Source organism: Erpetoichthys calabaricus, chromosome 8 (assembly GCF_900747795.2).
Source record: "Erpetoichthys calabaricus chromosome 8, fErpCal1.3, whole genome shotgun sequence".
NCBI lineage: Eukaryota > Metazoa > Chordata > Cladistia > Polypteriformes > Polypteridae > Erpetoichthys > Erpetoichthys calabaricus.
This window is the reverse complement of record NC_041401.2, coordinates 46,057,368-46,201,546: the sequence shown is the minus strand read 5'-3', so window position 1 is coordinate 46,201,546 and position 144,179 is coordinate 46,057,368. Positions and strand designations below refer to the sequence as shown.

The 144,179-nt window shown below is 37.2% G+C and overlaps 1 protein-coding gene across 2 annotated transcripts; it reads right to left on the bottom strand.

Annotated features, from left to right (window-relative positions):
- Window positions 1-26,084: 26,084 nt before the first annotated feature.
- spopla (speckle type BTB/POZ protein like a) lies at window positions 26,085-132,034 on the bottom strand. 2 transcript variants are annotated; one of them, XM_028806507.2, is made up of 13 exons: window positions 131,788-132,034; window positions 129,272-129,450; window positions 102,187-102,239; window positions 101,703-101,839; window positions 78,199-78,320; window positions 68,032-68,183; window positions 67,266-67,393; window positions 57,417-57,594; window positions 42,832-42,887; window positions 42,303-42,425; window positions 39,426-39,568; window positions 39,274-39,327; window positions 26,085-26,593 (listed from the first exon to the last, which is right to left on the bottom strand). In XM_028806507.2, exons 4-13 carry the CDS (start codon window positions 101,778-101,780, stop codon window positions 26,449-26,451), a joined length of 1,179 nt encoding a protein of 392 aa, XP_028662340.1. In that variant the 5' UTR covers window positions 101,781-101,839; window positions 102,187-102,239; window positions 129,272-129,450; window positions 131,788-132,034; the 3' UTR covers window positions 26,085-26,448. The 2 variants fall into 2 exon arrangements, with proteins under 2 accessions (XP_028662340.1, XP_028662341.1); XM_028806508.2 differs by lacking the exon at window positions 39,274-39,327.
- Between the last annotated feature and the right edge of the window lie 12,145 nt (window positions 132,035-144,179).

Below are 144,179 nucleotides of genomic sequence, written 5' to 3'. Positions count from 1 at the left end.
GTGTGTAGTTGAGGGTTTCAATCGACTGTAGTATAAGTGCCAACTTGTGCTGGGTCATTATCGTGGACAAGCTACACCATGAAGACACAGGAACACTGAAAAGAACTTTGTGAAAAGGTGATTGAAAAGCACAACTCAAGGGATGGAGACAAGAAAATATCCAAAACACAGAATATCCCTTGGAGACCATTTTAATCAGTCATTAAGAAATGGAAAGAGTATGGGACAATTGTAAACCTGACTACAGCAGACCATCCACAAAAACTGAGTGATTGTGCAAGAAGAAGACTAATGAGGGAGGCCAAGTATCAGTTACAAACCTTTTTACAAACCTTTTCAGGTTCAAGTTTCAGTTACAGTGACTCAGATTGGAGAGACTGTGCAGGTGAGTGCTTCAGTGGTCACAGCTTTATAGGGCAGTGGTAACCAGAAAGCCACTGGTAAAAATAAATAAATAAATAAAAAGGCAAGTGACAGCTCAGCTTAGAGTTTGCCAGAAGGCACAAAATTGAAATGTTTTGGCCATCAAGCTAAACACCATTGTCCAAAGCACACCATTCGTGAAACATGGTGGTGGCAGCATTATGTTGTGTGTAGGCTCTGGAGGGTAGTGGGGAAAATGAATGCAGAAAACTATTGGGAAATCTTGGAGGAAAACTTAATGCAGTCTGCAAAAAAGCTGTGCCTTCAGAGAAGATCTGTTTTCCAACAAGAATGAAACCTCAAGAACAAAGCCAAAGATACACAGGAATGGCTTAAAAGGAGCAATGTTATTGTCTTGGAGTGGTTGAACCCAGATCCCAGAACAATTGAAAATTTGTGACTGGATTTCAAAAGGCTGCTCACTCATGAGCCCATGTAACCTGTCAGAGCTTGACCTGTTTTGCCAAGAAGAATGAGAAGTGCAATGTCCAGGTATACAAAGTTGAGAGAGACCTGTGCACACAGACTCAATGGCTGTCAAAGTTGCATCTACAAAATACTTGGCTGCTTGGAGTGTTCTTTTGTCTTCATTGTGTAGGTTAATCCACAGTACTAACTCACTACAAGTTATTCTTTCTAGATAAGGTGCATTTATACTACAGTCAAATGAAACTCCTCAGATACACCCAAGTGATCTCCATTTAATTAATTATGTGACTTCTATAACCAATTGGCTGTGTCAGTGATGATGAAGGTGGGTCATATTAAAGGAGGTGAATACTTACATGATCAATTATTTTATGTTTTTTTTGTAATTTAGAGCACTTTCCAGAGATCTGTTCTCACTTTGACATTAAAGAGTCTTTATCTATTGATCAGTGTGAAAAATGCCAAATTAGATCAATAACAATGTATAACAATGAAATTAAGGAGATGAATACTGTAAATTTTGTTACCTGTCCTACTACACTTGCTGAACAATCAGGTCCTAGCCTTTATTTTACTCAATTATGTTTACCTCTTTTGTAAGTTGCATTAGATAAAAGCATCTGCCAAGCAAATAAATGTAGATGTAATATGCACTGCAGGTACAATCAGTGGCCATTTTATGAAGGGTTCCTATCTTTATAGGTATCTTTCCAGGTTGGACTCAGATTTGACTGCAGAACAAACTAAATTATTTGAGGCATGGAATCGCCAAGGTGCCGGAAACCTTCCCTTTGTATTTTACTCAATGAATAGTCAATAATCTCACACAGATTCTATAGATTGTTTGGACAATCATACTTCAAACATCCCATTCCACCTTAACCCAGAGGTGCTCTGTTAGACTGAGATCTGAAAACTGTGCAGGCTATTGGAGTAACCAAAGTATTATCTTGCAGTGTTTATTTGAAAAAGATAGACTGTAGTAATAAAAGAATGCAAATGGTCAAGAACAATGCTCAGGTACAATGTCCATCCATCCATCCATCCATTCTCTTCCGCTTATCCGAGGTCGGGTCGCGGGGGCAGCAGCTTGAGCAGAGATGCCCAGACTTCCCTCTCCCCGGCCACTTCTTCTAGCTCGTCCGGGAGAATCCCGAGGCGTTCCCAGGCCAGCCGGGAGACATAGTGCCTCCAGCGTGTCCTGAGTCTTCCCCGGGGCCTCCTCCCGGTTGGATGTGCCCGGAACACCTCACCAGGGAGGCGTCCAGGAGGCATCCTGATCAGATGCCCGAGCCACCTCATCTGACTCCTCTCGATGTGGAGGAGCAGCGGCTCTACTCTGAGCCCCTCCCGGATGACTGAGCTTCTCACCCTATCTTTAAGGGAGAGCCCAGACACCCTGCGGAGGAAACTCATTTCAGCCGCTTGTATTCGCGATCTCGTTCTTTCGGTCACTACCCATAGCTCATGACCATAGGTGAGGGTAGGAACATAGATCGACCGGTAAATTGAGAGCTTTGCCTTATGGCTCAGCTGCTTTTTCACCACGACAGACCGATGCAGAGCCCGCATCACTGCGGATGCCGCACCGATCCGCCTGTCGATCTCACGCTACATTCTTCCCTCACTCGTGAACAAGACCCCGAGATACTTGAACTCCTCCACTTGAGGCAGGATCTCGCTCCCAACCCTGAGAGGGCACTCCACCCTTCTCCGGCTGAGGACCATGGTCTCGGATTTGGAGGTGCTGATTCCCATCCCAGCCGCTTCACACTCAGCTGCGAACCGATCCAGAGAGAGCTGAAGATCACGGCCTGATGAAGCAAACAGGACAACATCATCTGCAAAAAGCAGTGACCCAATCCTGAGTCCACCAAACCGGACCCCCTCAACGCCTTGGCTGCGCCTAGAAATTCTGTCCATAAAAGTTATGAACAGAATCGGTGACAAAGGGCAGCCCTGGCGGAGTCCAACTCTCACTGGAAACGGGTTCGACTTACTGCCGGCAATGTGGACCAAGCTCTGACACCGGTTGTACAGGGACCCCCTTATCAGGGGGTCCGGTACTCCATACTCCCGGAGCACCCCCCACAGGATCCCCCGAGGAACACGGTCGAACGCCTTTTCCAAGTCCACAAAACACATGTAGACTGGTTGGGCGAACTCCCATGCACCCTCCAGGACCCTGCTAAGGGTGTAGAGCTGGTCCACTGTTCCGCGACCAGGACGAAAACCACACTGTTCCTCCTGAATCCGAGGTTCGACTATCCGACGGACCCTCCTCTCCAGAACTCCCGAATAGACTTTTCCAGGGAGGCTGAGGAGTGTGTACAATGTGCCATTCAAATGATGCCCAGTTAGTATTAAGATACTTAATGTATGCCCCCACCAAAACATTACACTACCATCCCCAGCCTGTATTGATGACTCAAGACAGAATGGTCCTATGGATTAATGCTGTTTTCATTAAACTCTGATCTACTGTACATGATGCAGTAGAAATCAAGATTCATCACACCAGTTCATTTTTTAAGCCTTTCAATGTCAATGTCTTGATAATTAGGCGCCTACTGTAGCCTCATCTTCTTGCTTCTACCAAACAGGAGTAAAATGTGCTTTTGCAATAACCCGTCCACTTCCAGGTCGTATTGTTTGAAAATCCCAATCTGAGATGATTTAGAGATGTCACATATTCCACCAACAATCAAAATCACTTGTTTTGCTTATCCTACTGTTTGCTTATACCATAGCCAAACATCTTGACCATGTCTCGATGCTGTATACTGTATATATCTGTTTTGTCATTAGATCAAACAACAATTTGTTCTAATCCAGACATTTGTATTGTGGTAATTGCTGATGGCAAGCTGCAAATCCATGACGTCAGGATTACAAAGACTCTCAGAAGCTCCGTTTATGCTGAGAGCAATAGGAGATCCCTTACACTCCTGTGTGCAGGGTCAGTACTTAACACTAGAATTCCTGAAGTCTACAAAAAACCTCGTAATCCCGGCCCACCTTAAATCCATTCGCACCTCTCCGTCAACATCTTTTGTTTTGTAAAGGTGTCGATCAACACAAGCAGCAAGTAGCCTGCTATCCCATCCCCGCCACTGCCGCAGAAAGGGCAAAAAGTTCTCCCAGCTCAAGCCTGGATTATCTGGGAGTGAGGTGCCTAGAATTGTATAGGGTAAATAATATATCATTATTTGGAACACATGCATTTCATGTGTGTTCCGTGTCTACAAAGATCTATTTAAGTGTAGGATGACTGGAAATGCAAGAAATGTTGAGCACATACTTAAATGACAAACTTTTTCATGTTTTATTACTAATGACAAAATTTTGACATGAAGTGTATAATGTGTGAAGACTGAAGTCCAAATATCAAATAAACACTTTCACAAAAGGTACAAGTATAACAAAACAAGTGCACTTTTATTCAAGAATATAACCGAAGAAAAAGAAATCGGTTTAGTGTACCTTATTGACACAACCGCTTTGGTGGTACATCGGTAAGAACTGCTGACTCACAATCAACAGGTCGTGGGTTTGATCCTGGCTACTTCCCAAAATAAATGTTTTGCGTAGTGAGGTGCTCTTATTACTACTATTATACAATAAAAAACATACATTTTATTTGAGTCTGCAACAACGGGTGTAAATGTATGGTACTTGTAAAGATTAGCATTTTTTTTTTTTTATTCACTTTTACTCTCTCAGTCGCATTCATGCTCCCCACGATCTGACACTGCTGTTTTCAAATAAAGATGTGCTATAACAGAGTTGAACTCAGATGAGGACGAGGGTTCTACATCGGAGAAAGAGAACAGAGGCCCTCCCCACAAGAAACGTTCACTCACATATAAGAACAATACTGTACTGAAGTGACTTTAGTTGCAGGTGGAAGCTCCTGTCGCACCCTACGCAACCTACACTTACATAGATCTTTGTAGACATGGAGCACACATGAAATGCATGTGTTCCAAATAACGATATATTATTTACCCTATATGGCTCCAGGTAGCTCACTCCTAGATAAATAAGGCTTGAGCTGGGAGAGCTTTTTGCCCTTTCTGCGGCGGTGAGGGGATGGGATAGCAGGCTGCTTGTGCTGATTGACACATTTACAAAACAAAAGACCCTGAATGGAGAGATGGGAAGGGATTTAAGGTGGCCTGGGATTACGAGTTTTTTCATAGGCTTCAGGAAGTCTAGTGTTAAGCATTGCAAATAGCACAGTTCCTGGTGATGTCAGCTGAGATCTCTCTCTTACAAAGGACCCATGAGGTTCTAGACTCCACCTGTCCACAGTGCAAATTTCTGTGTGGAATGACACCATGATCCACTGCAGCTAAGATAGCTGCAATGTGATAACAATTGTGGGCAACTCTAACATTTGCACTTATAACTGCTGGTGGACAGCCATGAACCCGCAACATCCTTTAAACACTTCAAATAGAGAGGTTCCTGCTAAAGTCAACTGAGCTCTCTGTCTCACTTAGCTCCCTGAGGCCACTACACTCCACCTGTCCACAATGCAAATCCTGCCGGTTACATTAAGTATTTTGTCATTGAGTCACACCATAAAGCGTGGAAAGGTTTACAAAGATCCTCAGCAGCTCCTTGAAAAGTGTAAGCAATTGCAGAACTCCTGTGTCCAGGACCAGACGTGGACCATCCTGGTGACGACAATTAAGCTCTCTCTCTCTCTCAGCCCTCCTCTATTTGTACAGCACCAAAAGGCCACTACACTATTAAATCACAGCCAGATAATAGCAGCCTGTTTTTATTAATGAGCAACTGAGTTTATTTTCAACATCAGATTCCTGCTCCTACCATCAACTTCCAAAACATTCCAAGACAGACTATCCATCCATCCATTTTCCAACCCGCTGAATCCGAACACAGGGTCACGGGGGTCTGCTGGAGCCAATCCCAGCCAACACAGGGCACAAGGCAGGGAACCAATCCCGGGCAGGGTGCCAACCCACCGCAGGACACACACAAACACACCCACACACCAAGCACACAGTAGGGCCAATTGAGAATCGCCAATCCACCTAACCTGCATGTCTTTGGACTGTGGGAGGAAACCGGAGCGCCCAGAGGAAACCCACGCAGACACGGGGAGAACATGCAAACTCCACGCAGGGAGGACCCGGGAAGTGAACCCGGGTCCCCAGATCTCCCAACTGCGAGGCAGCAGCGCTACCCACTGCGCCACCGTGCCGCCCCAAGACAGACTAAGAAATGTTATTGTTCTTAAAATATTTTTATCTGCACTCAGTGCATGCTCCCAACCTCCTCCTCTCCCTTAATGAAGCAAAGACCTCCTAATGGCTTTCCCTACTAGCAGGTAAAAAAAAAGTAATTTAATACTTTGTTCTTTATCATGGCACTGGTGAAATGTTGGTTGGACAAGTAAGAATTTCACTGTACTTTGTACATGTGACAATATTACTACTGCTACGGAGCCAATGTGTACATAAGAGAGACCACAAGAAAATAAAACAGAAGGCTCTATTGTTACTCATTGTAATTATCTATAATGAACAATCCTGCTTAATCCAGTAGAGGAGCACAGGATTAAGAACGTACATTTATTATTAAAATACATAAATACATTCTTGAATCTCCTTAATGTATAAAACAATAATTTGTAAAACAAGGAAAAAAGTGCCTGTACTGTAATTTCTAGATGTGATATGTCAATGGGCAGAGAAATAGCTTGTCTTCCACAATGTAACAACTTTTGTAGCAGTAATAGCAGAGTTTTCTGCCAGGCTGGTAGTGCATTCAAGGGAGAAGTAAGAAATAATATAAATGTAAGATCATCTGTTTTCAGTGAGCTAAATCTCTAATAAATGCTCTCCGAGATAAGACATTACTAGGTTCAAAGATGAATGTATTACTTATTTTCAAATTTCGTGCAACACCAAAATTTACTCAGCCGTGCATACACATCTTTTTTTCTGTTTTGTATCATTATTACTCATATCATTTGATGCTTAAAACAAAATTGTTTAATATTTTTTTAATGCAAAGGACAAGCCCCCTTTCCATAAAATATACAATATATATATAATCTTTAGTAGTGGCCAATCAGAAATTAATTTTTTCAAGCAAGGCAATCTCATTCTCTTCAGCTGCATGCCTAACACAACTAATCAGATGGTCTGCACCCTGAAAAAATCAGACTGACAAGCAGCATTTATTGATCATCTCAACTGGACATCCCATTAAAGGAGCTTTTATAAAGTATCCTTTCATCCTTCCATGTCTAATTTTTCAAATTATATGATTCATGGGAGGACAAGAGGCCAGGGCCTTTTGCCAACAGCATTAGGTTCAAGGCAGGAAGAACCCTGGATGGAGCACCAGCTTAAAGAGAGTAATTTATGAAAAACTAATAATATAACACAAATGTTTCATTGCTTTTTGCTCTTTCAAAATCTGGTTATGAATGTAACCATCAATTTGCCCCTTGGGTGGTTATATGCAGAGAGAATCCAAAACTGGTGGACTCTTCTTAAAAGAAGTCTAATGTCTTTGTTCTTTAAATAAACAAGAATTAAATTCGATGTCATAAGACCAACATGTTTAATGGCCATATCAGGTTCTCCCTTCCATCTTTCCCTGCTCCAGACAGTCTGATTACCCAGGAGATAGATGGGACAGGCTGGCGCCCTGCCCGTGGTTTGTTTCCTGACTTGTGCCCTATGCTGGCTGGGATTGGTTCCAGCAGACCTCCGTGACATTGTAGTTAGGATGTAACGGGTTGGATGATGGATGGATGGATAGATGGGACAATGGAGACAAATAGAAGAGTTCCAGACCAGCATCTCTATATGGCATTGTGAGATATATCACACTTTAGACACTGCAACAACCTGCAAAATACAGGAAACTGGAGGGCTCTGTTTGAAAAGATATATTTCTGAATAGTTTTGCAAGATACTGACTTATGAACACCAGCTTTACATGGTCTTTCTAATAAATATGAAATGTTTTCAAATTGAAATACATTGCACTACGTTTATATTTTTTACTCTGTTTCTAGATGTAGTAAGAACGGATGTTACATAGCAGAACACATCAAAAGAGAAATAAAAACACACTCTAATTAGAGGTGACCATATTCATTTCTTTTGTGTCTTTTGCCCAAATTTATGACAGTTTTCTTTTAAGATTCTACCAGACTCATTTATATAATTATGCCCTTCACTCGTTATACCATATGGTGGACACCACATACATGAAAGTACCACCCTAACGCCTAACAATCCCAGACCCCGACCCCAAAGCTAAAACCAGAACCCACTCGAACAGCAATTTGAATATAAAGCATTGGAGGTAGAAGTAAAATTCAAGTAGAGGACCACATCTGTCACTATTTTTATTACAGACAAAGTACTGGTTACTCCGCTTCAGTTTCTTAGAGCTATTTTTTTAGGGAAGCATGGCAGTGCCATTTCTTCAAATCTATTACAGCATAAGTTTGATTCCAGGCTGTATTGAAAATACTATAACCTTTGCAGTTACCAGATTTTAGGTAAGAGGCCTTATCGTGAAAAGTCTTAGCAAACTGAACAGGATTGCAGTGTATTCTGGGAAAGCTGAAAAGCAGAGCAGAATTCAGAATATTTTGCATACTTTGAAGTTGAGCTTTTGATTCCCGTGACAATATAACCTTGAGCTTGTGATAATGATTTAGTAACATTCTGTGAGTTTTAAGAATCTGTAAGCTCACGGCTGACAGAGAAGGCAGTTTTTTATGCATGTGTGAGCTCCTTTTAAGTAAAAACGGAAGGAGTGTAGCTGCATTTTTATTAGACCTTTTTTTCAGTGATATATATGAGGGAAAAAATGGGAACAGAGTTGCAGTGTGAATGCAACTTTTTTTGGTTACAAAAATCAATTGGTGATAAGTGGTGACTTAGGAATGGCACATTTGCTATCAACACAATGGTGGTGTTCATGAAAAGGAATAACAATCTAAAATGATACAAATGAGAGTAACAATTTCACAAAGTATATGGTTTGAATCAGGGTGATTCAAACTTGATCAGAACTGCTAACATATAAAACATTAAGCACCTAAATTATGCACTTATTTCTACTCAAATACAGAATATTGTTATTTCTATCTGGAGCTGGGGCTTTTGGGTTGCTTTGCACATCTTTTATTAATAGGCTTATGGTTATCTCTAACAGACAAGAGGTGGGAATGGAGGATAAGGAGAAAGAATCCTCCTCTGTGGAGCTCGCAACAATCCTCGATTCGCCTGACGTACAGTAATCGCTAGTCACAACCCTCAGTGGGAGCATTTCGCCAGTTCTGTCTTCTAGTGATGATTTAGGCATAGATGTTACCTTCGGTATAGTCTGACAATAGCTTGTTGTGCCAATTGTTTGCTTTGAGCAGCACTTATTTTCTTATCATGATGCAATTCTCCGTTGTCTACTTGCCAGTCTTTGCAGACTTCAAGGACAACTACAGCCACCCATTAACCTGTTTGTGGCCTGTGATGTTGCATCATACAAATGCATGAATATTTTTTTCTATTTTCAAAAAATAAATATATACAAAATTACTTTTGTTTTTCTTTTAGTTCTTTTTTCTAATGTACTCATTTCAAAGGAAATGGCTGAATCTGTTACGTTATTGGTATCCATTTGACTGAGACTGAGTAGCATGCTATTGCAATGTTCTGGTTTTTGGAAAAAAAAAAATATATATATATATATTCTTGTGGCTAGCTTTGTAGAGGTCTAGTCAGGGGGCCCATTCACTGCACCACTGGTTTAGTTCAAGGATAAGTCTTAATGGGCTAAGTGTCAGACTCTGGCCATAACCTGCAGTGGAATGGCACCTTAATTGGGCAGCACAGCTCAGAAATCAATGCAAGTCAAGGATTGGGCAATCAGAATGTTGAATTTGAATAAGGTAGGTACAAAAAATGAATGGATGGATGGATAAAGGTTTCTGTGTATGTGCTCTTACTTGACTGCGTATGACATTTATGCCACCAAAACACTATACTGTTTATTTCAGTCATACTGACACATGGGCATATTTCATTGACATTGCACAAAGAAAGTACTGTACATGAATTTTGACCAGAAACCTTTTTTCAGTACATATAACACTAATAGAGGAGTTTTTCACACACCTGTTCTCCTGTTATCTGATCAGAAGAATAAACACAGGAGACTAGGCTCCACTGACCAAGATGTTTCTTCAATATATATACATTATTCCTCTAATGTCTCATCATCTTGTAAGAATAATTTAAAAATCTATTAAAACTAGTGAATAATGTGGAAATTCTAGTTTTGGTTTAATTATTTTTCACTAAAATATTTGAACAAACAGACATCCTGACCATTCTTCAATATGTGAATGAAGTCTTATAATCCACATTACTGTTAATCAAGGCAATTTTTTTCTGAATAGCACACATTGTCTTAGACCTTTAGAAATTTATTGGCAGCTAATAAATGTTTGACATAATTCACAAGTAGCAACCTCCTAAATCTGCATGACATTTGGAAATGAACCTGTGTGTTCAGAATTATTCAGGAACTATTATTAACCAAGAATGGTTGTTAAACTCTGGCATTAAATTCAATTTTGTTTTTAATATTGCTACAGTATACATTAACTATCTATCTATCTATCTAACTAGTTCTCAGAAAATGTGAAGTGCATATAAATAAATAAATGCATATGTATTATAGCGGTCTTGCTACACTTTGAAGAACATATCTCGATCTGTTATCAGTCGCTGTGTTTTCCATTTCTTGTAGACCACAGCCTCTCAACAGTTTTGGACAGAATTCAGTTGTAATAAAAACGCAAATATTGTAAAAAGAGCAAACGGCTACCATGGTGAGACGCCAATAATACAGGACCTTAAAGCCCCAGAGTTGAAGTCACATACAGTCCTGTGAAAAAGTAAGAGCACTCCATGAAATGTGGACTTATCAAAATTTGATCTTCATTTAAACAATATCTATAGTTTAAATATATAGTAGATATATCAAACATCACAAAACTTTTACATTTTGTAGTCCATTGTATAATTTCAATAAACATAAATGCAATTTTCACATAAGAAAAAAGTAAGTGTGCCCCCACTTAAAATAAAGATCAGGCACACCAGATCAGTTGTAAATAATTAGAACATCATTAGAGAGGATCTTGGAGTAGCCCCATCTTATTTAAATCTGTTAAATTTGTTTTTTGTTATTGAAGTGTAGGTTATCACCATGCCCACAGCTCTTTGAAATCTTCAGAAAGAAGGCTATAGATAGCTATAAATCTGGGAAGAGATTAAAAAAAAATCTCCAAACCTTTGGAAATCAAACATTTCACAGTTAGTGAGTAGAGAAGATTTTTAAGCAACTGTTAATGTGTCCAGGCCCAGGCCGCCTCATTAATCTCAAACAGAGAGCAGAATGCAACATGTTGAAAGAAGTCTTCAAGAATCCCAGAATTTCATTACAGGACCTACAGGTAGCTCTTGCCGCTGCTGATGTCAAAGTAGACGAATCTCCCGTTAGAAAAATGCTAAACAAATTAGATCAGGAGTGAACATATACTCTCCAGGCACAACATCTGGGCAAGACTAAAGTTTACTCATGAACACCTAGGCAAAGACCAGTGCTCATAATTATCAAGTGTCTCAGAGAAGCAGAACTGTCCCAACTCGCTCAAAAATCTCAGAGTGATGCAAATTTTGTTTTACTCTTAGCAGTGGGTGTACAAGCATTTTACTCATTTTCATTACTTTAGGAAACTACATCGAACCTCTCCACGATTTAGGAGACCTTGTGACCTATCCTAGTTCCCTAGAAGCTACCAGATGTTGGGTGTTCGGGCAGATATCAGTATGCACATTCTGGGAATGTTTTGGAAATGCTGGACAACATTGACCTTGTAAAAAGGCAGATTTGACAGAGATGGAATAATATTTGTAACAAATCTTTAACGCTACTCGATTGCTATCTACATGGGTGGGTAAAATGAAGCTTTGCAATAGGGATGATTTAGGTATGTCAAAACCAACCACTTCTTTAATTTTGTGCCAGATTTTAATGATGTAAAAAGTAATGCCCAGCTATCCACATTTCCCCACCATTCCATATGAGGATATGGTAAAGCAAACTATATTCACGCATGTCAGCATGCACATAAAGATCACTGCCCAGAGTATGGATGAGCACACCTACTGTATGTAAACTGCAAGCATCTACATACTGGCTGCAAATTCTGTTGTAGCCAGCACATTACCCTGAACACAAGTGCAGCTGGATGGGAGACTGACTGCAAAATGTCACGCAGGTATACTGAGCTCTACATTTCACAAACACCTGGAATATTCACTTCACATGTTACAAGCCCAGGAATTACAAGAAAGTAGGTGGAGACTCCCAGGGCATTGGATTAGGAGAGCCTCACAGAAGATAAGAAGGGGATCATGGACAGAGAGAGGAACGGCATAGCACAGTCAACGACAATCGGGACACTGAAAGAGAAAATGTGACTTCAGAAACAGTGCTAGAAGTTTGTTACTTTATGAGGAGTTTTCTATGGCCATAACAGTGGGAAGATAATAAATTACGGTTGTGAATTATCAATCCATTTTCTAAACTAGCTTTATCCTGAGGAGGGTCACAGGGTATTTGCAACAAGCCCCAGCAAAAAATGGCCACAAGGTGGAAACAATTACTGGAGCATTCATTGGTAAATAATTGTACCGATTTCTGGCTTTACTCTCTTTCAGCGTCTGTGCGTTGGTGTTTATTACAGAATCATTCTTGAGGTTGTAGCTAATTGGCATCAATTACGTGTAGCTTAGCATATGTTCTTCTTCTATATTATTTATTTGTATAGTGCAGCCTTAGCTATCAGAAAAGTACAAAATATCATCAGGGGTTCCAGATTGTAGCTATGCGTATTGTGAAGTCATCAACAAACGTGAACCCTTACTGCTAGCTGGGAGTAGGTGTAGGATGCTTCATAAATATTTCTTACATTCTACTCTGAGGCCGGACAAATTCCTACCCTAGTATGACTTTAATGCAATTCCTAGGTATAATTCTGAGACGCTTGATAAATATGGGCCCAGGACTCCTACAGCAATATGTTCTGGAAAGACAAGGCAAAGGTTATTTGGCTACACTCCCAGAAGACAATACTTGGTGGACACAAAGGCAGCATTTGCCCAGATGAACTCGATATCAACTGTTAAAACATGTTGGTGTAAATGTGATGGTTTGAAGCTGCTTTGCTGCATCAGGGCTTGGACACCTCACCATCACAGAATCCACTAGGAATTCTTCATTGCTTGTAAATAATATCAGACCATCTGTCAGAAAGCTGAGGCTCAGCCAAAAATTAACCTTGCACTGTAAGAATGTCCCTAAATATAACAGTAAATCCACCCTGGAACAGTTGAAAAGACACGGGACTGTTCTTGAAAGGTCAAGTCAAAGCCCAGATTTGATTCCCATTAAGATTCTGAGGGGGATTTGAAACAGACTGTGCATGTAAAACACCGCACACATAGCTGAAAGAATTCTGTATGAAGAAGTGGGAAATACTTTCTTCCAGTCACTGTCAGAAAAAAACTAGCCAGTTATAGGAAACCGCCAGAGGGGGCAAAACCAGCTATTGGAGCCAAAGTTGAACTTAGTTTTTTTACACACAGAAATGGCACATCTGTTAATTTTTCATTTAAATATTATTGCTAGGTCAAATTTCCAGTTTTTTTTCCCCCCTCAATTACATCACTTTAATCTTAACAAAGCGTTTAAATAAAGATTACATTTTTATTTGTCTCCATGTTAACAATGTCTCCATGTTTTATAGGATGCACTTACTTTTTCATAACTGTAAACGAACCTCTCTAAAATGCAGGAATGTAACTTTGGCATCTTAAAGACCACCCCATGGGTGGATGTGTGTGTGTGTATGAGTGGGTGCACTAGGGTCTTCATGCACTCTGTGGATGAATTTGGACACATATCACTTGCATGCTACTTTTAGAAAGCACATTTGAATAAGTCAGTGAGGGGATGTTAATTGTCCTTCTTGATGATTTAAGCTTTACACACATTAAGTTCCCCAAAACAATGTACAGTGGAACCTCGGTTCACGAATGTCTCGGTACACGTACAAATCGGTTTACAACCAAAAAGTTGCCCAACTTTTGCCTCGGTTCACGCCCACACACTCGGTATATGAACAAGCCAGTTTCCCTTTCGGTTTGTGCACGCTGATGATTTCCGCACGTGTTGCATTGTTCTCGGTCAGACGTACGTGCTTTCGCTGTGAACTCTTTGTGCTCTATTTCATTTCCCTTCCAGTTCGTACGCACCAATTACTGTATTTCAGAACGTGTTCAGCCTCTCCCTGTTCATTGTTCTCAGTCAGACTTGTGTGCTTTACCTGTGAACTCTTTGTGCTCTACAGTATTTCGTGTGCTTTTGCAGTTAACCATAGCTTTTAAGCACTGTAACCTCCTCTCCACCCAGTTCCTCCTCACTTTGTGCCAGAACTCGACTCATGCAAGGTTAGTTTTTGTATTACGGATTTTTCAAATGTTCATTTTTCGGTTTGTAGCGTGAATTGTTGCAATGTTACTTTTCTTGGTTGTTTATTAAGTTACGGATTTTTCAAATGTTCATTTTTTTTCCTGCGATCGGGTTGTAAGGCTATTAGCGTGAACTCCTGCAATGTTACTTTCTTGGTTGCTTGTGGTTGTTTTTTAAATAAAGTTCGGATTTGTTCAAATGTTCCTCCCCCCCCCCCCCCCCACTTAAAACTCATTTAAAAAAAAGTGTTTATACAGCGACTATAGCGCGAACACTTGCAATGTTAGTTTTGTCTGTTGTTCAAGGTTTTCTCAGTGTTATTCAATGTTTTTACATTTAGTTTACTATTACGATGTGCATTCTATGGTGTAATTAACTATATTTGTGCTTAAAAATCTTTAAAAAATATGTATTTACATAGTTTGTACCGTCTGGAACGGATTAATTGTATTTACATACAATCCTACGGGGGAAATTGCTTCGGTTCACAACCAAATCGGTTTACGACCAGAGTTTTGAACGAATTATGGTCGTGAACCGAGGTTCCACTGTATGTCAAAGAATAAGACTCATGCATGTGCTGGACTGGGACAAACAATTTTGATCTATTTTCAAACCCAGGCACAAATTCTCATTTGGATTAAGATCTGAACTCTGGTCCGGCCACGCCAGGGCATTAACATGTAGCCATTCTTGTGTAGCTTTAACATTATGCTTGGAGCCATGGTCTCCTCTCAAGGTGTAGGTCTCCTGAAAACTGCACAAGGTTGCCCTCAAGGATTTCCCCATATTTTTCTACATTTGTTTTACCTTCTATCTTCACAAGCCTCAGGGCTTGCTCCAGAGGAGAATCCCCACAGGATGATTCTGCCACCCCCATATTTCATGGTGGGGTCATGTGTTTTTGATAACATGCTGTTTGGGTTACTCCAAACATGGCATTTAGGCTGGCAGCCATTCCTGCAACTGACCTCAGAGTCTACCATGTGCCTTCTTGAAAAGTCATGTGCACTTTCTGCCTTTGCCACTCTTCCACTGTTGAAGCTTGTAGGCACCATTTGTCATCTGCAGTCTCTCCAATCTCAATAACTGGAGCTTTGAACTCCTTCAAAGTTATCATAGGTCTCTTGCTAGTCTTCTTGTGGAAAGCCAACTCTACAGATTTACAGCAGTGCCAGGCACTTTCCATTTCTTAATGATTGATTTAGCTGGACTCCCAAGGGATGTTCACTGACTTGAATGTTTTCTGGTCTCCATCCTGACTTGTGCTTTTAAATCACATTGTCAAAGAGTTTTTTAGAGTATTCTTATGTCATCACTTTGTAGGTTAGGCCTCAATTTTTGGGCTTTACAGATAAGGTGCATTTATACAACAATCAACTGATCTCCACTGCAGTGATGATTTAGGTGTGCCATATTAATAAGAGTGAATGCTTATGTGAAGGATTATTTTTATTTCACATTTGCAATTTAGACAGCATATTAGGCATCTGTGGCCTTTTTTGCACTTGGACTAAGTGTGTGTGGGTGGAAACAAAGGGAGTAGATGATGAGGAGTTGGGCTAAATTGCGTTTGCTCATGAAGGCTTGAGCAGTTCAGCCAGTTTCTTCATTGACCCTCCGCAGGATGTGACTAGGGCATCTGTGCCCATGATAACATAAAATGAGTCAAAGGGGGTTTGAGGGCAGATTGAAAGAAACCAAGGATCAAGAAAGGAAGAAGCTGGAGTGTGAGCCAGCACTGCGGTGAGGAGGGCATGCAGCATGAAATCTTTAACTGCATCAAAAGTAATTGCCTTTTGTGAGCTTTCATTACCATAACAGCTGTACTAATCTCCAATCTAGAGTGCTGGAAATGGTGGCTTCCATTCCTGGAGTCCAAGCATAAAGGTAAAACACCTCAGCAGTCACCCTTGCCATAATTTATAATCAGATACACAAAGAGCTGTGGCAGTACAGAACTTATCAACACTCTATTCATCCCCCACAAATGACAAGATACAACCCTTAAGGGGCATCTGTAGGCATAGTAAAAGGCCCAAGAGATGCTGTGCTTCAGTTTCACCACCTGTTTCCAATCACAAACTAAATCCAAATGCCAAAATACTGATTGATATCTTTGTCAAAAAGCTTCAGAGAATATTTGTTTTAAAGGCACAGATGCACTTGATTCAGACACACAGTATGTGCTTTGAGATTTCCCTTTTTGTACAGTATCATTAAGCTCCATGGACCTAGCATCTTCTACTAATTTGTTTTCCTTTTATGCAAACACTTACCAGTCCAAGGGCATATTAGTCAAAAAGGTAGCACGGATTGACATCACATAGCAGATTGCTTTAGAACAGGTATTCCAGTGGCTATAAAAATAATTTAAAAAAGTAGTCTGTACATTTTGCCTTCATGAGTGCATCTGTAAAAATGGGATACTGGCACCACATTTAACCTTGTTTCAACAAAGATGCTTCAGTCCAGATGATTATGTTTATAGACTACTGCTGCATCTTATTTTGTCCATCAAATAATCAGTAAAACACGTGTGAAACTCTGCTTCTTGAGGCTCGCAGGTTCACTCCCCAGCCGCTTCCATGATTAATTATAACTGCATTTGATGGAGCATACTTAAGTGACTTGCTTTTTAAGATTTATAAACCTTAATTGATTCTGGGAGCCTAAGAATAGGCAGATGTCATAAGCTAACACCGAAACAGCTTACTTGATCCAATTTGTGGAAAAGAAGAAAGTGAAGGTCTGAAAAATACTGAAATGTTCTGAGCCACAGCACTACAGGAAATCTCTGGCGTGGCAGAAAAAGAACAACATCTCCTCACATCCTCCTCCTTTGCTTAATTCACAAAATGAACTGGCTTCTATGCTTGAAAAAAGCCTCCTACAATAAAATTTCAATCAGAGATTGTAAACAAACTGCATCTGTGGCTTAATGCCATTCAAATATTTCCTCATGTTCCTGGGGAGACACAGTATTTGTAAAATTAGCCTTTTAGAATTTCAACATAATGGAAATTATGGCATGAATTTCTACGTGTTTTAGTTTATTTCGTAGAGGCACTTTGCATGAAGAATTCCAAATAATCATCAATGTGACTGAAAGCAACCAACTTCTGTAATGATACTTGAAATCATGAAAAGTCAGATTTCAATTTTTCAATATTTTTATATACACATTTTATCTGTGCCCACACATACACTATTGCTGTAAGTGTTTAATCAATGAAAAATATCAGAAATAATATGAGTGTAATTTCACAATTGTACACACAAAGTTACAATGCAGTTGCTATTTAATTATTTGTTAACAAATATTCACTAGCACACAGCGCAGCATTTCAGAGTTAGAAAGGTTTGTGGAAGCAGCAAATCTTGAACGTGGTTAAAAAAAAAAAAAAAAAAAAAAAAAAGGGGATCTATTCAAATTGCATTGTACTTTTTTGTTTTACCTAAATGTTAACTGTCACTGTATCTAATACCATTGTGCAATACAGATGACCCACCTTTGCTGTCTTCTGTAAAGTTTTTAGAGAGTTTATTTGTAAAGTTCCTGTAGTCAATAATAGGCTGAAGAAAATTAAAAATGACCTTTTATTTGATTTTACAAATAATTACATTGTAAATCTCAGATATCATAAATTAGTAGGAAATTCTGGTTTATAAATTCTAAACCTTACAAACAACTATTATATACTGCTTGCCAACACAACAGGTGTGTTTCATCTTATTTATTCTTTCACTAGTGCTCCCAACACTTTCATGTTTTTTTGACTCTGCTCCATCACCTGTCTTTTTCTTCTTGGGGTCCTGTAGCTCACACCATCTTTAACTAATTAATACATTTACTGCTCTTATTAGAATCCTTTAATTTGACTACTTGGGGTAGGAAAGGAAAAAAAATTGAAATAAGAGAATTGTTCATATCTGCGAATGCTTAGACTCTGAACAAAATTAAATTTGCAAACTCAATGTATCGGCAAGTTTGATATGTGAAATGATTTTTCAGATGTCATCAACTACTAAAAAGATTGTAATTTTTTGAACAGTTGTAGTGAAATCTGATAGTGAATACATTTAAAAACATCTGTGGGATCTCTTCCTGGTATAGTGAGATCCTCTAGTAAATGGCAAAAATGATAATTGCTTTCCTATATCTTATTTCTTCTAACATCCACTAATAAACTTGATAATGAAATAAATTATAATTTAACCTTCTGGGACACTAACTAAATGGGTCTGGATGTGGTATAGGTTTCATCTACACTTGACCTCTCCACTAACCTGCAGTTAAGCCTTTAAGCATAATTACTACAAACAAAGCTAGTTGTGCTGCAATCAAATGATGGGAGGGGCAAGGGAAAAATAAAAACGAGGCACAACTAAGGTATTCTTTTAACACCCCTGTCAATTTAAACTATTCTAAAAACGTTTTGCTTTCTCAGTTAATGTTCTTGACTCTGTGCTACTTGCCTGTGTATTTAGATACATGTCCCTGTGCTCTTGATCTTTATGCTCCCATATTAACACAAGGATAGGAGGATCCAAGGGTAAATTACAGGTAAAAAGGGGGATGAGAAGCTAGACCTTCCTGACAACGTGATCAAGTGAGAATGAATGCCAAACTTTATCCTCATTTTAGTGGGAATATCAATAGTTAAAACATTAACCCGGCCACATGGGATGCACAATCCAGTGTGTTTCTTCGTGCTAGTCCTGGATAAATGGGGAGGGTTACGTCAGGAAGGTCATCTGGTGTAAAATTTTGCCAGATCAATATGTGGACAATACAAATTTCCATAACGAATCAGTCGAGGCCTGGGTTAACAATGGCTGCCACCAGTACTGCTAGCCAACGGGGTGCTGGCGGAAACTGGGCAACTGTTGGCCAAAGAAGGAGAAGAGGAGGTGGGAGATGTGTCTGGAGGCAGGAGGAGAGGAGGAAGGTAAAGAAAGTGGAACTGAGGGTAGTAATTTTGAATGTTGGTAGTATGACTGGTAAGGAGAGAGTTAGCTGATACAATGGAGAGAAATAAGGGTGTTACAGTTTATTGTGAGTGTAAGAGACTAAATGGAAGGGAAGTAATGCTGTCTAGATCAGAGGTGGATTCAAATTGTTTTATCATGGTGTGGATGGGAGGAGAAATGGGGTAGGGATTATTCTGAAAGAACAGTATGTCAAGAGTGTTTTGGAGGTAAAAAGAGTGTCAGAGTAATAATTAGGAAGCTGGAAACTGGAGGTGTGATGATGAATGTTGTTAGTGCATATGCCCCGCAAGTTGAGTGTATGATGAATGATAAAAGATGATTTCTGGAGTGAGTTGGATGAAATGATGGACAGTGTACCCAAGGGACAGAAAGTAGTGATTGGAGTGGATTTCAATAAACATGTTTGGTGAAGGGAACAGAGGAGATGAGGAAATGATGGATAGGTATGGTGTCAAGGAGAGGAATGAAGGTGGTCAGATGATAGTGGATTTTGCAAAAAGTATGGACATGGCCATGGTGAATACATATTTTAAGAGGGTGACGTACAAGAGTGAAGGAAGATGCACACAAGAAGATTATATCCTATTCAGAAAAGACAATCTGAAGGAGATTGAAGACTGCAAAGTGATGGCAGGGGAAAGTGTAGTTTGGCAGTATAGGTTGGTCATCTGTAGGATGAAGTTGGAGATCAAGAAGAGGAGGAGAGTGAGGGCAGAGCCAAGGACCAAATGGTGGAAGTTGAAAAAGGAAGACTGTAAGGTTGAGTTTAGGGAGGAGGTAAGACAGACACTGGGTGGCAGTGAAGAGTTACCAGACAGTTGGGCAACTACAGAAGTAGTAAGGTGTGCTTGGCGCGACATCTGGACAGAGGAAGGAGGAAAAGGAAACCTGGTGGTAAAATGGAGAAGTACAGGGCAGTATACGGAGGAAGAGGATGGCGAAGAAGTGGGATAGTCGGAGAGATGCAAAAAGTAGGTACAAGGAGATAAGTTATCAGATGAAGTGATGAAGGCTAAAGAAAAGGTGTATGGTGAGTTGTATTAGAGGCTAGACACTAAGGTGGGAGAAAATGACCTGTACCGATTAGCTAGCCAGAGAGACCAAGCTGGGAAAGATGTGCAGTAGTTTGTGTGTTAAAGATGGAAGCATACTGTTGTGGTGTGAAATTCTACATACAAGTTGATAAATATTTTGCATGTCTATTTGTAACTTGGGCAAAGTAATGTAATATTAGTATTTCATTAGTGAGAAGCATGCGTGTTTACCCCCTAGGACTAAGTCAGGATTTTACAACAGGGTTGGGGGAAGTGCCTCAAACAAGTTTGGCAAATATTTCTCTGCTGGAGTCTCTCAGTCACCCTCCACAGGAAAGCCTGAATGTGTAGCTGGCAAGCTTCAGCTCAACATATGGTTTTGGGGCAGGCGTGAAGGTATTCTATGCCCCACTGGTCTGAAGTATGGCTGCTTGGAATTGGCTTGTATCAAAATCCTTCACGTACTATGACACCCTATTGGATTTAGGGGTTGTTTACCTCTCTCTCTTACAAAATGATGAAGGAGCATCTCACACCATGAACTGAAAAGGACAACACAATGAAGAGCACAGCTCGGCAGCCATATTGAGACAGGCATGCCGCCTATTCTGAAGAAAGCTGACCACAAATGATGCCTTAACTAGAGACATTTAAAGTAATAACAAGTCTGTGTGCCACCTGAACCATTTATTAGGTTGTATGGTTGCCACTATTCAAATGTACTTTGCATATTATTATTTTTGAATATTATCAATAATACATTATTTGAAGTGTAACTTAACTGCTTGTCTTTTACTACACATAATTGCCTGAGGTTATAGATGTAGAAGGGAAGGTGGGGAGAAGTTACAGTATATGGTACAATACCTTAAAAACAGTGGCAAGTATGTGAGATTTGAGACATTCTGACAAAATCTACATATTAATAAAACAAAAGGGGAACGTAGAGTAATATATTACTCTACCAAGACAAAACACATGCTCACAAGCAATGACAGTGTTGAGCAGATAGAAAGAGTACTTTGAGAGGCAACTGAATGAAGAGAATTAGAGATAGAGAAGGTTGGATGATGTGGAGATAGTGAATCAGGAGGAAGTAAAGCCAGTTATGAAGAGGATGAAGAATGGAAAGGCTGTTAGTCCAGAGGACAGACCTGTGGAAGCATGGAGGTGTATAAGAGAGATGGCAGTGGCGCTTTTAACCAGATTGTTTAATAGAATCTTGGAAAATGAAAGGATGCCTGAGGAGTGGAGAAGTCTACTGGTACTGATTTTTAAGAATAATGGGGCTGGGTAAAGCTGTAATAACTACAAGGGGATAAAATTCATGAGCCACAGTGTGAAGTTATGGGAAAGAGTAGTGGAAGCTAGGTTAAGAGGGGAGATGGACATATGCTCTAGAGAGGAGAGGAATGAAGGCCAGTAGGAACAAGACAGAATATATGTGTGTGAATATGAGGGAAGTCAGTGGAATCGGGAGGATGCAGGAAGTAGTGCTGGTGAAGGTGGATGAGTTTAAATACTTGGGATCGACAGTACAGAGTAACAGGGATTGTGGAAGAAAGTCAAAAAGAGAGTGCAGGCGGATTGGAATGGGCTGAGAAGAGTGTAAGGAGTAATTTGTGACAGACAGGTATCAGCAAGAGTCAGAGGGAAGGTCAACAGGACGGTAGTGAGACCAGCTGGTATATGGGCAACACGTAGCAGTGACCAAAAAGCAGGAGACAGAGCTGGAGTTTAAGATGCTAAGATTTGAATTGGGTGTGACAAGGATGGATAGCATTAAAAATGAGTACATTAGATGGTCAACTCAGGTTGGACAGTTTGGAAACAAAGTCAGAGTGACAAGATTGCGTTGTTTTGGACATGTGCAGAGGAGAGATGCTGGGTATATTGGGAGAAGGATGTTAAGGGTAGAGCTGCTAAACAAGAGGAAAATAGGAAGGCCTATGAGAAGGTTTATGGATGTGGTGAGAGAGAACATGCAGGTGATGAGTGTAACAGAGCGAAATGCAGAGGACAGGAAGATATGGAAAAAGATGATCCGCTGTGGCAATGCTAAAAGGGAACAGCCGAAAGATGAAGATTAACAGTTAAACATTAACTAGTATGCTGGGCTTACAAGATCAGATATTTATTATTCATAACTCATTTAAAAACCTTTATTTGAAACAGAACATACTACACAAAACAAATGTTCAAATAATCAGACACAGCTATTATCTGATCACAGGCCCAGACATTAATGATACAGTAAAGTAAAAACTGACAGCAATAATTAGAACCAAAAACAACACTTGCAGATTGTACCTTTTATTTTTGTACATTTGCAACCGTATAACTTACCTGAAGAAATGGCATCAGTTTTTTTCAAATGTTACTTTTGTCATTTATTTGAAATCAGAATGTATATGTCCAGCCACTGAGTGAAAATCACAGTGTTTGCATTATATAGTTTAATAAAATAAAACAAGCAGAAACTGAACAGAGTAATGCATATGCTAGAATTTGTAATGTAACAGCTTTTTCAAAGATACTGTAGACTGAATAACTGTTAAAAAAAACTAATTTAAACGCACACATTACATAAAATGTAAACAGAACTAGGACTCAAGTTATGTGCTTACTACAATTAGAGTGCCTGAGGTTGATGAGAAGGTACTTATACAATATGGTAAAGTGAAAACTTATATAGGGTTAATAAATATAGCCGAAACATAACTGATGGAGTGCTGTTTTGTAAAGTACTCAGACTTCACAAAAAAACTTTAAATAGCTTGTTTCTTTACTGCACAGTGGTAGACATTTTTGGTGCATGTATTATGTGAAATTTTGGACAATAAGTTAACATATATTTTTTGCTCTCGTTAAGAAACATAAAAAATCATATTAGGAAATTAAATTAAATGTGCAACCATTTTGCACAACAGTTAGCTATGCTTAAAATATCTGAAAATGGACCATTAAAAACATACATCTCTATAAGTGTGTGTGTACACATACATACACATATATACACATATATATATATATATATACACACATATATATATATATATATATATATATATATATATATATATATATATATATATATATACACATACACTGCATGTCTGAAACCATACACTAAATATGGTTGCAAACAGAGGGAAATAAATGTTACATTACACAGCAAACCAGCCTAGCTGTCAGTATTCATTAGGGTTGGAGAAACGTTCAATATTGATAAAAAAAAAAAAAAAAGTTTAAGTTAGCAATTAACCAGTAATGGTAAAATCAAAAATATCATTACTAGAAGCCTCATCTGGACATGAGAAATAGCAATTAGGAGTCATTAATGCCCAGAAAAACTATCAATAAGGCTAATTCCAAGTATCCCAGCTTATTATGTAAATATATTTATATGCAGTGCAAACCTGCAATCAAAATCTCTCTCGTAGCCCTCTTTAATACTGGAAGTTAGAAGAAAAAAAAAAAACACTTTAAATATACTGTGTACATTGAGACTTCAGTCTAGTACAAAAAAAATTTTCTAGGGCTTTAAGTATCACATACTTGATGATTAGAAATTACATCTAGGTAATAACTGTGCAAATGATAAAAGCATGATGCACCAAGTAACCCAAATAATATTAGGCAAAAGATTTTACATTCCTGTAAACATTGAAGGACCCACTTAAAAGAACATTCCTTAATAAAAAGCAATTAATGCCTTAAATGTATTTTGGTAAAACCTTTGACAAATATATATCTTTTCTGTAATTTAAAAATGCAAAACATTGTAACCAACTTCATTAAAAAAAGTAAATAAATAATTTATACACATTTTTCTGTCCTGTCCTTGAATACACTCTTAAGAAATGATTTTAACAATTCTATAAGCCACCTTTGAACGTAGGGATATGAAATAATCTGTAATGAAACAAACTAAAGCCACTTTACTCATCTTTAACTTCTTGAAAGGCTTTAATTACAAACTTTGTATATACATACAATACATACACACACTTATGTATACATATATATATACATACATATATACATGTATATATATACATATATACATACACATACACACAATTTCTGGAGTTAAACTCCACTCTACAACACAAAACAGTCAAATATGTATGCTTGTTTCTTAATACTACCATCAAAAACAGATGCTCAGCATCCTGTATATCTGAAATAATTCTGGCTCATCTATGGCCAAAATACTCTTGCACCTTTACAAGCCAAAGTATCTGGGCAAAATTATTTTTTAAGGTGCAGATCTTATAAATGTTATACTGAGCTAATTTTACAAAAGGTAGAAATCATTTTCAGACTTAACCTTAAAGAATTAAACGGAACAAGTACATGAATAATGTTTTCACTTTTGCTTTAGCTTATAGGTAAAATAATCCTCACTTATACAGAAACCAAAAGGTGTATCAACATAAGATTAAATGAAATCTGTCATAACAGTAAGATAAGATAATGGTATATTGGCATGGGAAAAAAAACCTGTAAACTAAGTAACAAATTGATGGGGAATAAGTTGTCTGCTATATAAGTAATCAACAGCCTAATAAAGATTCCCATAATGCAGTGCGTACAGCTATAATACATATAACTTGCAAACTTTAACAATATTAAAAAAAAAGAAAATACACCCCCATTTTATTATGGAGTCTGAGCTCTAGGGCAAGATGGTACTTGAATTAAATTTGAGGTCAATTATTTTATTATTTCAATTAAAATAATCATCCTCCCATTATACACAACTTTCTACTTTAAGAATGTTGTGTACATTCAGGTGAAGGCCAAATCCAAAATGTTAGCTGTTCAGTATTTAGGTAGAGGGAATTAAGTGGCACCTTCAACATTGCATTCTTGTGTCTTATAAATTAATGCCAGGTTGACATTTTTAAAATTATAAGTTACACTATCAGCATCACTAGCAACTGAAGAGGTGTGAATTCAGGTCTTTGCTGATGTCTTAAACTAGTATAAGTGAATATTTCTATAATAAAGTTTTAATCTTGATAAATCAATTCATATTACCTCTTTTGGGCATATTTCATTTGTGTAGCTAAAAAAAAATAGGAAACACAACATACCTGTCAAAAAGGGATTATTAAAACAGTTCTTGTCCAATGGGACATCTATTCGTTGAGGGACAAGTTGATGCAATAGATCGTTCTCAAATTACATAATTACAATATGCATTCCAATTGTGGAGAGGGGGAAGATAAATATGGGCTATACAGTAGCAAGACTAGAAAAAAATAAATAAGAGAATCTGAGAAAACAACCACCTGGATAGACAACTATTTAAACAAATGTGTGTAAAAAAGGAAAAAAAAAATCATCATGTACGTAAACTATTCTGTATATTTAAAAACAAATTTCTTATCTGAAAGAACTATAAACCATCTTCACAAAATAGTTAAGATTACTTTTCAATAGCACACTTGGGAGGAGCAGTATCAGGCAACATTTTCTTTCCTTTGATATTTTCAATGTTTTGAAGCTATGAAAATAAAAAGAAATACACTATTACAAGAAAAATTTCATGTTGTGAAAAAATAAAACTATACATCTGACCATTTTAAATTGGGTCCTTATCTTCTTTAATTATTTAAATCTTAAAATAATCCACAGTTATGTTGCAAATAAATCTGGTTTCTACTGCATTATGGGAAAAAATGCTTTCTGGCAAATCTGGCTTGAGCTGAGGCACAAAACAGAAAACACATCAGAAATTCTCTGTATAACGGCAGAAGTTTGAAAAGCCATTTAAAATGACTGAGAAACTGCACATCATTTCTAAATCCGAAAAAAGCCAAATTGATCCATCAGGTGAGAGAGTAAAGTTGAGTATGTGTTCCAATTACAAAGAAGAGCATCATCCTATTATAAGCTGGAAACACCTCCATATGCTTCAGTATTTTTGAAGGTCTTTGATTCTTCTGAACAGTTAGGACTGTTTTAGACGTTTGCGTGGAATGCCAAAAGGTGGACACTGTGCAGATGCAAGTGCTCGGAAGGCCTCTGCTACTAAATGAGGATGGGAGTGAATCATTGATTTCCAACCTGCAGTTTCCATGATGTCTGTTGCATGGCTGCAAATGAAATGGATGGAACATTATGTAACCATAACCATATATATATATATATATATATAAAAAAACCAAAGAATTCTATAATTACACTAGGACAGTACTGTATGATGTAACCAGCAAAAACTATAACGTTAAACTAGAGTAACACAAAAAGGATAACTTATCTAAATTCTAGTGAATTAACTGCACAAAAAAGACTAAATAAACACATAATGGTAAATATTTAATTGAACATAAAAATCTACATGGTCATAAGCCATATGAACAATTCAAATAGCATTTTAACTTCCAACTGATACAGATTTTTACTATAAGCAACAAAGCTACAAATACTGCTTACACACAGAGTTTCTAAGTAATAGATAACTACTAAAATATTATACTTAAAGTGGATATTAGGCAGATATGTAATAATGTGAACTACTGGTGGTGATTTATATCTTTATTATTTAATGAAATTTCAATTAGACAATTTTCTCACAGGTATACTATGTATGAAATTTTAGTAAATTACAGTAGAACCTCTGGTAACGAACATTTCCGAACATGTACAATTTGGGTTACGATCAAAAAATTTGCCAAAATTTTGCATCTGTTCACGACCACACGCTCTGGTGGCGAACAAAAGCGCTGTTTCCCTACACGCGTTCGTATGCGCCAATGATTTCCCATTTTCTTTTGTTTGCGTATACAGGGCTTAATAAAGCAGCTGATGTTGCAAAAGGAGTTACAATGTTAACCAAGCAGAGGCCTCAAGTGTTAGAAGAGGTGGAAAAACTGTTGCTAATGTGGTTGAATAAGAAGCAACTTGCAGGGGATAGCGTAAATGAGGCGATCATATGCGAGAAAGCCAGGAAGATTCATTGCGATTTGCTGAAAAAAAATCCTTCTTCAAGTGGTGAAGGTGAGGAATTTAAATAAAGCCAGTAGAAGATGGTTTGAAAAGTTTTGCAAGAGAAGTGGCATTTCATTTTTTTCCCCTGGGCTCATCTTAATACATAATTCGCATGCCTCCTCACTCACTCACATCCGTCCGAAGCCGAATGCGCAGTCGCCTTCTGTGCAGCTGCCTGAAAAATCTTACTAGACCGACATCCAATCCCAACATCGCGGCAGGCGGCGGATTTATGGCCGCAAAAATTCAAAGAGGAAGGCGACTTCGATTAAAGCTCTAGAGGCCTGAAAGGCGATTTCGACTACAGCGTGAGGCCTAATTACGCATTCTGATTCAATTACGCATTCATTCAATACACCTATATCAGGTTTGTGGTGCTTATACTTCTTAATATTCCATATTGTACTGGAACATTCATCATTCAATATTATACTATAGGCCTGGAAAACTCATCAACTAACAGTACAAGTCTGTACAGTAATGAGTAAAGCGGACTACAATCATTACAAAACAACTTCTTCGTTACTTATCATTTGTTCTTCATACACTGCTGACACAAACTCGTGCCCGTTTCATCTTACGTTGTTGAAACGGGCTCTTTGTCTAGTAACTCATAAAAAAGTGTTTACAGCGGGTGGTTCGTAATGGTGTAGCGCAAACTCTTGCAATGTTAGTTTTCTCTGTTGTTCAAGGTTTTCTCAGTGTTATTCAATGTTTTTCCATTAGTTTATTATTACACTGTGCATTCTATGGTATAATTAACTATTTTTGTGCTTAAAAAAATATATTTACATACAGTTCGTATGCTTTGGAATGGATTAATTGTATTTTCATACAATCTTATGGGGAAATTACATTCGGGTCATGTGCAGAGTTTTGGAACAAATTACGGTCGTGACCAGAGGTACCACTGTATCAAAGAATTCTGAATATCTAAGGAGAAGAGATGGGAAACAAAAATAAAAAATTACACAGTCAAAAATACAGTTAACTGGTATGGAGAACTTGCACATGGGATAAACCAAGAAAAAAATCTTTAGCCTGGAAATTTGTATAAGAGGCTGTTAACTTCAAAACGTGTGTTATGACAAAAATTACAATAATCAAAAATGAATTGATGAAAAACGTGTATATTACACAAATTATGTAAACAATGAACAGTTTCTTTTTTGATCATAATGAACATAACCAGTGAGCAATGGACACACGATTATCAGTTGGTTACATGGTGCCTATTTTTACCAAGTTGTGCAAAAACTAAGTTAACAGTGTTAAATAGTGAATGACACTTCAATAATTGAGCGGTTTGGGGACCACTGTGAAGCAACAGATGCAACACATGCACTGAAGTTCAAAAACAGATGCGACACACAGTTAAAATTGCTGTGCTACTGCCAGCATAGCAAGCAGGAGAGATGGGCTGAGTTGTAAGCAGGAGATGTTGCATCCAATTCAGTCACCCTTGCTCCGACCTAGCAAAAATTTAAAACCTCAAAACCAATGACGTTTCACGATCAAGGCTTGCATAAACACCATTACTACACTATTGTGCATGCAATGCTGAATTCTTGTCATTATCATGGAACAGGAGCACTAACTAATAAATAACCTAAAAATGATGGCACACTGCAAGACACTGAGTGCACCATGATAAAGTCATAAAATGCACTTCACTCAAGTTCGGCTAATTGAGCAGCCTTCCTCTTTGTCAGACCAACTGAAATGCCATCTTGCATCTCCTGGGGGTGAGGGCACCAAAGGTTGTAAATTCCTGCTGTACAGGATAGAAAATGATTCTGGAATTGCTCTACTTTTCTGAAAATGACTTGGGTTTTGGTCAGTAAATTATTAATATGTACATTTTCTGGTTTGGGTTTAATTTGTATTGATCTATTTTAACAAAATAAATTCTCTAAATTTTCTGACATGTTTATTGAAATTTTCAGAATAAAAAAATACCAAACATGGTATTACAAATATACAAAAGTTAGACTAGTTTAAATCATCTCAACTGTATCTTGTAAATAAGACATTCCAACATAATGGATGAATCTTTCTCTAATTTTAACTAAAAACTGTCAAATGTAATCAAAAGTTATAATACAAAAATAATACAAAGTTATAACCTAATCATTAATTAAGGACAACAACCTAATTTTGATCACTTGGTAAATCAATCTTTGCATATCTAAAAACATGCAGGCAAACCAAGGAGAGAAAGCTTTCCCCAAATGAAAAGTTGCTAAGGTTACACTCTCTTACGTTGTATTAATTATAAAGTGACAATATTTTCACATGACTTACACGAATCTATAATAATAAAAGGCAAAGCCCTCACTGACTGACTGACTGACTCACTCACTGACTGACTCATCACTAATTCTCCAACTTCCCGTGTAGGAGGAAGGCTGAAATTTGGCAGGCTCATTCCTTACAGCTTACTTACAAAAGTTAGGCAGGTTTCATTTCGAAATTCTACGCGTAATGGTCATAACTGGAACATATTTTTTGTCCATATACTGTAATGGAGGAGGCGGAGTCACGTATCGCGTCATCACGCCTCCTACGTAATCACGTGAACTAAAAACAAGGAAGACATTTACAGCACGAGTCGCACGCGGGAACGAAGGTAAATGACGTTAATTTTTGACTGTCTTTTAATACTGTGTAAGCATACATATTAACACATGTGCAATTTAACGTGTGCATTTAGGGGGTGATTTCTCAGGCTTAAAAGCTCGCCTTTTACTAAAAAGTTAAATGCAAAACTATTTTCAAATTGCAAAACTATCTTCAATCAGTTTATTGAAACGCTCCCGTTAAGGATTGCAATAACATATTCGCGAGATAAAAGAACGAAGTGGGGGGAAATGGAGGAACAGCCGCAAACAGCGAAGAGCAAAAAATTAATTAAACAATTGAGAACGGAGCGAGTTAAGCATACAAGCATGTTCATAAGGGAAACAAAGCACGGTGTAAAACGTAAGTTTAAATTAAGTTTATACAAACGCTCCCGCTGCGGATTGCAATAACATATTCGCGAGATAAAAGTTTCATGAGAAGACACGAGGTATAAACGAACCACACGCCGTGGCGCAACGTTAGGGGCAACAGTTTCAACCATTCTATGATCTGCTTCTCGCAACTGAAAGACGGCACATGGCGGATGTTAGCCGACTTGCTGACCGCAACGTTAGGGGCTTCAACTATGGCGCTGACGCCACATCTCAGTGCCAACACTTTGCAGACTGTACTTAAAAGACACGCCCTCCTCACTGGACAGTTAAAAACACCAATCAAACTAACGATGACATCAAGTATTACCCAATCAAAAGTAGGAAAGGAGGCATCTTCATAAAATGCGTGTGGGATGATTTGCATGAGACGCTGCTTTAAAAAAAAAATTATAAAAAAAATACGGGATAAATCCCGTCCAGTATTGATTCAAAACAGGACGCGCAATTTCATTCTCAAACGCGCCACGATTCCGTATTTTAAAGGACGGGTGGCAACCCTACAGTGCCAGGTAACCACCCATACAATCAGATTGTGATTCAGACTAGGAATGCAATGAATGTAATTACACCGATCTACATACAAGGCGAAAGTCTTGCAACATTCAAAGATGATGGTTTGGGATAATTACTACTTATTAAGTACACCATGGAACATAAAAGAGCTTATGAAGCCTTGAACCGAAAAAAGCAAGATCTCACAGATCGTAAAAAAAAAAAAAGGAGGTAATGTCGTTTTACTCGCTGTAGATTTTAGTCAAACATTACCAGTTATTCCACGAGGGAGACCAGCAGATGAACTCAACGCGTGTTTAAAATCCATGCTTCTCCCACGGTCGGTTATATGTCGCGTGTTCTCGGGTAGGTACACCAAAAAATGTATACATTTAAGCATGTAATGGGCAAAGAAAAAATGAGGTATACCCGAAGGCACTACAGTAGTACTCAATGTAACTTTACTTCTTAAATGTTAATGTTTTACTGTTTAATAATTTATACGCTTCTTATATGTTGTTCAAATTCTTTTATCAAAATACCAGTGACAGCGCAATGCACGATAACATGGAGTGAATACACCATACGCATCTGCCCACGGCCGCCCTGGTGTGCGCAGATAGGAGTTGATTCTAAAATAAAATAAACATAAAAAGAGTAATACAATCATCACCCATAAAGCGGATAGCAGACGTGACGTATTATATGTGTACCACATTTCAAGTCAATAGGTGAAACGGTTTGCAAGCTACAGGTGATTTAAAATCCTGGACAGACCAACGAAAAGCCACGGTAGCAAATTATAGAAGAAGATTTTACTGTTTAATAATTTATATTTATATGAAATGTGCTTCTTATATATTACTTCATATTCTCATATGATAATGATGTTAATGTTGTTTATATTGATTTCTATGTTATTGTAAGTGCATCTATGTGTGTATATGTATGTATGTATGTGTATATATATATATATAAAATATATATATAAAAAATATATGTGTATATGTATATATAATATATCTGTATATGTGTGTGTATATGTGTATATGTATATATATATATGACGGCAACACTCATAACAATGACAACACAATTACATTGACAATCATGTTACGTTATTTTTAAAATGTTTCCTTTACTTTTTCAGAACCTCTTTAACACACTACTTCTCCGCTGCGAAGCGCGGGTATTTTGCTATATATAATATATGTGTATATGTATGTATGTATATATATATATATATATATATATATATATATATGACAGCAACACTCATAACAATGACATCACAATTACATTGACAATCATGTTACGTTATTTTTAAAATGTTTCCTTTACTTTTTCATAACCTCTTTAACACACTACTTCTCCGCTGCGAAGCACGGGTATTTTGCTAGTTAAATTAATAAAGCAGCAACTTGAATTTGAAAGGATTTCATTTAGTTAGGAATTATTTCACAGCACATCACATGTGCATTTATTTCCATGAAAATGATTGCATATCAACAAGCAGTAATATAGTTTCATTTCATTACAGGATTTCTATTGAATTTATGGCTAATTACTATTACTATTAAATTTACTTACTATGCTGCACTAAGGTATATCTTATTAAAATTACATGCATGAAAAAAGCTAACATATGTATCCTATAACAAAATGTGAGTACAGTGGAACCTCGGATCATGACCGTAATTCATTCCAAAACTCTGGTCGCAACCCGATTTGGTCGTGACCTGAAGTAATTTCCCCCATAGGTATGTAAATACAATGAATCCGTTTCGGACTGTATGAGCTGCATGTAAATATATTTTTTTAAAGATTTTTAAGCACAAAAATAGTTAATTATACCACAGAATGCACAGTGTAATAGTAAACTAAATGTAAAAACAGAATAACACTGAGAAAACCTTGAACAGAGAAAACTAACATTTCAAGAGTTCACGCTTTATGAAGCACTCTCTGTAAACACTTTTTTTTTTAAATGAGTTTTAAGCACAGGGGAAAAAATTAACATTTGAAAAGTCCGTAATTTATACAAAAACTAACCATAAACAACCAAGAAAACTAACCTTGCATGAGTCGAGTTCTGGCATGAAGGAAGTGAGGAGGAACTGGGTGGAGAGGAGATTACAGTTTTGAGGTAAAGTCTGTGACTATGCGGGTTCGCTGCATGCTCCCATCTCGGTTCCGGGAGTCCTTAAATCCATCACCATTGGTAATGTTACCGATGAGCACAACAGTGAGGCACTACATGGAGCAATCGGATAGTGCAAAAAGTGCCAAGTGCTTTTATTAAAATCAACAAAACAACAATCAAAAACAAAGTCCAAATTAAATAAAGTGCAGTGATTTCAGAATCCTTCAATAAATAAATGATCCCATTAAAACAGAAGTGAAGTGGAGGTTAAAATCCAATAGAAAAAAATTCTTCATTAAACAATGCTCGAAGCAGACTCTTCAAAAACAAGCCCGGTGCATTGTTTAACTGCCTTCTCGGCCTTACGTGGCCAGCCATCCTCCTTCTGGGCACACCAGCTCCTTGATCGCTCAGTTGGAGCGACTGCTTCCTTCTGCCCCACCGAGTGTCGGCCAAAAAACCCCTGCTTGGGCTCACTGTCCAGCTGCCTGCCTGTGAGCACGCACTCACTCGCTCGCTCCAATAGAAAAAAGTCTTCATTAAATATAACGAGGTTAAAACAAGAGACAAGCAGTCTCTTTAAAAACAAGGCCGGTGCATTCTTTGCTGTAGCAATCAACCACCACGCCCCCTCGCTAAGCTGCAAGTGCGGCAATTATTTATTTAAAACTGGCCTCTTGACATGAGCTGTGGACCCGCTATACCACAAAGTCCCTCTGCGCGATGCACATCTGACCGAGAACAATGTAGTGTACAGGGAGAGACTAAACACATGCATACATCACCGGCACGTACGAACCGGAAGGGAAACAAAATAAGAGCACAAAGAGTTCACAGCGAATGCAAAGGGAGAGACTGAACACGTGCGGAAATCATCGGCGCGTACGATCCGGAAGGAAACTGGCTTGTTCATCACCCGAGTGTGTGGTCATGAACAGATGCAAAAGTTTGGCGAGCTTTTTGGTCGTAACCCAATCTGTACGTGGTCCGAGACGTTCGTCACCCGAGGTTCCACTGTAGTTTCAGTTGTATGCATGGCTTACAAGCCTTAAGAAAAAAAACAGGTTAAAGGACTAATTTTGAACTTTCTATTTTGTACCATCATTCTTGTCTACTTGAGTAGAGATGCACAATGATTGCACTTTTAATTAGATTTTCTAACATTATGCGGACTGGGATGGGCATTCTGGTTGCACATTTACATTAAATATTTTTCCTTCTCTCAGGGAAGGTGGGTTGGGAGTGAGGACTTTAAAGTATAAACAAATACTTTTCCCATTTGAAGCTAAATTATTTTTATTACAAGGTGTTGCTTGATTTCCTTATTTTTCTAGATGTAGAAGGAAGAAGCAGAACTTTTCTAAAAGGAGCACATTTTTAATGACAAACTATAATCTAAGGTCTTTTACAGATACTATTCTGTCTCTGTACTAAAGTACGCTAGGTTAAAAGCAAACTGTACCTTGTTTAAATATGCTTTTGTATTCAGACAAGAACTGCTTTAATATTTTGATATTAATTTATGTAAAAAGTGTTAAAGACTCTGAGGCACACAAGTCTAGAATCTTAGTAATGTTGCTTTACTAGAGATAAGAACCAGTGTAAATTAAACACAAATACCATGGGGTTTGTGTTTATCACTACAACCACATGCGCGCGCACACACACACACACACACACACACACACGTTCTGGGTGCAAGGTTGTGTGGCACATTTAGCTATATATAGCCATATTGAAACAGGAAAGTGTTTTGAGCTCTGAAAGGCAAAAGTCACAGGTTTTAGAGTCCAGACAAATGGGGCAGAACCACATCTGAGTATAACTATATAAGAGTCTTCCACCATAGTCATGACCGAAATACTTATGCAGTTCTGAGAAGCTTAAAACACTGACCAGGAACACAAGAATAGCATCATCTGATAGACTGAACATCTAGTACTATCAGGTTGTATGGTGTGAGCGGCTACATCTTACTTTGTGTTCACATTTGTATATTAGATTGCTTAATATTGTTATTTTGAGCACTGTAATCCTAAATTGATTTAAGTGCCTGTTTCCTTAGCTTATATTTCTATTTACTCTACTAACAGGGAACTAAGTGCATTAGTCAGACCAGGGGTGAACGGGACTCTTCAATTGGATTGAAACAAAATTAAATAAAGTATGGACTGTATATGTCAAATGTCAGAAAAGAGAATTAGATATTATACTGTAGTACACAATAAAAAAATCTACACCTTTTAGGGAAGGTATGTAATTTGAAGAGGTGTCATCAAAAGCCTTTCCAAGTTAAAATACTAGAGAAGCAGAATTTCTAAAATTGAAAGCTAATGTTGTAATGTTGATGTATCAAACTAACTTGCTCATCAGCAGATGCATTAGATAAACAGCCATCAAAAGCCTTACGCTGAGTATATGGCACAATATGTAGCCATGGTCTGCATATACAGTATGGTGTTGAAAAGACTCTTACTGGTGTTTCTAGTTCAGTCATATTTGTCACACAGAGAACTGCAATAATATATTATTAAAAGCATATTTTGGTTGTACTAGGCTATTCATGTTTAAAAATAACATTTGTGATGTTCTATATACTTTATTACAGGTTTAACAAAATAAGTTTAATGAATATTAAATTATAGGGCATCTCAGTATAAATGCCTCTTTAGCACCAAGTAATACTTTATATGAAAGTATACAATGCGACTGTTACTAAGAAGCATTACACAAGGTCGAGGTGCTTAATTTCACATATTGTAATCTCAAAGGGGGTAGAAGGAAGGCCTAAAAATTAGGGTCACATGTATTATCTAAATCCTTAGTGCATGGTAAGAGAAATCCCGTAATTAGATGCCAGTACAACTACACCACTATGCACAGACCTCCATCAATCATTTAAACTTGTAACAACTATCTTGTTTAAAGTGTTTTTCTCTATAATTTTGAGAAAAAAAATAACCAGCACAAAAGGGAAGCAACCATTGTAAAATAAAAACTGTTCTGGAACACAAAATTACCAAATCAAAGTATTTATTATAGGTTTTATTTTACCATTTATAGTACCTTCTCAACTTACTACTTTAAAGACAGCTACGAACAGACTACAGCCAACAAAATGCATCCTGAAATACTGCAATTAAAGCTGGGCAATATGAACTTAAACTGATATTGTTTTCTAAACACCTTAAACACTGAAAATCAGCAGGTTTTACACAATAGCATGATGAAATATTCACAAAGGAAACTTATTTTCCACATAAAATTTAAAATTTTCATGTAACATCTCAAACAACGTTTTGTAAAACCACTTTTGTTTAATGTCTCTTCTACTTACAGTATTTTTGAGATTCCACTGTATGTACTGGGTTCAAGACCTTGCCTGCCTTGCTAGTTATCAGTGTCTGCTGGTCAGTAAACACTGTGCGCTCTCTCTCTTTCCATCTGAATGTTTTATTTAACGAAAGAGAAGCTCTTGATTCACTACTGTGCAAATCACAGATCATCATACATATACATGTGTATACTGTACATACATTTTTTTTTTTATAATTTACATGTTTTTACAATGATTTACATTGTACATACATTTTTTATGATTTACATGATTTGGAATACTCCCACCAAATTATGTACTTAAATGTATAAGCACATACATGCGTTTTGTATTACTCATGTGGATATTTACTACATAATCATTACCAGTATAGTAAGTGTATCTGCAGCCGAGCAGCCAATACTGTATGTTAAGTGTTCTATAAAAACTTCTTAGATCCAGATTTCTTTGCAAGAAACACAGGTACTTTACATGCCACTTGAAATTACGAGTAGGCCAGTGATATTTCAGTAGACACAGAGCCTTTTAGCTTTAACTACCTGAAAGTTTACTTTCACTTTCAATCACAATGATAATTTCCCTAATAAAATTTGCATTACAAAAATTACAATATATTTGTATTTCAATCATTAATTTTTTATTATCCCATTGCTAACAAAGTTATATGGTTGTGTATTTGACTTCCTCCAGAAACCTAAACAGATTCAAAGATCACCAGGACAACATATTTATAAATATTAATGCAAAATGAATGCACTATATGTTAAATATCCATTATTATCACTGTATTAGTGGTGGGTTACCCGAAATGTAGTGGTTTGATAGTCCTCCAAGAAAGACTCAGGTGAGAGATTCACATAACAGATCACAGAACCCATTTTCTAGATTACGCAACACAATTTTTATGGAACCTTAAATAGCAGGAACATATTTTATCAGGGAAGCAGGAGGACATATTGCAGATGTTGCACATGCCTAGATGGCCCCTTCATAGGAAGTAACAAGTTTTATTTTTAAATGTTGTGCTGCTTAAACTGTGATCCTGGGATGACCCTTTGCATAACCCTACCTGTTCTAAATGCTTCCTTTTCTGATCCTTGTTTAATTTTTTTTTCCCACGCTCATCACCACCAGGAAACAAGGGTGATGGTGATGTAAACATGCTTGAAAACAGTGTTGGTAACCTTGCAGATTATATGTAACATTCACAACAAGTTGTGGAAAATCAAATAAAAGTGCAGATTTTATTAAATATAGGATATGACACTATTTATTTCAAGGCACAAAACACGTAGTCCTCTAAATCAAATGCAATAAGAATTCCTGTTGGATTGCTAAAATCGTCAGTATTTATCGTATGATTGCCTACTAAAATTATTCATTGCAACAGATTTCACTAGATGTTTGCAGAAAATCGTTGTGCTATTATTAATATAAGCTCTTTACGGAATTTAACTGAGACTGGATGAAAAGGTATCCAACAGGGGATCTGGTTTATCTTAGTAACATGCGCTGATCTGTGTGAGCTGGCTTTTTAATTTGACACAGCATGGCTCAAGACACTCAACATCCACAGCTTCTTTGAAAGACAGCTTCTGAAGCCAGCAATTCTCTTTCTTCTTCTTTCTCCTGCACATATCTTGTAAGTCATTTGTGATGCTATCACTGTAACCAGGCTTGGGAACAGAACGATGAGGTTTGTCTTTATGGGAGGCAACAATGCTGCAGCTATACCATAATGTACTTCTCATAGTTTTTGGGGAAGTGACTTATCACCTTTCAAGTCATAGATGAAAAAGAAAGTTAAGAATTAAGCAATAAAAAGCTGAGATATTTAAATGTTTCCGTACTGTCTGTCAGTTTTCACTCATTATATCCCAACTGGAATCATGACTAGTAACAATACAACTACAGAAAATAGGAACTGGCATGAATAAAAGATGAACTAGCAAGAAACATTAAATGCTAAAACAGCCTATCACACAGGTGTCAAAATGACTTCATAATTGTGAATTAGATCAGATTTTACTAAAGGACTGCTTTATCATCTGTAAGCCCTACATCAAAATAAAATATTTGCTCATCTTAATATTTACATGATGTATTTTACAGAAAGGACTAGCCCAGACACCCCAGGACTAATAAACACATCAAATTTAGACTATACACCGCCAAAATAATTTGTGTCTTACCTTCTTTTCAGCATGGAAATAACCATTAGCTATTCTTTTTGTTTGCATATGCAACTGATGCCACCCTTCACATACTCCATATTGTGTTTGTATTGGGAGGATGTGAAGTGCCATTAGGTAGGATTTTATTTAAGCGAAGCAGTGATTTCTTTGTTTCTTTTTATTAACAACAAAAGTGAAACAGCTTTTCCTGGAAGTTTTTTTTTATTTCTTTTTAGTGCTTAAGTATTAAACCTCTTACAGGTCATCACTTTAATGTTTGTTAAGGTTTGGAATGTTTCTCTGTGCCTATCATGAGGGTTGTGACATAAGCACAAGTACCACATTGCCAGGCAACTCACAGCTTCCACTGCCGTACGATGACTGTATCCATTAATAAATATAAAACTAAAACAAAAATGAACAATTAAAAAAAATAAAAAGGGGCTAGACTGATGTTCACCACATTACATTTTGAAATGCCTTCCTGTGAAACTTTTTCCACAACTCTACTCTAACATTTTTTTTACTGTTTTTTCTATTTACCTCTATTTCAAACCTACATTTCACCTCTATTCCTTGGAAAACAATATAGAATATCAAATTCTACCCATTCTTTCCTTACTTGCTATTCCAGTTTTTTCCATCTTTACAGCCAAGTTGCCGAAGGACGCTGCACCTATGATGAAAGGTAAGAAAAAAAAAACAAAAACAAAAACATAGGTTGCAATTTTTATATCAACTTATACATATGATTACAGAAAAAAATAAACATACCTGTTTATAAAGTCTATTGCTTGTGCTTTTAGTTGTTCGGCACTATGAAGGTCTGCTAGAATTAGTATATCTGCAACATTTTCTACAGAAAGGCTGCTACACAGGGCTTCTTCACACATAACTTTTAAACGTTCCAAAGCATACTGTGGAAATAAGGAGAGGAATAAATTATTAAATTTTTCTTCCAAAAATTGTAAACATTTTCAATCACTTCTAATCTTTCTTTCCAAAAGACACACTATGAAGAAATTCTACACAGTACAACCTGTGTACAAATTAGATACGCTTATTCTGTTCTAACAAAAGTTCTGGGTATAAAAATCACAAAATACTCCTCTACCTGAACAAAGGCAAAATAAAAAAGTGTGGAAAAAGGATGAACTGAAGATGACTTTCATCTGTTATGCACAGCTAAGATGGTGTCATGAATTCTCACAAGCATGAGTGCCTTTAGAACGGGTTCACAGCTCTTTGTTGATGGTGTAATTAGTGATGTAAAATAAAACAACTCAAGGCTCATAACCTTGTTGCATACATAGATGGTTGTGGGTCAATTATATTAATATATTATACTACCAACAAAATAAGCCTATGCAATACACATGCTTTTATAGAAATTTCCTTTTCTTCTACCATTTTACCCTAACGACATTTAGGCCATTTCCATAATGCTACTTAAGCTAGCCAGACAATTTTGAAATTATGCGATCTGTTAAAATATCATATTTTAATTGTTGGAACAATATTAACTATCTATAAACTGAATACCTGTAATTATAGATCTGGAAAGAACTCATAAATAAACCGACAAAGTAAAATATTTGGAAGAACACTTTATAAGAATGACCAAGGAGTCACAATGGAAATCTTAATTTCTATATCCACTGCACATAAGCTATTAATTAAGCTAAAAGGATATTAGATTACATAGCTTAATCTATGAAACACAAATCAAAGATGGTGATCCTTAAGATATATAACACACTAATGTTTTAATTATGAATTTTTGGTCTACAGTAATCCCTCGCTATATTGCGCTTCGACTTTCGCGGCTTCACTCTATCGCGGATTTTATATGTAAGCATATTTAAATATATATCGCAGATTTTTTGCTGGTTCGCAGATTTCTGCGGACAATGGGTCTTTTAATTTCTGGTACATGCTTCCTCAGTTGGTTTGCCCAGTTGATTTCATACAAGGGACGCTATTGGCAGATGGCTGAGAAGCTACCCAACCAGAGCGCGTATTACCTATTAAATAAAACTCCTCAAATATATTGTGAGCACGGGGGCTGTTCGCACCCCTAGAAGATACGGCCGCTCCTCAAAAAACACTGAAAGATTACCTTCACATTGCTCTCTTCCTTGCTGGGCTTAAATGTGGCTGCTTTGTCAAGCGATATGCTTCCTGCATGGTGCTTTGCATACTTAAAAGATCAAACAGCATGTATTGATTTTTGATTGTTTGCCTTTCTCTCTCTCTCTCTCTCCCTCTCTTGCTCTGACATTCTCTGCTCCTGACGGAGGGGGTGTGAGCAGGGGGGCTGTTCGCACCCCTAGACGATACGGACGCTCACCTAAAAATGCTGAAAGATTATCTTCACTTTGCACCCTTTCTTGCAGCTGGTTTGTCAAGGGATATGCTTCCCTCACGGTGCTTCGCATACTTAAAAGCTCGAACAGCACGTATTGATTTTTAATTGTTTGTTTTTCTCTGTCTCTCTCACTCTCTCTGACATTCTCTGCTCCTGACAGAGGGGGTGTGAGCAGGGGGGCTGTTCGCACCACTAGACGATACGGACGCTCCTCTAAAAAAATGCTGAAAGACTACCTTTACATTGCTCCCTTCCTAGCAGCTGCGTTGTCCGGCGGTGCTTCGCATACTTAAAAGCCCAAACAGCCCTATTGATTTCTGATTGTTTGCTTTTATCTCTCTCTCTCTCTGACATTCTCTGCTCCTGACGCGCACTTTTTTGAAGAGGAAGATATGTTTGCATTCTTTTAATTGTGAGATGGAACTGTTATCTCTGTCTTGTTATGGAGCACAGTTTAAACTTTTGAAAAAGAGACAAATGTTTGTTTGCAGTGTTTGAATAAAGTTCCTGTCTCTCTACAACCTCCTGTGTTTCTGTGCAAATCTGTGACCCAAGCATGACAATATAAAAATAACCATATAAACATATGGTTTCCACTTCGCGGGTTTTCACCTTTCGTGGGGGGGTACTGGAACGCAACCCCCGCGATCGAGGAGGGATTACTGTATATTGTTTTATTGTAAATCTTTTATGTGATATAGAATGCAGTTTGAAAATAAGAACCTTTTAAACTTTAACCAAAAAAAATCAATTATCTGTTAACATAAACTAAGTAATAAAAGTTACATACACGTTTTATTTGCTGAAAATTTTTAAAAAAAAGATACCCCATGACCAACAGAGCACCTTCACAATGAAAAATAGTGCACGAGTGAAAGGACTGCAGACAAGTAGTGTTAAAATGTAAAGTGACTCATGAATAGTGACTATTTTGGCTATTTTGCCACTAACTGCCATGACCTTGGGAGGGGGTGTGTGAAATCAGATGGTTGTATGAACAACCAGAATTAAGACCCTAAGCAAGGCTGCTGGAATTTCTTTCTGAAGGAAGTCAAAGTTCTAGGAAGCTCTCAGAGCAGTATTTTGACATTAAAATGGTTTAGGTATCTTGTTACGCACATCTCACTAGAGGAGTGTTAGGGCAGGCCTATGACAGGCTGGAGAGAATTTCTTTCAGTTGTACTGGAAACTGCTGAGAAAAGGGGAATGTCTAGACTAATTTCTGTTAATGTCATTTAAAACACAAAACAGTTGCATAATTACTTTGATTTTACTTTACTTACTTTGTCTGCTGCTGCTAAAAGGTTATCGGCCATTTTTTCTAGATTTGGTGCATTTCCTGTGTATATAAATCTCATCATCTCCTTAAAAACTTCAGGATCAACATCATTTATTTCAACTCGGTTCTGCAATTAACAGAAACAAATTCTTACCGTTCTCATAATTTATACATATTTTATATTTAAAGAATTCACTCATTTTTAAATAATCATCTTAAAGAGAAGACCTTTACATAAATGAAACAAATACCAAACAGTAAGGTTTTATTTAAAAAAAATAGAAATATTTGTTTAAAAACTGATCGTAATTAAAACAGAGTTGCAAGAAATAATAAGAGCTATTATTTAAATGTTACTGGAATAGTTTTATAAAAATGATATGTTATGCATGAAAAAATATGTTGATTAAAACACAAGACTTAGGAATAGTGACAAAATGGCATTTGTGCTACTAACTGCACTGATCTTGAGGCAGATCCAACACATTTTTCTAAAATGACTGTGGCAAAAAAGAGTACAAAGAGTAGCTTACATTTTTACTTTCTTCCATTTCATGTTCAAACATTGCATTAAAAACAGGTGATCGTGCTGTAGAAGAGAAAAAATAAACTCGGTTTTAAATACTTCAAAAATTACACATAAATGATGATAAACTGCATTGCATTGGGTTACACAATAGTCTAAAAACTTTTAAAATAAGATTAGTGCAAAGAGAAACTCACTTCACAGTCCCTTTGATTGTTTCACAGCAGTCTACTATCACAAAGATTTTTACTTAGGTACCCAATGTGGTATGCAACGGTTAATCAAATTTAGAAACTGACTTTATGAGAAGTTTAAAGCTTACTAGAGATCTGCAGCCTACTGTTTTTACCATAAGACTAGGGGAGTGCAAGGGACAGTGGTATGTACAAAAATGTGTACCACAAAATATTTAAAAATGATCACTGGATTCAATGTTAATACGTTCTATTGTGATATTTCTTTTCATAAGGACCATTTTAATCAACTAATTACAATAATACATTTGGTTATATAGTACTCTTGAACGAACAACAGGAAAAAGGCAGAAAAATTATCAAATAAACAACACTGTATACAAAATAGTACCAGCATATAACAAACAAAGATACATACAAGAAACACAAAGCTTTGAAGTAGAATAACAGACAATAAGCGAGAGTAAAACGCAGATATATATCTGGACAGAGATGTAAATTGAAAGAAGTGTCAGAATGTCAGGGGAAATTATATTCCTTCCTTGAAGATATAGAGAATTGAAAACATGCATGGATCAAAAGTGTAAAATAATGTGTTTTGTTGCCTTATAACTTTATGTAAAAATAAGGTTTTCTCCCACTTTTAAAAACTCTGGTGTACTGTTTCTTTTGGAAGAGAAAAATGTGTTTATTTTGCTTAATAGTAATCAAGGGCTATTTTATTATCAATATCATCAGTGACTGAAGTGGAACGAATAACCACACACTGTTTAATCTGCTTCTTCAACAATCACGGGTGTGGGAAAATGGCCCTCTTCAAAGTATGAAGATGTGATCAAATCTAAAAAGATATTCACTGTGAAATTTGGGGGTGTTATCGTCAAACACCAAAGATACAATTGTAAACAGTTTTGGAGGTGGGCTGAGGCAGGTGGTGTTGTGTGTTTAGACAAATGTCAGCTGTGTAAAGGCCTATTTATACTTTGAGTTTCCACATTGTCGTGAGGAGTCCAATAGGGTGAAGGTGATATAAATTTCATCAGTAATCATGTCTCCACAATTTTTTGATTAAGAAGTCCTGTACATGTTGACTGTGCATGTGCTGGACAAGAAAATATGGGCTCATTAGAGGAACCCATCACTACCCGCACTTATACAATCCAACATGAAAAGCACACAGAGATAACCAAATGTGCACAAATTAATGGCAAGAAGCTACCCTGATGTGAATATTGAGGTTTACGCAGGTTGTAATAGAAGTATCTGCAAGACTGATATCTTAAAGGCAAAGAAGAAAAACTTTGGAAAGACCGGGGTAATAAAAACAGACCACAGTGTGTTCAATCATGTGTGCAGCTATCTGGGCCAATGTATAAACAAGCTTTAAGAAGGTAACCCCACTACATGTCATCTCTTCTGAGGCAAGCAACAAAAGCAGCTTCCTTAAGTCTTCATCCGCAGTAAAAATTATATATCAAAATTTTTAATGTTTGACAAATTTAAAATCGTGTCTCATTTCTATTAGTCTCATCGAGCCACACGATTTTTAATCAAGAATACATGTTTTGGGACAACCGTTTAAAAAGTGTTTAACAAATCTTGGCAAACTACTGCACTGCAAAGGCTATACCCATAAGCTTCCTCCAAAAACGATGGCCCCAGTTTCGAGTCCATTCATTTTATGCTGTCAACAGGGTTTAGAGAGGCAGCAAAAGATACTGAACACAAGACTTGATGCAAAGGGAAAATAAAAAGCTAAAATTGATCTTATCCATTTAGGAACCGCACCACTAGCATCAGGTAAGTGAAGCTTAATAATTAATCTGCACAATGATATTAGCAGAGTTTAGATAAGTATTGAGGTCTGTGGGTACACATGTTAAAATGCTGCAGCTATTTTTCTCATGAAATGTTTGCACTTCCCATTAGACATTAACACTAGAATCCCTGAAGCCTACAAAAAAACTTGTAATCCTGAGCCACCTTAAATTCCTTTGCACCTCTCCTCATCAGCGTCTTTTGTTTTGCAAATGTGTCGATCAGCACAAACAGCCTGTTATCCCATCCAACCCCCCCAAAAAAACAGAGCTGAAGTCAGTCACAAATTTGTCCCAGCTGAGTCTCTTTATCATGCTGTGAGGTGCCTGGAGTTGTATTGGGTGAATATCGTTATTTGGGATACATACATCTCGTGTGTGTTCCGTGTCTACAAAGATCTGTGTAAGTATAGGATGACATGAAATACGAAGCAGAAATGCTGAACACATACCTAAAACAAAGTTTTTCAATGTTATACTAATAATGAAATGAAGTGTATAATGTATGAAGACTTCAGTCCGAATATCAAATAAACACGTGCACTTTTAGTCAAGAATATAACCAATCAAAAAAAAAACCCCATTCAATTTACATGTTGCTATCAAGGAGTTAAAAACCCAAACTTAAATGTCAATCGACAGAAAGCTGAAATGTATTCTCGGATGGAGCAAGTTCGAGTCCGGGCGTTTTCAGTAGTGAGCTGCTATTATCTGATGATGTCAAGACAAGCATAAGCTGTGTGAAATGGGAAAAACTCATTTGCACAAAGCATACTGTGAAGACATGTCCCTCGTGCTGTGTAGATGCACACACATGCACCTTGTTCATTTCCATGTATTAATTTTTGTGTATTTCTGGTTCTAAACATTGCATATTGTTTACTATTACAACGTGATGACATGTCACTTGTGTGCTGTGGAAACTCACAGACACACATATACACACACACGATGGATGGATACTTTATTAATCCCAAGGGGAAATTCACATACATAATTATATTGCTAATCTCTTATTTTGTTTTGTTATTTTGTTCATTTCTGGTTCAAAAACAGTGCTTAAAGTTAACTTTCAATACAAATCCTCATGACTCATCTGTCTTGATTTTAAGTCAGTGGGTCAATTTGACCCTGAACAGAAGAAGTGTCACATGTTAATTTATCAACATCACTCCACAAAAAAAAAAAAAAAAATCAAAATGTTAAATAAAATGTAAAAAAAATCAATATCATGTAAAAAATATTGTATTTTATAGGTAGGCCTTTCCAATGTACATAAAAAAAAAAGTTTTAAAATGCATTTTTTTATGAAAAACAAGTGAATTATCCTCATTGAACTATGATCTGTGACAGATTAAGAACACCACTGCACTAAATATTGATTGAAATGGTTAGTAATTGAGTTAATAATGAGATATAACCCATGTTTATTGGGAGTTTTTGGTTTCTGATACTTTTGGATAATTAAACATGCCCTGGGTCAAACTGACCCAGGGACATCACTGCTGTTCCTGAGAAACACACATAACAGGAGGGTTATGCAAAATTCTAGAAACAGCTATAAATGAGCAGCTAAATGATTACAGCATTCTATTCTTGACAAGTTTCAGTCAGGTTTTAGAACAAGTCATAATACAGAAACTGCACTGGTTAAAGTAGTAAATAATTTGTGGGTTAATGCGGAAAGAGGCTGTATATCATTTTTTGTTCTCTTAGACTTGAATACAGCATTTGACACCATAGACCACAGTATTCTTGCAAATTGCCATAGACAATAGGTGGGCCTCTATGCCAGCCATCTTAAATCGGTTTCAGTCTTACTTAACAGGCAGAAAATTCTTTGTTAGTTGTGGTGATTGTACTTCAGAGACCCATGATATTTTAGATTGTGTACCACAAGGATCTCTTCTGGGTCTGCAGCTTTTTTAAATGGACATGCTTCTATTACGTCAGATTATTTCAAAATACCAGGTGAGTTACCATAGTTATGCAGATGACACACAGCTGTAATTATCTATAGCACCTGATGACCCTGATGCTCTTGGCATTCTGATCCAATGTCATAGCAGTATTTCAGATTGGATAAGTAGTAACTTTTTGAAATTAAATAAGGAGAAAACAGAAATCTTAGTGATTGGCAAACATGGAAATAGCGAGGGTATTAGAAATAATCTTGATCCCTTATGCTTAAAAGTCAAAACGGACGCGAAGAATTTAGGGGTAACTTTGACCTAAACTTTAAATTGCATTTTAACCAGATTACTACGTTTGCATTTTTTCATTAAGGAATACAGTAATCCCTCCTCCATCGCGGGGGTTGCGTTCCAGAGCCACCAGGAAAATAAGAAAATCCGCGAAGCAGAAACCATATGTTTATATGGTTATTTTTATATTGTCATGCTTGGATCACAGATTTGCGCAGAAACACAGAAGGTTGTAGAGAGACAGGAACGTTATTCAAACACTGCAAACAAACATTTGTCTCTTTTTCAAAAGTTTAAACTGTGCTCCATGACAAGACAGAGATGACAGTTCAGTCTCACAATTAAAAGAATGCAAACATATCTTCCTCTTCAAAGGAGCAAACAAATCAATAGGACTGTTTGGCTTTTAAGTATGCGAAGCACCGCGGCACAAAGCTGTTGAAGGCGGCAGCTCACACCCCCTCCGTCAGGAGCAGAGAGAGACAGATAAAAAAAATCAATATGTGCCCTTCGTGCTTTTAAGTATGCAAAGCACCGTGCAGCATGTCTTTTCAGGAAGCTGCACAAAAGATAGCAACGTGAAGATAATCTTTCAGCATTTTTAGACGAGCGTCCGTATCGTCTAGGTGTGCGAACAGCCCCCCTGCTCAATCCCCCTACGTCAGGATCAGAAAAAGTCAGCGCAAGAGACAGAGAAAAGTAAGCTGGGTAGCTTCTCAGCCATCTGCCAATAGCGTCCCTTGTATGAAATCAACTGGGCAAACCAACTGAGGAAGCATGTACAAGAAATTAAAAGACCCATTGTCCGCAGAAACCCGTGAAGCAGCGAAAAATCCGTGATATATATTTAAATATGCTTACATATAAAATCCGCGATGGAGTGAAGCCGCGAAAGGCGAAGCGCGATATAGCGAGGGATTACTGTATAGCAAAAGTTAGACCTCTGATAACTTTACAAGATGCTGAAAAATTACTTAACACTTTTGCTTTTAGTCTATTAGATTATTGTATCTCCTAACAGGACTACCTGAGACAGACATCAGTTGGTTGCAATTAGTACAGAATGTTGCAGCCATAGTCTTAACTAGAAAAACGTTTGTAACACATCTTACCAGTTTTAGCATCATTACATTAGTTACCCATGTCATTCATAATTTATTTTAAAATACTACTACTGGATTACAAAGTCTTAAATAATCTCCCTCCGTCCTATAATTTGGAATGCCCATTTCCCCTTCAATCCAAGTCAATCCTTTTATCTTAGAAAGTAGGTCTATTTATAATTCCAGCCTTTCGCTGTTATGCAAGCAAAATCTGGAATATTTTACCAGTAACAATTCACGAGGCTAGCACTGTGGAACATTTCAAAAAACTGCTAAAAGCCCATTATTTTAAATTGTCTTTCTCTTACTTATATTATAGTTGTATTCCTGATAGACTACATGGGCACAGAATTACCATATTCTTCAGGGATTCATAATCTGCACTAATCTCTACTAATCTCTACTATTCTTTGCTGTCTCTCTTCTGATTGCGATCTGTACTGGCACCATGCAGCCCCCTGCACTAATGGATTGAAGGCTGGTCTCCAAGCTCTGTACAAGACTAACATCATCAAATATATTATGTGAAGCCTGAAAATGAAGAGGACTGATTTAATTTATGTTAGGTAGAATGTCCAGTGGGGGCTGGTCAGTATCTTTGGCCTTAGAACCCCTGCAGATTTTTTTTTTTTTTTCTTCTTTCTTTTTTGATATTCTTTAATATTATTACCTAAATCATATTAGCTTTCATATAACTTTCTTTTTGTCGTATTGTAAAGCATTTTGAGCTACACTGTTTGTATGAAAATGTGCTACATAAATAAATGTATTTTTAAAACATGCAACACACATTTGTATGCTTAATAGGTCTTTTTTTCTGGAGACTTTAACTGCAGATGGTTAATTGTAAACAAAAGTTTGCGCTTTGTAAGACCAGGTTAATAATTGCACCTCTGATCTTTGCAGTTCAAAATCACTGCCCCTACTTTTGAGCACTGCCTTCATAAGGTGCTGGAATGGTTTAGAAATGAGACACTCAGTGACCCATCTAATTGTTCTCACCCAGTTTTAAGCAAAAGGTCATCCACACTTGTTTCCAGATGTATATATTATATGCCTGGCTTCAGCAAGTCTACATTTCTGCCAGAATACTGTGTGCCACTACTGTGTTACTGATTTCACAGGACTGACTAATTGTGAGATACGTCCACTGTTCTGGCTTGCCTGGGAGGTGAGCATTCTGTCTACAGGAAAGCAGTTAAGACTCGGTTTTCATTTGTACCCTGAATGAAGGCTAATGTCCATAAACATTCCCATATTTGGAGAATCTGGTTGAAGATTTTCTGATTGGCTGGGGACACTATTTTACATATTTAAAATAATGGAAAATACTTTTTCAATATTCAATTTTAAAAGAGAAAAGAAGGTATGTGCCACAGGTACAAAGAAAGAAAGACATGAAAGGCATTATATCATAGATTGGTTGACAGAAAGATAGCTAATTAGATAGACAGACAGAGAGACATGAAAGGCACTATACCACAGATTAACAAGAAATGTAGCAATATGCCCTGGAACAACAAACTAATCTCTATGCACTGTGGATACAATTAGATTTAACTGTTCTTTCCTTTTCAGGACTATTTTTCTAAATTATGAGCAACAACTGAGTAGGCAAAATAAAATGTCCCTGAACAGTATTTTTATATAATCACACTACACGTGCGGTGTAGTAACAGTCACATCAGCATCAGACTGTAGAAAACAACTGCAAAACTTTATTTTTAAAACAATAAAAACGGCCATAAAAAGTACAGTTTATTGGCAAGTGATTTAATGTAAAGTGTCAAGTACCCAGAGATCTACTACTATAGTAAAGAAATGCCCATATATTTTCATTCTTGCATATAGGCAAGGCAAGTTTAAATCATACCTGTAGCTTTCCACTTTTACATTTTAGGTTGACAACTCTAGTACTAATTTTGCATACTTATTGTTCTGATGCCATCTACACCTGTACTATCTGTAAAACTGCCACCATTTTTTCTTTTGTGGATACCCGAAAACACTGTACACTGCTTTGTAATTTCAAAGATCTGCCCTTTGTATTTTCTTGTATTGCATCTCTAGATTCTTTGTAGGTTGGTAACATAAAAGGAGGGACTGTCCACTACTGTTTAATGAACCAAAACAGCCTTATGTACAGCTTTATTGCTAGATGCTGTACGTTCATTCTTACCATGGCAAAATGGAGCCAGAACAACAACAGAAAAAACTGAAAATAACTGCAGGCCAAAAGAAATTGTACATATAACTGGCTCAAAGTAAATAGTACAGTACCAAATTATGATAACATGTTAAATAAAGGAGACAGCTAAGGAACTCTTAATAGTGTCTATCCTTTTAAATCCTGAACAATGTTCTGGAGTATACTGGAACCTGAACCTGGCAGAAGTCTTCTCTGCCAAGACAGCCCCAAAACATTGAAAAATATTTTCTGCAGAGGAGTACACAACTACACCTTTTCATCATACTTCAAAGTTGTTAAATGGTAAATGATAAAAGACCTTTCTGGTGGGATGTGGAAGATTCTGATTACCATTACTTGGTTGTGTTGAACAAGACAAGCCAAAAAGCTATTCCACATAACAGCAATGGACACCTATCTTGTGCAGTCAGGGTACAATAAAATACAATGCGTATCAAAAACATTTGTTGTGATGCGTATTAGCAGTCCCTTGGACCATGTTGTTACATTTTATTATGATGGATCCTGGGTTGTACTGGTAAAAGGTGACCAGACATGCTAAAAAATGCAACTGTTTTTTTTTTGCTTTCAAGGGAATTGACAGAACTAACACATTTAAAATTAGGATGTCGTGTGTATATTGTCATAGCCTCCATCCCTTGTGACTCTGAACAGGGTAAGAGAGTATGGAAAATTGATGCATATATAGACAATATCATCTTGATGTTATAAAAAAACTTGTTTTAAGTTTATTTAAAATAGATTCAAGCATGTCAATTTAATTTCAAATCATATGATCATACATCTGCAAAATTAAAATTGAAACACTTATGGAATATGTCCTATTATAGAAGATAAAAACCAAATGTATGTTCAAGGTATGGGGTGAGAAAAATGGAGAGAAGAAACAGTTAATGGGAAAACACTGCACATTTCTGTCTTAAGCATCTGTTTTATGCAATCCAGTGTGTTGTGAAGTAACTGCAGCTGCCAAAAAAGCCTTATTATGCTTTTAACTGAGATAATGTCTGTGGTAATCTAAACATTTCTTATAAAGAAAAAGCATCCCATGAGAAAATAAAATTAATTTTAAATTTTACTAGCTGGTCATTCCAACAGAAACTGCTTATTGATATATTAATGTCTTTAACTTGAGATCAGAATGAAAGCCTAAATCCTCAATATTTTCTTCAGCTGTGACTATAGCAGTATAAACTGTATGTTGACTCTGTTTCTACCTTCCACTTCATGCCCAGCTAACCAATTATCAAATAAGACAAAGATTACAAAAGGAGGAAAATCATCTGTGCATTATTAATGTATCCTCAAACTTTTTATTATCATATGCTTATACTAACAGCTTTTAAAATATACTTAATTATACTTTATTTATACTATTTACTTATACTATTTATTATATACTATACTACCTGAACCAAAATGTAATGTTGTGGTGGTAAATGCACATATTCAGATTGACTTTATTTAAATGCCACCCTGTCAAATGTGGAAGCACATACTGCTAATACTGGTAATTTCTAAATGGGCTGAAGCTGTACCCCATGTTAAAATTGATGCTTCACTGGTGGTGAAGTCGCTTTCATAGAAGTTATCCCCAGATATGAAATCCCACATTAAATTTCATCAGATTGAGGAACTCACTTTGTAAATGCAATAATTCAAGATTTATGTGCAGGCTTACCAATAAAGCAAGCTCCACTTATCAACCTGCATCAGCTGGAACAGTAAAATGCACCAATACCACTCTGAAAAATAAGCTAGCTAAAATCTGCACGTAAATTGGTCTGAAATGGCCTGAAACTTTACCTTTAGCCTTAATGAAAGATACCCCTAAGAAAATCACTAATTTATCAACTCATGATGGTCTAACTGGTTGTTCAGTGATGCATCCATGCACACCGCCAATATTTTAAAGTGCCAGCATTTAACTTCAATGGATGACAAAATGTGGAAATACTGTCAGGAAACTGACATCTGTTCTCAAAGGTTTATATCCTCAGTTGAAAGAAGCCTTCTTGCCTGCTCCTCTGAAATCACCAGCTCATCAATTCAGATCAAATGACTGGGTCTATGTCAAAGTGTTTAAGAGGAAGATAGTGTTCTCCTCTTGCTGGAAAGGTTCCTATCACATCTTGCTCAAACTACATTGCTGCGTCTTCAAGGCCTAGACTCCTGGAACCATTACACCCAGTGCAAGTCAGGACTCAACTGAAAACCCATCCCTGCTAATGGAGATGTTGCTGCCAAGAAAAGGTCAAGAGCTCCTGAGTGTGTCCTGAAACTATTAAAGCAGGAACAACATTTACTGCAGCTACGTGAACAGAACATTATGCAATTTGATTAGTTTTATCGGAGTTCACTGCGGCTTTGAAAACACAGAAAAGGACATTGCTTAATTCTTGATTATTTTCTTTATTATTATGCTTGAATATTGGAGGAGGCATCAATTTAAAAGACTTGACGATATGGCTCTAGTGGTTCAATCTTCAGTTACACAAAGTAGGCAGCTCCCCTGGCACACTGGTAGGTTGTCTGCCGAATATTGGGCATATTGTTAGTCCTAGCTGTCATGTACAGCATCTCCATTTGTTTGCCTTAACTCATCATTCTCATCACGCTTGCGCTCTAATTAACCCTGATGAGTATCTGTATGAACATGAGCTGCAGGGCATCAACACCAATCATGCTTTGTCAGTGGGTTGGTCCAGAGCTATCAGTTACAACAAAAGCTGTTAGCTCTTGTTATAGCAGTCCAATGATTTTCCAGCCTACAGTGAGTTTCCTTATAAGAATTATACTGGACCTTTGTCAGCCTGCCTCCGGCCCAATGTTAACTTTAGCCTAGAATGGATCACTCTTCTAAAAATGACACTTCTCCCACCCTGACTGCTGATGGTTTTCTCTGGATAATCCCCGCTGTTCTGAACACCTATGTTCCTTGAATTATAAGGAAGAAATATTCCAGTTATGCAACTAAATGTCCCACCACCAAATGCTCTACCAGGCCGCATAGACCCAACTGCTCCTATGTGGAAAACCTCACCTGTCTCTGAAATTCCATTAAAATTGACTAGAACAAGATTCTACACCAACACTGGTAAGCCTACTTTATAGAGATATACTGTTCACCTTAGGAACCAATCCCTGTATTCTTAACTCCCCTCACGAATAACAGCTCCTAATAATACTACTTTTATGTATGGCTGCCTAAAGAGTGGCGCTGTTCTTATTACTTTGTCTTTGTAGTCCCTGACATTTCTATCCACCTGCTCTAACATAAGGATATTTATTTACTTAGAGAGCGAAAATGTCTGAATGCCAAAGCCAAAAAAATATGTTTGTGAAATAACTGAATCATCCTCTCCAGGAAATAACAGTATATATGGAGATTCAGCATTACCACATTTGGTGGCCTATCCATATGGTAAACCCATTAATGTTATGGTCCAAGTTCTTCAATTGCTGGCCAATGTGACTGCTGATTCTCTGAATGAAATTAATGCTAAGTTGGTGTCACTTTACACCATCACCCTACAAAACTGTATGGTCTTGGATACACACTTAACCAAAGCCAGGCCTGTGGCTATTGCCAAGTATCTGAATACCACCAAACACAATAAACATGAAATGGACCTTCCCTCTGAACTGCCTTTCTATGAGGATGTGTTGCACATTATGCATCTGAGATAAATACTGTGGAATTGTGGATTTTATCTTATTATTTTTGCATTGATTTTGTGCCTTTCGGTAAAGCACATTACTATAAGAATGAAGTAAGAATGAAGCAACAGTAAGTTGACTTTTCATCTCATCTTCCAGAAACTGGTGTTCTTCATGATTTATTTTCAGTTCAGTTAAAACTGCAAAGATAAAGCTATGCATACTGCCAAAAGAAAAACTTAGACATCATTAATCAAGCTTCCCTATTTCTCATTTACAAAATGTCATAGGCTATGTCTTTTGCTAAAATGCTGAATAACTGTTAAAACATTAAGGCTAGAAGTGTAACTTGAGCATCTATTGTCCATATTAAAAGTGTGGAGGTCACAAGGGCTCTTAGTGACCTTGACTGTATATAATCAGTTCAATGTCAAGCTACAGTGGTTACTATGTCACAGAGGACATTGGTTCTCCTCCCCCCAAACCCAGTATGTTTCACTTTAATCTAGTATCTTTAATAAGGACCTATTCTATTTGCATCATATGATTCCTGGTGTTGTCTCAAAATTTATTTACACAGTGCCTACATTCTTATTTACCACACAATATTTAATGTATCACAGGATGGCACTATTCCTAAAATTTTTTTTTAAAAGTCAATGATAAACTGTTTCTTGCCAGGTATTTTATACTGCTTTGATCTAGTAGTTTTCTAAATTGAAGCATATGCAATGTTACATCACTACTTCACATATTTTTAAAAATATAAGCAGACAATGACTTAATTTGGGACTAATGACATAATCAGAGAAAATATGCTAAATATATAAAGATAAATTCATCCACAGGATGGAATAGTATGCATTTATAAGCACTGGTAAGATGAGTTTTGACATGTAAGAAACGTGTATAGGGAAAAAGAAAACCTGTGGTAACCTGTGCTTACCAACGAACACCTTTTTGTACAAGTACCATATACACTCAGTTTAAGGAAGTTAATGTTTTATTTATTGTTTATTTAAAATAAGTGAAATACTTAAAATGCAATTTAATGGCTTGTCAGAAAAAAGTGCAAGTATTATTTGCATTTTTATACATATATAAAACACAAATGATGGTGGTATCAAAAAATATATACCGTATTTACTCGTGTACCACGCGCCCTCGTGTAAGACGCGCACCCTAATTTTTACAAAGAAAATTGCAAAAAAAATTTGCCCCGTGTACGATGCGTGTTGTGATTGTATAGGAAGCGTTTAGGGCACATTTTCCACGAAATGCACTTCTGTTTTTTTTGATGCATGACGAAAGAGCAAGCAAACGAGAGAGAGCGCGCAAGCACACGAGAGAGAGAGAGCGCGCGCAAGCACACGAGAGAGAGAGAGCGCGCGCAAGCACACGAGAGAGAGAGAGTGCGCGCAAGCACACGAGAGAGCGCGCGCAAGCACACGAGAGAGAGCGCGCAAGCACACGAGAGAGAGCGCGCAAGCACACGAGAGAGAGCGCGCAAGCACACGAGAGAGAGCGCGTGCAAGCGAGCGAGAGCACGTGCAAGCGAGCGAGAGAGAGCACCCGCAAGCGAGCGAGAGAGAGCACCCGCAAGCGAGCGAGAGAGACCACCCGCAAGCGAGCGAGAGAGAGCACCCGCAAGCGAGCGAGAGAGAGCACCCGCAAGCGAGCGAGAGAGAGCACGCGCAAGCGAGCCCAAGCAGAAGAAGTAAACATTACAGAAAAAAATTTCCTTGTGTATGACGCGCACCTGATTTTCTAATGCTAATTTTCGGGAAAAAATGTATGCGTGCTACACGCATAAATACGGTATAAAATGTTTGTATAATCTATATTACTAATCGAGAATGGTAAACTGGATGGCATGGACGCAGGTACACGGCGATGGGACCATGAGACATACTGCACGGGCGCGTACAGCGCGCGTCTCATAGACCGCACGCGAAGTCGTATCCACCGCGACCGAAGGACTCACGGCCCAAAAACGAAAGAGCTCAACTGACGTGAATGAGAAATGAAGCAACAACGCGCCCATAGCTAATGACTAACGACACAGCCATACAAAAAAGAGGATTCTGCGCTGCAACCCAGAGTCAAACGGAAGAGGCTACGGCGGCCCCACAGGTCCACAATGATACTACGGAAGGCGCAGGCGTCACCGCCATATTGTGAGTGGCACTACTACGGAAGACGTAGGCGTCACCGCCATAATGTGAGTGGCACTACTGCGGGGTGAAGTCAGGAGTAATGTGCTGCTTGGGATTGTACAAACCGCTGAACGCTTTATACCGAATTCAAACACAATACAGCTCAACGATACAAACACGAGCCCACCTAAATAAAATCAATGAACGCAGGCGCCTACAACGCGCATCTGAAACTGCGGAAGCAAAGCAGGCACGGGTTCAAAACGAACAAGCTCGACTGACGGATATACAAACACGAGCCCGGCTGGATAAAATCAATGAACGCAGGCGCCTACAACGCGCATCTAAAAATGCCGCAAGCAGAGCAGGCACGGCTCCAAGACGAACAAGCTCGACTAATGTATTTCAGGATACTCAACGCCAGGGGTAGGCGAGCGAAGCGAGCAGGGGGCGGAGCCCCCCTCGTAAATTGCAAATGCAGATTGTTGTTTTCTGAATGTTACATGAAATCTTTATGCTATAATGAAATGAGGAAGAGGAATAAGGAAAGGAAACTATCGTCATGAACAGATATTGCAGAGCCCTATTTATGTTAATCATATTCAAACTACTCTGTTTCCTGTCTGTTTAAACAAATCTGCATCTTTATGTGCACTCATTATGTAATCAGTAATCTGTAAAGGTAGTATTTATGTCTACCTGTGAAGAGCGCTATACAAAAATAATCTGAAACTAGACACAGACAGAAAAATGCAATTGTCTGTGGTGTGTGTCGTTCACAAGATTTAGGCAAATGGCTAAGCAATAGGCAGGATACAAAAGAAGTAAACAGCAAGTTCAACCTACTAAATAATAGATAGCACAATTATGAATAGACAGGACTATATAAGCAAGGGGGGGGGGGGGGGGGGTGGTAATGTAATGGTCTAATGCTGTTTTCTTAATTAAAGTAAATAAAGACTGAAAAATTATTTGAAAACTTGCAGTTATATAAATAAAATTACAACAATCCACTTATCTGTCAGATAGCCTAGTACTGAAAATAGGCTCTCAAAAAGTATTCAATTGTTACAGGTGACAAATGTGACTGGCTAGACAGCCAGATAGCTTGAACACTTAAGTGAATATCTCTAATTAAATAAACTATGCAGCCAAGAAATTATCAAAATATAGATTTATAAACCTGCTGAAGGGAAAGGTAAAGTGGATAAAAAGCAAAACTCAAACTAATAAAAAACAGATATCTCACCTGCTAATATGGATTTGTGAGCTTTGAACTCTTGCCCTCCAACGTAAAGGCTGCAGTCAGTGAATCGAGAACTTTCCCAAAGATTTCCCAAATCATCTGATAATCGACATTCTGGGACCTTGAGCATGTTCATATTAGATTGGCCTGAAATATTTACAGAATCTTGGACGACACTTACCTGAAGAAATATTCAAAAGTTTGAAAAATATTCTCATTAGTATACAACTTTAAATGATTAGTATATGTTAACCTGTCCAGATTCCTGTAGCTATGGAAAAACACTTGAGGGGGAAAAAATACCTTATTAGTAAACAAACTTGAAATTCACAAAATGTAGTATATATATTTAATTCTATTAGTACACATTAGCACGGATCTCCAGATATTCTTCTTTAATTTAAGCATAATAGTAACAGTTGACATTGTTATAAAAGAAGTCCTACAAAATACATGTATAGGAGGTATTCTCTACAAAAAAAGGAAAGGAAAATTAAAATTATTAAATAAAAATGTGATTTCTCTTTTGCAATTTCATTTTCAAAGTCTACACAAGAATGCTGCAAAAATTAAAAAAAAAATGAAATAACAATTTCTAATTTCATTTACAAAGGTTACACAAAAGCTGCAAGAATTAAAAATAAAATGAAAGAACAGCACTTGCAAATTCATTTTCAGCCTCAACAACAAAGAAGCTGCATAAATGTAAATAAGTACTGGTGCCACCTGCTGTTTATTGAAGTTTCGTTTTCCACTTTGCACATTCTTTTATAAGTTCTCAACATGCAAACAGCGCGGGTCATTGGGCAGGTCTTTGCACCACAACTTCCCACAATACTTTGTCCTTCAGCTGTAGTCACTTTGATCGATAGAACTTTTCATTTTGACTGTGCTTGAGACGCAAATTTGATCTTTTCATGTCCGTACTACAAGCTTGACAGTGAAACCATCTAACAAAACCTGAACATCATGCATTATTGTAGTTCTGAAGTAATTCATGTGTTATTTAATTACAATATTTAACATTACAAAAAGCTGTCTGTTACGTCATAATTTATATTTATTTACACTAACGGGATGCTTTTTTTTTTTGTATTTTGTAGTATTATAATAAATTTACTACTCCGCAGTTTTAAACACCTCCTCTTCCGTCCCATATCCCTGTAGTTGATCGACAACTCAATTGGACTCTATTATACCTTTTCAAAATATGGTGATACAGTAGTGATTGTTTTATTCACTAAGACAACCTTCCATAATCCGTAATTTTTATTTAATACATGCTAAGTTTTCCATCATTTATGACATTTTTTTTAACCTACCTCATTAAGAAATATATGAGTGACAAATATGAAGTGCATTATCCATCAATGAATTCATATTTATACACAAAAAGAAATAAAGTTAAACAAATTAAAATTAATTTTCTGACCATTTTAGAAAGTATTAAACACACAATTCCTACAATATAATTCCAAAATCTGCTCGAATAGGTACAAAATATTTTTGAATTGCATTGCTTTTATATTGTTGTTTCACATTACCTTTATATGTGTAAGTCATTAGATAATTGTTTCTATGAAATTACATTCATCATGAATAGAATCCCCTTTAATGTCTATAACTCATCTTATTATTAAGAGCTATACACAGTATATGAAATTATATTTATAGCAGAATTGTTTTAGAAGTGTTACTTTTTTAATATGATTGCAGATATTTAACTTCTTTTACGTGTCAAAATGATTAAATCATTAAAGTCATACTTCTTGATGGAATAATCTGTTGTTTTGGTGACTTGATTGTCTAGGAGAGTGAGACAAGAACGAAGAGTGTGGAATGTGTTTAAATTTAAAGTAAGGTTCCAGTAAAATAATTACTACTGTATCACCTTATTTTAAAAAGTTGTTAACAATAAAGTGTTCGATCGAGTTGTGAATAAAATACAAGGGAAGTGATGAAAACAGTAGAGGTATGTTTATTATAATACTACAAAATAAACAAAAATACTAAGTGTCTCGTTTCCACTCCAGTGTAAATATAAATTATGACGTAATAAAGGTTAATTTTTGTCATGTTAAATATTGTAATTAAATAGCACATTAATTACCACAGAACGATAATTATGCATGATTTTCAGATTTTGTCAGATGGTTTTGCTTTGAAGCTCGAAGGAGAAAAGAATTGTGGGAAGTCTAGGTACAAAGACCCACAAACTGACCCACGTTATTTGTATGTTGAAAACTTGAAAATGAAACTGCAAAGTAGAAAAGGAAAATTCAATGAGCAGCAGGTGAAGCCAGTGCTTATTTGCATTTTACTTTTCATTTTTGCAGCTTCATTGCTGATCAGGCTGAAAATAAAATTGCTAATGGTGTTATTTAATTTTATTTTTAATTTTTGCAGCATTCTTGTGTGTACACTTTGAAAATGAAACTGCAAAAGAGATTACATTTTCATTTTATGGTTTTAATTTTTATTTCCTTTTTTTTTTTTATAGAAAATACCGCCCATATCCTTTGAGGCTCTGTGTTAAATAGAAGTGTACAATGTTAACAGAAGAAACTGTTTGTCCTCACATTATATAAAAACATTTTCACAAGCAAAAGTACTTTCAAACAAGGAGTGCAAAATTAACAAAAACTGATAAACCAAACATAACTTGTTGACTTAAACTAGCTGCACTCATATATATAACAACCTGACAAACAGTGCATATTGCTGGTGAACACTGAGCAATAGGTCAGAATTTTTTTTGGCTGCACACAGTGAAGGTTTATAAAAAAAAATACAACAAAAAAATCACCATGCCAGTGTTTCCAAATTGTAAAGAAATTTGATTAGAATTAATCTATACTCGCTAAATGAAAGGGGGGAAAAAGAAGCAAGTTCACATCTTTAGATTAGTTAAAGCCAGGTATGTACTCAGTAGTGCAATAAAACATGTTTAAATGATTTCTTCAATGTTGGAAGGCTTTAATATGCAAGTTGCTTATGATCTTTGGTATCTAAAATTCTGATGTTTTAACTTGTTTACTGTACGCTATACAAAAAGCACATTTAGATATACAGTAGAACCCAAAATATCCAATGTAACGTGAACCAATGCAATCTCAGATTAACTGAAAACTGGATGCAGCCATGATGGCAGCACACTGAAAATAGCCAAGGAGTGCAGTTAGGGAGGAGTTAGTAAGTCACACCCACACTCTCAGTCACCAGCTACTTGACCACTCTCTCAGTAAAGTGAAGATTAAAAGTATAGTATTTATGTGCTAATTACAGTAAAGCTTTTATTAACTATAAGAAAAGTAGTGTATTACACTTACTGGTTGGTCTCAGATAATGTGGAACCTTGGTTAATCGGGGAGCAGATAATCAGGGTCCTACTGCATTTGTTTTATTTAAGCATAAGAGTTTTGGTTTATTTATAACAATGTTATACTTCCTATTAGTGCTGGGCGGTATGACCAAAATCCTATATCCCGGTATTTTTCAAAATTATACCGGTTTCACGGTATTGGACGGTATTTTTTCCCCCCATGTATGAGTGGATGTTAACCACATTTTCCACTACAATTACTGGCTAAGAATAACCTATTCCACTGTCATGAGAATTGTACATTGTTCAAAAAAACATTTTAATGTGCACACAAGTATTAATACAGGTTTGCATGGCCCCATAAAGTGATAGTTTTCAAGGGGGTGGCACTAAAGAAAAGAAGGAATCACATTGCATGACAGATGCATTCAAAATAGAGCCTTTTTATTGAACAAAGTTTGCAAACAACTTAAACAAAAATTTTGACAACATATTTTCAACCGTCCAAAGAGGCATTTAGACTTAGTAAAATATCCAGAGGTGCTTGTCAAAAGTTGTATTGCACCGAACAGGTCTTAGAAAAGGAATAAATAGTAAATATTTTTTGTAAACCAACTACACTTTGCTAATGTTAACAATCTCTGTCCACTGACATGTTAAAGTGACTTTTTAAACAACTTTACCATCATTAAACTGCATAATATTTAAACTAATAAATAATAATACAATAAATAATAGAGCAAATTCCAGTAATAATACTATTACAGCGATGCCTCGAGATACGAGTTTAATTCGTTCCGTGACCGAGCTCGTAAGTCAAAATGCTCGTATCTCAAATTAATTTTCCCCATTGAAATTAATTGAAAAGAGATTAATTCGTGCCAGCTCCCAAAAAACCACCCCAATTTTTTGTTAAATGTTTTCAACATAAGAAAAATGTATTTATAATGAACAAATATTGTAAACAAACAAAATAAAACCTAATACATAAAAAAGAATCTAAAGAAATAAACAGATGTTGGCAAAGCCGATTAGCGTACTGTAATGTTTTTTTCTTTCACTTCACTTTTGCTTAACTTAATTTTCTTCACTAGTTTTTTTCTTTTTTGCCATGCTTTCATCACTTTCATTCGCAGGGCATTTCAATAGAAACCTGTCCAAGGAGCTTTGTTTAGTCCTTCCCTTTAGAATGTTTCTGAAATGAGTTAGGCAAGTGTCATTAAATAGCAAGGCTGCACGTTCAGTTTCTTTTCAGTAAAGTCAGGCGTTAGGCAAGTGTCATTAAAAAGCGCAGCTGCAAGTTCAGTTTCTTTTCAATAAAGTCAGCCGTTAGGCAAGTGACATTAAATAGCGCCACTGTATGATCAGTTGTAATTTTTTCAGGGTGTTTCTTTTCTTTAAAGTTCGAAACTTTTTCTCACAATGCAAACACTTCCTTTATCTCACTTTAAGAGATAACCTCCTCTGAGATACCGATCTCCTGCAGAACCTCCGTATGTTGCTGTGAATGTAGTTCCGTCAACTCCTCTGTCGTCAGTGCCTCGGAATGTGCGGGGACAAGCTCTTTGACGACTCGTATTTGGAATTTTGGCTCGTAACTCAAGACAAAAAATTGACCTAGTGACGGCTCGTATCTCAAAAAACTCGTACATTGGGGCACTCGTATCTCAAGGTATCACTGTACTTCCAAGAATTCAAAGCCCAGGTGCATTATACAGTATTCACCAAATTAAAATAAAATAAAACAAGTGCAACTTGGTGATGACATCTTTACCAACTGAACCATCATTAAGGCAAACTGCATTAATATGGACCTTGCTTCAAGCTAAGCTATATACATAAATAATAAAAGTGCAACTTGCATTTATAATGCTATTTGTGGTATAGCATTACGGAAGCGTATTAGGGCCACGATGAAGAAAAAAAAAAAAAAAAATACGGACACAGTGAAGAGAAAAAAAAAAAAAAAACTGTCCAGATTAAAGTCGACATTTCCACTTTATTCTCACAATTTTGTTATTAAAGCAGAATGTCATAAACTAAACTTCATCCTAAAATCAATGTTTAATTTATTAGATTTTCTCAAAGCACATTAAATGCTTTGTGTTATGTGTTCCTCGACCCAGTTAATCGCTATGCATTTCTTAAATTGACTTCCTCTATACTAAGAGGAGGTGCAGGCAGCGATCGACACACAAAATACATTGACTTCATGATATTCCTACTCTCTGAAAATGAAGAATGCCAAGATAAATTTTCATGATGAAATGCATTAAATCAGGTATTAAACATGCACGGTAGTGCTGCTCCCTCGCAGTAAGGGGTCCCCAGGTGTACGTTCAGTGTAGAGAACTTTATGGCAGGTGTGACCAGGTTCCAAAAAACTGGATGTACGAATGAGTATCGCACAGGTTTAACTTAAATATAGTGTAAATATTGGGTTTGAGATCTGATGGTCAGAGACACGAACACAGAATTAAATGGATGTTCTTCTGAGCGGGCTCTCTTTATTGCATGCGTGCTGTCTCTGTCTGATGTACCAAACCCGCAGTTCCTATCTTTTTCTTTCTCCACATAACCAAATCACCACAAGATAAATGTCTTTGTGAAATGAAACCGAGTTATAAACTTAGACCACTGAGTGTTCAGTATTATCCAGTAGTATAGAAACAGTATTCACACATTTGAACATAATGGTCCACATCCAACCTTTTAAAACCAAAGTATCTACAGACAACAGACACGGCTCCTTTTTTTGGTAAAAGTTCTTCTATGTCATCATGTTCAACTTTATCGTCCACTACAGCTTCAGTTTCAGAATGTTCTCTGTCCATTTTCACCATTCAATACCTCCACTAACGCATGTACTCCGATGCTTTCGAGTTTAGCGGTGCAGCAGTAAAAAAGGTCCCATCCCCTCACCACCGCAGACCGTGCACAAAGTTCTCCCAGCTCATGCCTTGATCATCTGGGAGTGAAGTGCTGGAGTTTTAGAGTGGAAATAATAGATTGTTATTTGGAACAAATGCATTTCATGTGTATTCCGTTTCTACAATAATCTGTGTAAACACATTGTTAAAACAGAAATGTTTTCATATTTTAGTAGTAAATGACAAAATGTTGGCATAAACTATATAATGTGTGAAGTCTGAAGTCCAAAGATCAAATAAACACTTTCACAAAAGGTTCAAGGACGATACAACAGCTTACGTGGCGTAGCGGTAAGATCTGCTGACTTGTAATCAAGAGTTCCCAGTTCGATCCCGACTGACTCCTATATTTGCCGTTTTCAGTAGTGAGCTGCTCTTAGTTAATATTATACAGTACACACATATATTTGGTTGGCGTCTGTAACAGACGGTGTACATTTATAGGACTTGTAAAAGTTACTTTTTTTTTTTTTTTTCACTTTTATTCTCTCAGTCACAATCACGATACATACTACCGCCCCCCCCAGGGATCTGACGCTGTTAGTTTTTATTTGAAACTGGGAATAACTATAGATGTGAGTGGTGTTTTGAGGCAACGGAACTGGACATTCTCTGATCTGGATGGATACAAGCTGACACACAAACACTGGTGAATCTGCCTTCTTTGTATCTCACCGTCACTTGATTTTTTTTTATTCAGTTTTATTGAGTGTTCCTGCTCACGCTGAATTAGCATGCACCTTATGGTCTATGAAAAAGCAGAGACATAGGTATATGATATTTGGAATTATTCATTTTATGACCTGTATAGTACATTTCAGAAAACATTGTGCCACTGATGCAACAGCAACATTATTCATATTATTTATATTCATTTGCATAACATCTTGCGGTTGTAATCAGTGACCGTGTGTTTTTGTTCCCCCCGATTTTGCCAGTCCCCACGTTGCTGTATGGTGGCGTTTCTTTTGTAGTCCAGGACATGCAGAGGAAAGAACAGTACAGAGAGGTCAGTTCAGCGCTATATGCAATCATCAAACTCAAATGTTAACAGTTCACACATACGCAAGGACTGTCCTTTCTACATTTACGACATGTGTACCTGTTGCAATGCGCACACTTCTCTCTGTGCTGTGGTTTCTATTAGACACCTGAAAGAAAGAGACAATATACGTGACATTTTGAAGAAATCGTTTTATGACCTGAATAGTACCAATCAGAAAACATCATCGTACTAATGCAATATTATTTGAAAATGAATAGCGTCAGATCGGGTGTGAATTTATGCTGGCGCTGTTACTTAGAGTCAGATCAGGAGCAGCGACAGCGGGATCGTGATTGAGAGAATAAAATTGAAAAAAGCTAACTTTTACAAGTACCATAAATTTATACCCAATGTCCCATATATTTGTCTTTCTTTTTTTTTCTCCGTGCTGCGTTGACATCATGCACCAGAAGGCGTGAGCTTATTCAGTGCTGAACACGCAGGTGGCCAGTTGCTGTGTGCTATAACAAGCTTGACCTGGCGGCAATCAACACACATGTACTGTGCCGGGCATGTATGGGGGCCACTGAGAAAAGAATAGTGTTCATGGCTCACCTTGCAAAGGAACTTTGTCGTCACATCTTACTAGAAAAGGCGATGGAAAAAGAAAAGGAGGATGCAACATCGACAAGCTTCTGTTCCAGACAGCCGCTTTCACCAGGAAAGTAAATGGAGTCAGCGTCAGGTGCTCTTTCAATGTAATAGGAACCAAAGCATAGAGAGAAGTGTGAGCATTGCAACAGGTACACATGTTGTAAATGTAGAAAGGACAGTCCTTGCGTGTGTGTGAACTGTTAACATTTGAATTTGATGATTGCATATAGTGCTGAACTGACCACTCTGTAGGCCTACTAGTCTTTCCTCTGCATGTCCTGGAGTACAAAAGAAAAAGCACCATACAGCAACATGGAGACTTGCAAAATCGGGGGGGGGGGGGGGGGGGGAAACACACGGTCACTGATTACAACCACAAGATGTTATGCGAATGAATATGAATAATATGAATAATGTTGCATCCATGCCAAAATGTACTATACAGGTCATAAAATGAATAATTCCAAATTTCATATATGCCTCTATCTCTGTTTTTCATAGACCATAAGGTGCATGCTAATTCTGAATAAAAAAAATAAAATAAAACTGAATAAAAAAAATCAAGTGACAGTGAGATAAAAAGAAGGCAGATTCACCAGCATTTATGTGTCAGCTTTTATACATCCAGATCAGAGAATGTCCAGTTCCATTGCCTCAAAACACCACTCACATCTAAAGTTATTCCTACTTTCAAATAAGAACTAACAGCGTCAGATCCCCGGGGGGGGTGGGGGGGTGGTAGTATGTATCGTGATTGTGACAGAGAATAAAAGTGTTACAGATGCCAACCAAATGTGTGTGTGTGTACTGTATAATATTATCAATAAGAGCAGCTCACTACTGAAAACGGCAAATATAGGAGTCAGTCTGGATCAAACCGGGAACTCTTGATTACAAGTCAGCAGATCTTAACGCTACACCACGGAAGCTGTTGTATCGTCCTTGAACCTTTTGTGAAAGTGTTTATTTGATCTATGGACTTCAGGCTCACACATTATATAGTTTATGCCAACATCTGGTCATTTACTACCAAAATGTGAAAAACGTTTCTGTTTTAACAATGTGTTTACACAGATTATTGTAGAAACGGAACACATATGAAATGCATTTGTTCCAAATAACGATCTATTATTTCCACTCTAAAACTTCAGCACTTCACTCTCAGATGATCAAGTCATGAGCTGGGTGAACTTTCTGCATGGTCTGTGGCAGTTGGGGGATGGAATAGCAGGCTGCTTGCCTTTATCGGCACATTTACAGGACAAAAGACACTGACGGAGACGTGCGATGGGATTTAAGGTGGGCCGGATCTACAAGTTTTTTTTGTAGGCTCTGGTAATTCTAGTGTTAAACCGGTGTTGCGGTGTAAAAAAATTCCATATCATTTCAAAAATAAAAAACGTTTTTTGGTATGAACCGATATACTGCCCAGCACTACTTCCTATCCTGCTGTAATGTATGGTTGCTGATCCTCTGAAAAAAACATGACCTAGAAAGATACTGTATATGTATGTTGCAATGTATGCCATACACCTTCCATGAAATGTGTACCATGCACATATCACTTAAGAGTTTATCTGTGGAGATGTAGGGACAAACAGCGGAGGCGGGGAGTTCCAGAAAAAAGGAATTTAATTTGCATGGGAATTTCCCCAGAAGGAAGAGACAAGTTGCTGGGTATATGAAAGCCTGGTTAGAGTGCATAGTCTGTAATGATAATATAATACTAAAAGTATACAAATATGTAATAGGCAACCAAATAATACACTGCATTAAAAAGTTATTTACATTTTAGAATTAAGTAACAGTTCAGCAGTTTCTAAAAAAAAGTTAGTGTTAATTGAAAGTACCAAATATTTAGCATTTCATATTGTGTAGTGATTTATTATAAATCACTACTTTTGCAAAATGTAATGCATATTTGCCAAAACAGAATATTTTAATCTCTTCCCAATTCTTACCTCACAGAACAGTGTAAGCTTATCATCTGGTAGAAGTCCATTAGCTTCATCAAGTAGAAAATCTCTTCTAATAAATTTTTTGAATCCCCAGTCCTTCCCCTGAACAAATCGATAGGCTCTTTGGCTTTCTAAGAAAAAAAAAAAAACACAACATTGAAACTGTCATTAATGCTGAATAAAAATTCCTACAGAACTGAAAACAAGAACATACCAATTTCATGACACCAAATTAAAATGTTTAATTTTAGTAAATTTAAATACAATTCAGAACTGAAATGATATACTGATTTATTCAAACACCACACTGTTTTACTATATTTCTTCACACCATTTTGATATCTACAGTATATGTTCAAATCAGAGCTGAAAGGAGTCCTTTACGTTTTCTTAAAATAATTTAAAAAATTCTCCTCTAATATATTACAAAGGAAAAACTTTTAAAGGTTATTATTAATGTTTTGACTTGCACATACTAAATTATTGCACTTGCATCTTGAATGCCTATATCAGAAATGCATTAAAACTGTAGTTAAACATACAATGATCAAGTTTAAATAGTAATTTTTAGTTTCTTGGGTCACTAGCCAATTTTATGTTATGAAATGCAATTACTGAGATAGCAGTTTGTTTCACAGGTTGTCAGGACCTGACTTCATAGTTGCTAACAGGAAGCATCAAAGGTCATCAATAAGCAAAAGAACAGTAGGAAGAAAATAAGTGTTAGTTCACCCTGTGGTGCTAATGTATTTTTATTTTTAGATCTTACCCATAGCTTTTGTTTCTTCTCTTTTAGCATTAAGCAAAGAAAATTTGAACTTTGCTCTTACTTCACTTTTTGGACAACTAACTAGTAGCAAATATAAAGATAAATAATCTTTGCTTTCATCATCAAGTCCCTTTGGATTTACTCGTAGGCACCTGCAAAACAAAAATAAATTTTACAAATATATCCACTTACAGTTTAAAACTTGCCACAATATGAACTTGTTTAAAATGAATACCCCAAAACACAATTTTGAACTATACATATAATGATGTTGGTCCCTGCTCAGTGGACACTCAGCAGTACATGTTTACAAATGCAGCTGTTGGGACTGAAAACATTTTTTCATGTTCTGTTAAAAAATAAAAAATTACGAGAAAATTTTAAAATGCTTAATGGTTAAAACTGTAAAATCACTTCAAGGGTACTATAATCCCATCACAAAAAATGATACAATGATATTAAAAACACAAAGCAAAGAACAGAACAGTGTGTTGTTACTTAAACATAACATATACTAGGGGGCTTCGCTCGCAAACCCTCTGCCTGTGCTATGCGCTAACCACTTTGTGTCTCTGTCGCTCGCGTTGTGAAGAGGGGGGCTGAACACACACCAAGGAGACATGATTGCTCCTCCGACACCCCCTCTTAAACGGTGACACAATGGGAAAGTTTTTTTTTTTTTTTACCTCCTCTTTGCTCGATCAGTTGCTGCCATGCTGCGTGATCTGATCTGCACTTCATTCGGCGCACTTCTGTCATATCACCTATGTCCATATATTCAATCTCTTTTCGCGTTTACCTTTTCATCAATATTACATTGAATTTTGATTCTGTGTTTGGAATTACATCGTGACAACGCAACATATAACTGCCTGTGAGTGAATATCGTTTCTTTCTCTCTACAAGAAATGTGTCTGACATAACCATGCAGGACTTTTCCAAATCTCTTTGCATAAGGTCTTGTCCCGGGTGTGGTTACATCGCTTGGCACGAAGACTGTCTCAGAGACACTTTCACGTCCCGCAAGACGAATCACGTCTCGTCTCTTTCCAAGATTTTTTTTTTTTTATAATAGAGAGATAAGAACATATTCACACATCAATGGGTGACTTATCAGCAAGAAAAGCAGTATAGTTTATCAAACTATTAAGAGTACAGTTTAATCCTAACAGTGTAGCAGCTGATGTGAACTGGTGTCCATTTGAGATTCACTTGGCTGTCTGTAACTCTGAATTACTGATCCCAGAAGGCTACCACCTGAATGATCAAATTCCAGTGCAAATCAAAGTTTCTCTAATCATAAATTACTAATATGTGTTATAGAATGTCAAGTCTAGAATGCCAGAAATGTTTTTATACATTATGTAGGGGGCACAAAGAAATATGGGAACTGGGATTTCTTGATTCTCCACAACTAGTGTTTTTTTGCATGGCTGCACTCAGGTCCTAATCTGGGATCCTGAGTTGGTTTGTCACGTGGTGGGTGCGGCAATACACTGTATCAACGTGTGCTCCTAACCTTACTAATAGATTAGATTAGAAAAACTTCATTAATCCCAAGGGGAAATTCCACGGCTCCACCCATTGGGTAGTGAAACAGGACAAACTTTAAAAATCAATAAACAAACAGGTATTGCTAGCTAAGCAGAGGCAAGGTACCCTCCAAAATGTGGCAACAGGTAGACCGATTCGAATAGAAGTCGGTGCGTGAGTGAGGAGGGCCCTGCCCGGCTCCCCACTCCTGACGTCACGATTCCCCCTCCCCCTTGGCCCACAGCCTCTGTCTCAGACTAGCACAAATAAATCGCTCCTACAAGGGAACCATGATACTTGGCGTGATGGAAGAAGTCGCAAATTCAACCGAAATGTTCAAGAAAATTACAGAAAAAAACCCAATTTAAATCCGTTTAGTAGTTCTCTTCTGAAAAGCGGACAGACAGACATAGAATTTTATATTATATATATATATATATATATATATATATATATACATATATATATATATATACACACATAGAACTAGAAACAGAGCTTTTCAGTCTTATGTGGATAATAAATTATAAATCAGTCAATTTGAGCAAAAGTAGTCTTTTGTATCATTTGGTAGATTTAGATTTTTAAATAGATTTAAAAAGTAACTTGATTAATTTCTATCAAAAACATTACTCATGCACACACACCTGAGTACTGTGCAAAAGTCTTAGGCACTCGTGAAAAATTGCTATAAAGCAGAAATGCTTTCAAAAAGAATGTCACAAATAGTTTTTATCAATCAATAAACTTCCCAGAAGGTGGAGCAAACAAAACAAAAAAATGAAACCAATATTTGGTGTGACACAATAGGTTACATCTAGGTACACACCAGTCCAAACCAAGGTTTCTGCTTTAGGGACAACCTTCAGGTTGCAAGATGACCACCTTGTGTTTTCTGTGTTTGCCATGGTGGTAGTTCGACTGGCAAGTCTTACACATCTTCTGGAACTGCACCTTTTTAGTATGGTTGTTCCTTGACTAATTGTATTCCCCTAAACAACGGCTTTTGGTGCAGTTATTCACTTTGGTTCAACCTGCACATCATGTGATTCATCACTTTCACCCATTTGTTATATTGCTTAATCAACCACTGGGGAATTAAGCCTAGAAATATGTTCCTATATTACTAAAAATATAGCTGGTTATATTTTCAGAAAGGGCAATTGTTGCTCATTTACAGCAGGTGCAGAATATCATAAATGTACTTGCTTGTGATTTTAACAGACATGTTTTGTCTATCTAAAACCTTTGGTTAATGACTTTTTGTCATTATTGGACACATTGATTTTATCCAGGATACTAATGCTCCAACTCATTCTCTTGGTCACATCCTTGATCTCATTCTTACATGTGGTAACTCAGTTAATAATATTGATATATGTAATGTTCCTTTTACTAATCGTTTTTCTCTAACGATGGATTTGAATATTACTGTTGACATTACTGCTACAAGGTGTGCCCCATGCTATTCTTGCTTTTTGAATTCTTCTATTATATCTGATTTTAAAAACATATTCTCCAGTCTTGATATACAAGGCCAGTAAGATACTATTGACGATTCTGTCTTATCTTTAAATTCATCATGTAAAATTTTAGACTCAATTGCTCCCCTCAAAAAATATGCTGCAAAAAGGGAAGACCAGCTCCTTGGCTTTAATTCCACTACACAGCAGCTGTGCCACACCTATAGAATTGCTGAACGGCATTGAAGTAAGGTAGGTTGGCTGTTTCTAAGCAGATTTTTAGGACTTCTCTGTTCAATTTCCAGGATGCAGTTAAGAAATCTAAACATGATTACTTTGCAGATTTGGTATCCGTTCATTCTAATAAACCTAGCATCTTATTTAATGTAATTAATGATGCTATTTATCCCCATTCAAAGATGGTATTTAAAGAACTGTTCTTTCATCGCAGCAGTTTCATTATTTGTTAGCAAAACTGATACTATCCACTCTGGCACTGTTACTACTCATTATGTACTTCCTACTGTTAATTATTGCGTCGTCTTGGAAACTTTTGATGTTGGTTGACAGCTACAAAGTACTATTGACACACTTAAACTTGCTGTCAGTCCTCCTTATGTTATTCCACCACGCCTCTTAATTGAAGTTTTTGATGTTCTGGGTCCATCTTTGTTAGCTATTATTAATGTTTATATTAGTGAGGGGGCTGTGCCCTCATTTTTTAAGCATGCAGTGGTACGACCTTGTCTAAAAAGGCAGATTTAGATACTGGAGTGTTAGCTAATTTTCTCCAATTTCCCAAATGCCAATTCATGGTGTTGAGTCAGCCCTCATAAAAGTATTTAATGACATCTCTCTTATTACTGACTCAGTTGGGGCTGCTGTCCTTGTCCTCCTACACCTTTCTGCAGCTTTGATACTATTGACCATGAGATCTTGCTGTTGCGGCTTGAATATCTGGTGGGGCTTAAAGGGTCTGCTCTTGACTGGCTCAGGTCACATCTAACTGGTAAACACTTTTCAGTGTCTTTTAATTCCTGCTTCTCGTGTACTGCTCCTCTGAAATGTGGTGTTCCTCAGGTATCGATTTTGGGTCCTATCTAATTTTCTACTTATCTTTATCATATAGAAGCTATTTTCAGGAAATGTAATATTTCTTCTCACTGTTATGCTGATGATACACAGGTTTATATTTCTGTTTGTAACTCTGCATTTAATCATGTGCACAATTGTTTTTCTGAACTAAGTTCCTGGATGGCAGACAATTTTCTTGATCTCAGTCAATACAAAACGGAAGTGCTTATAGCTGGTCCCCCTGCCAAAGCCCAAATTGGTTTTGAACTTCTTGGCTCTTTCTCTGACTTTTGCAAACCTCAAGTCTATAGTCTTGGTGTAATATTTGAGAGTAACCTCTCTTTTGAGAAACAGATTAACTCTGTAGTAAAGAGTTGCTTTTCCCAGCTTTGTCTTTTAGCTAAAGTCAAACCTTTTTTTTTTTTTTATATCTCCTAGTGATCTTATGAATGCTACACATGCTTTAACCTTTACTCAGCTTGATTACTGTAACTCGTATTCTGGGATCAGCAAATCCCCAATACACAGGCAGCAGATGGTTTAGAATACTGCTGCCCAATTTTTGGTTGAGGCAAGAAAAGTTTGATTCTGCTTCTCCAATATTAGCTTCTTTACACTGGCTGCCTATTAGCTTCAGAATTGAGTTGCTAGTTTTTAAATCATTACATGGGTATGCTACTGCCCATTTATCTGAATTATGTGTTTTACACCTGCCATTCAGAGAACATAGAACTACTGGTCAGTTGTCTGTTATGGTTCCATGCACCAAGTGAGAAACTAGGGGGGCAAGGCTTTTGCTGCTGCATCTCATCTGTGGAACTCTTTACCTCATTATATTAAGGAGAATCAGTGAGATCTAATGCATTCTCTAGCAGGCATTGCTCTTATTAGTTCATATTTAACCTGCTTCTGCACAATTATGTAGGTGGAAGTTTAAAATGTTCCTTCCTGTTCATACGTTAGTCAGTAGTCTTCTATAAATTCTTCCATTCTTATACACATACTGTACTAAAATATTTTTTTCTGTTTTTATCTACAATCTAAAATGTACAGGCATGTAATTATAGTAGTTGTTGAAATTTCATTTAAAGTTTTATATTCTGTGTTTAAAGCGTTCCTAACTGGCATAACCACATTCTCATTCTCTCACTCACTCACATCCGCTTACCTAACGAACGAGAGAACTACTTAACAGATTTAGGTTGTTGTTTTTTATCTAAAATTTGCTTGAACATTCCAGGGGCCTCATGTATAAACGGTGCGTACGCACAGAAATGTTGCGTAAGAACGTTTCCACGTTCAAATCGCGATGTATAAAACCTACACTTGGCGTAAATCCACGCACTTTTCCATGGTACCTCATACCCTGTTGTATGCAAGTTCTCCGTTAGGTTTTGCAGACTGGAAGCACCCAGCGTCAAAGCAGTGCTACTGTTCCTGTGTGGTTACCCTTTCTTAGATCCACATCCACGACGGCGGCTCAAGTGCTCCTTGTACAACTGTTTGTACTTGCAAGTTACCGTGAGGTAATTGTACTTATGATACAGTTATAATATTGCACAACCTGAGCCACTTTATAAAGCGTGCATTTACATATGATGACGATATCATTTTTAAGATGAAATGCAGCAAAATTTGTTGATTATATAGATTAAACTAACTACACGGTGCCGCAGCGCTAGCGAGCTTGAGCTTCGTTCATGGTTTGTTACTTCCTCGCGCTGTTTTCATGCTGTGGCTGGCGCGACACTGGAAGAATAGATGGATAGAATAATTAAACATTACGAAGATATTTCGATGTTCCTTAAAAGTTTTGAAGAAATGGCGTTCTAAGCTTACAGATTGCTTAACGTCTATTACAGAGCTGATTGTGTGGCGATTGGGTATTCGGAGAAAGAAAAGTAAGGACAGGAATTGGGGGTTAGTACGTTTGAAAAAGGCAGTACTTCTGTAATAAAGCATTTCATTGAAGGTCGCGCATGGCGCAGCAAGTATCTTGCTGTAAGACATGAACAATCACTGCGCCACCATGTTCCCATGTTTAATAACATGCTTTAACTCATATCATCATGAAAATATCACGTATACATCTCAGTATTTTAATTACTCAGAGAGCTGTAATATTACGAATGTAATGCACATATAAGATCAAATACGCAACAAAGCATGTAACGTGCTACTTTAGTTACGATGGGATTTGAGAAACTAGTAAATTAAACGATTTTAAGATGAAGTTTATGATGTTCTACTTTAATGACAAAATAAACTACATGATTAAAGTGGAAATTTCGAGATAAAAGTTGACATTTTGTGCTTTTTTCACACTGTGTGCCTTTTTTTTCCACTGTACCCTAATAAGCTTTCATATGACACTCAGACGTTTGGCTACGAGTAGCCTTTTCACGCCGACTTTGATATGTGACAACTTTTTTATTTTGGGCACTGTGCGACTTTGTGAGCTTGAGCTTTTGAGTTTCTCTGACATGTTATGTCACCGATCAACTTCCTTTTGTTGCTTATATAACTGTTTAAACCAACAAATAGTACATTTTTCGTTGCCTCCATTTGGTATTCGCTGAAATTCTTCTATTTTTCCTCATACTTTTGCCATTGCCTTTTCACAGAACGCTGGGCTTAAGGGCTATTTAAATTGATTTGCATATTCAAAGAGGCGTAATTCTGGGAGGAGTTGGGGTGGGACAGCAAACGCGTGCATGTGCGTTTATTTCCACGCTGAGCGGGATTTATGTAGCGGAAGAACGCGGAAGTTGGTGAACGCACAGATTCCTGCTCTGGATTTTTCTGTGCGTAAGCACATTTCGGCTTTTGTGCTTACGTCATGTTATAGTGCGAATTCTACGCACGGCGCTATGCATGAGGCTCCAGTTGATTGTGTGACTTCTCTCATCGCGTGTGTTCGCGTGCAGGAGCGATTTATTTGCGCTAATCAGAGACCAAGGCGGCGGGCCGAGGGGGGGTTTGGCAGCGTCATGCCAGGAGTGGGGAGTCGGTCTACCTCTGCTTTTTGGAGTGTACCTTGCCTCTGCTTAGCTAGTGGTACCTTTTTGTTTATTGATTTTTAAAGTTTTAAAGTCCTGTTTCACTACTACGCGGGCGGAGCCGCAGGTGATGGCTAGTACAATTATAGATTTACTAGTTGTGCAAGCCTGTGCTGTAAAAAGCCCGGGCTCCTAAACACTATTGAAATCGTCAGGGGAAAAAAAAAATGAATTGCAGAGATGTCAGGTAATTGAAAGGAACTGCTTTGGTAAAAGGACGAGGATCTACCTCTGATGTTGTTCCACTGGCACTCATGATTTTATTTTCATTGTCCCCGCAGGCTTTACATTCGATTTCACACACCTTAAAAAAATGACATTCCATATAAAAACCTTGTCGCAATCTTTAATCAACTTGCTCTGAATTGAGGATTCTTCTACTTTTACTTTGACACTGCATTTGTCTCACTGTGGAGAATGCCATGCCCAAAAACTGGTTCCAGAAAATAAATTCCAATGCGATTCAATGTTTGATGTTGTGACTTATTAATAGTTATTGCGAAGGCTAGCTTTACACGAAACTTTGGCCGTTTCAATCTGAAAGGCAATCCAGTTTCAGATGGACATAAATCAATTTGAGGAATCAGTACTGTATCGGCATCAGCTGATTAAGTAAGAACTTCAGCTTGAATTACATTTTGTTTCAAATCTATAACAACCAAGCGAGTTCCATTACACAGTCAACGCTTTGTATTTAGGTTTCTAAGAAGCATAATAATACAGCTTTCAACTTAAGACTATGATTTGGCATTCCAGACGGTGTAATGCTGTTCAAAAACTCCACAGGAAAGTTCTCTTTCCTGGTCGTCATCAGTTACAATGGAGTCATCACTTACATAAGTAACATACTCACCATTAATGATGTCAATTACTTGATTGACAAGTCGTTCAATGACGACATTTTTTGGGCACAGAATGGCTTGCTTGGCAAAGGACTGTGCCATATCCTTAGAGATTAGGTCTCCAAATATTTCATTAACAATAGAACCATGGCATATCATGGATTCTGGCACTTTAATCAATCAATCGGATCGTTTGTGCATTAGCGGCTAAGCGAGTTTCTCTCTAATCTGAGGTTCTGTTTTGCCGATGTGTTTTCCTCGCTTGTGTATTAGTGGTTAAGCGAGTTTCTCTTTCCTCGGCGGTTTCACTCTGGCGACAGAATTGGTTTCTTTCAGGTTCATGCTGTAACCTCGCACTTCTTTCTTCTTCTGACTTGTTTACTTGGGGGTGCCTTGGCATGATTTAAATCTAATTGAAGATAACGAAGAAAAGTTAAAAGGGACACAACTGAGTAAAACTAAAAGGGATACAATAGAGGAGAACTAAAATGTTCATACAGCGGAGCAAAACTAAACAAAGACAACGGAAAAAATTAAAAGACACAAAAGAGGAGAATAAAACTTATACACCAGAGTAAAAGTAATACAAATATTATAGCAAAGAGAGCTTTGTTGACACGATGCAAGCAATGTGGAATGAATGAGAGGAAACATGAATATGAGGTTCTCAACCACCAACCACCCCTTTCCTAGCAACAGTCAGGCTGTCCCTGATGACACTCCCCTTACCTTTCAGCAGGTGGGGGAGTGAGGAGCCCTTACCCCCCCACCCAGGCCAGAGAGATGCACACACTTCCATCTGTAGATGTTTTTATTTAAGATAAACACAGATTTTATATATATATATATATATATATATATACACACACACAGACCAAGAGAGATATGCGCACACACACAAAGTTCTAAAATTAAGTAAAGGTCTGAAATTTAAGTAAATTATGACACAGAACACCGATACATAAAGGCAAAGTATTTCAACAGATGCCTGATGATACTTGGCTTGTCCCTGTAATAATAGTTATGATTTTAGCTGTGAGTAAAATAGTGTTTTTATGTTTAAATTTTTATTAAATGTTATCAGCTATGTATTTTACTGAAACAAAATATACACAACACACACACACATGCACGTAGTGCCCTCTATAATGTTTGGTACAAAGACGCATTTTTCCTTGATTAATCTTTTTGCTCCACAGTTTAAAATTAAAATCAAACAATTCAGATGTGATTAAAGTGGACATTGCATACTTTAATTTAAGAATATAATTTACATCACTTTTTCTAAATAGTTCCCCATGTAATTGTAATTTTATACTGTGGAGCAGAGAGGTAAATCAAGGAAAAATGCGTCTTTGTCACAACAACACAGAGAGCACTGTATATATACTGTATATATATATATATATTTTGTTTTCTTTGTGCACAACTATGCAGCATTTCTCAAGAATCTGGCTCTGGGCTCCTTCCAACAGTGCTATTTAAGACTAAAGCTCTAATCAAATGGGACTTTATAATATAAATGGGCCTTTTGTTATTGTTATTTTTATTGGACTTGTTATAGTTTAGCTGTCTCACTGACTGAGGGAGAGGTTTTTAGGGTTGTTGTATCTTAAGTCAATTTTGATTGGCCTGATTTTTTTTATCTTTTGTTCAGAGCAATGAGGGTTTCATTTTTATAACTCTTCTATTGTAAAGCAAATAACTGAAAATATACAAATAGTACATTTTAAAGTTCCTAAATTATGATTTTTTCTGTAGCTGTTTGAAAAAAAAAACTGAAGCATGAAACGATGCAGACGTAACTGTATAATTTCCCATATAACAGTCAAAATTTTTTCGAAGTGCCAATAAAAAACAGTACTTTTGTGATTAAATGATAGAAAAACTTTACTATTCTCCTTTACGTCTCTGCATGCTGATAATTTAAAATAATGTAAATTAATACGCGCATCTAATTTTAAACAAAGTAGAAGTATAAAATTAGTAAAATAATTCAGCTGGCAACTGAGCAACAAAACAAAAATATATACCTTCACATTTCTTAAGTCAAGAGTCAAAACTCTCAAGTTTAAAAAAAAAAAAAAAACAAACAAAAAAAAAACTGTACAATTAAACTCATACTATCACTGCATTTTACCTACATTAAATACAAAGGCAACAGATTCACATATACGGCAGGGGTAACAAACTTACCATTTCATTTTATCATTTGGGCCAGAAGAAAATGTTGAACTTTTTAAGACTTCTCCCATTTCTTCACGGCAAAAACTGAAGTTGTTGATAGTCCACATATAAGAAAATTTAACAACTTTTACCTAAGGGGAATTTATTAGGGAAAAAAATGTTAATAACCTTAAAATGGTGAGAATTACAGTGATGTTTATAGTTTTGTTTATAGTCAATAACAAGACTCTAAACAGCTAGCATGATACATAAGAAGAGTGGAGTGAGGCACTCTTTTTGATCTTTCTAAATAAACAATAACATTTTATTAATTTTTATAAACATCTATAATTCACTAAAACATTTTTAATGATTTTGTATTTAGATAGTATTTTTCATCATGTACCTACAAAAAGACATGCACACATATCCACTGCAATTAAGTAAAACTGTAGTCAATGTACTCTGGCATTAACATAACTTCAGTCAAACAAAAATAAATATGTCACCACATATCTAAATTCAGGCAACAAAAATATTTTTTGGTAAAGTCATACTTTAAAAATATCGTTCTCCTTATCTGATGAATTAATGAGCTACGCTACTATTAAATAATTCAATGGCTGTTCTATAAATAACAAAACCCTTTGCTTCATTTTTAGCTGTTTATGAAAAAGACACATCTTGCTGTTTGCTCATTATTTGAGGAAGCATAAAAGAACCCATAATCATAGTCAAATCACAGGAAAACAGCTGTTAAAAAGCAATTTTCATTTACATTTATAGTCAAAGTTAAAAAAACATTTAAAATAGGTATTAATGCTTAAAAATCTATTAGTTAATATTCATAAGGCAACATAAGTTATGCAAACTTTCACATATGCACAATATCACCTCCGTTTACTGTATATTCAAATTTCTTTCAATAAATAAAACAGGCGTAGCAATTACCATTTTAGAACAAAATTATGAGCTCTGACTTTTTTTTTTTTTTTAAACAGGAAACTCAGACTAATTCTTAATTTTGTTGCAAATTTTAAGGACACTTTACTGTCTAGAAGTACTTGCTTAATATTTAAAAAATGAAAAACTAAATGGCAATTTTCTGCCCATTTAATTTTCCATTTTTAATGTTAAGCTGACAATGCCACAACAGACCACCTCCCTCAACACCCATGTTCACTAACTTGAATCCTATTTAAGTTTTTATGCTTTGTTTTCATATTAAACTTCCAACCAAACTTTTGTTAATGATAACACTCCCTTTCAGAGGTCAAGTGCACAAGCATTTAAATTAAGAAGTGGTGTATTCTGCACTGTGAAAATGATTGATCTATTGGAATATAGCCTGCCCCATACCACCATTCTACACTTGTCTGGCTACAGCAGTTTACTATGAGATATGCGCTTTGCTGACAACGATAGAATTTTCATTTACTCATACTACGTATAAAGGGTGCTTCTACTTAAGATGGAAGGAAACCAGACCGCTTCTCAAAACATGCTTCAAGTTAATAAACGGCATTATTCAGGATGTCTGCAAAACCAGTCATGAAATTACAGACCATCCCATAATGCTGTTCTACTAAATGTACAGACAACCAAATCTAAACAGTACGCATCAAAGTATTAAGTGTTGGAATTGTCAGAGGCCCCATTACACAATATTATCAATCAGATTACTTGGGTTAGGTTATGGTAATATTGTATTTTTTAGATGTTTTGAAATATATTAAGGATTGTAATTCAGCACTGTGATACTGGAATGCATTTCCATTAGTTAACCTGAAGTTAATGCTGAAATTGTATCACTACAGCAAAAATGTCAGTCTATTACAAATAATCACTGAAATCCTTGACTTTTTTTTTTTTTTAAAGAAAATATCTACACATTTTTCAATCAGACTAGAAATATTCATTTACATTACAAATTATATACATAGTATAAAATTTGATCTTGGCACTAGACAAATCTTTAAGAGACTTGCTCTACTGCAAGGTTGTGGTAGAGGTGTTAACTACTAATTAAGATGGTACGGTTTCAGATTTAAAATATTGTTTAAATATATGCAAGTTTATTCTTGAAACTCTTGGGCCTACAAAAATTAGGGCTGCAGTGAGACACATACAGATCATTCATTTGCTATTTTCACAATAGATTATTACACTTTCAAACACATGCAAAATGTGTTGAAAACAAATCAATTCTCAAATTCTGACAAAAGATTAATGTCAATCATGGTTTGGAGGAAATCATGCCAACTCAAATTATAATGGCATTAGCCATTTCTGGTCTTTTGGTCAAGCTGCTACAACACCTGGTAGCTCTTTTAGGGCGGATGTCGACTTTTGTCGACAGGAGGGGTTGAAGGCGAATGTCGACAAAAGTCGACATCCAGGGATAAAGGGCGACAATCAGCTGTTAATGGCGACAAATCTCACTGTCACGTCACAGGCATTCCCTCTGTGCTTGGAGGAATGCTAGACTCGTTGACTCGGCAAATAAACATTGCGTGTGCGTGAGTTGCGAAATGTAAACAATGGCAAGATGGCACCGACATGTGAAAAGGCAGCGAAGCAAGTGCAGAAAAGAAAACACTTGGCAGACGTTGTTTTGCGCATTACCGCGGAGTCGGACTCTTGATTTTTCAGAATCGGACTTTATTGGCAGTGATCAGGAGATCGAGCAAGAGAGTTAGAAGCAGGCATCAGCTGATCAGACACCAGCCGATGCCGCGCGAGCGGATCTGCTGCCAGTTGAGTGCCTTCGCGCAGCCGATGCATGTACGGCAAGGTTCGCATGGGATAAATACACATACATTGATCCGTTGAGAGCCGATATGGCTACCGGAGTTTACAAGACGGCATGGCTTGTTTTTGGACACGACAGATCACCAGCTACTGTACTTCAGGCTGCTCTCTCCTGATGCTGCTTTTCAGCTACTGTCAGACGAGACAAACAGGTAGGCAGAGATTTTTTTTGAATCGCGGGCTGCCTTTGCATCGCATTCTCGTTATTCAAAGTGGAAACCCACAACGAAAGACGAGATGAAGCGCGCTGTGGCATTACAAATAGAGATGGGACAGAACTGGTGAGATAACTTCAGGGAGCATTGGTCCAAACGTGTTTTGTCCCCGGGTGGCTTAGGTACGTGCTGCTGCAAAGTTTTATTCACTTCTGTAATAAACAGAAGCAAATCCCATGGGGTGAGCCAGGCTATAATGCCATACATAAAGTTCATAAAGTTTCAGAAGATGAAAAGAGGTGACAATACGGTTTTCATGCAGGCAGAAAACTTGGTGGCAGTGGCATGGCACGATGGCAAATGGGTGACTTGTCTCTCTACAGTACACACTAACAATATATGTGAGAAAATGCAGCAACAGACAATTGAAAAATAGGCATCAAAACAACACATAGAGAATTCAGGCTCATACAACATGCAAGACAGTAACATTTGTCAAAAGTAAATATTGTTGATTTGATATGTTAAACAATTGCTTTGTGTTCTTTTTTAAAAAATGTTAGTTTTTGGAAAAATATTCAGCCCTGGGAGAAAAGAAACAAAAAAAAAATTAGCCCTAAAAGAGTTAAAGTGAGTAGAAACTTTGGCAAACCAAACCAGGAGAAAACTAAACCGAGAAGGTCACATCTGAAGTTTCTCGTCTCCCTAATTTTTAAGTTAACCATAATCAGCCTTCAGGAGCTTCTGTCACCTGGGCCTGGAAAGACGGTCATATTTTGCCAGAATACATAATTTTTAGTATAAAAATTCTTGGAAATTGCACATTAAATGGTACATTTTTTTTCCTCACTCTGATATTACGAAAACAAACTGAACCAAAATCCTTCACTTAAACTTGGACAGAGTAATTGATACAAGGCTCTCTGAAGCAGTATTAAAGTTTCTAGTATATAATTTATAGGATTGGACTAGCTATTTGGCTATGCTCAAAAATTTGCACAGGGTGTGGTTATACTTCACAGCTTCTATCCTTCTTGAGAAGGCACTGCTGGGACACAAATATGGCTGCTGGAATTGCACATAGCAAGTTCTAGTGATATTCTAAGTAAATTTTAGAGAAGACATACTCTAAAGCCCATTGCGGCACTTCCTGTGTGATTTTGGGCTTTACAAAAATAAACTGTATTGTATTGTATACTAAAACAAAAAAAAAAATCAGCATTTTTTTAATTCCAACAGATGATGAACATACAGTACCACTACTGCATACATTTTTAAAAAGCAAACTATAACCTATCCTAATGTTTCTGGTAATGAACTTTCAGTTCTAGCAATCATACTTAAAATCAAGTTCTAATTCATTTGCTGATAAAGACTGTATAATGAAATAGCAGGAAAAAGAAAACTTTAACCAACAAACCCAGACAAGCTAGATGATGTTACACAAAAGATAAAAACTACACACTTAAAAAAAGGGTCCACTATCACTTTAGCTTCTATCCCAAATTTCATCACACTTCTTTCAACTCACACTAACACCTAGCACAAATTGTATAAAGGCAGTTTAGATACAGTAGTAAAATAAGAAAAATAAAGTATGTACAGAGTACCAAAGAAGTATTAGCCATGCATTTTATTTAAATCTGTCATGTAAATGTGCCTTGAGATACCATACACTTTTATGTGATTTATATAAGACAATGTCAAAAAACCTGTGTAAAAATGTGAAGTGCAAAAGTTTTGCATATCAAATAATTTTTTACAAGTATAAAAGTAAGTCTTTTCATCAAGACAAAGCTGGCTACCGCTCCAACCCCAGTAGCTAACTGGTGCTATAATGTCAGCGAGTTCACAAATAACACATAAAGAGGCAATCCATTATTAAGAATGTTTGAATAGTAGAAATTGCATTTTAAATATCACTTTACATTAAAAAAAAACAGTTCTGCTAGGTCTGCTACTTTATCAAACTACCTTTGGAGTCTGTAAGACTGAATCTTAAATATCATTTTACTTTTAGAAAACACTATAAAAACTAGTGCAGTCATAAGACAGATAGCCTTGCTTTTACTTACAAACTACCTTTGGAGTCTGTAGTTGTCTTTGTTCAACAAGAGCAGTGACCATGAATGTCAAAGAACCCATTAAGAGTTTGAAAAACAAGAATAAAACCATCAGAGAAATTGGTAAAACCTTAGAATAAAATCAACTCTCTGGAATATCATTAAGAAGAAAGAATGTACTAGTGAGGTTAGCTATTGCAAAGGGACTAGGAGGCCAAGGAAGAACTCCACTGCTGATGACAGGAGATATGTCACTATGGTAAAGAAAAAGCCCCAACTGCTTGTCAGACAGATCAGAAAGGAGGTTAATGTGTATGTGTCAGAGACTACTATCCTCAGAAGACTTCAAGAACAGAAATACAGAGACACATAGCAAGATGCAAACTGCTAGTTATCCACAAAAACAGGATTGCCAAATTACACTTGGTGAAACTACTTAAGAGCCTGCAGAATTCTGGAAAAAGCTCTTGCGGACAAAGGGAACGATGGCAGGAGCAAAGCATGAAGACAAAAAGGAGATGCCCAAGATCCAAAGCATACCATCTCATCTGTTAAACATGGTGGTGAGAATGGTATGGCTTGGCCATGTACAACTGCCACACTTATCTGTATCGATGATGTAACTGCTGATGTCAGTTGCACAATGAATTCTAAGGTGTATAAAAACACGGCACTTCATCTAATACCAGGATAATGATCTCAAAACATACTGCTAAGGCAATACAGGAGTTTTTCAAAGTTAAAAAATTGAAAATTCTTGAATGGTCCAGCCATTCACCCATTAAATTCAATTGAGCATGCCTTCCAAATGATAAAGAGAAAACTTAACACTAGAATTACCAAAAGCCTACGAGAAAACTCGTAATTCCGACCCACCTTAAATCCCTTCGCACCTCTCCTTCAGCGTCTTTTGTCTTGTAAATATCTCGATCAACACAAGCAGCATGCTATACCATCCCCCCCACTGATGCAGAAAGAGCAACAAGTTCTCCCAGCTCAAGCCTTGATTATCTTGGAGTGAAGTGCTGGAGTCTTAGAGGGGAAATAATATATTATTTGGAAGACATGCATTTGATGTGTTTTCCATGTCTACAACAATCTATGTAAACACATCGTTAAAAGAGAAAAGTTTTTCATTTCTTAGTAATAAATGACAAAATGTAGACATGAAGCATATAATGTGTGAAGCCCGAAGTCCAAATATCAAACACTTTCACAAAAGGTACAAGCGTAATACAACAGCTTCCGTGGTGCAGCAGTAAGAACTGCTGACTTATAATCAAGAGGCCGCCAGTTTGATTCTAGCTGAGTCGCAAATTTACCATTTTGAGTAGTGAGCTGCTCTTATTGTTAATATTATACAATAAAAACAAACATTTGATTTTCATCTGTAACAGTCACAATCACGATACAATTTTGATAATTTTGCAGTCCAGGACATGCAGAGGAAAGAATAGCACGGAGAGGTCAGTTCCGCGTTATATGCAATCATCAAATTCAAATGTTAACCGTTCCCACACACCCAAGGACAGTCCTTCCTACATTTACGACATGTGTACCTGTTGCAATGTACACACTTCTCTCTATGCTGTGGTTCCTATTACATTGAAGCAGCACCCGACGCTGACTCGAGTTTGCTTTCCTGGGGGAAGAGGCGGTCTTGGAACTGAAGCTCACGCCTTCTGGTCCATGATGTCAACGCAGCACCAGGGAATAAAAGAAGACAAAAAAAAAGTGTGATGATTTTTTCTGATTTGTACTATTCAGGTCATAAAATGATTTCTTCAAAATGTCACATTTGTCACTTTCTTTTATTCCCTGAAGCTTTCTTTTTATTCCTTGTATTGACATCATGGACCAAAAGGCGTGAGCTTATTCAGTGTGAGCAGGAACATGCAGGTGGCTGGTTGCTGTGTGCTACAACATGCTTGGCCTGGCGGCGATGAACACACATGTATTGTTCAAGGCATGCATGGGTCCACTGAGAAAAGAAGAGTGTTCTTTGCTCACCTTGCAGAGGAACTTCATCTTCGCTTCTTACAAGAAAAGGTAATGGAAAAAGAAAAAGAGGATGCAACATCGACAAGCTTCTGTTCCAAGACCGCTGCTACTCCCAGGAAAGCAAAGCCAGTCAGTGTCAGGTGCCCCTTCAGTGTAACAGGAACCACAGCAAAGAGAGAAGTGTGCACATTGCAACAGGTACACATGTCGTAAATGTAGGAAGGATGGTACTTGGGTACGTGGGAACTGTTAAGATTTGTAACACTTGTAACGTGATCATGACCGAGAGAATAAAAGTGAAGGAAAAAAACACCAACTTTTACTACAAGTACTACAAGTTTACACCGGCTGTTACAGATGCAAATTAAACGTATGTTTGTATTACTCAAAACAGTAAATTTGCAATGCAGCCGGTATTGGACAACGGAAGCTGTTGTATTACGCTTGAAGCTTTTATGAAAGTGTTTATTGAAAGCTGCTTCATGTCTACATTTTGTCATTTAATACTAAAACATGAAAAACGTTTCAGCTTTAACAATGTGTTTACGTAGATGGTTGCAGACACAGAACACACATGAAATGCATGTGTTCCAAATAACGAAATATTATTTCCCCTCTAAAGCTCCAGCACTTCACTCCAAGATAATCACGCCTTAAGCTGGGAGAACTTCTTGCTCTTTTTGCGGCGGTGGGGGGATGGTATAGCAGGAGGTCCAAGGGGATTTAAGGTGGGCCAGAATTACATGTTTTTTTCATAGGCTTTGGTAAGTGTTAAGGGGACAAGTCCTCAAAACAATCAGGAGCTGCTGAAGACGACTGCATTAGAGGATTGGCAGAGCATTAGTAGAGAAGATATTTTGTTGCTAACTATAGTCTGTTACTGTCTGCCTACCACAAATTTGAGTTTTAGGCTTTCCGCACTTGCCTCTTCACATTCTTATGAAAAAGAAATACTCTTTCTGGTACACAAGTTTAGGTGATGAAATTCCCTTCTTGAAATAAGGCTTTGCCCAGGCTTGGCTTATGCTTAGAGGTGGCAATTTTCTGAGCTATTTGTCTTCTCCAGAGTGTTCAGAGAAAACTGCAGAGTGTCCAGCTCCCAGAGCTTTAATAAGGATAACCTCCATGCTGTCTGGGAATGTTTTTTGCACCCAGAGAGAGATACATTAATCCAGAATCTCAAGAGAGTTAAGAGATTTATGCATGTAATTTTCAAGGAAAAGTGTAACATCTGCTATTTGGATCAGCTTGGTCAATGCCCACTTACAGATGCAAAAGTTCATTCATAAATAAGTAAAAGTTAAAAGTATTTTTAGGGTTCTATTTAGTCTGTAAACATGTGAGATCATCATCACAGAACACTTCTGGTTATCAGGTTAAATTCGGAAGCTAGCTGACAACACCTTGGCTAACTATAGGGCTACAGAACAGTTTAGCCACTCAATTCAGTGTCCTTCTGGAATGTACATGAAAATGAAAGCTGACTTTCCGCTTCTCTATCAATTAGAGCTGCTCTGATCAGATGGTTTTAGGGCTGATACCAAACACCAAATTCATGTTATTAGAATTGTCTGATTCTGATCTCTATTTTTTTCTTTATTCTTTTGATTTTAGTTTAACTAACCTCCTGCATAACAGATACAGTGGAACCTTGGTTCACGAACGTCTCGGTACATGTACAAATCAGTTTATGACTAAAAAGTTCGGCAAACTTTTGCCTCGGTTCACGACCACACACTTGGTATACGAACAAGCCAGTTTCCCTTTCAGTCTCTCCCTGTGCATTTCCTGTGCAGCGAGCAAGAGAGAGAGACAGCGCGCGACACACACACACACACACACACACACACACACACACACACACACACAGAGCCAGTGCGAGAGAGAGAGAGAGAGCACACACACAGGCAGCGTGAGAGAAACAGACGCACACACACAGGCAGCGCGGGAGAGAGAGAAAGAGATACACGCACAAACACAGGCAGCGTGAGAGAGAGCGCACAAATAAAGGCAGTGTGAGAGAGAGACGCGCGCGCACACGCACAGGCAGCGCGAGAGAGAGAGAGACAGACGCACACACACAGGCAGCACGAGAGAGAGAGAGACAGACGCACACACACAGGCAGCGAGAGAGAGAGACAGAGAGCTGGACGCATAAGGTAAGAAGGCAGTTAAAGAATGCACTGGGCTTGATTTTGTTTTCACTTCTTCACTTCTGACAGTGATCGGTTTGTAGCATGCATTGCTGCAATGTTACTTTTCTTGGTGGTTTATTAAATTACGGATTTTTTCAAATGTTCATTTTTTTTCCCTGTGCTTAAAACATATTAAAAAAAAAGTGTTTTTAGTCAGTGGTTGGTAGCGCTATAGCGCAAACTATTGCAGTGTTAGTTTTCTCAGTGTTATTCAATGTTTTTACATTTAGTTTACTATTACGCTGTGCATTCTATGGTTTAATTAACTATATTTGTGCTTAAAAACTTAAAAAAAAAATAAAATATATATATATATATATATTTACATACAGTTCGTATGGTCCGGAACGGATTAATTGTATTTACATACAATCCTATGGGGGAAATTGCTTCGGTTCACGACCAGAGTTTTGGAATGAATTATGGTCGTGAAACGAGATTCCACTCTATATAGAAGCTTATCTTTTATATTAAAATGTTGACCTCTGTAATTTTACTACTAAACTGTAGATCACAGATTTTACCAGTTGACAAAATAAAATTCTGTAGGCTTACTGTTTAGTGCCTACAGTAATCCCTCGCTATATCGCGCTTCGCCTTTCGCGGCTTCACTCCATCGCGGATTTTATATGTAAGCATATTTAAATATATATCGCGGATTTTTTGCTGGGTTCGTGGATTTCTGCGGACAATGGATCTTTTAATTTCTGGTACATGCTTCCTCAGTTGGTTTGCCCAGTTGATTTCATACAAGGGACGCTATTGGCAGATGGCTGAGAAGCTATCCAACTTACTTTTCTCCGTCTCTCTCTTGCGCTGACTTTCTCTGATCCTGACGTAGGGGGATTGAGCCGGGGGGCTGTTCGCAAACCTAGACGATACGGACGCTCGTCTAAAAATGCTGAAAGATTATCTTCACGTTGCTACCTTCTGTGCAAGCTGCTTCCTGAAGCGACATGCTGCACAGTGCTTCGCATACTTAAAAGCTCGAAGGGCACATATTGATTTGTGCTTGTTTGTTTTTCTCTGGCTCTCTATCTCTCTCTCTCTGTTCCTGACGGAGGGGGTGTGAGCTGCCGCCTTCAACAGCTTTGTGCCGCGGTGCTTCGCATACTTAAAAGCTAAACAGCCCTATTGATTTGTTTGCTTTTTTTCTCTCTCTCTCTGACATCTGCTCCTGACTTGAAGAGGAAGATATGTTTGCATTCTTTTAATTGTGAGACGGAGCTGTCATCTCTGTCTTGTCATGGAGCACAGTTTAAACTTTTGAAAAAGAGACAAATGTTTGTTTGCAGTGTTTGAATAACGTTCCTGTCTCTCTACAACCTCCTGTGTTTCTGCGCAAATCTGTGACCCAAGCATGACAATATAAAAATAACCATATAAACAAATGGTTTCTACTTCGCGGATTTTCTTATTTCGCGGGTGGCTCTGGAACGCAACCCCCGCGATGGAGGAGGGATTACTGTATATAAAAAATACTAGATCTAAAATAATAACCTTATAATACATACTTCTATAAACTTAAAAGAAAGCATATTAAATATTTATCCATTATATACATGAAACAAAAGAACATAAAATCTTTCATAGTTTCAAGCCTAAATACAAATAAAATGCTCATAAGATGTTTTATGGAGAAGATACAAAGCTAACATGCTTAACAAGTTTACAAGTAAAATTCATACATTTGGCTCTTATGCTAACAAGCCTTTTTTTTCTAATTCAGAATGTAAGCTTCTGTACTAAACACAAACTTGCTCATTGTCCACAAGCTGTGTCCATTTTAATTAAACGACAAAATTAAAGGTCTGCAATTTATGCTGAAGGCACGTGTCTGTTTCAGTGTCTCCTTTTCTTTCGCTCCTGGTTCTGCTACATAACATATACATCTACTATTCTCTTCCATGCAGAGATCAACTCCTTTGATTCTCAATTCTCTTTTCTCAATTTATTACTCCAATTCCTTTATTGTAAAAGCCAAAAAATACTTTTGTCTTATCTCTCTTCTTAGGGCTGCCTGGCTGCTTACAGGAGGCTCAGGCAACTAAATAAACTTGCACTAGCCAATTATTGGCATTACTAAGTTGACTGAATTACTTTATCAAAATTTATACAGTTGTTATATAAAAGTTAAAAAATACATATGTTTTACAGGAATAATACAGCTGTCTTTTTACTTAGTTTGCTGAATTGTTACATGAAAAGAAGGATATGCTGAACTACTGTATTTGCAAACTCATTTAGAAAATGATGAGGATTATTTGAAAAACTTATTAAAATAATGTGGTTAAAAATAAGATAAACTGCATCGACCAATTGTTTTCTGACTACTTATCTGGTACCTTGAATCAAGTGATTGTTCATATAATCCTTTCAAAAATCATCATATTCATTCCAAAAACTGATTTTACTCATCTTTACAAAAGCGTAGATTAAGCATACACACTGGAAGAGATAATACAATCATATGAAAAAGTTTGGGAACCCCTTTCAGCCTGCATAATAATTTACTCTACTTTCAACAAAAAAGATATCAGTGGTACGTCTTTGATTTCCTAGGAACATCTGAGTACTGGGGTGTTTTCTGAACAAAGATTTTTAGTGAAGCAGTATTTAGTTGTATGAAATTAAATCAAATGTGAAAAACTGGCTGTGCAAAAATTTGGATACCCTTGTAATTTTGCTGATGTGAATACATGTAACTGCTCAATACTGATTACTTGCAACACCAAATTGGTTGGATTAGCTCGTTAAGCCTTGAACTTCACAGACAAGTATGTCCAATCATAAGAAAAGATATTTAAGGTGGTCAATTACAAGTTTTGCTTCCCTTTGTCTCTCCTCTGAAGAGTAACAGCATGGGGTCCTCAAAGAAACTCTCAAAACATCTGAAAACAAAGATTGTTCAGTATCACAGTTTAGGGGAAGGCTACAAAAAGCTATCTCAGAGGTTTAAACTGTCAGTTTCAACTGTAAGGAATGTAATCAGGAAATGGAAGGCCACAGGCACAGTTGCTATTAAACCCAGGTCTGGAAGGCCAAGAAAAATACAGCAGCGGCATATGCACAGGATTGTGAGAATGGTTACAGATAACCCACAGATCACTTCCAAAGACCTGCAAGAACATCTTGCTGCAGATGGTGTATCTGTATATCATTCTACAATTCAGTGCAATTTGCACAAAGAACATCTGTATGGCAGGGTGATGAGAAAGAAGCCCTTTCTGCTCTCACACCACAAACAGAGTCGCTTGTTGTATGCAAATGCTCATTTAGACAAGCCAGATTCATTCTGGAACAAAGTGCTTTGGACTGATGAGACAAAAATTGAGTTATTTGGTCAACAGAAAGTGCTTTGCGTAGCGGAAAAAGAACACCGCATTCCAAGAAAAACACCTCCTACCTACTGTCAAATTTGGTGGAGGTTCCATCATGCTGTGGGGCTGTGTGGCTAGTTCAGGAACTGGGGCCCTTGTTAAAGTCAAGGGTCAGATGAATTCAGCCCAATATCAACAAATTTTTCAGAATAATGTTCAAGCATCAGTCACTAAATTGAAATTACACAGGGGTTGGACATTCCAACAAGACAATGACCCAAAACACAGTTGGAAATCTACAAAGGCATTCATGCAGAGGGAGAAGTACAATGTTCTGGAATGGCTGTCACAATCCCCTGACTTGAATATCATCGAAAATCTATGGGATGATTTGAAGCAGGCTGTCCATGCTCAGCAGCCATCAAATTTAACTGAACTAGAGAGATTTTGTATGGAAGAATGGTCAAAAATACCTCCATTCAGAATCCAGACACGTATCAAAGGCTATAGGAGGCGTCTGGAGGCTGTTATATTTGCAAAAGGAGGCTCAACTAAGTATTGATGTAATATCTTGTTGGGGTGCCCAAATTTATACACCTGTCTAATTTTGTTATGATGCATATTGCATATTTTCTGTTAATCCAATAAACAATGTCACTGCTGAAATACTACTGTTTCCATAAGGCATGTCATATATTAAAAGGAAGTTGCTACTTTGAAAGCTCAGCCAATGATAAACAAAAATCCAAAGAATTAAGAGGGGTTCCCAAACTTTTTCATATGACTGTACCTGAGAAGTTTAATCCCGGTTTAGAATGATAATCAAAGGGAAATTCACATACTCCAGCAGCAGCATACTGAAAAACAATATTAACAGTATTAATTAAAGAGTGATAAAAACACAGTGCAAGTTAAAAAGTGCAAGGCAGGTATAACAGTCAATAACATTGTATAATGTCACCGTTTAAACAGCCCCCTAACAGGTGGAATTGAAGAGTCGCATAATGTGGGGGAGGAATGATCTCCTCAGTCTGTCAGTGGAGCAGTACAGTGACAGCAGTCTGTCGCTGAAGCTGCTCCTCTGTCTAGTTGATGATACTGTTCAGTGGATGCAGTGGATTCTCCATGATTGACAGAAGCCTGCTCAGCGCCCGTCGCTCTACCACAGATGTCAAACTGTCCAGCTCCGTGCCTACAATAGAGCCTGCCTTCCTCACCAATTTGTCCAGGCGTGAGTCGTCCCTCTTCTTTATGCTGCCTCCCCAGCAAACCACCCCGTACAAGAGGGTGCTCGACACAACCGCTTGATAGAACATCTGCAGCATCTTATTGCAGATGTTGAAGTACACCAGCTTTCTAAGTATAGTCGGCTCTGTCCTCTCTTGCACAGAGCATCAGTATTAGCAGTCCAGTCCAGTTTATCATCCAGCTGCACTCCCAGGTATTTATAGGTCTGCACCCTCTGCACACAGTCACCTCTGATAATCACGGGGTCCGTGAGGGGTTTGGGCCTCCTAAAATCCACCACCAGCTCTTTTGTTTTGCTGCTGTTCAGTTGTAGGTGGTTTGAGTCGCACTATTTAACAAAGTCCTTGATTAGGTTCCTATACTCCTCCTCCTGCCCACTCCTGATGCAGCCCATGATAGCAGTGTCGTCAGCAAACTTTTGCACGTGACAGGACTCCAAGTTGTATTGGAAGTCCGATGTATATAGGCTGAACAGGACCAGACAAAGCACAGTCCCCTGCGGCACTCCTGTGCTGCTGACCACAATGTCAGACCTGCAGTTCCCAAGATGCACATACTGAGGTCTGTCTGTAAGATAGTCCACAATCCATGCCACCAGGTATGAACCTACTCCCATCTTTGTCAGCTTGTCCCTAAGGAGCAGAGGTTGGATGGTGTTGAAGGTGCTAGAGAAGTCCAGAAACATAATTCTTACTGCACCACTGCCTCTGTCCAAGTGGGAAAGGGATCGGTGTAGCATGCAGATGATGGCATCCTCTGCTCCCATCTTCTCCTGGTATGCGAACTGCAGAGGGTCAAGGGCGTGGTGGTCCTGTGGTCTCAGGTGGTGAAGCAGCAGCCGCTCCATGGTCTTCATCACATGTGACATCAGGGCGACAGACATGAAGTGATTCAGCTCACTAGGACGTGATACGTTTGGGACTGGGGTGATGCAAGATGTTTTCCAAAGCCTCTGGACTCTCTCCTGTTCCAGGCTCAGGTTGAAGATGCGCTGTAGAGGACTCCCTAGCTCCAACGTACAGGCCTTCAACAGTCATGGCAATACTCCATCTGGACCTACTGCTTTGCTGGCACGAAGTCTCCTCAGCTCTCTGCTTACCTGGGCTGCTGTAATTGTGGGTGGGGGAAAACTCTCCTATGCTGTTATCAGCAGAAAGATGGGTGAAGGATGCAGTACTCAGAGGTGAGAGTGAGAGTGGGTTAGGGTGGTCAAACCTGCTAAAAAAGTTGTTCATCAGGTTTGCTTTCTCCATGTCTCTCTCGATGGAGGCACCCTGCTTCGAGCTGCAGCCAGTGATTACCTTCATCCCATCCCACACTTCCTTCATACTGTTATTCTGCAACTTTTGCTCCAGTTTTCTCCTGTACTGCTCCTTCGCCACCCTGAGCTGGACTCGGAGATCCTTCTGCACGCGCTTGAGCTCATGCTGATCACCGCCTTTAAAAGCCCTTTTCTTCTGGTTCAAAAGGCCCTTGATGTCACTTGTAATCCATGGCTTGTTGTTAGCATAGCAGTGTACTGTTCTTACTGGAACTACAATGTCCATACAGAAGTTGATGTAGTCAGTAGTGCAGTCAACAACCACTGTGCAGTCAATGTTCTCACTATGTGATCCCTGCAGGATATCCCAGTCCGTAGTTCCAAAGCAGTCTCTCAGAGCCTGCTCTGCCTCAGGGGACCACTTCCTGAATGAGCGTGTGGTTGTAGGTAGTTCCCTCACTCTTGGTTTGTAGTGAGGCTGAAGCAGAACCACGTTATGATCTGCTTTCCCAAGCGCAAGCAGAGGGGTGGCACTGTATACGTTTTTAACGTTTGCATAAAGTAGGTCAATAATCCTATTTCCCCGGGTGTTACAATCCACATACTGGGAGAAGGCAGGTAATGTTTTGTCCAGCGTCACATAGTTAAAATCTCCAAAGATTAGCACAAGCGCCTCGGGGTGCTGCGTTTGTAGTTTAAAAACAGCGGACTGGATGACGTCACCCACTATCTCCACGTCCGCGCGAGGAGGGATGTAAACAACAACAACGACGTGTCCAAACTCTCTGGGCAAGTAACAGGGATGTAGACTTATGGCCAACAGTTCAATGTCCCTGCAGCAAGTGGAGATTTTGACGTTTACATGTCCAGGGTTGCACCACCTTGTGTTCACATAGAGAGCGAGTCCTCCTCCTTTCCGCTTCCTGCAAGTATTTGCGTCTCTGTCCGCTCTAACTGTGCTAAACCCGGGTAGCTCCACGTTAACATCTTGGATGCTAGTTGTTAGCCACGTTTCACAAAAACACAACAAACTGCATTCTCTGTAGGTCCTGACATTTATCACCAGCGCAGCCAGTTCGTTGATCTTATTTGGTAATGAGTTCACATTTCTCAGGATCACAGAAGGCACCGAAGGCTTGTATCGCCATTTCCTCGCTAGCCGATTAGCCTTTAGCTTAGTGCCGGCTCTGCTGCCACGATACGACCTCCTTACCTTGTTAGGTAAATAGAGAATCACACCGGCTAGGGCCTTTGTTCTCAGCGCTAGAAGTTGACTACCTGAATAGATGAGTCTCGGTGTGTAAAAATCCATGTACAAGTAGTACAGGAAATGATACCATATAAAAGAAAGTGGTAGGAGTGATCAGAGAGATAGAGAAAAAGCTAGAAAGATAAAGAAGATAAAGTCCTACACGGAGCTGCTGGAAAGGCTGTCACTCACGGCGGTGCCTAACTAACTCAATTTATGACTCTAATGTCATTATGATAATGATCCTCTTCTTGAGTCTCAGTGTTGTACCAGTTTTATTTAGGTGCTCAGAGTTAAAAGTTTAAAAATCACTGCCACAAAATTAAGGAGTCGAAAAGCTGTTAAAAACACTGGATGCAAAACATGACTTATAGGCATAGTACTTACTATAATGGTGAATGTTATATAAAAATAACCTAAACATATACAGACCATTACAGATTTGTAAAAGCATGTATCTACAAATTTACAATTTGGAACCTTTACAACTGTTTTAAAATCTGTGTTTCTTAAACTCTGGGTTGTTCCAGACTGCAGCCAGTGGAAGCCAATATAGAATCCTAGGTGGGTGGAGTGTCCCCCTTTGAATTACCAAAACAGCCCTCCTCAGTATCCACAGCATGGACATGGGGGAAGGGCGTAGAGGTGCATGCCACTTAATGTTCACAAACACCGCCCTTCATTACCTAACAGACTGACCAGCTCTAGCACATGGGCCGCTAGCTGCTATTCTTTATAATGGTAATGTTTCGTTCTTGATCTCACAGATCTTGCAAGATTCATTAACAGAGTACAACCCATGGATTTCCGCCCCCCTAATCCCCCCAACCTCAATCCATACCACCCCCCAACCCATGAGTTACAAAGACATTTACATGGGTTGCGATGCCAAACACGTTGAGAAACACTGATGTAAATCATTAAACAATATACAGTATGTATAACATTTATATGTACATACATTATGATCTGTGATTAGAAGAGCTTTGTCTCTTCTTACATATTAAAGAAGAAAAGAGAGAAACACAGGTTTACTGACTGGTAGACATAGACGTCATTAAGGCATTCAAGGTGCTGAACACAATACATACAATGAAACACAAGTAGAGGAGATGGGTTTTTATAAATCAGTTTTGCTTTTTGCAATTTAAACTTTCTTTGAAGCACAGTTATTCATGAAATTGTAAAATTAAAGCTTTCTTTGCTAATATTTCATGTTATTGTGACAAAACATACAGTACTTATACATGTCTATATGACGCCAATCTTCAGTCTTTAAAGGGATTTGAGAACATATCAATAAACACAGAATATTGCATTTTGGATCAAAATAATTACAACATAAATTTAAGTCCATATTATCTGATTCTTTTTTAGTATTGTGAAATTTATTTATTTATTTTAAACACATGCCTAACAGGATTACAAATACAGTAATCCCTCCTCGATCACGGGGGTTGCATTCCAGAACCCCCCCGCGAAAGGTGAAAATCCGCGAAGTAGAAACCATATGTTTATATGGTTATTTTTATATTGTCATGCTTGGGTCACAGATTTGCACAGAAACACAGGAGGTTGTAGAGAGACAGGAACTTTATTCAAACACTGCAAACAAACATTTGTCTCTTTTTCAAAAGTTTAAACTATGCTCCATGACAAGACAGAGATGACAGCTTCGTCTCACAATTAAAAGAATGCAAACATATCTTCCTCTTCAAAGGAGTGTGTGTCAGGAGCAGAGAATGTCAGAGAGAGAGAGAGAGAAAAAAGCAAACAAAAATCAATAGGGCTGTTTGGCTTTTAAGTATGCGAAGCACCACCGGACAAAGCAGCTGCAAGGAAGGGAGCAATATAAAGGTAGTCTTTCAGCATTTTTTAAGAGGAGCGTCCGTATCATCTAGGCCAGTGTGTGAACAGCCCCTCTGCCCACACCCCCTCCATCAGGAGCAGAGAATGTCAGAGAGAGAGACAGAGAAAAACAATCAATCAAAAATCAATATGTGCCGTTCAAGCTTTTATGTAAGCGAAGCACCATGCGGGAAGCATGTCACTTGACAAAGCAGCTGCACAGAAGGGAGCAACGTGAAGGTAATCTTTCAGCATTTTTAGACGAGCGTCCGTATCATCTAGGGGTGCGAACAGCCCCCCTGCTCACACCCCCTCCATCAGAAGCAGAGAATGTCAGAGCAAGAGAGAGAGAGAGAGACAAGCAAAGAATCAAAAATCAATACGTGCTGTTTGATCTTTTAAGTATGCGAAGCACCACCGTGCAGGAAGCATATCGTTCGACAAAGCAGCCACATGTAAGCCCAGCAAGGAAGAGAGCAATGTGAAGGTAATCTTTCAGCGTTTTTTGAGGAGCGGCCGTGTCCTCTAGGGGTGCGAACAGCCCCCGTGCTAACAATATATTTGAGGAATTTTATTTAATATGTAATACGCGCTCTGGTTGGGTAGCTTCTCAGCCATCTGCCAATAGCGTCCCTTGTATGAAATCAACTGGGCAAACCAACCAAAGAAGCATGTACCAGAAAGTAAAAGACCCATTGTCCGCAGAAATCTGCGAACCAGCAAAAACTCCGCAATATATATTTAAATATGCTTACATATAAAATCCGCGATAGACTGAAGCCGCGAAAGTCGAAGCACGATATAGCGAGGGATTACTGTATATCAGAAATTTCACTTACAGCAAAAGAAAAAACAAATCACCACTCTAAATACAATGCTATTTCATGATATATTGCTCATTTAATCAGCCATATGAGGACAGTATTTAAGCTAAGCATCACAAAATTTTATATCTCAAGATACCTTGTATTGGGAGCACTTCAAGCTAAAGGGTAACTAATTAGAGCTGTGCAATACTGAAGTAAAAAAGCAGCACTTCTTCAATGAAAAGATAAAAAAAAATGACTGGAAGTCACACAGAGGGTGTGTGCAAATGATAGAACAAAAACGGTTACCTGGCAATTTGGGTGACAGTTTCCTGTAGCTAATCAAGTTACCTATAAAACCTACGTTTTTTTTTCTTTTGCCAACATAAGGATGTTTAACCTCCATGCACAGTATAAAAAACAAATTTAGACAAATTTAATGCTGTTTTTGTAAAACTATATCTGTTTCCCACATAAAACCAACACTATTTTGCTTTTTGCACAGATCAAACACTTATCACTGACACAAGCAACAAACATCTGGAAGTAGTTGAAGACTTTCAAAAGATGCTCCCATCAATATATTTAGTATAGCCTGTTTGTTCTTATTAACTGCAGTAGTCAATCTGACCAACTAAGCAACATACAGTGCTGCGAAAAAGTATTTGCCCCCTTCCTGATTTCTTTGGAGTTTTTTTATCCTTAATAAATAAAATCATCACTTAAAAACTGCATTTTGTGTTTACTTGGGTTATCTTTGTCTAATATTTAAATTTGTTTGATGTCTGAAACATTTAAGTGTGACAAACATGCAAAAAATAAGAAATCAGGAAGGGGGCAAATATTTTTTCACAACACTATAAAAATCTATAGAGTTCAACATCAAATATACAGTAAAACTACAAAACTGGGATCAAAGTAAAAGATCAAACAAAATTAAAAATATCTGAACAGAGATTTGTGAATTTCCCCTTGGGATTAATAAAGTATCTATCTATTAAGATAAGCACAATAAGTAAATGGCATACACTTAGATAATGACAGTGAAATCTCAGTGAATAAAACCATAGAAACTTGTAGATATAAAAACAGCGGTTAGAAAGCCAGCAAGCCAGCTTTTTTAGTCTAGTATTCCCCATACTGCACAGTCAGTCAGTCATTACCGAATCATTATTTAAACAGTGTACTGAAATTGTTTTTGTACATGATGGTGTATGGTGTTATTTTAAAAAGACTGATTTAGTGAAGTTCTCTCACACCTGTTATCTTCTCAATGTCCTACTACTATGTCACTTTGAGACAATGCTTCTGAGAAAATTTTCTGTCCAGATCTAGAGGCAGGACCTTAAAGTGAATGTGTTTTCCCCAACGATGGTTCCAGTATAATTAGATCTTCTGTTGGAATTATCATTGTTATATTGAGCTGCTGGACTGAAAATTTCTCCCTTCTCTGTGTAGAGATAGGAGGATACCCATTGCTGCAATAATCCACTAATCTGGCTCTATAGCAAAGTGGAAAAACATCATATGAAAGCCTACTTGTAGTTTTACAAAAAGGTACTTAAAGCACTCTCTGACTATGAGAAACAAAATTCTATGATCTGATGAAATCAAGATTTCACTATCTGGCCTCAACCTGAAGAGTCACGTCTGGAGGAAACCTGGCACTGCTCATCAATGCTTAAAACAATTCCAATTTATAGCTTCAAAAGACTGGTAGACTTGTCAGGGCTGAAGGAAAGCTGAACAGTACAAATACTAAGATATCCTTAACGAAAACCTGCTCTAAAGCACTCTAGACCTCAGACTGGGCATAAACAGTTTGAGATTATCTGCAGAGAAGAATGCCAGAAAATCCTTAGAAAATCCAAGAAGACTCCAGGTTGTAATTACTGAAATATTTGCTTTAATGAAGTACCGAGTAAAGGGTCTGAATACCTGTGTTGACGTGATATTTCAGGTTTTCTTTTTTTTTTTTTTTTCATTCTATTAAACTTGTCTAAAATTTTCATTTTACTTTCTGGGGTACAGAGTGTTTGATGAGGAAAAAAATGAATTGTGATTTTAAAACAAGGCTTGCTTCAATATAAAATGTGTAAACATTTAAAGGGTCTGAATACTGTATATTTAAAACCATGTATAGTGATTCAGGTATGACAGTTCAAGTGTACTTAAAAACAATCTATATATATATAATTCACTAAGCCGCCGCCAGCACAAGCAAGACACCCATGGAAGCACGCAGGACGGAGCCACGCCCACCAACTCTAAGACCATTGGATACGACGACAACTCGCAGAGCCACGCCCACCAACTCAGACGCAGCAACTCACAAAACAGGGCGTCATTCGCGTTCGTCTCTGCTACACTCCACATGCACCTCTGAGCCACGTTGACTTTTCATTACAGTGGAACCTCGGTTCACGAACGTCTCGGTACATGTAAAAATTGGTTTACGACCAAAAAGTTCGCCAAACTTTTACCTCGGTTCACGACAACACACTTGGTATACGAACAGGCCAGTTTCCCTTTCGATTTGTACATGTTCAGTCTCTCCCTGTGCATTTCCTGTGCGACACACACACACACACACACACACACACAGAGGCAGCGCGAGAGAGGGAGCCACGCACACACACAGGCAGCGCCAGAGAGACAGACACACACACAGAGGCAGCGAGAGGGAGAGCCGCGCACACACACAGGCAGCGCCAGAGAGAGACAGAGGTACACACACAGGCAGCGCGACAGAGAGACAGACCACACACACAGGCAGCGCCAGAGAGAGAGCCGCGCACACACACACACACACAGAGGCAGCGAGAGAAAGCCGCGCACACACACAGGCAGCGCCAGAGAGAGACAGACGCACACACACAGGCAGCACGAGAGAGAGCCGTGCACACACACAGGCAGCGCGAGAGAGAGAGACAGACGCACACACACAGGCAGCGCGAGAGAGAGGGCTGGACTCATAAGGTAGGAAGGCAGTTAAAGAATGCAATGGGCTTGATTTTGTTTTTACTTCTATTTACAGCTATCAGTTCATAGTGTGCATTTTTGAAATGTTACTTTTCTTGGTGGTTTATTAAATTACGGATTTTTTCAAATGTTCATTTTTTGTTGCTATAGCGCAAACTATTGCAGTGTTAGTTTTCTCTGTTGTTCAAGGTTTTCTCAGTGTTATTCAATGTTTTCACATTTAGTTTACTATTACGCTGTGCATTCTATGGTTTAATTAACTATATTTGTGCTTAAAAACTTAAAAATATATATATATTTACATACAGTTCGTATGGTCTGGAACGGATTAATTGTATTTACATACAATCCTATGGGAGAAATTGCTTTGGTTCACGACCAAATCGGTTTACGACCAGAGTTTTGGAATGAATTATGGTCGTGAACCGAGGTTCCACTGCATTCTTTTCGGTTATGATGCACAACCGCACCCACCATCGCAAACTGTTTTACACGCCATAGTTTTAGAGTTGGTGGGCGGGTCTCCGTGAGTTGCTCTTGTGAGCGGGTACATGACCAGGCGGTGTGTATGCTTCAAGAGCGAGGGTGGACGCGACAGGACCATCTAAGAAGAGGCATGTTTGTCGCGGATATGAATCGCTGTATGCAGCATGTAGAACAGTTTGCGAGGGGTATCCCATGGTCTTATCAGTGTCTATGCTTCGATGTGAATTGCTGTATGCAGCGTGTAAAACGCTGTATTGTATGTTGCCCTCTCCAGAGTTACATCTTTTCATTCACCTACAGTCGTATCCTCAAAACCAACCCCATTTGGACAACTGTGTCTTTCATGAAGTGTTCACCCATCAATACATAATTATGCGGCGTATGCTACGCCGCAGGTTGGCTAGTTGTATATATATATATATATATATATATATAAACTCAGTTATTTACAGCAAAAAATGAAAAAGGCAAATTTGAAGAAAAAAATCTTTTTAATGGAACAAACTTCAACACATTATACCTATTTTACCTTGAAAGTGTATATCATGCAGCAAGCTGTCAGTCCCTTGAACATTTCCTATTTTTTAAAAGGTTCTTTATATATAAGACAGCAACACCACAAATAATAATCATGCAATATAGTGCTTAGTTTAAACACAAAAGTTTCAGTTAAAGTGTCCATCCTTAAATAATGTATTTAAAGTTGCCCTAATCTAAAACCAGTGATACAGACAGAAGACTAAGGAGAATGTTTCAGGTCTATGTTTACCTTTTCAACATCCAGCATGCCCTCTAAAATACACTACTATTGACATTCATTATTCATCTTAGTATTGAAGAGCCTTTACTTTGCCCTAGATTTTTTTTGTTAATTTTTATTTTAAGAAAAAACATTGCATACAATAAAATTGAACTTAAACATCAAATTACTTCATAGTCAAACAAGAAAAAAAAGTTATACAGCTTTTTCCTAAGGAAAGGTAATCTTAAATTTAAATTGCTAAATAATTAAAAAAATAAAAACAATAATGATTGTATTTTTTTCTCTATACAAGGGTTATCCAAACTGTATATATTAAGCTGCTCTAGACATATTACATGCAACTTACTTGTGTGTAACACCAACTTTCAGCAACTGGGCCTGTGGACATTTCTCCAGGTGGAGGAGGAGTGGGTACTCGCGACATTGCCAGCGTGTCTAGTGACAGTGCTATGCAGATGTCGTTTTATAGCTATAGCAGCTCACCTGAAAGTAGAATATCAGTCAATCATCTGGCTATACTCCATCATTAAAATATATTAAAAAAAACAAAACAGACACGTCTATAATGCAATCATCTCAAATAACAAATGTATGTCTGCTTGATCTTCTCTTGTTCTTACATGATCTCAAATTATTGTATGAAGTAAACAAAACACTGACAAGAAACCCATTAATGATTAATAATACCATCAATTTTTGTAACTAATATGATGTGCATACTTCACATTTTTGCTTAAGTTAATGCATTTTTCAGAGTACATTTCCATTTCTGCAGTTCCTGAAAAATATTACAATAAACTCTTAATTTAAAAAAAAATATAAAAACTTACTTTTTCTACAGGTGGAAGGCATCAGGAAGCCCTGGTTTTACAGAATTTCCAATCTAAAACGAAGAAAGGATTTGACTGAACAAAATCGTACATTGGCACAATTGTTCTTACTAGTTTATTACTATTTATTAGTTTTGACTTAACTGGCATCCAAATTTCTTTGTCTTTCAGACAAAAATTCCTGTTTGCATATTTGATGAAAATGTAAATTGTGTCTTGTTGAAATGTTGCAGTATTTATCTTTATTTCAAAATAAAGCATAACAAATTCAGGGAGGTAAAAATAAATGTATTTCTAAAAGACTCATTACTTACAATGTCAAGACATTGAACACATTACTTCTGTCCATCAGTAGCTTCGCTGGCTCCCTGTTAAATATTGCATTGATTTTAAGATTCTCCTTATTTACTTACAATACCCTCCATAACCTTAAACCTCCTTATCTTTCTGATCTTCTTCATATCTCCGTTCCTTCCCATATCCTCAGATCTTCTTCCTCTATAGTAGTAATAATAATAGCATGTCACTACGCAATACAGTAAATGCAAGAAGGACCCAGGCTCGAACTGGCAAACTGTTGATTATGAGGAGGCAGTTCTTACTTCTACACCAGCCATATCTCCTTTATGTCAAATGATATTTGGGCTTTGGTTTTTACATATTGACAGCAACATGTAATCTGAATGATTTGTTTTCCTCAGTTATATTCTTGAATAAAAGCACACTTGTTTTGTTGAAGCTTTACTTAAAGTGTTTATTTGATATTTGGACTTCAGTCTTCACACATTATACCCTTGACATCAGCATTCTGTCATTATCACTATAACGTGAAAAAAAATTCTGTTTTAGTTTTTTGCTCAACATTTCTTGCCTCTCTTTCCTGTCATCCTAAATTTACACAGGTCATTGTACACACGGACTTGCAATAGAAGTCTACCCTTCATCTCACTTTAGCTGGAAAAATGAATACTGTCAAGATGAATATCCTTCCTAAGCTTCTTTTTCTATTTCAAAGCATTCCAATATATATTAACAAATCATTTTTAAGAAGTTAGATTTAATCATAACCTCATTTATTTGGAATTCAAAACATCCACACATCCAAAGGGCGACCCTACAAGGACCTAAGGCAGAAGGTGGCATGGCTTTACCTAACTTTCAATTTTATTACTGGGCGGCAAATATACAAGCTTTAAAAACCTGGACATTGACACAAATAGATGAACACACACAGGCTTGGTAAACAATAGAAAAGGCTCCTATAAATAAAATTATTTATAAAAAAGAAAAAAAATATGCCCAATCCAGTTTCTCTTAAACCATCAACATTCAAGAAATTATGCTCTTGGAATGACCAGTTTCTCTTCCAATGGAGTCATCCCATCAGCCTTTATCTGCACAACCTGATGTCATTGTGTTTCTTTCCATAGAACAGCTCACCATCTTGTAAAATGGCTTTCAATTTTGAGTAATCGGTTTGTGTTGCTTGGTATTTCAATTCATCTGCAGAATGGAACCAGCTGTCAACTTTTTCAATTGTCTTGTTTCAATCTTTTATCTTGTGATGTGGGATAGTTGTCACTGATGAAATATGATTACATGTCTCTTCTACTCATAATTAGATAACATTCTATTAGGAGTGACTTTGTAAATTACAAAAATTTAGTATGTCAGATGGGGAACTGCACATCACAGACTGCAATCAGTAGCGCCACAGGAGACTGTTCTTTCTCCTTTCCTCTTCACCCTGTGCACATTGGACTTCAGTTACAACTCAGGGACATGCCACATACAGAAGTTCTCAGATGACATTGCTATTGTGGGGTGTGTTAGAGTTGGACAGGAGGAGGAGTACAGAGATCTGGTGAAAGACTTTGTGGGATGGTGTCTGTAAAACCAACTGTTGTTGAATATTTCCAAAACCAAGGAGATGATCGTGGACTACCGTAGTCTAGGCCCCACTGAGACCTGCCTGCATTGAAGGGATTGATGTGGAGTGGGTCAACAGCTATAAATACCTTGGAGTGCAGCTGGATGACAGGCTGGACTGTTCAGAGAACACAAAGGCTCTGTTCAGGAAGGGGCAAAGCCGGCATTATTTTCTGAGGAGGCTGGCCTCCTTTAACATATGCAAGAAACTCCTGCAGATGTTCTATTAGTTGATTGCTGCCAGTACTCTCTTCTATGCTGTGTGCTGGGAGACTAGCTTGAAGAAGAGAGATGCCGAGTGTATTGACAAGCCGATCAGGCGAGCAAGATTTGTCATTGGTATAGAACTGTACTCTCTGGTGATAGTTGCAGAGAGGACACGTTGCACGCTGCTATTAGGGACAATAAACATCACCCACTATACATCAGGCTGCTATCACAGAACTGCAATACAGACCGATACAAAAGATATTTTGTCCCCAGAGCCATTAGACTCTTTAACTCTTCTCAACTCAAGGCAGAGGTGGTTGAACATTACACATACATACATACATACATACATACATACACACACACACACAATATATATATATATATATATATATATATATATACACACATATATATACATATATATATATATATACACACACATACATACATATATATTACATACGTACACACAACACCCCATAATGACAACGTGAAAAAAGTTTACGTGAGATTTTTGCAAATTTATTAAAAATAAAAAAACTGAGAAATCACATGTACATAAGTATTCACAGCCTTTGCTCAATACTTTGTCAATGCACCTTTGGCAGCAATTACAGCCTCGAGTCTTTTTGAAAATGATGCCACAAGCTTGGCACACCTATCCTTGGCCAGTTTCGCCCATTCCTCTTTGCAGCACCTCTCAAGCTCCATCAGGTTGGATGGGAAGTGTCGGTGCACAGCCATTTTAAGATCTCTCCAGAGATGTTCAATCAGATTCAAGTCTGGGCCACTCAAGGACATTCAAAGAGTTGTCCTGAAGCAACTCCTTTCATATCTTGGCTGTGTGCTTAGGGTCGTTGTCCTGCTGAAAGATGAACCGTCGCCCCAGTCTGAGGTCAAGGCGCTCTGGAGCAGGTTTTCATCCAGGATGTCTCTGTACATTGCTGCAGTCATCTTTCCCTTTATCCTGACTCGTCTCCCAATTCCTGCCGCTGAAAAACATCCCCATAGCATGACGCTGCCACCACCATACTTCACTGTAGGGATGGTGCCAGGTTTCCCCCAAATGTGACACCTGGCATTCACACCAAAGAGTTCAATCTTTGTCTCATCAGACCAGAGAATTTTCTTTCTCATGGTCTGAGAGTCCTTCAGGTGCCTTTTGGCAAACTCGAGGCAGGCTGCCATGTGCCTTTTACTAAGGAGTGGCTTCCGTCTGGCCACTCTACCATACAGGCCTGATTGGTGGATTGCTGCAGAGATGGTTGTCCTTCTGGAAGGTTCTCCTCTCTCCACAGAGGACCTCTGGAGCTCTGACAGAGTGACCATCGGGTTCTTGGTCACCTCCCTGACTAAGGCCCTTCTCCCCCAATCGCTCAGTTTAGATGGCCGGCCAGCTCTAGGAAGAGTCCTGGTGGTTTCGAACTTCTTCCACTTACGGATGATGGAGGCCACTGTGCTCATTGGGACCTTCAAAGCAGCAGAAATTTTTCTGTAACCTTCCCCAGATTTGTGCCTCGAGACAATCCTGTCTCGGAGGTCTACAGACAATTCCTTTGACTTCATGCTTGGTTTGTACTCTGACATGAACTGTCAGCTGTTGGACCTTATATAGACAGGTGTGTGCCTTTCCAAATCATGTCCAACCAACTGAATTTACCACAGGTGAGCTCCAATTAAGCTGCAGAAACATCTCAAGGATGATCAGGGGAAACACGATTCACCTGAGCTCAATTTTGAGCTTCATGGCAAAGGCTGTGAATACTTATGTACATGTGCTTTCTCAATTTTTTTATTTTTAATAAATTTGCAAAAACCTCAAGTAAACTTTATTCATGTTGTCATTATGGGGTGTTGTGTGTAGAATTCTGAGGAAAAAAATGAATTTAATCCATTTTGGAATAAGGCTGTAACATAACAAAATGTGGAAAAAGTGATGCGCTGTGAATACTTTCTGGATGCACTGTATACATATATACACATACATATATATTACATATACTGTATCTGTATATATATATATATATATATATATATATATATATTACATATACTGTATATAACTAGCAAAATACCCACGCTTCGCAGCGGCAAAGTACTGCTTTAAAATTTTAAATAATAAACTGAGGGAAAATGTACCAATAATTATTTGTTAAGAATCTTTTTGTATACCACGTTGTCAGTTCGCCCCTCCAGTTGTAATATGACCAAGCTGTGCGCTGAGCTTATTCTTGAGCATGCAACGTATAGTTGGCCATGTGAAAAGCAATCTTGCCTCAAATCAATACCAACCTTTTGTAGGGTCTGTCCCTGAGACTTATTGTTATTGTGAAGCAGAGCCTTACTGGAAATTGGAGGTGTTTGAATTGAAATGGGAGATCAGAGAGTATAACGGGGATGCAAGGAATAAAAACTCTCTCCCCTGAGCCACCACCAGTAAAAATAGTTGCCTCAATTAAGTTCTTTTGCAAGCATGTGACCTGAAGTCTCGTGCCATTACAAAGTTTCGGTGGCTGTAAGTTTCTCAGTAACATTATTGGTGCACCAACCTTCAAAATTAGATTATGCTCAGGAGTGCCTGGAGGATTCAGAGTGTGGACCGAGCTGCAGGCTATGGACGTATATATGTACGTAAGTAGGCTTCAGTTAGCGTTGGGAACCCGCGTACCAAATTTCTTGAAGATGGGCCCATTAAGTAACAATGACTGTTGCAAAGTTCAAAATGGCGGCCGAGAGTGGCGTCATACCACCGAAGTACGTACGTACATCGGTTTCGGTTAGCGCAGGGAAGCCGCATACCAAATTTCGTGAAGATGGGGCCATAAATAAGAAAGTTTAACATGGCGGACGTTGTCGACCGTTATGACCGTTACATGTAGAATTTCGAAATGAAACCTGCTTAACTTTTGTAAGTAAGCTGTAAATGAGCCTGCCAAATTTCAGCCTTCTACCTACACGGGAAGTTGGAGAGTTAGTGATGAGTGAGTCAGTGAGGGTTTTGCCTTTTATTAGTATAGATATATGTGTGTGTGTGTGTATGTATGTATGGATATATATATTTTTTTCCAACCTAGAAGACCTCTCTTGAGATCCGTTTAATCGCCTCATTGATTGCATGTCTTCCAAGGTAGTTTCAATACCCATTTCCTGCACTGAGTCATCTCCCCTTTTATGAGTGACTGTGTTAGTGGCCGTACTTTGTACAGGTCTTTGAACGCACTGAATACTTGTAACTGGTGTCGCCCGTCGGCTACTTTCGACAGGGAATGGAAGCAATTGTCGAGTAACAAAAATTATTTGTAAGTGATTTCGCATTGAAGAAATAGTAAAAACTTGATCACTTGGGTCAATACCTAAAGAAATACACACAGCAAATGCAATTGAGAATACACCAGAATCTGTATGATTTAATTGTTGCTGTGCGTCTTCATAAACTATGGGAGGTTTGTAAGGAAACAAAGCATTAAGGAAACGAAGCTGCTCTTCGGTGAGGTTGAATTTTTTATCAGCGTTTAAACTGTCAGAGACATGAATTACAGCACCATCATAATAGGTACACACCCAGTGAGTCACTCGTTCAGTAGCTGCAGAAGGTAATATTTGAATATGTTTGGCATTTTGTGGAATGGGCATTACAGGTATGTCAGGAGTCCACATTAGCAAACCCTCTTGAGGTTGGAAATTTGTATGCGCAGCTAAAATTTCGTTGAATTTGCTCATGTGATCCGGTGATAAATAATCATTATTTACCAACTCATTCATTGCAAAATCTGAGAGTGGTAAGATCACTCCTTCCATAACACTAAACACAAACAATAAGTAGACACTAACACTAAAAAACAGCAACACCGCTGGGAAGAACACTAAATGAGATAAAGTAAAAGTCTACTAAACTTCTTTATTATAACTGCTTTATTATAGCAGGTGAGGGGACGCTGGCGCACGCTTGTTGTTGCCACTCCTCCCTGTTAACAACACTTTTCGCAAAATTCGCCTTAATTCTGCACTTTCTTACGCTGGTTTTATTTCATTTATTGTACGTATAGTTCGTGGATACAGCTGACTCGAATTGCATGGATTTGGCTTAATATTTACAGATTTTATGGACTCCACTTTAATGGGAACAGCTGAGTCTGTGGATCACGGGACGAGACCTATGAACATTTCTTTGTACCTGGCAATCTAGCACCTCGGGATGATCTGTCTCCGTGATTATATTTGCTATGCTGATCTGCTCCCGTTTCATCTTACAGTACCCTATGACCGGGAACTGATCTGATGTTCATACTAACCTGGTTTATGGCTTATGGCTCCGGGGCGATCACGCCTGAAATTACCAAGCGTTACTGTTTATGGCTGTGTACTGGAATATCCAAATCCTGCTTCCTCCTCCTGCTGCTTGCTATCGCCGCTCACCTACGCTACCACACCCGCCTGTCCTAACGGCTGCGTTGTGCTGTGCTGCTTCTACACTGCTATCAGCTAAGTATCACTCACTATTTTAGCGCTTTGAGTACTGAGAAAAGCGCTATATAAGTAATGAATTATTATTATTTATTATTAAACACTAAAGTACAAAAACGAAGTAGAAAGTAACACTAAACCGCAACACCGCCGGGAACACCGGCACACCGCGTCTACTAAACACTAAGAAACACTAAGTAGAAACACTAAAGGAAAAAATACTATTCAGTACGTACCACGTCTACTAAACAGTAAATCAGTAAAGGAGAAAGGACGGCAAGACCGCGTCAGCTGCGGAGCTCAGCTTGGAGCGAAATGAAGTGAATGAAATGAGGTGAATGGGAGGGGAGATGATCACGTGACTCCAACACCCGCCTTAACTCTCCGTCCCTCCACAAACACAGTCACATGGATCCCAACTCTCCTTTATTATATATATATATATATATATATATATATATATATATATATATATATATATATATATATATAGATAGATAGATAGAAGATATAAAAATATAAAAAAAAAAACCACACATACTGTATATGCATACACAATATATACAGTCACATTACTTGACACAAACTCTGAAAGCAACAAAAAACATTTCTGCTCAATTTTTTTATTATAAATAACATTCACATACTAACTTCAGTACATGATATGACCTCCCACTCTTGAGGAGAATGTGGAGGCGATTTGGTGTGGAATCCACCAATCCTGACTGGACCTTGGAAAATTTTGGTGTCTCTGTACCAAACTTAAATTAGGGGCTGAATCATCATCTCCACGGTTGTGCAGTCCATTCCACAAAATCAATGATTATAAATAGACCATATATTTTCAATTGGGCTCAGATCAGGAGATTTTCCAGGACCCTCCAGTACAGTAGACCCCCACGAAGTCGCAGTTCAGAGTTAGCGGCCTCAGTCATTCGTGGATTTTTCCTTAGAACCTATTCAATAATTGTTACCCGAAACCGCAAATATCCTTCGCAATTTTTATGGCTTTTTTCGTGGAAATACTATACTGTAGAGAGAACAGGAAGCAACTGTAGAGGAAAACGCAGCTGGGATGGTGAAAGTAGCCAATAGAATTTGAAAATGCAACTCCCAGCAGTGGCTCCAATTGGTCTTCTGCAGAGGGTGCTGGGGCTGTTGGGGCAGTGCGGCTTTTAAAAAGGGGGCCGGTGACCAAAAGCAAAAAAAAAAGTTTTTGTAATTTGTGTTTCAAGTTCCTGTCTGTCTGCCTTCTGTTGGGTTACCTGTACTTATTCGTTTTGTCCTGGATCATTTCGTGATTGGCGCCTCTCACCGAAATATTTCTGCACTTGTTTCATTTTGTGACATGGCCCAAATCCATCAGGAAATAATTTTTCAGTTCTGGAACATTTTTTTCCTACAGAGAAGTTCAATGTATTGTGGTGAACATATGTCTTCGACTGGGTGTAAGCAACCAATGCCTTAACAGAAGAACCAACACCAAAACATCTTTAATTGTGAGTATTTCATGCGATTTTAGAGTTTGTTTCAATTTGCACAAGTGTGTACTGTATACCCATACATAGCCTATACACACATTTTTAAATAAATACAATATTCATTAAACTGCTTTAAAATATTCAAATAAAATGATTTTTTTCCTAATTACTAGATTATTAAACAATTTTAAATGATACTTGTAAGGACCAGTTTATACTTGGGCACAGGCGGCTACAGACGTGGCCATGCACAGACAATGTACAGCCTGGTCTGTTTATAGTGCAACAATTCCGTGCGTGACACTGCGCAGTTTCAGAATTTCCTCAAAGTTTATTCTTTGACCTTACATATTGATCTCACAAATATTTCCATTTCCGCCTGCATAAACCTAAGGTCTGAGTGCTTTCTCACCATGAAATTGTGCACATTTGGTTATCTTTGTGTGCTTTTAATTCCAGATTAGGTAGGTGCAGGTAGTGGTAGTGTCTAATACATGTGTAGTCAATGCAGACAGGACCACATGATGACAAACTTCTGGAAGAACAGGTCAATAGTGAAATGAAGGGATTGTGTTAAAAAAAATGCTTTAGTTGCCTCACATTTTTATGCAATCGTTTTGTTCACCCCACTGAATTAAAGCTGAAAGTCTGCACTTCAACTGCATCTGAGTTGTTTCATTTAAAATTCATTGTGGTAATGTACAGAACCAAAATTAGAAAAAAGTTGTCTCTGTCCAAATATTTATGGACCTAACTGTATATGTATTTATATCAAAGACATAGAAGGAAGAGCTTTGGGTACAGAAATGTTGCTGCTTTATAGAGCATGTGGATAGGAGTTACTACTCTTGTTTTAAATCTTACTTTATTTATTCTGTATAATAGTCGTCTTTATAACAACTTGTAATCAATTTGATTTATTATTTAGTAGGAATAGGGGAGAAGCTGTATGCGTGACATCCTGTCTTTTTTTTCCTAGTTTCTGGAAAGGTTTCCTACTCTATTTATTGTTAAGAATATCTTAGATTATAAAGTCAGAATATTTTTATTGTGCGAGTCTATGAATGTTGTAAATAGTTTTTCCAGTGAATAACTTATTGTAAATAGTTCTATATGTTTAATAGTTCTATAATATTTAAGTTTAGTTTCTGGTAATTTTGAAAAAATAATATTAAAATAATCGTTGAATCTCTTCACGTCACATTTTATTTCTTGCACCACATTATGGAGAATAGTACCGATAACAGTATCAATACACAGTATCAGGATCAATATCGGTATCAATACAATCCTAAAGATACCCATCCCTTTGAGTAAGTGAATGTGATCAGCAATAATTTCTTCCTTCAGACTGGCCTTGAATTTAAAAAAAGAAAAAAAAAAAAAAATCGAACAATGTTTTAACAAAGCACAGCAGTTCAAGCTTCTCTATAATCAATTCACCCTTGCTTTAATTTTTTTAAGATTTTCTGTACTAATTTATAAACTTAATCTTTGCATGAATAAAGTCACATTAATTTGCCTGCAGCAAAATTAATAATAACATTATTCTGCTAGACTAATTCTAAACATATTGATTATATATGTTATATTTTTTCCCATAAGGTACCGTAGCCGAAGTATAAAAGAACTTGTGACGTTTTAAATGCCATACAAATAAAATCAAGGTATTATTAAAGATTGGAACAGTGAAAAATCAACTAGTATTTGCAAGTGTTGATGTGCTTTGTTTTTGCTCAAAACAAAAGTTGCATATTAAAATTTCACTTCATCAATGCAAAACTGTAGACTATAATGTGAATATACAATTAAAGGCACAGTAACAGAATTTCTAAATAAAATGACTTGCCAAGATCACTAAGACTGGCATTCACTGCTTCAACTCTTAACAAAAACATTAGAATTTTTCTCTTTCCTGACTTAAGAAAAGTGGTACAAGAAAACCCCTTAGCACAATAATGTGTCATTTCCGGAAATACAAAATAATGTCCCAAAAGCAACAGCAACACCGAACCTGGCCTAAAGCAGATAACCAACAAACAGGTTTTAACCATTACTCAAAAACAGAGCTCAGTGTCATTCAAGCATTAGCTGTAATTAACACAGTCCTGCATTCCAGACCTGCTTTTGTGGTTGAAACGCCAATAGGAGACACTAGAGAAAATTAAGCTCTCTAGTAAATCACTGTTTCTGTGTAATTATTACATCATTTCCAGCTTAAAGGTTAGTTTCCATATATGGTATAAATATCAACAGATTAACATGTCAAGTACAGGTTTGCTGTAATAAATGTTCTTTATTGCTACTAAACAGACTGTGGAGACTAGGTCTACTGACCTAGTTACCGTACAGCAGATTTTTTCTCTCCCGGAAACATGCATAAATGTTGCACTGCCATGAACTTTTTTTTTTTTTTAAAACAGGAGGACCTCTGTCACATTCTCTGCAGGATCAGTCATTAATTCACCGAAAGTCTGAAACTTGCTTAAAAATGTAAATGTAAAATTAACAACATAAATATTTGTCAACATTGTAAACAATATCAAACAATTCTCTTGTACTTAACATTTATACTAAGTCTAAAAATAAAAAATTTCTATGAGTCAGCTGCAGTGTGCTTGAAGCTGGGGATGATCCCATGCTGGTCTGGTCTTAGTACCTATCTATGGTAAAAAGACTAACTTTGGGGATTAGCGCTGTTGCAGTGTGCCTTAGAGCAGATCACTTCTAAAATTAAGTGCAGGTACAATGTGCTTGTTGGAGTTGAAGGGGAACAAACTTGTATATACCACCTATTGAACAGGTTTAACAAACTTAGGATGGTAGGTAATGTTACAAAATAAATTCTGCATGCAACAGACAGACTAAATATGCCATTAGACTATATCAAAACCATATAGTATATTTAGTATATTTATATTTGGACAGTATGATACTAAATTAAATATACTTAACTCTATGCCACAGAAAAAGACACGTGAAGCATGGAAATATTTATATATTTAACCATTAATCTTCAGTCACAAAGCCTGTGTCCCTAATTAGGAACTCACGTGGCTGCTGGTTCAGACACTGCACATTTAAAGATGCTGCTACATTCCTCCATACTGTATTCCCTCAGAGTGCCATGGAGGTATTTTTGGGATTGTTCTCCAGATCTGATATAAGATCTCTTACAATATTTATTATATAGTGTATGTGCTCTGCTGGGAAGTTTGCGTGTATGTAGTGCTGGGCAGTATGACCAAAATTCTATATTACGGTATTTTTCAAAATTATACCGGTTTCACAGTATTGGACGGTATTTTTTTCCCCCATGCATGAGTGGATGTTAACCACATTTTCCACTGCAATTACTGGCTAAGAATAACCTATTCCATTGTCATGAGAATCGTACATTGTACAAAAAAAAACATTTTAATGTGCACACAAGTATTAATCCAGGTTTGCATGGCCCCATAAAGTGATAGTTTTCAAGGGGGTGGCACGAATGAAGAGAAGGAATCACATTGCATGACAGATGCAGTCAAAATATAGAACCTTTTTATTGAACAATGTTTGCAAACAACTTAAAATAAAATTTTGACAACATATTTTCAACCATCCAAAGAGGCATTTAGACTTAGTAAAATATCCAGAGGTGCTTGTCAAAAGTTGTATTGCACTGAACATGTCTTAGAAAAGGAATAAATAGTAAATATTTTTTGTAAACCAACTACACTTTGTTAATGTTAACAATCTCTGTCCACTGACATGTTAAAGTGACTTTTTAAACAACTTTACCATCACTAAACTGCATAATATTAATAACTAATAAATAATAACAATAAAATAAATAACAGTGCAACTTCCAGTAATAATACTATTACTTCCAAGACTTCAAGCCTAGGTGCATTACACAGTATTCACCAAATAAAAATAAAATAAAATAAAACAAGTGCAACTTGGTGATGACATCTTTACCAGCTGAACCATCATTAAGGCAAACTGCAATAATATGGACCTTGCTTCAAGCTAAGCTATATACATAAATAATAAAACTGCAACTTACATTTATAATGCTATTTGTGGTATAGCCCTTACGGAATTATATTAGGGCCACGATGAAGAAAAAAAAATACGGACACAGTGAAGATGAAAAAAAACTATGTCGAGATTAAAGTTGACATTTCCACTTTATTCTTGTAGTTTATTTTGTCATTAAAGTAGAATGTCGTAAACTAAACTTCATCCAAAAATCAATGTTTAATTCAGCTCAGGGATTCTAAATGTTCAGGAAGCAGGAATATCATGTATTCTGTGTGCTGCCTGCACCTCCTCTTAGTGCAAGAGGAAGTCAGTTTAACATGGTGCGGGAAACATAACACAAAGCATTTAATGTGCTACATAACTTATTACGGGGTTTGAGAAAATCTAATCAATTAAATATTCATTTTAAGATGAGGATTAGTTTACGATGTTCTACGTTAATAACAAATTATGAGAATAAAGTCAACATGTTGACTTTAATCTCGACAAACAGCAAGAATAACGTAGAAATGTCGACTTTATTCTTTTCATAAGCGCCGAGATTAAAGTCAACATGTCATCACACTATTACACAGTACCCAGGTACATTACAGAGTATTGAAAAAAAATACAACTTGACTTGCAGTATTATCCAGTAGTATAGAAACAGTATTCACACATTTGAGCATAATGGTCCATATCCGACTTTTTAAATCCAAAGTATCTCCCGACAACAGACGTGACTCCTTTTTCTAGCAAAAGTTCTTCTGTGTCATCATGTTCAACTTTATTGTCTGCTACAGCTTCAGTTTCAGAATGTTCTCTGTCCATTTTCACCACGCAATACCTCTACTAACGCATGCACTCTGGCGTATGCTTGTTTAGCGGTGTAGCAGTGAAAAAGAGCCCCCGTGCAACACCTCTGTGGCATGTGTTCAGCGGTGTAGCAGTGAGAAAGGTCCCCCTTAAACAGTTTGCCGCTGCGCCACGTTGCGAATGTTGTTTAGGCAATTTAAACTGGTGTTGTGATATAAGAAAAATCCATATCATAACAAAAATAAAAAACGGTTTTCGGTATGAACCAGTATACCGCATGTACTACATGTATGAACATCACATATAATAATAAAACGAGCCAGGGAGTGGTTTCCCTTGGAGATTTAAGCCAGTACTGGTCACTCATACATTAGATCAAGGGGTGGCAATATAATGTACGTGTAACTGCATATGTGTATTGCATGAAGAGCACAAAGTACTGCTGAAACAGAAAAATGCAGGTGCCATTGAGAAAGGGCGAGATGTTACAAATTTCATTTGACTACAGCTGCCACACCGCTACTTTTAGATTGATTATTTCATAGAAATTTCACTACTAAGTGATTCTGACCTTCCAGTATGCAGTTAAGCTTTGGGTTTGGTTGATATTTTGGCAGAGGTTATATAAACAATCTAAGATGCTGTTGCTTCTACAAGTTGAATAAAATTGCCTAACGCTCAATGTACAATATAAATAAATGTGATCTTAAAATTGTGATTTGATTTGTAATATAATTTTTAGAAGTCAAGGTTCAGTTCAATATTACTCTAAAATAAATTTAAAACATGATGGAGCATTACCACACGAGATACCATCAAAATATTAACCGTTTTATATTCTAATGCAAGGGTGACATATTTATTACATTTTTTAATTCACACAGAACAATGAAATAAAGAACAATTATCATCAAAGCTGTGATATGTGGCTCTGTGCAGTAATTAGATGCTTCTCCAATCTATAATCAACAGAACATTATTTTCTCAAAAACGCTTTGACAAATTGGATTGAAATTTGTGGGCATTATAGAAAAAAGTGACACCAAGATACCAAGAAGACATGATTCACCAGTGTTTGTGTGTCTGCTTATATCTCTTCAATGATATATTTTACAGGTAGCAAAACTTTTACTTCTGGTGTCCAGCTGAATTGTGTTGTGTTGCAGCAGTCTATTAGCCAGTGAAATTGCTGTGAAGAAGGTGTCTGTTGTTAAGGTTCTACCTTTGTCCACAAACAGATCCATAAGCTTTATGACCACAGACTTGAAAAGTCTTTGCCCCAAGTTATAACTCAAAACACAGTTCTCAACAAACCGCTAACAGATGCCCAAGATCGCGGCAAATCGGTCGTCTTTCACACGTTCTGCACAGGTGTCTCTATTATCAAAGTGCAAATGCCGCATGGTAGTCTAATAGTGGTCATGGGACATCATATTTTTGGATTGCCGGTACAACAAATAGTTCTGAGCAGGCATCAATCACAGCAAAATGTGGTCATCACTGCTCTTGTGCAAAGAATGGAGATAAATGCCATCAACTCAGAGAGGGAGAGGCAAGTTTGTTGTACTATGTCCAGCCTCAAACCCAGAACCTTTGGGTTATTAGGCAGTAGTTCTTACCACCATCCAAGAATACACATAGACTTCCTGTCAATTGATATTTGAGCTTGGATTTTTAACTAATTGACAGCAACATGTAAATCAAATGATTTTTTTCCTTTGATTATATTCTTGAATAAAAGTGCACGTGTTTATTTGATATTTGGGCTAAAGTCTTCACACATTATACACTTCATATAATTATTAGTATAACATGGAAAAAGTTTCTCTTATTTCTGTGTTCAACAGTTCCTGTCATCCTACACTTACACAGATCGTTGTAGACACGGAACACACATGAAATGTATATATTCCAAATAACGATATATTATTTACCCTATACAACTCCAGGCACCTCACTCCCAGATAAAATGAAAATTTGCGCTGAAATGAAAATTTTGCGACAGACTCAGCTCCTTCGGTAGGGGCAATGGGATAGCAGGCTGCTTGTGCTGATCAACATATTTGCAAAACAAAAGACGCTGATGGAGAGGTGCTAAAGAATTTAAGGTGGCCTGGAATTATGTTTTTTTGTAAGCTTCAGGGATTTTAGTGTTAAACCACCACTGCTGGTAACAGGAAGGGGATGGCATAAAAATGCTCTACTGCTTTTATTAAACAGTTCAAAAATCAAAACAATTAGTGTCCATTAAAGTACAATGCTTCCAAATATCAATAAATAATCTTTAAAACAGTGGAAATCTGCAAGAATAAAAACAAGACTGAAAATGAGACTAAACCAAACGCCACAGTTAGCGAGTCACTGTTCCTTCCAGACTTTGATGAACCCAACACAACTCCCTCATCGTCTCACCAGCTCACCCATAGTTCAAAGAGCTGGCAGAAAAAACTAGCAGCTGTGGTCCTCTCCTCCCGACCCATCTTAGCCTCCACAAGTGGCATCAGCCCGACCACTTGAGGTCAGTTGTCCTCCCGTCTTTCTTCACACTCCTGCAGTCGTACCTCTGATACCTTGGGAGGATGACACCTCGATTGTAACCGCTCCTCCGGGATAGTCAGCAGGCACAATCCGCCTGTAGAGCACCAAACCTTTGGTCCTCTGCGGGGCAAACGACCACGCTGTTCTTTCCCACACTGGCTGGCTAGCTCGACGTGCCCCTCCACCCACTGCTGTTCGTTCTCAAGCTCTTTTCTCAATTGGTGCGTCTCAGCCCAATTACTCCACCAACTTCCCACAGCTGCACAAGAATACTCACAAGTAATCATTTATTTATTAAAAATGCCCTTTTTCTAAACCAAGGACCCGCTATACCACAAGCACAAACCTAAACAAAACATACTTGTACATCACTTTTCAAGCTACATATAGCCACAGGATTTTCAGAAAACACAAAGGAGGAAGAACATGACAACTTGCCCTAGAGGACATATAAATACCATATGATTAATTTAAGGAATGCACACGTTTTTCTTCAGTGCCTCTTTGTAACATGAAGGTCATAATTTGCATGTTCACAGGTCTCTGTGTACAGAAGCACAAGCTACAATCTTAAATTTTGGGTTTCTCTTCCTTACTGTCATAAGGTCAAGAATTTACAAACATTCCACAATGAAAATACTGCAGTGCATCAGTCGACATTGATGTTGGTGTTCATGGTGATTTGCTTTTATTAATTTAGTACATGCATGGCACATTCAGGTTAAATACCTGTACATACTAGGGCTGGGCAATTGAACCTAAATTGATACTGTGGTAAATATTAACCTGAAATGCAAAATTTCTAGATATCTTTTCAAAAAACTTTAAAGATAGACATTTATACGCAAGTTTTTCATACAAAAACCAAACCCTAGAATACTTCTCACAATAAAATTATAAACTACTTGAAAAGGAAAACTGTTTGTTTGTTCAAAATGTAACAATTTCATAAAAAGCTGTGCCTCACAGTCAGCTCAAAGAACATTTTTACAACTTTTTTTTGCCTATCTCCTCTACTTAATTTTGTTTTCAATTGAGATTTCGCTGGTGTCTGCATCCATCTGTCACTATCATCTCAGTAAACTTTGCTTTCTATCTCTCCATTTGACTTTTTCAGAAAGACAAGGCTCCTGGTTCATTACCATGCTAATAACAGAGTACAATACATGCATATACAGCGCCCTCCACAATTATTGGCAATTAATTACTAATTAAAATTTCCAATTTACTCTGATCCACTTTAAAAACTAAACTAGAAATTACAAAAATGCTCCCATTACATTTTATAGGAATTGTTAGGGGTGCCAATAATTGTGGCACACATGATTTCATGTAAAAAATGTATTTCTTAATGTGGGATTTTTTTTCCCCAATGAATAAATGTACTTCAGTTAAAGGTTGAATTTTTCTCTTTTTTGTGTTGTGAGCTTATATTTTTTGGGGAAAAAAAAGAATTTATTAGGAGCCTAAGAACACATCTTAACCAGGGGTACCAATAATTGTGGAGGGTGCTATATGTATATTAAACATTAGTTGTATGATTTATTATTTTTAATGTTTCCAAATCATGTATTTACACATAAAGGATTTTTAATGTCTATAACTGTTATGCCATACGTTGCATTCGGGTATTTCTTTTAAAACTTTCACCAGCATTGTAAGTAATGCAGCTGGGCAACGTGTAAGAAACACCCACTGTTCTTAATAGCTTCTTAAATTCTTCTGTTTCAACAGTATAGATAGTAGGTACTGAAAAAGCACTGAAATATCTGTTAGTATCAATTCTAACATTTTTAAAATTGTTCAATACTCATTTGTCACAATATCGATTCTGCAGCTGATACTAAGAATGAACTTCCACTTTGCTTTGGCTCCAGTTGCAGCTCTGTTTAACCCCCATTCACTGATAAGCATTAATAAGATTGCAACTTTGATTGCAGTGTCCAAGCCTTCACCAGCATGATTAACAAAAAGGGCAGTCGGAGTGGCACCTGGAAATATTTCGGCATTGTACCAACCAAACATTTTCTATCACACAATACTGACTAAAGGAGCTAATACAACCAAATTACCTAAACATCTTAAGGGCTGACACGCAAATCTGTACAAAGAATTTCTTATTTCTAAATTACAGAAACACTAATCTGAATAATCTTGTAAATTTCTGCATTTAAGTAGGAATGTGATATGTTTTTTTTGTTTATAGAGATTAAAAATGTTTTTGTAGTGAAACGCTTAATGCACTTAGGCAGGAGTCTGCAGTTATTATTTACCTGCCGGTGGGTTTTATTCTGCTATGCTCATTCAGGGCAACACTCTTTAGCACTGCGTCTCTGTCGCACCCTCAATTATTGCAGTGTGTTACCTTCTTCCATTATAAATTCTTATTCTTCATCTAATTTACTACATAATTTAAGGCGACTTTTCAGTGCTCAATTCCATAGATAGTAGCACTACCTATTCCAAAAGCTCATATACGTACTTGGTGACTTAATTGAAAGTTGGTTGCATTTGGCTGGTTATGTTGGCCTCTTCACAGATGGAGTCTGCATGAATGCTGTAGAATAGTACATTTTCCTTGAGCTGTATCACAAAAAACGCTGACCAGACACAGCAATGATTGAGACTAGATTTTTTTTCTTTTTTTTAATCTTTGATGACAACCCATAATGTTGAAGAAGCCCAGCTCAAAATTCAAATCTTCCAATATAAAACTAAGACTGTAGTAGGTTTGAATCTGGGATGTGCCGTAATGCATATTAAGGTTAACGCCAAAGCTATTGACTATAATTATTCCTATGCTTTGACTGAAATAATTAAATGTTTTAGTCACAGGTAATATTCCTGGTAGTTTTCTTAACAGAAATGTCTCATGAATAAATATCAAAACTAAAAGGTTTCTGTCTTATGACCAGAAAGACAGGCATAAAAAGTCACAAGCACAGTCTACACTACCAGCTGTTTTTGCACTACATGGAAAGTGTGATGCAAGATCACCAGAGGACAAGAGACTAAATAGGGCAGCTGCAGGATACATATGCTAGGATCCAGTTCCTGTGTATACAATGCCAGAAATTTAGTACTTGATACCAATACCAGTGAAATTTCATGATACTCAATTACTCCATTACTAAAGTGAACAATATTGTGCCTTTTCTATAACAGAAAATAAAATACATAAATACTAATACATGTACTTATTTAGCTGATGCCTTTATCCAAGGTAATACACAACATTTGAGATAAAAGTGGTTCCAATTTTTTTCTTTTTCCAATTGTAGCACAGGCGGGTGACATAACGGCACCACCCATCAAGAAGTTAACCCAACTATTGTTTAAGTGAACTAGTATTTGCATACATAAATATCAAAATACAATGCAGTGCTTGAATTTTAATGTGTTATGGACATGGGCATCCCCCCAGTGTAACATAAATGGAGAATATTTTATATCTTGAGGATTTCAGAATAAGGTTTATAAAGGATGATATTAACATTGGCTACCTAATTTATTTTACCATATGCATATTCCAAATTTATTCTCTGATATTTCTCTCCAGTAACTGAAAAATATTGCTTAGTAAACAAAGTCAAACAATATATTTGTACGGTTGAATTAGTGAATTTAAAGATAATTCAGGATATTTCAAAGAAAATCTTTAAAGCTTTTGGGACCAACATGCATTTAAAATATGCTTTTTTAGAGAATCACTCTGTTAAGCTTTTTAACATTTGTAACAAACTAAGGTGCAATGAATGAGTCAAACGGATTCAATTTTCTAATGTCACAAATTCTTGGAACTTAATTTTCCAAAACTGCCCCTCCTTTAATTATTATATTTTTTATATTTGTCCAAACATTAATTTCCTGCGTGAAATCAAACTTGTCAGTGTTACATTAATCCACTATTTCAGAGCTCCTATAAAACACTCTTTGTTATTCTGTTCTCAAAGAATCTTTTGTATGAATGATTAGACTATTCCAGAAGCCTTACTTTGCAATCATAACTGACCTGTGGAAAAGAAGGAGTGCATCAACATACTAGGCAGTAACTCTTCAGTTTATAAGCATGCATAGCTGGTGTTTGGGCTGCTTTGGCCTTAACTCTGAGCAGGAAAGGGAAAGCTTGGAAGATGCCTTCAAAGAGTTCAGGAATGATGGCAGCTAAACATGACAGAAATGGCTGGAATCACAACTCAATGCTTCATCAAACAAAAAAGCATTTCAACAAGATCAAATGTGGGTCCTCTGCTCTAGGCACAATACACACCTCACCATTCACAAGGGCCTACATGTACCAGGTGTGTCTACAGCATTATCATGACTAAGGAAGGCAGTGTCTGCTTTCAGCAGGTCCCTACAATTGTGCAAACAGCGATAGAAAAAACAAAAAGAGTTACAGCTACCTGAACACAAGCTTATTCATGATGAGCAGACAAGCTGGGACTTGGTGTGAGTTACTGGGTAGTGCAGTTATCTGACCACAGACAGTACAATTATTTTTAGAGTGAAATGGTGGAAAAATGTTTAGAACAGTGGCAGGCTGTCTGCTCAGGTACAGCAAATTACAGAAAAAAAATAAAACCTCATGTCAAAAGATTCTAACGTTGCAGTTCCTGAGGTTGTAAGAATTTTATTGAATCCAGTAATCTCCTTCACTGATGAGCTTAGCCATGAAAAACACACCACACCCTCTTCTGCCCTACAATTAATCTGGAAGATTTTTTGTTATTTGACAGCTGAGCAGAGTGATGACAACTTGGAACAGCAGCTTGAAGAAAATATTGAAAAAGATCTGTGACAAAAGGTATGACAACAGGCATGTGCAGCTGATTCTTAATGCATCTACATTGCTTAACTCAAGGTTTAAAGACAGTCCGATTTCCTTTAGAGATCAAGTCAAGCAAAAGCTCACTAACAGTGTTAATTACTGAGAATGTAAATCAAATTTCAGCAAACATCCTTCTTCAAGCATCAAACAGCCAAAACAGAAAAGCTAAATTTATCTGAAGGGACTGTTAACAAACATACAGCGCATGGGGAGAACAGCCCAAGTGATCACATTCAATCATCATCATCTGAAGATCTGAAGATCTCATAACTGAATTCACAGTTTATGAGAAGATGCCTAAACTCAGTATAGAAGATCATCCACTGGCATGGTGGAAGACAAATGAAAATGGTTTATTTCATCTTACTCAAACTGCAAAGAAGTTTGAAGTTCAAAGAAATTCAGAGCATGTATTTAGTACTTCAAGCCTCATCTGCAGCCCTCTAGAACTTACAAAAACAGCCTAGGATATTTACAAAATAAAGCAGTCTGCACTGCTTGCATGTATGTATTGTCTTTAAGCGTGTTTGTGTGTTAGTTTTGTGAGTGAGCGCACTAACCTATTTACATTAATGTAAAGTTTATTTATTGTTTAAAAAAAAGGCAACAATGTCCTTTTTACTTGAATGTTTTAATTATTTTTATGTATACAATTCAAATAACACTTCATCATACTACCTCAGTAACAGTATTTGTTTTTACCAATGTGAAAAAAACTGTTGAGCAGATTTAAATGTGTTAAAAGAGCTTTACATTTAATGACTACAATTTTTATTATTTGTTAAATTGAAGTAAAGACTTCAATTAGGGTTGGGTGATAAATTGAATTAATCCGATTAATTAGAGTTTGTTTTAAATAGATTTGAAAAATGCTTAAATCGAAAAATCAGGTCTAATCTAATGCTTCCTCTGTCACAAGTCCTTCTACAAAAGTCTGTACCTGTAATTCTCTTAGATACCACAACTGGAAGTTGGTGTGGTTTCCCAGAGACCTCCGGCTCTGCACATGTACAGGGACCTATGTGTCAGACAAACACGAGTGAAGAGAAATGGCTGCTACTAATGAGCGCATAAATACAGATGAAGAAGACACAATAATACCAAAACAAGGGCATGTTACTTCAGTCATATGGACATGGTTTGGTTTTGAGAGGTCAGACATGGAACAGACCACTGTGCAGTGCAAGGTTTGAAGAAAAGCTGTTAAAACAAAAAGTAGCAGCACTATAAAGCAGTTCCAGCATCTGAAACAAAGACATCCAGCGGAATGGGAGCAATGTGTTTCAAGCCGAAATTCCGATGCTAGCTGTAATCGCATTCCCAGAATTGATTTTACAACACAGCCAACTTTACCTGCCTCATTTTCCAGTGTCACACCATATGACAAGACAAGGCAGAGGTGGTAGTACACTACAGATGCGGTGGCATTAAATATCGGTAAAGACATGGTGCCCATTTATACAGTAGAAAAGCCTGGGTTTGTTAGAATGCTAAAAGTAATAGACCCCAAGTACAGAATACCGAGCCGCAAATATTTTGCAGAGGTGGCACTGCCCCGTTTGACAATGAAACTCGGGGAGAAATCGTCGTGCAATTGGAAAAAGCATTACTTTACTCCGCAACAACGGATCTCTGGACGAGCAGAACCATGCAGCCTTACATGAGCCTGACAATTCATTTTATTCATGAGGACTGGGCACTAAAAAGCATCTGCCACCAGATGTCCTACTTCCCTGATGACCACACTGAGGAAATAATAGTTCAAGGGCTGAAAGAAACCCTGGCATCCTGGAAGCTCACAGAAGACCAAATGGTTTGCATGACCACCGATGCTGGCACAAATATGATCAAGGTCTTGAAAGTCAATCAGTGCACAACTCCATTGGTATGTGGGCTGTATAGCCTACTGGGCCTATTGCCAATCTCAATTAACACTATAATTACCAGTGTTCAGAACACCGGGACCACCTTTAACCGCCAGCAGTACATATCACACCTTTCGTTTTTGTTAATGGGACATCGTAGTAGCAAATCCCTCACTCACCCATCAAGAAAACAATGAGGCAGTCAGTAGTCCTCACTGCTGTCACCCCAAAAATGCCGGAAAAATCACATAATACAGTTGTGTTTGCCACATATTTAAGTGCTCATTTATTTAAGTATTGGTTTCAATCATCCTACACCGGTAATAAGATAAAAGCCTCAAATACCAAAAGAACTGATCACTTTAATCACTATTACAGTTGAGTATGGGTGGTCTTATTATTTTGAAAAGATATAAAACGTGTCATGTAATGTTTTTTCTCGTGTTCGTTTTAGATTTCTTAGAATAACAATGCAAATGGAATGACAAGCCGCTTCAGTCGAAAAGAGTGCATTTTATAGTTCATTTCAAATAAAACACAGAGTTGCTAACTTTGGTCAGCTCTCTGGTGTAAGAAGTCAGTACACAAATGTGCATGTATGTAACAGTTTTACTACCTTGTAAATAGTCTGTAGGGTTTGCAAAATACCCCAACACTTTTGATGTAGCTAATATTAGATTTAAAAATGATATAATATAGATTTGCAGTATGATTTATTGCACGAGTGTGACAGTCTGAAAGCCAGAGTGTAATGCCAGATGTGTGAGAGCAGGCAACTCTGAAAACGTATGTTTTTTGCTTCACTTGAGTTGACGAACATGAAATCACCAATAAACTATGTCTATTTATGCAACATTTTCTAAAATTTATACTGCATTTGAAAAATTGTCAGCTGTATGATTTCAGGAGAGAGAAGCCACTCTGTTTGGAACATTAAGGCTTTTTGGTTGAGGGTGTTTGATTTGCTGCTGTTATTGATTAACACTAACTGCACATTAGCGCAAACAAAAGGGCTGCATGTTGGGGGGAAAAAGCACACTGAAGACCACTCTTATTTGTTATTTATAATTTATGCTGTTATTGTCTGCTCATGGTGCTTTATCTTATGTAAATATATTTCAGTTATTTGCTAAATTATTTTTCTGCATTTTATGTTTTATTTAATATTTATTATTTAATACTTATTTTATATTTAATTTTTGTAACACCCCTCTTAATTATAGCTTTTTTGTTATTGTTGTTTCCATATAGTTGCAAAATAAAGAAAATTATTTGAGTTCAGTTTTGTCTTGAGTTCATGTAAAAAAAAAAAAAAAAATCAATTAAAATCGAAAATTTTCCATATCTCAGAAAAAAATCGAGATTTTATTTTTTGCTCGTATCACCCAGTCCTAATTTCAATTCACATGAAATTTTCCATTGAGTTACATTATACACTCTATTGGGTATCAAATTTCAATACTTAGTATCATATCAAAGGTTTGAAATTTTCATATTGTTACTAGGGATGGGAATCGAAAACCGGTTCTTGTTGAGAACCGGTTCCCACTGTTTCAATTCCGTGGAATTGTTTGCCATTTTTGCAAACGATTCCAGTTGCCTCGAATGACGTCACCATGTTGCGTAGCGTCATTTACCCAGCAGGAAACATGGCGCCTAAGCGGCACAAGCGCTCAAAAGTTTGGTTATACTTTACGAGAAAGGATGACAACAGGGCAACTTGTAATACTTGCAAAGTAGATATTTCATCAAAGGGAGGAAACGCTACGAATATGCAAAAGCATTTGCTCACAAAACATGCGATAACCTTATCGTGTTTTTGATCCGCTCCGGACTAGTGAATCTCAACCCAGCAGCAGCGGTAACGTTTGCACGTCCTCTCCCGTTAATATGGCAGGTAACTAATCAACTAACATTCATATTATGTTAGCGTGATTTGCCTTATTGCAAAACCTGCTATTTCTGTGCATTGCATTTAGATGACCATGACGAGAGAGACAGAGTCTGGCTGGCTCAAATGCTGGCAGTTCTCGCTGCAGTCTATCGGTAGCTTCTCCTTTCACAGAGGCGGGGAAAAGTAAAATTTCCTTCCTGAAAAAGCAGATATGCTTATATTTCTGCAAAAGAATTGTTAATTCTCCATAGTTGATGGTTGCAGAATTGCACAGTGCACAGTTCCATTGGACTTGAGTTGATTGTATTTGTTGCTGGCTGATGTAGTTTTATTTTTGAGTGCTCAGCTCATATATACTTTTAAAAAGGAGAGTGTAAATCAATAGGAGAATCGATAAAGAATCGAATTGTTAAACAGAATCGAAAATGGAATCGTAATCATGAAAATCTTATCAATTCCCATCCCTAATTGTTACAACTCTAACAAACAGGTACTGTATATGTCAAGCGCCAGGAAAAAAATCTGCGGAAGGCAGGAGAGGTTGCAACTACCCAGCAAAACTTTACTTTTACTTTCAATCCCAATAAATGTGACATCTTGTTATTACAATCTGCCATTATAAAATTTCAGTAATTAAAACTGCATTACCCTATTAATAATTTTAAACCAAAAAAGTAATGATTATTTTTGACTTCCTCCAAATTACATTCACCTTAACAGACTTAAAGAACACAAACACAGTGTATTTACAAATGTTATTGCAAAACAAACATGATACTATTTAAAATAGAGGTGGACATTCCATGTGTAAGATAAATTCACTTGGTAAACAAAAAAGTAAAAAAAAGACCAGTAATGCAGTTTGCCCCATTACTGATATATTATGAATGAATAATTCACATAAAAGGAAAAAATGTCCAGAGCAATAAACGTATGAAATAGACGGTTGAGGACTTATGATTCACAGACATATCACTTTTGGTGTGAGTTACTGGATAATGCAGTTATCTGACCACAAACAAAGTACATTTTTGGAAAGAAAGCTACATAGGCGAAAGTGTTTTGCAATAAGGTAAGTTGCTGCAGCTGTTATCTACTTCTGTCTGCTGCAAGTCTGCTCACACGCTATGCAACAGCATAAGAACACTTTATGGAACTATGCCTAGGAGACAACTCATTTAACAAGAGGGCACGCTGCAAGCACTGCACATGCCTAGATGGCCTCTCCATATGCAGTAATGTTTCATCTTTATATGTCACACTGCTTGTACTGTCCTTCCAGATGCTGTTGAAAATCTGAAGTACTGCACATCAAGATTTTTGGCTTTTGCATGATTTTTTTTTTTTTAATTTTAAATCAAAAATGCAATACATCTTGCCCTACTACATATTGAATTTAGATCTCTTCCAAAAATACTTTTGAACAGTCTAACAAAAATCAGGTATGAGCCAAAAATCATGAGTCACTTTTAGCTGCACTGTGAACATAGCCTAAAATAATTTGTAATGGAAAGGGGAGTTATCATATGCTAGATCAATCCTACTACCATGTAATACACAGGATTCGAAAGGCTACAGAAACAGTAATAAATAGCATTATTATATACAAAGCATAAACAGCACACATAATCACTACCATCGATTTGACTAAGAAATAACTTAAAATAATTGAGGGGAAAAAGAAAAGAAAGCTCTAATTTACTATGAGTAAGGAAGAAATATCAATGTCAAACTGTCGGTTTACAGGACAGTAGTAAACCATATCAACATGAGTAATGGAAATGAAATTAAAATAAGGTACGACTGTATGTTTTTGCCAATATATCTAAATAAATTTTAATTCACCCACTAAAAAGATGTTCGGTCTTTCTTTTTTTGGATATACTTTATTAATCCCCAAGGGGTTACTGTCTTTCTGCATGACCTCTGTTAAGTCAAAGTGCAAGATGCAGAAATAATCCTTAAAACATTTTTTTCAAATAAAATGTAAGAATGCTTTTTGGAATAGTGAAGTTATTATTTTATATTATATATACCAGAATGATTTAAATCACTAATGAAAATAAAGTGAAGGATTTTAATCAATTCTTCATCAATGTAGCCCACATATGTGAAATCTCTGCTACTACTGGATGCCAGGCAAACAAAATTCACAAAATGTAGTATCTGTTGTATATGAATTTGTCGATGATATCAGATCAGTATTTTCGGTTCAGTTATGTGCATGTTTACAGTCTACAGTAAATATCTTTGTAAGAACTTAGCTTTAGAAAACTTCCTACTATGAGAATGGAAAAATAGAGTAATTGAGAAACTTTTAAAGAACATTTTTAGTTATGAATGACTCAAAACATTAATAAATTAATCTTACAAACATCTCCCAGCTCAATTTCCCCTTGTACATTTTGACAGTGCTGAACATTGTAATCTCTTGTGGGTATTCAAAGATATTCTAGCATGAAAAAGAAAAAAAAACACTGGTTTATACTGTATATGCCATATTTTAAAACTACTATATATTTATGATCGTGGCAGCAGTATGGGACTGCAGTGTAAGCATCACAACTCCAAAAGACTAGGTTTCCAACTTGGACCAGATACTACTAGTGTGGTGTTTACAGATTCTCCACACCTGTGGGATTTCCTCTCTCATCTTAAAAGATATTTTTGCTAAGTAAACTAGTAATTTCAAATTGGCTCAGTGTCAGTGTGAATAAGTGTGCCTTGCAATGGATCAACACCAAGTTTAAATACCAAAAAAGAATATTCCAAGTATTTTTCATTGAGGAAATACTAATTTATTCCAAATAAAAAACAGATTCACACAAAAGTCAAACTAAATATAAAATACAAATAAATAAGATCATTACAACCTTATGAATAAAATAATGAAATAAACAAACATCTGTGTTAAATGGAAACTGCAAAAAGTGTTTTGTTCTTGCTCAGTAGGTTACTGTATACAAAAAAATAATATCCACAATTAAATATAACTAAATTAAAACAGTACGGACTTTCTAAAATAAGTATTAAAATAGTCACTTACTAATTTAAGAAGACTATGTGGCACCAAGAATGGATGTAGCAAGAGAAAGGAACTCGGTGATCAGTTTGTGGAAGGCAACTGAGGCGATGAGGAAGAATTGGAGTGAAATGAACACGGTGAACTGCATTCATCTGTATCCATTTTTTCTACATCCTCCACTACAATAACTGTTTTTTTCACTTAAAGAAATAAAAATAAATATAGAGATGAACACAACAGACTACCTTGAATGTAAATACCACCTACAATGATCTTCTTAACTATCATGTTCAGCATTTGCTTGCTTTCTGCAAAATCAGTCCAGCATCAATATATGGCAAGAGAAGTTTAATTTAGGGCCAAGAAAAAGTTTGGATATACAGAAAGAGCAAGGATTCTTTATATTTGTATAAGTAAATACCTAGATATCAGACAATCTAAATGCAAAATGAATTACAATTAAAAAAGTTACATTAAAAAATAATCTGGTGAACAGTTATAAAAACTGAAATCTATTCAAATGTATTTGTAAAAGCTTAACTTAAGGACTTAAGAAGCATGACGTACTCTTCAAGCTTTTCAAAGGCCCAAGGAATTTTAGAACATTGTGTAAGAAATACACATCAAGTAAACTGTATTCTATGGAAGAAGAGGATGCATCAAAACAAATCTTCAAATTAGTAACACTGCATATACACACAAAAGATGGTAAAAGAACTGGAAAGGGGAATCTGGATATATTTACTTATTTTTATTTTGTTTATATTATTTTTTATCACATCGGGAATGCTTTTGTACATCACAATGAGAAATAATGGTGGTTCAACATACGTAAATGTAGGAAAACAAACAATATTTAAAAGATATTAAACAAATGTTAATATTTCAAAGAGCTACACTAATGTAAGTTGTTGTGTGTTTACTACTTATAATACAAGAATTTAAATATATATAGATATTATTTATACTGTCTGCACCCAGAAACAAAAATTAAGAATACAAAATGAAATACACTAATCCAATCACTTTAGCTACTAATTATTTAAGTTCTTGTTTTTGGTTTAATAACAATTAACATTATGCACAATTTAATGGAGGCCTGATACATAACTTCCTAAGAAATGGTTTGGTAAGTTCAGGCCGTCTATTCATCTACAATAGTTTTGAACAACAAAAGGGTGTCTTTAAAGGCTGCATGGTATTAATTTGGCTTGCAGCCCCAGGAAACTGAATAAGTATATTTGAAATAAACTGTATCACGAGAATGTAAATAACATTTAAAGGTTTACAATACAAATCAAAACAGGTGTTCTACAGTAATATTCAAATTCTGAAAGTGCGGAGCCTGGAAATGTCCAACTAAAACACTTCCCAGGATTAAAACAAATGAATTGCTTATTAACGAAAAATAAAACCAAAGAACTATAATGCCATCTTACAGCAACCAAAGTCTATTTACTTTTTAAGATTATTTTTATTTACTTTTTTTTTTTAAGATTTATAGGACCTAATACTAACTGAGTGCAGTACGTTCAAAATTTTAGTGTCGCTTTATGAACACATTTTGAAAGGATGCCAAAACACGACTATCTTGTGGCATGTTATATAAATGCATTTATTTCAAAAGAGGGAAGTGTAACGTACAATTAATCGTGTATGTCACATTCCAAAAGGTCTCCCGTTACTAAATGAATTGATATGATAACTTGGCCCCACGCTAAGCATCACAAAGCACTAAGCAGTGTGTTAGTAACATCATCGCAAGTCCTCCCTAGGACATTAAGGAAACTATACCAGAACTCATATCATACACTATAAAGAATAAAGTAGTTAAAACAACACATAAAATGATACAGTTTAGCGTTTTTCACATTAAATAATCTAATCTTGCGGCCTATTTTCATATCACGTATCCGTGCCTTGCTTAAACACAAGAACACTCCTACTCTTCAAAAAGTAAACAAGGCAGTAAGTGCACCATGACTGCGTAATCGGTTTCCCTAAATTTAAATTAAATAAAAAGGGTTTACTCTTAAAATTCATATACATCGTCAGAAATAAGCCGGCTTCACGAAAACGAAAGGTCTAAAATGAGTTGACAGAGATTAGATCGGTCGGCGTTAGACAATATATTCTTGTTTATTTCAATCAAAAGTGACATTTAAAAATATTCAATCAAACACGCGTCAAGTGCAACGCTTTTACCGGCCTGGGAGCAGTTAAGAGAATCTCGAAACGGAGGTCCCGGGCTGCACCAAACCACTGTGACACTGGGAGGAAGGGGAAATCAGTTGGCTCGGCCTAAGGTCCTCTCACCGGCCCCAAACGTGGAGCCAGTTCGATATCCAAGACGAATGTCCACCAAGTTCGAGAAAGTAAATACTTATGGCATTATATTATTTTAAAACGCCACTTTATTTAAACACTAAGTGGCCTGGGTCGGGATTTTCAACCCTGTATGTTAAGCTGCTTTTTGGTCCACCTTCTCAAGTATCAAAATAAAAGGAAAGGAAAACAAAATGAAAAAAAATACGAACCTTTCCTCCACTCTTCCTCTTGGGGTACACCCCCAAACATCTGTTCTTTTCTGTTTCCCTAACCTTTTATTCAACTAAATTACTGTGTCAAAACAACTCCAAATCCCTTCCCCTGTTTCTCTAGCTCCCTTTGTGCTACGAGAATCTAGATTTTCTCTTCAAAACACCCTCTGTACCCATAACAGCAAGAGAGAGACGCTGGTTTCCTTGCACGCCGTGGTGCGCATGCGCGGTGGTCAGGGCTTCAGGAAAAACTTCCTGCTTTTTTGTTGCTACTTGGGTTCATCCTGTTGCCTGATCGAAGTGAAAGTCCAGTCTTGATACGCTTAAAAAGAAACGCGGAGCATAAAAATATAAGAAAATTACAACAAAAAAATAATATCAAGTTATATAATCAGCAATGATAAGCGTTTCAAAGTTTGTTCCGATTTTGAAATGCTTCAAGCCCACCATAAGACAACACGATAATTCATTTTATTGTTGTGAAAAAATGTTAGTAATACTGATCGCTCCTGTTTAAACTAATACACATCTCTCAGGTAACAGTAAAAAAAATGTATGGGTAATACATACGTAAATCTGAGTCCGTTTTTGGCATTTTACTAATTTTTATAAATTACAAGTACAGGTGCAGAAAAAAGGTGTTATCAGGGAATTCTACATGAACACATCCATTGATTTTTACTTGTGCTAAACTCTCAGAATTTATGGTTGCCACGTAACATCAAATCTTTCCAGATCTCTGCAGAAAAACAACAGTACATGCAAGGATTTTTTTTAATCAAGTCGCTTTATTGTCATATCATCCATACACAGTATTTCAGTATATTGTGATATCCACCTGGATGATGAGACAACAGCCATTACTGTATGCAAAAGTATGCTCACCAAACATTACCACACATTAGCTATTATGTGGTGAAGAGATGAGAGAGATAGTTAGCCAGAGGAACTGGGGTTGATTAGAGGGCAGAATGACCCCTTACTCTTTTTTGAAAGATGCCCAAGGAACGTTTATGACCACAGAGGGTTAGGACCATGGCTTTTTGTCTCATCCAAAGTTTGGATCTATTTTTACAGCACTGTGTCCTTGCCATTGCACTAATGCTTGGGATCCACAAACAGACCACAGGGTAAGCACCTCCTACTGGCCTCACCAACTCCTTTTCTAGCAGCAACCAAAGTTTTTTTCCTAGATGGTCTCCCATCCAAGTACTGTCTGGGCCCAAACATGCTTAGTTTCAGGTGGATTACCTGATTGTGCAGATAATACGGTTACTGTCATTCAACCGCCAGATTCTCCTTGCCATCCTCTCTGACCTTGCCATCACTCGGACTGCCTTTTAGTGATTTGAGTCCTACATCTTGAGTAGATCCTACAGTGTGTCCTAGCATAGAGATATTTCTGGGGTTTGCCAGGCAAGCATGGTGGTGCCCCAGGGACCCATGCTGGGCCCACTCCTCTTCTCCATATACACCTCCTCACTAGGCCCTATTATAGAGTCCCTAGGTTTCTCTTATTGGTGCTATGCTGATGATGCACATCTGTACCTGTCATTTCCTCCAGAGGACCACACGGTATCAACTAGAATCTCAAACTCAATGTCTCAAACTCTCCAACTCAACCTGATAAAGACAGACCTCATTATCTCAGCTCACGTGTTTGTTTAGCACCCCATCTCTGTTCAGCTTAGTTCATTATCGCTAGCACGCAACCTTGGGGTAGTGATCAATGACCAGCTGTTCTTCAGTGACCATGATGCTACAGTCTCTTGGTCTTGCATGTTCAATCTACACAATATCTGCAAGATCAGACCATATGTAACTGAGCATGCAACACAACTCCTGGTTGGGTTTATCATGTTTAGACTACTACTACTGCAACTCTTTGCTGCCAGGAGTACCAGCATCTCTCACCAAGCCACTGCAGATGATTTAAAATGCAGTGGTGGGCACCTGTTACTCCCCTTTTCAGATCACTACAGTGACTTCCTGCAGTGGCATGTATTAAGTTAAACCTACAATGTAGTCAACAGGTCAGCACCTATGTATGGATATACTCATGAGGTCCTATGCTCCTTACTGACTATTCAAGTCAACTGATGAATGACATTTAGTGATGCCTCATCTGCACGGTATCAAATCACAGTCCAGAGCCATTTCATCTGTAGCTCTTAGGTGGTGGCAGATGTTATCCACATCCATTTGAAATTCTGACTTCATTAATGTGAACAACTCTGTTGTTCTGTGAATTTCTGTCTAACTGATTGATGTTTTTTTATAATCTAGGAATAGTATAAAGAAGCATAAAGAAGAGGGACGCCTCACGCCTGGACAAACTGGTGAGGAAGGCAGGCTCTATTGTAGGCATGGAGCTAGACAGTTTGACATCTGTGGCAGAGCAACGGGCACTGAGCAGGCTCCTGTCAATAATGGAGAATCCACTGCATCCACTAAACAGTATCATCTCCAGACAGAGGAGCAGCTTCAGCGACAGACTGCTGTCAATGTCCTGCTCCACTGACAGACTGAGGAGATCGTTCCTCCCCCACACTCTGTGACTCTTCAGTTCTACCCGGGGGGGGGGGTAAACGTTAAAATTATACAAAGTTATTGTCTGTCTGTATACCTGCATTGTTATCGGCATTGTTATCACTCTTTAATTTAATATTGTTCTTTATCAGTATGCTGCTGCTGGAGTATGTGAATTTCCCCTTGGGATTAATAAACTATCTATCTATCTATCTATCTATCTATCTATCTATCTATCTATCTATCTATCTATCTATCTATCTATCTATCTATCTATCTATCTATCTATCTATCTATCTATCTAGTAACATGTTTATATTTTGGGCTGAGCTCTTCACTTGTGATGATCAACTTTGTAACCTTAGCCTGTAACAATTGTTCTCAGACAGTCCCCCCAAACTGATGTTTACTCGATTATGTTGACTTTTTTTGTAAGTTGCTTTGGATAAAAGCATCTGCTTAGCAACTAAATGTAAAGGTAAATGGTTCACCAGGGCAGTGTTATAACATATGCATAAACACTGAACACATGCAAGACAAGTAAAGAATTATACTATGCTATATTACAGTGTAATAGATTAGGAAACGTTCAGACCTCTGGTCCTCGAAGAAAGGTGGTTCGTTCACTTCTTATGCAACACAGCACCTCAGGTTGTTCGGCCAAGAGTTTTGCCACATTTTACATGCCCTAGCAGTGCGGATTACTATCCATGTCCATATCCAAATGACATTCATATTACACTAACTGGCTGCTCTTTCTTTTTCCCACATGAGACAAGTAGAATTTTATGACATGGTGATTTGTCTCTTACCTCTGTGGCCCTGAACTGTATTAGGTAGGGTTAAAATGGGAGGAGTGGTAAATGTTTTAATATTTAACAGAAAGTTCCTTGTATCTCTCTATCCTATATGTACTATATATATATATATATATATATATATATATATATATATATATATATATATATATATATATATATATATATATATATGAGCATTTCTTAAACAGCTAAACTAGTATACACTGATAATAGATATAGATAATACAGAAATTATTTATTATTTATTATATTACATATCTTACACATCAATATTGATGCTACTTCTTTGTCCTATCTTTGCACAATGTCTTGTCTTGTTTGTGTTTTAACTTTTAATTTTTTAATTTTTTAATTTTAAATTTTAATTCTATTTTTAATTTATTTATTGCACGTCATGTTGTTACACTGTGGACCCTGAACTTCGTAATTTCGTCTATCTGTATACTTGTGTATGGTTGAGATGACAATAAAGTTCACTTTGACTTTGACTTTGACTTGTCAGCAACAGCAGAATTATACAGAAACTTATTTATGCCTGGTGTGGTTGGTATCATTGTGCACGCATGTGCTGTGGTTGTCCTGTGACAGCTAGTGGGGGATAGATTAAGGATGTGCATAACATGCAGTCGAGTAACAAGAACAAAAGTCAAAGGTATATTCATGTGCTGAGGGGTAAATTTAACCTGCCCAGTTTAGGATCACACATAGCCTATGATTGTCTCAGCAGAACTGGGTGTAAGGTATCAGCAAATTTGGAGGATGGTATTCTGGTCTTTTGCAGGGCTCTATTACACAGCCAAACAGAAAAGAGTGTAGTGAATGCAATCCACTAACAGAAACTTATACATCAAGAGGAATGGGCTCTGGCTTTACACAACTCTTAAAAGGACCTTTTATGCCACCTTAAACAGACTGAAATGATTTTTAATATGTTAGGCTAGTAAAATCCTGGGATGCTGATGGGCAAAGCTAGAATGTGTGGGTGAGAAAAGATTGTAAAGTAAACAGAAAGTAGGGTGACTTTATTACATTGCTGATGTGATGTGACCTTCAACTGTTGTTTTACTAAATGGTTATAGAAACCTCATCACCAGGGAAGTGCTGATGTGAACTTTAAGCACTTTGTTGAGAGACCCGGGCATAAAAAACTGGAACTTTTCTGGTCAAACTAAAATACCAGAACAGTATAAAAGAATATACAATAACACTCAATGAACAGTCAGGTATTAAAATATTGCATTATAGGCATTTTTTGAAACTTGCCAATGATAAATGGATAATGTTTATACATTTTTATATCATTTTAATGTAACAGAAAAAAATATATTAGAGAATTTCTTGGGCCCACAGAAAACTTTCCCTCAGGCAGGATCACACCTACAGGTCGCTGATTTATGACTCTGGCTGCAGATGCAGGTAGTACAGTATAATTGAAAATAGCATTTTGCAGATCCTCATATCTTGACTGAATGATATTTTGGAAATGTTAAGTAAATAAAATAAGATGAGTTTTGATACCCAGAGTGGCCTGTTCTTATTCTTTTATAAATTTCCTAAAACACTGATATAAACATAGGGGCATCAGAAGTTTATCATAATAAAGGAAGGCTAATAAAAATATATTTTATATAAATGAAAGGGAATATGCATACTGGCAGAAGCAAGAAATGAAAGAAACAACATAGTATAAACAACAAGCATGGATTTTCATCTGCCATACTGGCTAATGGATGCCTGAATACATTACTGACAGAAGGTGCAACTTACCTTATCAACTCTCCTATTTCATCATACACATAACCCTGGATATAGTGCCACTCCACACACACACACACACACACACACACACACACACACACACACACACACACACCACAACAGTCCCTCATACCAGGTCAAGTTGGAGACACCAATTAACTAGGCATACACATAAGAATAGCTTTGTTTCTTTAGTCTGTCATCATGCTCATTAGTGTCAATGGTGATGAACCAAGAATTGTTATAATTAAAGAACACAGCTATACATTGTTTTATGTAACAATTTCTTGCTGAAAACAGAAAACGTAATGTTCTGTGAGTCAGTTTGGTAACTAGGCGTTACTGCCAATTGAAACCAGCTATAAAGTATAGTAAAAAAATAAATAATACCATGATGCTTAGTAATATATTGTCAGAATTATATTAAAAAAATAGTGAGTGCACATGTCCATCCAGTATAGTAAAATGGCCAATGTTGTAGGGTGGGTAGTGCATAATCTCTCTGTTAATAATACTCTATATTTAATAGGTATGTTCTTAAAGCAACCTTTACCAACCTTTATTCTTTCCAAGAACCATTAAAAATATTCACAGAAGAGATTAGAGAATGTTCAGTGAGTAAATACAAAGAAAATTAATTGAGATATATTGGCAGGTGGGAAGCAATACCAACATAATTTTAGACAATTACCTTCCTCACTTTATTTATCTGGGAGTTTTCTGGTGTCCCAAATACAGGCTTCAATGTCTTGGGCATGAAATCTCTCCTTAAATAGAGACATACTTAGGTGGATTATCAAATGAACTCAAAGATCATAAGTTATTTTAATACATCTTAACCTGAAGCTTAAAACTACTATCTGTATATGGGTGTATGTGTTTGTATGTGTGGGTCCATTTGGCTTTGGTTTGATTAGTCAGTTTGGCTTTGATGGCTCAGAGGTATGGATGATGGCATGAATCATTAAGGGTCTGAAGTTCAATTTGTAACTGTGATAATTTTTTATATGTACAAAAAAGGAGTTAAACGTAGCATTTGAAGGGCAACACCATAAATAACATACCAAGCAATAATGGCTGCCTAAATACTAACAATGCACAATCTGAGTCACCTTCAAAGGCGGCAAGTATTTGCAAGAATATGAATGATGTTTTTCACTGTGGCTAATGGAGGCCCATTTCCCATTGGTGGTAGTCAAAATGCGGATAGGAGTCGAACAAAGCACATTGAAGTGTCAGAGTCTGAGAAGCAATAACACAATTGAGGGAGGAAGCACCAGGCAAGAGAGGTTTAGACATATAAGGATACCAGGTAAAGGAATAGGAGGAACGCTGTAGGTTCAAGTATGGAAAAAGATATTAAATATCAAATATTTTAAAAATTATTCTACTACATGTCTTTGACAGGTAACATACCTGTTTTTACCTTAAATATAAACAGTCATCTTTTATAAGTGACATTTTTTTTATTTGTTTCTAAACTATCTTAGCCTTCACCTGTCCTGGCCTGCACAGTATACAACTGCTCTCTACATTTTTCTATGCGTTCTATATGTACACTTTTCTTTAAATTTCAGTACTTCTGCTTTGTTATTATTTTAAAATGGAACATTATTTATAAACCAGAAAAAGAATGAAATTTATATAATAAATATCAACATAGTGATAGCAATAATGTAAAGTGAAAGCAAAATGAAGCATAGGAACTGTTATTTAAAACTTGATCACAGATAACGTGAACTTAGTTCAGTTCCCAGTCCCAGTCATTCAAACACTTGGAAGTGATCACATCCATAATTCATATACTGTATTTGGTAGAATGATACTATGGCACTTTGCACTTCAGCTAAGACAATCCCTTTTCACTATTTTTAAAGTATGTAGAGCAGCATATCTGCTTTAAGGCTTGATTTTTCTGTGCACCTAAATTGACGGGTGCAACTCTGACGTACAGTGCATGACTGTCAGCCTTTGAACAGGGAGTGGCACTGTAACAAAAATTCATGGTGTAAATATGAAAAGTTTGCAAAACAATTTTAAAAAAGCCTATCTGGGTTTTCAGATTTCTTGATACTGGTCAAGGCAGTTGCCCCTTTTCTTTAGTTCAGTCATTTTCATTTAATTTTTTTATTTGTATCTCCACATTTTCTTTGTATTTTCACTTTGTTTTAAGCTTTCATTTTTTGTATGCATTGTGTCAGCATTCTGTTCATTGCTACCAAGATAGGATTAGGCCCACAACTGTAAAGTGAATTAAAATGTTTAATAATTGATAAATATTTGTAAAAATATTCGGATTAGCCTATACTGTATATTCTTTCAGAAAATAATCTAAAAGGAGAATTCTCCTCACTAGTACCAACTGATATGTCACTTTTTAAATTATTTTGAATTTGTATAACATTACAGATCATTATCCTCTGGGGTGTTGAGAGTTGCTGTAAAACCATCTATAACCCTGCTGCCCTCCACTTCATCAACCCCACCCCATTTACACCTAGGCATGTGACCTATTTCCTCATTTCCTCCAAGCCTCCTAAAGCCCTCAGTGGGCTCCTTGGTTGATTGTCACAGTACTGTTCAGTGAGGAGTTTGAAAAAAGTGTCTTAGAAATAAACTTTGTATGAAGACTGTTTTTGAGGAAACTGTTTCATATTTTTAAACAGAGATGCAATCATTACATACTTACACACGTTCAGCTTTTATTGTCACAGATTACGTTTTCAGATATAGGGTATGATATTTTATGACTTACTCCACCACTAGGTATCATTAGTGGAGTCTCTACACTAAGTGACCTCCACATCTTGTGGTTGGAACTGGTTTATTTATATAAAATGAAAACTTGAAGGGGCTGTATTTTTTTTCTTTTGTTAAAAGAATAGAACACAAAGGGTAAAACACTTCACATAAAAAATACAATCGATACATTAATACAATATATAACAAAAAATTCCAACTCAATTACTCAACACTCAAACTCCTTTCCCTTTCCCTTTCACATTCAAAGATTGATATGACAAATATGACAAAAGAGTCTATTATGAAATGGTTTGTTATGTACTGTATATTGAAAGAGCAGAAGACATTTGCCAGAGGTTTGGTGTGCTTATTTATGAATATTTTTTCAGTTTAAGATAATAATAATAATAATAATAATAATAATAATAATAATAGTCCATCCATCCATCCATTTTCCAACCCGCTATATCCTAACACAGGGTCATGGGGGGTCTGCTGGAGCCAATCCCAGCCAACACAGGGCGCAAGGCAGGAATTAATCCCGGGCAGGGCACCAGCCCACCGCAGGACACACCCACACACACACCCACATACCAAGCACACACTAGGAACAATTTAGGATTGCCAATGCACCTAACCTGCATGTCTTTGGACTGTGAGAGGAAACCGGAGCACCCGGAGGAAACCCATGCAGACATGGGGAGAACATGCAAACTCCATGCAGGGAGGACCCGGGATGCGAACCCAAGTCTCCTTACTCTGAAGCAACAGCGCTACCACTACACCACTGTGCCACCCCTAATAATAATAATAATAATTCATTTTATTTACATGCACCTTTCATGGCACTCAAAGACATTTTACAATAAATAAAAGAAAACAATACAATAAAACAATTAAGATAAAATAACATATAAATATGATGATAAAAGCGCAAAACCATATAGACAAAGGGCATAATCAGGGGAGTAGCCAAGTTTAAAAAGATAAGTTTTAGGTCTGGATTTGAAGTTGGGAAGTGAATCAATGCTGCAGATATCTTGAGTGTGGGAGTTCCAAATATATGAAGCAACCTAGCTAAAAGATCTATTACCAATGTAGATAAAGAAAAAGAAGCGTAACAAGGAGGTTTGAGTAAGAAGATCTAAGAGTATGAGCAGACGTATACATTTTTAACAAATCCAAAAGATATAAAGGTGCCAAATTATGAAGAGCTTTGAATGATAAAAGCAAAATCTTGAAATCAATATGATATTTAAGAGGAAGTTAGTGAAGTTCACATAGAACTTGAGTAATAGGCTCTGTGGAGGTGGTTCTGGTAATAACACAAGCATCTGAATACTGAACCATTTGAAAACTATGCACAAGCTTGTGAGGAAGGCCAACCATTATAGAATTACAGTAATCTAGTCAAGATGTTACCAAAACATGTACAAGAATAGCTATTACTATTAGGTGTAAGAAATGGAGAAAGACAATTTATATTGCGAAGGTGAAAATATGCAGGCCGGGTAATATCACTAATGTGTGCTTTGAAAGATAGAGTACTGTCAAGATTGGCATCCAAGCCACCCCAAGAAGATACAGTACTTTAAAACCATCAATTGCCAAAGAAAAGCTGTCAAGTCTGGCAAGAGTAGATTTAGTACCAATGAGGAGAACCTCAGTTTTATCATGATTAAGTTTAAGAAAACTGGAGGAGATTCATACTTTTATTTCAGCAAGGCAATCAGAAAGAATAAAAAGAGGAAGGGCTCAATTATAATTGGTAGATAAATACAGCTGGGTGTCATCAATATAGCAACCTGAATACCTAAAATTCTAAAAATATTGCAAAGTGGTAGAAGGTAGATAATAAATAAGAGAGGGCCCAAAACAGAGCCCAGGGGAATACCAGTGATGACTGGGGTGGGCTGAAATCTAAAATTCTTAAGTTAAACAAACTGTGTACGACCAGAAAGATATGGAGCAAACCAAGTGTAGGAAATACTACTGATTCCAAAAGAGGCTAATCTATTTAACAAAATGCTATGCAAGACTGTATCAAATTCCACACTTAGGTCTAGCAATACCGATATGGTCAGCAGCCCAGAGTCAGCAGCAATTAACAGATCATTAGTGATTTTAACCAAAGCTGCCTCTGTACTATGGAAAGGGTGAAAACCAAACTGAAACTGTACAAATAAATCATTATCAGTTAATATACACATGTGCCTGTGCAGCTACTGTCTTCTCAAGTATTTATGAGAGAAATGTCTGCTTTGAAATTGGTCTAAAATTATTCAGATTATCAGGATCAGCAATAGGTTTCTTTAAAATGGGAATTATAGCAGCCTTCTTAAAAAATGAGGGAACAACACCAGAAGAAAACGATGAATATATAATGTCACTTATCAATGAGACGATAGAAGGTAGGCAAGTTTTTACCAAATAAGTGGGAATTGGGTCTAACTAAGAAGTACAAGATTTAGATTTTTTTTAATAAAGTCAGAGATTTCAGAAACAGTAGGAAGTGTAAAAGACAAAAGAGAATTAAGCAAAACCTACCAGAAGCAGAATCAGGAGTATTGTGTAGTATACTTGTCAATGGTGTTAGCTGCTTATGTATATTTCTAATTTAAAATGAAATAAGACAAAACAAACATTACTTTTCTGTTCTTCCAGTTAAGCAAAGTGAGTTGTTCTGCAACCAATGCAGTGTTGGATACCACATTAGATTTTTTTGTACAATGTTGTCCCATGTAGTGTTACTCCAAATACTGCTGTTTCTGGATTGGGAATGCTTCTAGGTCTAATGCTATCTGAGAAATATGCAAAAGAATTAATCCAGAATGACCACAGTGGGGATTCTGAAAATATATAATCTTAAAAGGAGAGCACTTAATGACATTCAAAATTTGGGTCTTGTCCAAGACACATTGTCAACATTTTTAAATTAGATATTTGTAAAGATTTGAGCTGAACATACTGCGCACAAATTAAACTAAAAGAATGCAATTTATGGATGGCTGAATTACATTACTTATCTGAAATTGTAATTGAAAGATTCTTTTCCCATCGTTCTTTAAAACACTCTAGATTTATATTCCTTGAAATCAGTTGTTAACATCTAGAAATACTAGCTGTATCTTCATCAAAATTGTCCAGTATTGCCTCAGTTATAGACATTGATGTCAGATTTCTTGCTTGTATGTAGAATATATTGAAAAGAAAATTGAAGATTATATTTAAAAGATTATGGTACATACATGTGGTGCTATAATCCACCTATTTGTTATTTTTTAAGACTATATGTAGATAAAACAATTATTGCCAAAATTGTCAAAGACATAAGAAGTTACTAATTTCAATTTGCATTGAGATAACGTTTTTCTTTTTACTTTCTCATATATGAAGTATACGGAAAAAATCATCCAAAAATTCAATGTCGAGATTTTGATGAATCTCAACGTTTTAGGCCTCCCTGACTTTCTCATATACAAAGTATAGGGAAAGTATTGGAATCGTCAATCCATTTCAAGATTTTGATGAATCTCAACATTTTAGACCTCCCTGAGTCCGGAAATACCATTTCTGGAATTATATCTGTGTGTCTGTCTGTGTGTGTTTGTATGTAAACTTACAAGTGATAACTTGAGTACACTTTCACTTAGGTCAACCAAATTTTATATACAAGTATTAGGTACAAAACATAGATTTCTATCAACTTTTGGGCTATGTCCTCTAAACAGAAGTGGTATTTCACCTTTTTTTTTTTTAATAAAGGGAAATGTGTGTTTTCTGCCCCCACTCAATTTAGTGAGGTGTGGGAAAATAAAATGAATGTGTGTAACTGCATATGTGATGATGGGTATGCCTTTCTGGTTCCACACTCTAATTTTAAGTAGTCAAAGTTCATATTGTTTAAACAAACTATGGACTCTGAACTGGAGTAAAGTCATTAAATCTACATGCATATATTGGGACCAAACACACATTTTCATAATACTGTGAACAGACATCCCCATTCAACGCTGTCAATAGCTTTTTTCTGCATCCAAAGATATAAACACTCCTGAACATGCAGATACTGTAGAGAATGTGTTATAGTTAACAATCATCAAACACTTAATGCAAGATATCTGCTTCGATAAATCTGGATTGATGAGCTATTATGGAAGGAAGGTCCCTTGAGGTTATAGCATCTTTCATTTCCAAGAGGCTCTACGGTTTCTCCATCTTCTCTGTGTCAAGCTGTGCCATTTAAAATAAAAATGTCAGATAATATTTGCACATGTGATGGGTGGCCTGATTGACTGGACATATACTGTAGTATAGGGTAGCACAAAACAGAGAATGGACCACAAAGGTTCTAGTAATAAGAGAGAATTTTATACTGGAAAAGATCACATATGTCACCAAAGTAGTATATTACCGGATGGGGGTATTCCATGCATGTGTAAAAGATGCCCCAGAAGAGCTAAAGAAGGGACACCTGGGAACCAGAGACTGAGATGTCAACTGAACACGAAAATTCAGGCAACCTAGTAGCTCCCAAGA

What these genes read in the sequence shown, in the direction of transcription:
- spopla (XM_028806507.2), bottom strand. Translation starts at nt 101,780, where the DNA reads ATGTCGCGAGTACCCACTCCTCCTCCACCTGGAGAAATGTCCACAGGC. An exon ending in AAAGTTGGTGTTACACACAA is followed by an intron (nt 78,321 to 101,702) that starts GTAAGTTGCATG and finishes AATTCCCCTTAG; the next exon opens with GTAAAAGTTGTTAAATTTTC. An exon ending in CCAAATGATAAAATGAAATG is followed by an intron (nt 68,184 to 78,198) that starts GTAAGTTTGTTA and finishes TTTGTTTTGCAG; the next exon opens with GTGCCTACGAGTAAATCCAA.